Genomic DNA, 111,707 nt, shown 5'->3' with positions numbered 1-111,707 from the left:
CTTCGCCGGAAAGATACTTTCCGTACAGGAAATTCTTCAGATGGACGCATTCGTGTGTGGAGCGGCCGACGATCATGTGGAAATCGTAGTACAGCTCCTTTGGGTTGGATGGATATTTGTTTTGGTCCTCCACTTCGGAGACCGCATGAACGACACCCTTTTTTTGGTCTTGGGGGTCGTGATGCTTGCGAGGTTCGTGGTGCTCATCCTGGCTTTTAGCCTTAGGGGGGTGCGACGGTTGCCCGATTATTTTTGCGGCTAACTGGGCGTCTTCATCTTCGTCGAGCGCAAATCTGGAGGCTCGATGTAGTGCGTCGTCGAGGTCCTTGGGCTCCTGTATGTTAAGATCCTTTCGTAATGGCGACCCGGGAATCAATCCCTTTCTGAAGGCCGCCATTGCGGCATCCTCTCGGACGGTGACGCGCGTTAGCTTTTCCTTGAATCTGCTCAGGAAACTGCCGATGGATTCGCCGGGTTCCTGGGTCATCTCCCAAAGGTCGGAGCTCGTCACGCCTCGTTCGATGAGAATTCGATAATGCTTAAGAAAGGCCGTAGACAACTGGTCGAAGTTATCGATTGAACTCGGTTCGAGCCTTGTGAACCACACCAAGGCAGGGCCAGAGAGGCTATCGAAGAATAGCTAACAACAACCAACATCCCTCTGTTCTTCGGTGAATCGCGCCTTTGTCATGGTTGCCATGAAGGACGTCATGAATTGGACGGGGTCTTTGTCGCCCAGGTAGGTTGGGAGTTTCAGCTTGACGTTTAGGATGGCGGCTCGCAAGATCCGTTGAGTAAAAGGGGATTGTCGGGTCACTTCGACAATCCTGTCGATTTCTGGAGTCGTGTTAATGGCCCGATGAAGAAGCGTGTTCATACAGCTGATCTGCGTCTTGATTTCTTCGATTTCGAGGCAAGACCTCGCGTTTGTGAAGCGGGCGACCAGGGCGGCCGAATTCTCGTGCACACGTGAACTTGGGTTCGTAGGTCGAATACTCGATGTCGTCTGAGGGGGAGGATTCTTCCGTTCGTATTGGACGTCCGAGAAGTCGAGACGACGAGTGAGACCGTCAGTGCCGAGTATGGGCGACTGTCCAGCAGAGAATTGCGATGGGGTTGTCTGAGTTATGACGGTGTCGACCCTTCGGTTAGTTTCAGAGATCATCTGGTAAATCTTTTTCGTCATGGTGCCGAACAGGATCTTGAAATCTTCCATGGAGACGACCTGCGGATTTTGGACCGCTGTCGTGGTGCGAGCAGGGGGGTTCCCGTTTTGTGCGCAGGACCGCTGCTCCGTGGCGCGTGCATCTTCCTCGCCTGGTTGTTCATCGGAGAGCTCCGTGTCGCGGTTGGTTGTCTCTACGCGAGTTCGCCCTGCTTCCTGGCTGGGCTCCCCTTCAGATCTGGCCTCAAGTGGGAGTTCGGAGGAGACATTAGTCATGTTCCTTGACTCGGCGACGGGGCGGCGAACATACACGGCGGTAGCCGGCCTGATTGATACATCGCTCTGTGTTGCAACGTTGTCTTGAGCAGGTGTGATGCCCGTGATATCGGGTGTGTTGGAGGTGGTACGGTTCGTGCCGGTGACTTCGCTGATGAGTGAAGACATTATCGTGGATTTTTCGGAAACCTTTTTCGGATAAGATTGTCTTTCTTAGAGAGTAACTTTTAGAGACGATTTGAGGTCCCCACAGACGGCGCCAATTGTAGAAACTGGATTTTCACTATGAATTTGTTTATAGGGGAAAACAAATTCAGTAAAGTAAACTCTCTTAGAAAACTAATCTAAGCTTTGATATTAGAAGAATTAGGGTTTCTATTGCTAAGAACAAGAAGAGAACTCAATAATTGTATTCAATAATCGATGCCTTACAATGGAGAAGTCCTTCCCCCTTTATACATATTCATGAATCGCACAATATATTAACTTTCCTTATCAGACGAACTGAAATAAGAAAAGTTACTCTATCTCTTAGATCGGCCGCCGGGCGAAGTGGAAGTCGGTTCTTCATCCTCGAGGCTGGGCTTCTTCTATCTGAAGTGGGCTTAAATGACCTAACTGAGTACCTAACCGGATTTCCAATTAAATAACCAAATTATCTTTCTGGTTTAGTTTGGTATATGGGGGGTGCTAAATCCTGCACCAACAAATAGATTTGCAGCACTCGAATCATGCAACTATGATCAAGCCATGTGTCAGTCAACATAACAGCTCGTCACTACGTAGAATACTCTAGAACTAGGTTAAACCTCTCCAATCTCTATATAAAGAGAAGAACGATTATATTGATATCTTAAGGATTGAATAATAAAAGAAACAATCTTTCGATTTCTCTCATTTTCTTCAATATTATGTTTGCTTTCTTTAGTTAAGTAAAAAGTATAAGAATGTTGATGTGTCATAATATTTATCTTAGTGGTCTGTTATTATTTGAATATTGGTTTTAACGAAGTGTCACTTTTAAACACATGAAAAGCTGATATGTGAATTAGAGAAAGAAAATTAGTTTGTCTTTATTGTATTGATTAGTTGACAAAACAAAATTTCAAATTCTGTTTACAAATGGTTTGAAATCCGTCGACAGCCATCCAAATATGAATTGATTTCGATAAAATTTAATGTAAATGGCCCTACTCGTACACTATTTATTATTATGTCACGTAAACACATGTGGCCAAATTGTTTGGTTTGGTACATGCGTTCCATGACTTATTCGCCTCCTGCGCTTAACAAGTGGCAATTAGGAGACCAGTGGCTGCATTTGTATGGTCAATTAGTTGATGAATCACGTTTTGTTTCTTCTTCTTTTTCCACGAATATATGGTCAATTAATTGATGACTCACGTTTTGTTTCTTCTGATTTCCACGAATATATTTTATTTATACAGTATTTTTATTAATATATAATAGTGTATATTTGATAAATTATACACATACACACTGATAAAAAATGATATGAAAAGAATCATACGTTCTACGATATGTAAAATAATATACAAGAATAAATTATCAATAACTCAATTTATAAAACTTTCAGATAAATTTTAGAAATCTTCAAATCGAATGGCATTTTCTATTCTCTGGAATGAGAGAATGTAGGAATCTAGATTTAGAACCTCTTCCTTATTTGAAAAAAAAAAACATATGAATGCAGGCAAGACAGTACTTATTGGATGTGAACAAAATTAGGAGTGAACAGCGACTTCTTGGCGTTGAAAATGAACGAAATTAGAGCGTATATAAGATGGGACTCGGGCAGGACGGTAGTTGTTGTCGAGCCACACACCCGTTCCGTGCGCTTCCAAAATAAGCTGCTATACCAAAAGGATCTAGATTAGAACACAAAAGTAAAAAAAAAAACAACACAAAGGCTTAACAAGAGCAACAAAATTAACCTCTTGATCAGACAGTTTTAAGATGAATTGCTCAGAGTAGATACGCGCCACAGATACTCCTGATATCCTAGTTTTCACCACAAATCTGAATCCACTCTGCTCAAATAAATCAAATAGATATACATAATAACACTGATATTAGAATACAGTATGTGACGATTATTTTATATATAGCTAGGAAAAGAGGGTCAAAAGTACTCGTAAAGGTGCACGGAATTTGATTGAAAACTCAGAAATTGCCAAGGCTTCACCAGAACGGGCTACTTCATCGCAGTTGATACCGATACTCTCCATGAACTCGTGTCGACCTTTGTATGAAAACAAGTTTAACAAACAATAAATAGTGGACAAGAATGTTATATAGTTTAATTGTAGCACAGTGCTAGTAGCACTCGTCTAGACTCGAAAGGAGGAGGATTAATTATAATAATCTTAAGCAGCAGCATTTGCAACCGATCGACTTTAACTAACCGTGTTGGCAGTAGTTGGCATAAACGGCATTGTTCACAACACCAAACTGATCCAATTCATAATCACGAACTTTATGTTCAGTTTCATGGAACCCACTCATTCTGCCATATGAATATTTCAATTAGATTACGAACATAGTATAGCTAAACTATAGACATCTTAAGTGGCAATAGTACCACCATACCAAAATATATTAGATCACTGAGCTCTTATGATTTGAGATAAAGAGACATATGTTTACCTTTTTTCTCCTTTTAATTTGAGGCATGCGAGAGGCTTGAAGGTCTTTACACTCCGGAGAGGGAGGATTACAGGTCGCGTCCATGAAGAGGGAAATATTACAGGCATTGCTGGAGTCGTCGTGCTGATAGCTTGATACATTATATGTATTGCCTTTTACGTGTAACGAATGCCCAAATATTGTTGACAACTTTTGTACTCTTTGTGAAGTTTGGTTTCAATCACCAAATATATAGACAAATACAGATTGTAACAGTACACTATCTGCCATATGTGCCACATAAATACATAATATAATATTACATCCCTTATTGTATATACAGTATAACGAAATCAATCATTCTTCCACGCTACCATATATGTGCCAGTGCCACATAAAATAGAAAAAAAAAACAAAAATAATATATATATATATATATATATACTGTATACATGTATCATTTAATATAAAAGAAACCAATTGGTTTTAGAAGGTCTTAAAAATTCTTGTTTTCAATGACATTTGTTTGAGAGTTTATGGTTTAAACAACATTTTCCCAATTGACAAAAGAACGTGAGATTATTAATAAAGAAAATATAATATTTTTTTAAGAGTTGTATTTAGTTAGCTTCATTTAGCAATCCATGCTACGCTTCTCTCTCTCTCTCTTAGTATCAGCGGATATATTATTTAGTCCCGTATTCTGTTAGTATCGGGACCGGTTCATGTTATGGGTCGTACTCCCAGTCCATTGTCACCTCAATGACTGCTAAGATCGTTATCATGTTTATTATGTATATTTTGCTGCTAGTATATGGATGGATATTGAATCAACTAATGTTGGGATATTGAACATTGCTAATACGTAAATTATTTATGTTATGCTAATATATTCCGCTCTGCTGATATTATGTGTTCTTATAAATTTTTATGTTAACTATGGACCTATGGTTTTGAATAATAACTTCGAGATATATGTTTGTTCGTATCCATATATGAACGTAGAAGTTAGAACGTATGATTCTTTTCATATTATTCTTGTATAATTTTCATATTATTCTAGTATAATTATGTTTGTTCGTATCCATAAGTGAACTCACCAAAAGATTGTCCGTTCACGTTGAAGAGGAGCAGAGTAGCTGAGATTTAGAGTTTGTTTCTCGGACGTAGTGCGAGACTTCGTATATCCTCCCACATTTTTTCTTTCCTTTAAAATTTAAAATTCATGAGATTTTTTACTTATACGTATTGTGGAATTTTAATATTTCATTATGTTATTCCTAGTAATCTTCAGAATTCTTTTTTTTTTTTGAATTTTCGGGGCGTTACACTTAACGTGTCTAATAATCTTGGAGATTTGATACAATATAAACAACTTAGGTTCATGCATATGTATGTAGCTATAAGCTATGAATATTATTCCATTATAGCTTAGTAACTAGAAATATTTCAAAATAAATTATTTATTTTTTCTTATTATATAAAATTATAAAGTTCAACAAAAAAGTATGAAATTGAATTTAAATATTCAAATTTTGACCTGTTACTTAGTAAAATTTTTAATTTAATAGATATTATTTTTAAAGAATGATATTAAAAAACTTGAATATTTTATAGATTGAATCATTTATTTTGTTTTTAAAAATTCAACTTATGGTATATCCGGAAATAAAACTATTTTTTAATTATAATAAATGATATGATAATTTATTTGTTTCACAAAATTAAACTCATATATAAAAATCAGAGGTGAAGTATAATGATAATTAACAAATTAATATGTTAAGTTAGATATCAAAAAAAATGTTGATGAATAATTTAATAAAGGAAATTAATATGGTAAGTTAGATGATTTCAGTTGATTCTTTAGAATATTCTCTTTAAGTTTTTTGGAAACAATAAATCCAGACTATACAAATAATATAAAACTTAATCTATAACCTATTTGTAACCAACTTATTAAAATTATATAGTCTACAAAAAAATTATGTGTACTTCCGTTTTATTATATAAGGGATCTTAACTTTTTGTCCTAATCAATTATAAATAAATTTTTAAATACTTTCTAACTAATTCTCTATGTAAGAAAAGTATTCTAGAGAAGATGAAGGGATGAACATCTACATCAATTAATTACTCTCCTAAATTCTCTCAACAAAATAATATCTATATTTTTACCCAATCATTATAAACCATATGTAATTTAAGAATCTCTCATAAGTCTCTCTTGAAAAACTAGATTTATATTATTTTCTCTCCTCTTTTAATTATTTTTATTTTTTAAACAGAGAGAGATTTATTAAGAACATTATCACATTATCGAGAAAGACATACAAAACATAAGAAGAGAACATTTACACATATAAGTCAAGCAGAAGATCTAGAGTCCCCTTATCATCAGACATGAGGAATTGGTCGATATCCTTAATCACTTCGACGAAGAACTGAAGGAGGCTCTCAGGGTGAGCCACGTTCTCATCAAGTCGTTCATACCTCATGTTCCACTTCACCACACTTCCAGGCTCTCCTTTCTTAGGGCTCACCTTCATCGTTTTCAAGAAGCTTTTGTACTCTTTCTTCAGAGGTCCCTCTAACACCCTCCACTGGATCACATTATTCTCAACATCCATGGCCTCGATCCTATCCTTTGACACTCTTGGCTCTCCATCTACACCAAAACGCATTTACAAATCAAATATATCATTCTTATTATCCGTAGATATATCCAATTGTCTAGTATAACTATACCATAGTTTAAGGTTCAACTTGCATAGATTGAGACGTACAAAATAATATTTCCATTACCAGGAGTTAATTTCCACAAGAGTATGCTTCCAATTTTGCCCCACTCGCCTTCGAGCAGATCACATCCCTGAATGTAGCGAGTGGCTTTGGAAACATGTTGTGATCTCCTGGCGAACATGTAAAACTTAGCAGTTGTAGATTTGATCTCCACATCTACCTCTACCTCTTCCTGTACCATCTTTTCTCTAAGTCATCTACACATGGATTAATTGAATATTTATGAGAATGGGTGGTTCCCTTTGAGTTTGTAGGTCCTAATCATAAAGAAGGATTGAATGACGAACATGAATGAAGGAGTGGATACATTTTATTTTGAGAGTGACTGCTCACAACTTCTTGACTATTTGTTCATCGCATCATTAATGATTTAACTACTTTTAATTAGTTGTGTTTGTTACCTAATCAATTACATGCCACACATTCTCCTTCCATTGGAAATTTGTAGTGCATGTCATCATAATCTTTATTCCATATGCGACGATTTTGCGAGCTGAAGCTGAGACATATGGAAACCACGATGACATATATATCTCATATTAATATTATTTACTGTAATTGCATGAAATAAAATTTGAAAAAAGAAGAGCGAACGAGGTACATAAGCTCCTTGGAATGAACTAGCCCAATTAATGAGAGATCAATGACGGAAAACAGATGTAAACCAGTTCAGAGAAGGATGAGAGTCCAACCAGTTTGCTGTATAAGCCTGTTTAATATTAGCAAAGAGGGTATCAAATTATCTCTTTTCACTTGGCACCATAAAGGGTTATGTTTTTACCAAGAAAAAAAGTTACTATACAGGATAAGATTGATCAATCTTATTCAAGATATGGTTAGTATTTAATATCGGTGCTATAGCTCATCATTTTTTTTTGTCCGACTCATCGGTAACGATCTTCAATTCCAACGACTATTGACATTACTCTCTTAATTTTTTCTTCTCCATCTGAATAATGAATGTCCCCTTGTTTGTTCTTACGTCATTAATGATCTCATTTTTGTACTTTATATCAAATTTATGTGGGATTTGATCACCTGTTTGGTCTTTTGTTCTTTCAAAGATTTAAAAACAGGAAAAAGCTTCAAAATATCTCATTTATTTTAATTTTAGACAAATAATACTTAACTTTTTATATTGGAAAATATTACCTCGTTTAATTAAGGTAGATTAATACCCCAATTTTTAAATATTGTAAGTTTAATACCTGTGACCTGTATTATTATTTTAAAATTACAATTTTATCCTTATGAAAATTAAAATTTTATTTGTTTTTAAATTAAATAGAAATAAAATTAATTGAAAAAATGGAAAGTAAAAAAAACACCGAAAGTACTTCCATAATAATATTAATAAAAAAATGGAGCATTCTCATAAAGACTCTTTTTGCATGCACCTTTTTTTAAAATATCTTTCCATATTGACAATTTTCAAAATTACCTTTTTGATGTACAAAAAGACCAAACTACCTTTTTTGAGTGACAACAAGAATGCAAAGTCACCAAAATCGAAAAACAATTCCCGCAAAACATTATTTTTTCCCGCCAAAATTACAAAATTGGATTTTTCCGTAAATTTTTTTAAAAATTTATACCTTTAAAAAATCTTACAAAAACCTTGTAAACGCTTTTAAAAACCATTTAAAAACTTTTTAAACACCTTTTAAAAACTTTATAAAAGCATTTACAAAGCATTTACAAGGTTTTTAAAAGGTGTTTAAAAAATTTTTAAAACGTTTTTAAAAGGGGTTTAAAAGGTTTTTATAAGGTCTTCACAAAGTTTTTACAAGATTTTATAATGCTTTTATAAGGCTTTTACATCATTTAAAACCTTTTAAAAACCTTATAAAAGCCTTGTAAATTATTTTTTGGAGGAATTTTTTGTTGTCGAAATTTTGAATTTGGCGAGAATTTTTTTAGAAACTTTTTTGGCGGAAAAAATGATCATTAAAATTAAAAGAGAGCAAAAATGAAAATGACCAAAATAGGTATTTTTGAAAAGAAATATTCAAAAAGGATATTTTTAACAAATTCTCAAAAAAATAATATCTCGTTTATTTTTTATTATGTTTGTAGGAAAATTATAAGACCATTTTGGTAGAAAAATAGTAACAATGAATTTACTACTAATATTTTGGTAGGAAAATAGTAAAAAAAAAACTCCTTCCACTTTTCTTCGAAATCCTTACGAAAATTTTTTAGTAGGAATTTTGTAGGAAATTTCTTACAAAAATTTCACCAACATCGATTTCCTTTGGGTGATTTTCTCCAATTTTTTCGTATGAAAGCGGTAAAAATAGGTGCTTGCTACCATTTTCCTATAATATTTGCGGTAGGAAATCGCATGTTTCTTGTAGTGTGCTGCTCTCTTCTTCTTCTTCTCTCTCAAGTCTGAATCATGAATTTTGAGATCCATGGAGACAACATCGGAAGTAACAGTGGTGGCTAAGCTTTTATAAAAACAACCCTTAATCATATTTCTACAATTTTCTCCTCTAACCACAATTCTTTAATGGTGGTGAATGTGTAAAATCTGAATTATCGTCGATGGAAGCAAAGGTCAATGTAGTTGAGGGAAACAATTCCAAATTCAAGGGCTTTAAGAATAACAAGAACGTTAAGAGAACGTTCATTGCCAATAGGTTCTAACTTCAAGAAGAAACCACAATATGCTTGTTGGGTGTGTGGAAAGCCTGGCCATAGAGCTAAGAACTACCACCAAGAAAGAAGGAACATCTTGTGGAGACGCAAATAACGCAAACCTTGTCGATGATCAGTTTGTTGCGGTTGGTTCCGAAGCAAACATGATGACAAACTCTAATGATTGGTGGGTTGACACTGGTGCAACAAAGCATGTGTGCTTTGACGTGAGTATGTTCGCAACGTACGAACACAGTTGTGGTGGAGAAAAGTTGTATATAGGAAACGAAAGCACATTAGTGATTGAAGAAAAGGGCAAAGTGGTCTTGAAACTCATATCTGGGAAGAAACTTACACTCACCAACGTGCTCCATGTTCCTGAGATTCGAAAGAATCTGATTTCGGTTTCACTTCTTAGAAACAAAGGTTTTAAGATTGTATTTGAATCTGATAAGTTTGTACTCAAAGGTGGGATGTATGTCGGAAAAGGCTATCTCTATGATGTGATGGTATTTTCAAATTGAATGTTGTACCAATCATTAATAAAAACGCTGGCAATAACTCTGCTTCTATTTACTTGCTTGATTCAAGTGACTTATGGCATGCAAGAATAGGAAATGTTAATTATCGTTCTTTACGTAGAATGATAGATTTAGGATTGTTACCAAAACACAATCTAAATAAAATAAATAGAAGCAAATGTGAAGTTTGTATGGAATCTAAGTATTCAAGGCACTATTACAAATCTGTGGAAAAATCAAACGTGTTACTTGATTTTATACATAGTGACTTGTGTGATTTTCTATCTACACCAAGTCGTGGAAGAAAGAATTATTATATTTCTTTCATTGATGATAATAGTCATTTTTGTCATCTCTATTTGATTGATAATAAAGATGAGGCTTTGAATATTGTTAAGATATATAAAGCTGAGATTGAAAATCAATTAGATAAGAGAATAAAGATTCTTAGGTTTGATCGTGGTGGAGAATACAAGTCAAATGAATTCTCAGATTTATGTTCTACACATGGCATCATGCATCAAACTACAGCTCCTTATACAACGATGCAAAATAGAGTGGCAAAAGGGAAAAATAGAACACTAAAAGAGATGATGAATTCCATGTTAACAATTCAGGTGCACCACATAAATTGTGGGATGAAGCTATTTTTACGGAAAATTCAACATTGAAAAAACTTTCTCATAAAAAAGTGATAAAACCTCATATGAATTATGGAAGAATAAGACTCCTTCATATTAAAATATGAAAGTGTGGGGTTGTCTTGCAAAGGTTGAAGTACCTTTACCAAAAAGAACTGTTATTGGGCCAAAGACAGTGGATTGTGTATACATCGGTCCTGCAGAAAACCTGCTTATATATTTTTAGTTCATAAATCGATAACGCTGAAGTAAAGGTAAATACAATCATTAAATCAAATGAGGCTGAGTTCTTTGAGGATGTGTTTTTGTACAAAGACTCTATAAAAACAATTACCAAACGGGTATGTGAGGATGATGAAAGTGCCTTAAGGGTTCAAGAAGAAGAAAATGAACCAAGAAGAAGTAAAAGAGGAAGAATTGCTAAAGATTTTGGTACAGATTTTATGACATATTTGAGTGAATATGAACCTCAAACTTATAAGGCTGCTACTGAATAATCAGAAGCACTTTATTTGAAAGAAGCAATTCAAAGTGAAGTTGAATATATTTGAGTAATACATGGGAATTGGTTGATTTACCACCTGGTAATAAACTAATTGGACATAAATAGATTTTTACTAAGAAATTGAGACCAGATGGTACGATTGAGAATATAAAATAAGACTAGTGGCGAAAAGATTTTGTCAAAAAGAAGGTCTTGATTTTTTTTGATACATATTCCCGAGAGACTAAATCACTTTAATCAGATTGCTAATATCAATTTCAGCAACATATAATCTAGAAATTAATCAAATAGATGTTAAAACAGCATTTCTAAACAGTGAACTAGATGAAGAAATATATATGGAACAACCCAAAAATTTTATAATCAAAGGATAAGAGAGAAAGTTTGTAGGCTTAAGAAGTTTTTGTATGAACTTAAGCAAGCACCAAAATAATGGCATGAGAAATTTGACAACACAATGAAATCATTTGGTTTTACAAAATGATATGATAACTGTATATATGTGGATGTTATGTTGATAATAGGAAGAAGTAACAAAATTGATTTTTCTTGTTCCGGAATTAAGGGCTGGAAACTCCATATGCCAAAGTATAATTGAGGAGAGAGGCTAAATTTGGTGGACGGCTCGGTCATATTTAAGTGACGCCCCTACACACACACAAAACTAAAAAGGACTTTTAGAAACTAAATAAAATCACAAGTAATATTATATTAGTACAACAAAATCACATCAAAAAATTAGAAACCTTTTGTTAACTGAAAAACTCACGACCATAGTTGAAAAAAGTTGCCGAAAATAAATATTGCAATTATAAAATAAAAATATATGATTATAATTTTTTCTTTGATAATTTTTTCTTTATGTAAATCGCAAAAAAGTTATATATTCTCTAAATCGTTTTTCACTAAATTTATATTTCCTATGCCATGGCTTCTCTTTGCTTTTGTCCTGAGTTAGTTAGACATAACCATCGCTATTACATCAGAAAAGGAAGGATACAAGTTTTTCAATGGAAAAAAACTTAAAAATATCTGACACGTATATTATTATTTTAACATTACAAATTTGTCCTTAAAATTTTTAATTTCTATTTAGTTTTAAATAAAACAAAATAATTAATAAAAAAAAAAGAGGCCGAGAACTTCGTCTTCACCCTTTTACATTTTCTAAGAAGCCAATCTGTAGATTTGATAACAATTTCTTCACCAAAAACCTAATTAGATTTCATAAAAATTCTTTCTAGATCTATGTTCCCTCAATTTAAAGAAGAAAAAAAACATGAACAAAAACTAGAATTTAAAGATCTAACAAGTAAAACAAAACATGAGATATGACTGTAGTATATAGCGATTGGCTCGGTTTATAATTAGATTTGATTTTGTTGTATGGGTATTCCCAGTTTTTCCAAAGCTTAAATTTTTGTTACTATTATTGTATGAGGTTCTTAATGTAAACAAATCATTAATAAATATTCTTTTGGGATTTTGTTTCTGCTGGTGATGGTGACGACTCTGTTGGAAATAGATCTAAGATGCAGCCACTTTTACTTTTACTTCTTACTTCCTTAACTTGTTCTTACAACCACATAAGCATATTTATACTACTATTACTTATCTTAACCTACTTGTCTTTCTACCACCCTAAAACCAAGGCCCATTACACATAAAGCCTTAATTGAGTTTATGGCCTAATGACCTTTTACTTGTTTTCTTTATTACAAACACAAACTCTCTTTGTTGTAATCCTTCTTTTTCTTCCCTCTAAATCTGCTTGTGAATCCCTCTGCTCCTAATCACCTCGGCACCTTCTTCCTCCAACATTTCATGTTCCTTATTGAGCAAATTAAAGGATCAACTTCCAACAGACTCCAGCAACGAGTTAAAATCGAGGCTTTTGCGATTTTTTTCTTCGACTCGAAGTTTCAGAATTAACTGCTCAAGACTCATATCTTCATGAATATGCTTCAGGTGGGTCTTGAAAGCTTTCCAAGTTGGAGGCAATTTTTCAATAATGGATGCAACCAGAAAAGTTTCATTCAGCCCCATACCCTCATCCTTCAATTCATGAGCAGTTACTTGATTTTCTTTAACTTGTTTCACCACTGGGAGGGTGTCACTCATCTTAAAATTCAGAATCTTTCCAACAATGAATTTCTTGGCACTTGCAACTTCAGACTTGTACTTCTTCTCCAATGATTCCCACAACTCTTTTGGGCTTTGGAAATTGTGATAAACATTGTAGAGAGTACCAGCCAAGGCATTAAGGATATAATTCTTGCACAAAAACTCATTTTGTGTCCATGCCTCTGATGCCTTGATGATTTCATCTGAAATGTCACGTTCAACAGGAAGTTCCAGTGCTTCCGAAGTCACGTATTTTGCCAGATTCAGTGTTGTTAGATACAACAACATCTTTTGCTGCCATCTTTTGAAATCCACTCCTCGGAACACAAAAGGTTTTCAATGTGATTCTTCACAACATAAGCAGATTGATCCATCTGTCAATTCAAAAACAACAAAGAGAAAAATTATGTCTTTGTTTGTTAATTCCATAATGTAGAAGCAGATCAAACACACATATCAAAGAGAAACTCACTTGACGATTTCTCCTTCTTCAAAGTTAGAACAAATAGTAGAATGATAGAGGCTTGCTTTGAGCAATCTCCTAAGACATAATTTCGTTCTTACTATGGTGTAAGTAGTTAAGTGGACGTCTATCTTGAGGATTCAACTATCGATCTACGAATTACACGCAAACTATACTCAGTTTTTCTTTCAGAAATTTATGGGAAGAAGAAGAAGAGACGAAACTGTTATATCTCATTTATGTCAAGTGGTGTGTTTATATTACATCATACGTTGTTTGTACAACCGACGTGCTCCATCATACGTTTCTGATGTCTATTTTTAGAAAGGGCATGTGGAATGCCCGGAGTGGCGGAACTGTTTGGAGATTGACCTGCAGAGTGTTCATAGATGAGGTGAACATTTCTCATGGACTTTCTTTATTGGTGATGTCATGGTGCTACGAGATTATGCGGATTTTAAAAATGGGAAGTTTTATGAATAGTTAAAATATATCTATTTTTGGAAAGTGAGTGGTTAAACAGCTTGTGCGGAATTTTACAGCAGTTGCACGAAAAGTCTTGGTTGACGGTGATCAGTCCGGTCGGAGGATGTGTAGGATGTGGTGGTGGTTGCACGGAGTCCTTGGTGGATGGACGGTGTTGTGGGATTCGAGGACGAATCCTTGTTGGTGGGGGAGAATTGTAACATCCATGAACCAAATTGAGGGTTTGGGGATGGGTGTCGATCGACACCATAAATTTCTAGTTCGGCTTGATTGATTTAAATCTTCGAATTTGAGCTGTTTGGTTTAAGTGGAATGCCAAACCGAGGTATTTATGTGAGAAGTCGACCTGGAGATTTTGGGGAAATCCAGTTTTAGCCGTTCCAGAGAGAAAGCAAAGAGAGAAGAGAGTGTGTTCTTGGGAGATGTTAGAGATTCTAGGCTTGTTTGGTGAGATTTGTTCTTATGGAGTGGAGATCTGGTGCTAGAAACAAAGGAGAAGCCTTCCAAGGTGTTAGATTCGTTGATGTGGGTCCGAAACTTCCTGAAAGAGGTGAGTGCATGACCATGGCTAATCTAAGCCGAGAATCTTTTGTTTTGCTTGATTTATGGCTGTTTGTGGCGTTTTCTTGTATGTTTTTGGTTGGATTGTGGTTCTCATGAGTTTCTAGGATTTTTGGGTGAGTTTCGGACGTTTTGGAAGAGATAGAAAACGGTTCTTCGACTTTCAGCTTCAAGCAGAACGTGTCTGCGGAGTCAGTGTTGGTGACACCAAGCGCCAGTGTCAGTCGACATTAGAAGGGTGTCGGTTGACACCAGCCTGTTCAGAAGGCAGTTGATACTTGTTTTCCTGGTTTGTTTGTGTTCGGTTGTTCTTTGTTAAACATTGGTTTCTCAGTTGCTTGTGTGTAGACTTCAATAGATGGGAGGATTGTCTCACTAAGTATTTGTGATAATACTTACGCATCTTAATTGTTGTTTGTGGTGTGCAGGTATGTGGCGTAAAATCATGGCGATGAGGGAGAGGATGATCTAGGGTGCCGGTTATTTGTTGTTGGTCTTGGTTATGTTTATTAATTGTTGAACCTGGTTTAGTAGCATGCTAGGTTGTTTGTTAGAATTGTTAGAAATGTTCCTGATGTTGGTATGTTTTTGCTGTACATATTGGTTATTGTTGGTTTAACGATGGTTTGTAGTTTGATGGATTTAATGAAGTATTAAAGGATGCTTAATTATTATATAAAAAACGGATCTGAGTTATTTCACCCGTCGACATATACGAAGAACGAAGGTACGTGTATATTTATTGATGGACGCAAGTTCTCTTCTTAGTTTAATTTAATTAAATGAAATTAATTAATAAAACTCTAACAAGGATTGGTGAGAAGGTAGTTCCCCTTGTCTGAGAAATAGGAAACTTTTCTGATTGACTTATGTTTGTGAGAGTCATTGCATATGTGTGCATGAGGAGTCATCTTGTGTGTGTTTGTATGTTTTCTTCAATAATATGATCTCTCTCAATTTAAAAGAGATTGTCTGAAAGTGTGCTATACATCATGTCATCATGGCTGGTATATTGCACTTGAAGTAGCTGAGTAAATTTCTTGACTTTTGACTACCAACTTTCCTTTATTCATAAAGAAATTGTTGTTTATTCACTACGTATATGTTTTTCGAAAGTTTAATAAATCCAAATAAAATGACATAGTTTTAGTTACTTATCGGCAATTTTAACGACAACAAAATTTCTAATAGAATAAAATATAAATGAAATTAAAAAATAAATGTATCTATTTTAGTGTTAAAGAAAACGTTCTAGGCGTTCACTTCCTATTCGTCTAGGCGCTAGGTGTTATAGTACCGTCTAAACGACCGCTTTGACCGTCTAAAATTGTAATATCTTCATTTTAGTGTATTTTTAAATATTAATTGCGCAAATTTAAATTTTATAAGGTTTATTTCTATAAACATAATTATAAATGTTTAACATGTTATTTAAAATGAATTGAAATAATGTTTTTATCTATTGTTTTGTTTTTGATTTAATATTTTTATTATTTTTATACATATTTTTTATAATTATGTATATAATATTAAATATACATTTGTTTATAGTGTAAACGCTTAAACCGTCTAAAACCATGTTTCCGATTAGGAGTTCTAGGCGCTAGACGTTGGATCACCACCTAATTAACGTTCTTTTTTCTTTGCTCAAGTTCTACAGATTTTCGTAGGCTCTTTCCTTTTATTTCACTGTAGAATAGGTGAAGGCCTACTCAGATTTCCTCACTTTTTTCTTGTATATATCTAGTTATTAAATGCTTCTTCCAAGCACAATCTGATAAGACATATGCAAGCGGCCGTAAAATAATACTCTCTTTGTTTCAAAATATAAGATGTTTTAGCCAAAACACGCATAATAAGAAATGTTTACTTTTAAAAAGTTTAACCAATTAGAAACAAGACTACATAAAATAAATAATAATAAAATATAAAAGTAGTTTAAAGGTTGCCTCAAAACTTGAAAACATCTTTTATTATAAAACAAGCAAAAACCTCTAAAACATCCTATATTATGAAACGGAGGGAGTATCTAGTTTTTTTTTGTTCTCATTTACATATGTAAAGTTTCGTTATTATAGTGGTAAAAGTCAACTAAGAAGTAAATGAGGTCTTGTGTTTGAGCCTTTACACCACCATTTTAACAATTTTTTTTTTTGATCTACTAAAAAATCAGCCTTAACATAGTATTGGACTTGTGGCCTTAATATGCTGTGTGACGGCTCTGCTTCCAAGATTTTATTTCTGATGTTTTTCTTTCCTTCTTCCCATGCTTTTTCAAATATATCCAAACATGCGTATTTCTACCATCTGAAATGGTTTTGTTTGGAAGCTTGTCAATATCATAGATATTTAGGCATGCATTTGTTAAGATCCGGGCCGGACCAAAGACTTATGCAAACATAGTACATGGATTTCGGTTTATTTGATAGTACAGAATCATATGTATTCTTTGTTGCCAATAATTGTTTTTCCTATGAGTTCTTTTATTTTAGTCTGGTCCCAAATCCTCACAAAAATTTATATATCTATATATATAAAGTTGACTTTTTTTTCCTTCAGCTCATCGCTTTTATTTTCTATTTTAACAAATTAATCCACATCATCAAAAGACAAAAAATCTAAAGTAAATGTATCAATTAATTCACTCATTTTTGTAATATTTTATTACGATTAAAACAATAATTTAAACTAGAAAGGAAAAAAAAATACAACCAAAAAAATATTAAAGTAAAATCTGAATAGAGTATATACATACAAAATTAGATTTTTCTACCATAATATATAATAATTGTGTAAATATCTGTAAAAGCATATAAATAGGAGAAAAATAAAACTATCATATATTTAATGGAACACCGACTACTTTCAATAGTTACAAGAGTTTTTTTTTTTTTTAAACTGTAACGTCCCGACCACCACCTCATAGTGGGCCCCATGTCCAATATGAGTCCATGGGTCCACCTTTCTTAATAGGCCTTACGTCCTCTCACTAGGTCCGTGAGTTTATCCATATCTGACGGCCGGTTTGCTACGTAAGGGAGGTTTTAAAGATTTGTTATAATCCCTACAAGTCACCACATGTTCTTTCCTTGTGTTTTGTTCTCACTCACACAGTTCCGACAGTCACTTCCCGGAAGGTCACCCATCATGAGACTACTCTAGCTCAAACACATGTAACTGTGGAGTTCTCTCAGGACCCTTGACTGAAAAGATAATTGCACTTTTGGTGACATAGGTGGCCAAATCAATTCTCTTAAAAAGCTTCGCAAGTCTCTAAAACCGGAGTGTCACAATTCTCCCCCACTAACAGATCGCAACATCCTCGTTGTGCACCAAGACCGTCACCCCCGACAGTGTGAGCCCACTAGACTCCACACTTTTTTGGGTTCGGCTCTGATACCACTTATAATGCCCCGACCACCACCTTATAGTGGGCCCCATTGAAACGACCTGACCCATTTTTTAATAATAAATAATAATAATATATAAAATACAACTAGTGGTTCCATATCCACTAGCCACCTAACCAAAATCACAACCAACAGTGGAAATAACCAATACCAATAATCAATAAATATCCAATAATTAACCATTATTATAACATAACCAATCTCCAATAATTCAACCAACAGGAAACATAGAACCAGCAACCTAGCAATGTTTCTAATGACCCAACTCTAGCAACCTAGCAATGCCAGACAACAAACAATCGAGTCCCTAGAACATCCTTCTCTTCATTGCCTTGATTCCACGATCATACTTTGCCTTTACCTGCACCACAAAAAAAAATTGAGATGCATGAGTATTTGATAAATACTCAGTGAGGCAATCCTCCCATCTAATGGGCTATACACACAAGCAGCAATGATTCCAATGTTCCAAACGATCAACAAACAAAACACACAAACCAGGAAAACGAACATCGGCTCACTAGAAGGGAGGTGTCGACCGACACTGGCATTGGTGTCGACCGACACTACCCCACAGTGTCGATCGATGCCAATTTTTGCTGGTGTCGACCGACACCAAGTGGTGTCGATCGACACTCCACCTGCAACTGCGATCCACACGAAGCCAAGAGTCGAATCTCGCAGTTGGGGACCACTTGTATAATCCAAGTCGTCCAATACTCAAAACCCATGCCGGAAACATTATTAGGGACCTGTATAATCCAATCCCTAGCAAGAAAACACACAAAACAACAACAAACAAGCAAGAACAAGGAAATCAAAGGCTTAGATTAGCCATGGTCATGCACTCACCTCTTTGCAGGTAGTTTCTGACCAACAATGAACGAATCCACACTCTCAGCAAGCTTCCCACACGTTCCTATCCTTGAATCCTCACTCCCACAACAAGATCTCACCCACAAAGCCTTTAAATCTCACAATCTTCCTCTAGAACCTCAAGAACAGTTTTCTCTCTTTCCTTTTCTCTCAAAGCGGCGTAAGACAACAAAAACACGACCCTAGGTCGTTTTCTCCTTTTTAAACCTTGGTCCAATGGTTTCCTTTAACCAAACCGGTCCAAATCAACAATTAAATCAATCTGGTCGAACCAGAATAAGTGGTGTCGACCGACACCACATGATTGTCGATCGACACCCACCCCCAAAACGCTGAGTTTTGGTTTGCGGGCGTTACACCCATGTCCAATCCTAGTCCATGGGTCCACCTTCCTTAATGGGCCTCACGTCCTCTCACTAGGCCCGTGAGCCCATCCATATCCAACGGCCGGTTTGAGAAAGGTCTCTGCTCAACTTGCTGGAAGTATTGCAGCTTCAGCTCAAAATCATTCCTCTCGAATGGAGGTGGAACAATTGCAGAGCGGTTTTCATACATCAAATCAGCTCTATTGAAGTCTGCAATGGTTCTGATCAAGACTCGGTTTTGCTCCTGTCTTTGAACTGGGTTGTTAATGTGGTTGGCAGCTCCACGTGCATCTGCTGGAGGTGGTGTCGATCGACGCCATGTTGGCGTCAGCTTGTTCCTCAGCGACAACGACTTTAGCAATTATGTTGCCTTCCGCATCAAGCTTTTGGCCCTGATCATTGCGCAAGTGGCCCTCTTGATCCCTAAAAACACCAGCCTCATCAAATCGCAGAATGACTGGATTGACCATCTTTGCTGATTTGGCTGCTTTTCGGTTTTCTCGCTCAAGTTTTCACAACTGGACCAGTCTTATTGTTCCTAGTGTTAGGCTTAGGAGGCATACACCTGAAAGACACAAGAGAAGAAAAACAAAAGCTTGTTAGTAAAAAAAATAAAAAGAAAAATATAGACGAAATTAAAAACTCAAATCTAATCGTAGATCAAAGAGACCGAGGCAACGGCGCCAAAATTTGATAAGCTGAAGTAGTAATACCCTAATGGTACTAACAGCCTTACAGTTGTAATACTCTAAGGGTCAAATCCACAAAGACTCTAGTTCACACAATAGACTTATTAATCTTTTAATTATGCTAATTCAAAATATTAATTTAAAAACAATGCACAAACAAAAATAAAAAAATTTAGGAATTAAAAACGCTAGGTCTAGGAAAATTCTCAGGAATTTATGAAATGTTAAATCAATTAATAAATTAGGATTCAATCAATTAAAATCATATCTAGAACTCTAAACACAATTGTAAAATAATTTAATTCTCACTGCAAATATTATCTAAATTTAAAACCCGAAAATCCAAATCTCTTTGTAAAATTCAAGGTTAAAAATCAGCTTTAAAAACATGTTTAGATTGTTCACAAGATTACTAAATCAAATCTCTTTCCAATAAGTAAGTTTTGCTCATCAAAAGTTTTATCACGAAAATCAATTATATTCTCATATCAAATTATTTTCCTAGTTTATTAATTCTAGGTGATCAATCAATAATCTCCTATATATTTATAGAGAAGCATTTTGTTGAAAATGATGATGTGACGTTGCCAAAGCGATTTGGAGATTTAATTACAATTAAGCATCTCAAGATAAACATATTTACAAAAATAAGTCTTTTGATTTATTAAATGTGCCATTAAAATATATCATTATTATTTAAATAAATGTGTCATTAGAATATATAAGGTAATGTTTATTTTTATTAGCTTTTTAAAATGAAAGACTTCATAAACTATTATATATATATATATAAATAGTTAATAATTTAATTATCATTTTCATAACATATTTAATGATATAAAGTAAATTACATTTCATAAAATATTAAAAAAACTTATTCATCTATTTAACTTTTGGAAATACAAAATTTATTCTCCGATTTTAAAACATTTGATGACTATTCAAGTACTCCCTCTGTTTCACAATAAGTGTCATTTTGACTCATTTCACACAAATTAAGAAAATATTAATATATACTTATATGCCTTTATTTAATAAAATTTTAATGGGTTAATTTAGTCATAGATTAAGGGTAAAACTAGAAAATCTAATGAAAAGATGCATTCAAATATAAAATAGTGCATTGGAAATGTAAAATGACACTTTTTGTGAAACAAAAACAAAATTCTAAAATGACATTCTTTATGTAACAAAGGAAGTATATATTGAAAATTAATTATTACAATAATCTTTAAAATAAATAACATTATCACAATTATCACAATAATTAACATTATATTCCACATTTCGCGGGTGAAATTTATTTTTACACAAATAATTAAATGTATATTTGAATAAAATAAAAAAATATGTGTAAAATTATTATTATGACACCTTAAATTACAAATAATAATTCTACTTGTAATAATTTTATTTGAGTTGATTTATCTCGCATATAGTGCGTGTTATTACCTAGTTAATATTAAGAATAACCAAAGATGAATATCACAAAAGAATAAGAATCCTAATAAATCAATAGATCTAATAAATCATAAAAACCCTGAACCTAGCTAGAGATCTACTCATACATGATCAATGAAGCAAAAACCATGGATAAAATTGATATCATTAAGAAATTTAAAGAAGAAGTAAAGGAATCTTGATTCTTCTCTCCAAAAGCTCTCTCAAAATCTCTCAATCTCTCAGGGTTCTCTCTCAAAAGTTGCAGGGAAAAATAAAGCTTAGGTCTAAACAATGACCTATAAAACCTATTTATATTCCTAAAACATGTCTAGGGACTAATGATGCAAATATAGAAAATTTTGGGGCAACTTAGTAAATCTTCAAAACTTTTGGGAAAACTTCCGATTTCGTCTTTGGGTCTGTGTCGATTGATGCCATCAGTTGCATCGGTCGATGCATACTTCTGCACTCGTCTCCCAACTTCTCAGCTCAGTCTCAATGCTTGAATATGTTCCAAATCCTTCTATTTAGTTTTATTATGCTCCATCCATGCTAAATCCTATAAAACCTAAAAACGTTGATATATCAAAAAACTCTTTATATCATAGTTAAAAATACCTAAAACCTTGATATATCAATTAATCTAATATATAGCCCCTAGTCAAAGTTTAATTCTTCATTCATTTACATAGAGTTTTGGCTCTTTTAAGAGACTACATAAATAAAAGAAAGTAGCGTTGGTGAAATTTTCAGAGAAAAGAGTATTCAAAGAAACTAACCCCGTGTGGGAGATACATTAAAACTAGATGGCGAAAATAATTGAGATAAACCTTTGACATACATTAGCATACAAACTAGAGAAGTTATTTATAACTTTAAGGTTGTTTTCTAAAACCGTTTCTCATTTATTTCGAGAAAAGACAACAAACTACACATGTTTTAGTTTTGAGTGAGATTGAAACCTGTGACACCTGCACGGATGTCCGGCTGGAACCACCAATATTTAAGATTGAAAATGAAGGATGACCCTGTGAGGTTTTTTCCTTTTTTCTTTTTTGGCTCTCAATCGTGTGTTCAATCCCGATAAAATCGATGCAATACAAATAAGTTTTAGCTTGGTAAAAAATATCTGTCATTTCAGATATCGGTAAAACATAAATCTGATCCCAAAGAAGAAAAAATAGTTATAAAGATTAAATCTGAACTAAGCTTTTAAAAGTAGTTATAAAGATCAAATCCGAATCGTTACAAAATTCTCTAACTAAGCACACTTAATGATAATTGTAAAATGCAGTTGAGTCAACAATAATGGCTTTCAAGTTTGATACTTCCTCCTTAATTATGAGAGAAAGTAATGTATTACAAAAATTTGTTTATAAATTTGTATATATTTCCGACAAAAAATTTAATTCATTTAACCCTACTACTTATCCGTATTATTTAGACTTTTAATATAATTATTGTAAGTAACTTTGCAACCTTTTCTTAAGCATTCAACTAAAACGTATTTATTTTTTTGACAAGATTTATAACCAGTATGTTGCGCGAGACTATAATTTTTTATCATTAAGACGGACTGTTGAATATAAATACAATTATTTAATATTAAAATATAAATTTATATAGATGTCAAATTAATTTTATTAAGTCATATACATATAATTTATTTATTTTTTAAACATTTTTCACAATTAATTCTTTCTTTATTTGCTGGTATATATTCGTCATCTTTTTCATCTACTCTCTTTTCAGATTCTATTATCTCAATTATAATATATTGATTATGAAGAAATATCATAACTATTTTCATTTTTTTTAATTTCCTAATACTCTTTTCTTTTTATCGGTTGAGTAATCATTATTTACTAACATAGACGTAAAAGAATCTAAGAGAATATACCCACCATTTGTCGCAAAGTTTCTTTTATTTCGATTCTCCCAAATCTACAAATTCATAAGATTACTCTAAATTTGAAATATGTGTATTTATCCAAAAATATAAATCTTTTTAATTTTTTTAATTAAAATTCTACAACCTGCCACTACTATTATAATTGTTTTTATTACAAATAGCTTTCTCAAATTTCTTCTTAGTATTTTTTACTATATTTTTGTTTAGTGTGTGTGATGTTGAGAATAAGTTTTCTTTAATATTTTTTTATTTCAAGTAACCTTATACATTTCTCTTACATATATACATTATTTCAATTTTTGAGCATTTGATTAATATTTTCTCCTTTCTTGGATATACTTTTGTTTAACAAATTTCACGATTTTTCAAGTTTGCAAAGATAAATAGCATAGATCACTCAAACTATTTTAATCATTTACATTATTTAGAATTATAAATAATAATATACATCAAATCCTTTTGGTTTTAATCTGTAACATGAATTTATAATGTAACACAAACAAACATAGTCTCAAGTTTTAAATACATACATATATATATATATATATTACTTATATTATATTATAATTAAAAATAATAATATACACTGACTTTTAATTGATAACATGAATTTATAATTTAACACCAAGAATTCAATAACCTCTTGATTTTAAAAACATTGAAATTGTGTTTGTTTTTAAAAAAATCTTTAATTTTCTTTATCCTAATAATTGTAACTCTTTTTGTTTGGTAGAACAGAAACTCCCTTTATTTATTAAAAGTAACAATTTCAAATACAAACATGTCGTGATATTGCATACCCACTTACATCTTACGACACAAGCTCTGCAACACAAGACGGCCAAAAATCAAGAAAATGAAAACCTAAAGGCAATTGAAATGCATAGTTTGCTAAGCCATCAGCAAGACGGTTAACCTCTCTATGCACGTGTGAATACGGACTATCCAGTCCCTTGATATGAAGCCATGACACAACCGCACCAGAAACGACAGCAGGGTGAGTCTCACTAATCCCTGCCCGTAAAAAACCCACCACCATCTCACTATCAACCTCCAAGTCCAATTGTGTTACTTGCTTATCCCAAACTACACACAGACCGCCCCCACAACTTTTGAAAGTAACTGTTGTTCCATTAAATATATGATAGCTTTATTTTTCTATAGATATATACAGAGAAAGTACTTCTTCTATTTCAAAAAATGCAATCTTTTGTTAATTTATTTCGCTGAGACAACGGCAGCATTGGAGAAGATTCCTTGTTTTCATATTTGATAGCCCATTTTCACAAACCAAACAAAAAGGTTGTCAAACTTTTTTCAAGCACTTGAGCATCGTCACTCGAAGAAGTACAATGCTTCAAGCTACCGGAACAACAGCACCAACTCTACCTGTAGTGTTTCCCTGTTTTTGGAGTCGACCGGTTGTCCTACCTCTCCGGAATGCAAAGACCTTTAAACCTGTCGCATGTCTCAAACTGAAAGGTGGCAAAGGGTACAGAAAGATCTCTCTAACTTCATTTCATAAGAGATCTAATATTTCATTTTATGGTAGGGGAACCTAGACTACGTATGAAGATTTGTAGATATATAATCTATAATAGCCAAGAGGGAGTAGAGAACTAATATTTCTGATTCATAATCTTATATGAAAATTTTCCACATGGCAGAGTGAATGGGCTCCATGAAACTGAACTTAAAGTTCGCGATTATGAATTATATCAATTCGGTGTTGTGAACAATTCTGTTTATGTACACTATTGCCAACATGGTTAGTTTCATTCGGTTGCTATAATTAAGCTACATATCTCTCATTCTTACCAAATATTGTTTGTTAAACTTTTTTTTTTACGAAGGTCAACACAAGTTTATGGACAGTATTGGTATCAACCAGGGCCGGCGATAGGGAGGTTCAACTGTGATGAAGTATCCCGTTCTGGTGAAGCTTTGGCCATTTCTGAGTTGTCAATCAAGTTTCTTGCACCTTTACATGTAAATGTGGACATGCTTTCCTATCCTGCTTGTTACAATTTATAAGATTTTGTTTGTATAATTGTTTTTTACTGTGAACAGAGTGGATGCAAGTTTGTGGTGAAAACAAGGATGTCAGGGACATCTTTGGCGCACATTTACTTTGAACAGTTTATCTTTAAACTTCCAAACCAAGAGGTTATATTGGTGCTATCATCAAGCCTTTGTGTTGGTTTTTTACTGATGTTCTGATTTGGATTCATTTTGTATATCATTAACGAAACAGCCTATTTTGGAGGCAAAAGGAATGGCTGCGTGGCTTGACAATAAGTACCGTCCAGTTCGTGTCCCATCTTACACACGCTCTAATTTCGGATAGTGCTCTTCAAATATTTGGAATTGTAGTCGATTTGCCATGGTATTGATTTCAATTTGATAAGTAAGATTCAGATATATGTAATACGATTACAGAGAAAAAAACACAAAAACTCAATAACCATTAATTTTGAAGCAAATCACATACTCATCTGTTTCACAAAGAGTGCATTTTGGTACATTTCATACAAATAAATATTACATTAAAATATAGATATATGCCTTTATTTTTTTGGTGAGAAAAAGAAATAAGAGCCTCCCATAAAAAAAAACTAAAAAAGAGAAAAAAAAACAATTACATCAAAACTTGTCTAGGAAACGTGGTCCCAAGAGTAAACTTAAATAAATTTAATGTCAAAAATGTATTGGAAATATAAAATGACACTTTTTGTAAAAAAAAAAATTTTAAATGACAATTTTTGTGAAACAAATGTAATATAATAAAGAAGGGTCTCGTTGATACGCTTAGGCAAGTCTACGTGACACATGCGACTGAAGAGACGACACGTGAGAAGAAAGATTAAAATGAAGAAGAAGATATTTTAGTATTGAAAATATTGGTAACAAATTCCTTAGTATAATTAAAATACTCACTCTCATTATTTAGGGAGCTTTATGCTGAATGTTGTATGATTTCTCCTGTGTGAGATTTAAGGTTAGTGAGCTAGAGAAGATGATGTTCTAGTATCTGCTTTGTACAACAATTGGTATTGAGAATAAGTGTTTCATATTCAAGTTATATCTTACACTGAGAAGAGAGATAAGAGAGAAGATCGCATCCTCAAACTTATCACTCATATACTTACTTTGGATAAATACCCTCCAACATTTTTTTTTGTGGTTTTAGTCCGAATTCCAAAATGAGCAGGCCTAGAAATAAGAATTATTATTATTATTTTGTTTAATCACAGAGAAAGACTTGACGATCCGGAGGAGGGGTTGGGCTTGCTCACGAAGGCTATGCACAAATACATGGCAAAATCAATGACAAGCTGCATCATATGGAGGACTCACACAGATCGATTGCAGATGCGACTCATGCATAACCTTGACAACGCAGCTGATGCTCCACAAGGATACCAACAACTAGAGACGTGCCTTTAGTGTAACAAATTGAAATAAGCACACAAACTTAAGTTGTAACTGTACGACCACTGTGGTATAAAACCAATAGTGTGTATGTTTCAATGTTTTTGTTCGAAGAAACGAATTTGAAATTGAGGATAGCCTGTCTAAAAAAAAAAGAAATTTCTTAACCTAATTAAGATAGATGTTATATCTTCTTACTAGATCTGAACCCGCGGTGTACCGCGGGACGAAGCTTAATTATGTTTTATAAATTAGACTATAAATTAAATAGAACTTATATGTACAAAAACAAATATATATGTATTGTTTGTGCATGTCAGATATAATATATAAGCTTATTAATGTAATATAGGTTTTAATCCGCAGTGCATCCGAAATGATTTTTAGTTTATATCAAACTAAATGTGTTAATTTATACTAAGATGATTTGTAGGTGTAGTAGTTTACATCACATACTCTTCATTCGTATTTGACCCGTTTTAAAAATAAGGGTAGCAATGACAGTGCGTTGTAGAGAGCTTCTTCGTCTCTCATCCTAGTCGGTATACCACATGAATCCTAGCAAGTAATAGCAAATCCTAGCAAGTAATAGCAAACAAAAAAAAAAGCAAAAAATACAATGTTTTAATTTATTTTTATTGTATAGTATTGTTTCTTCTTTGTAGGTCGGTATATTTCGTAGTTCGTATAGTAAATATGGATATAATCTATATCTTAATTAATTCCAAACTATTTTTAGAAATATATAATATCTAAAATAATTTCATAATTTTAGTGTTAGTTTACTTTTTTATTGTGTTTTCATATTTTTATTTCATTTTTTTTGAACACCGTATTGTGTTTTAATACATTTTCTTATTTTTATTGTGTTTCAATTTATTTTTCTTGTGTAGTATTGTTTCTTCTTTGTAGGTCAGTATATTTTGTAATTCGTATAGTAAATATGGATATAATCTATATGTCAATTAATTCCAAATTATTATTAGAAATTTATAATATATAAAATAAGTTCATAATTGTAGTATTAGTTTAATAATTTCAACCCGGCATGCTTGATTCGTCCTACAATAAATTAGAAAAAATATAACCCGCAGAAAACTATCCTATTGTAGTATACACTATATAGTATGTCCGTATCTGCTCTACTTGTGTTTATAGGATTATAGACATCTTAATAAGAAATAATTTTAAACATAAAAATGTTTTCCTTTTTGACTATTATTTCAACAATTATAAATATTTTTAGTCTAAGATTGAATAATATTACGTTTTTTTAACAAACATGAATAATAATAAGTATTATTTAACAATATACTTGTAATCTAATTTGGTGTCATAATACGTATTTCTAACAATAATATTTGTAAATCTAAAAGATAAAACAATTAAATATGATCGAGGTACAGCAGAAAACAATTTTTCTACATGGGTTAAATACTAGTCATATAATTTGTATGATTATAATAAAATTTGTTATTATTTTTGAGTTGGGGCAAAACAAAAATCAGCGGAACAGAGACATAACCTAAAGTCATTGTAAAGTCCTTTTCCTCGGTTCCTCCTCCTCATCCTCTCTTCCTCGGTTCCTCCCCCGTGACCATCAAAATTGGTCCCTTACCAATCTTCTTCGTTTCTACCAACATGCCGTTTCTAACCACCTTCCTCCACTGGATCAACCAATCATGTTCTCTTCATCCAATCATGTATGTTATACATAACGATTCTATGCCTCCGATTTTGTCTCATCTCATCACGAATGATTACCAGAATGGAAAGAGCTACTCTTTATATCTTCAAGGTTAATCCTCAGTTTCTAGTTCCGATTGTGTAAGAACTCTTTTTCTCATTGAGTTTGCTACTTCTTAATTTGATTTGATTCTATACATATATTTGTAAGCTTTTTGGATATTATTGATTATGCTATATAATCCATATAACTAGATCAATACAATTTTTTTTTTCACAATTGCATTCATCTCTGTCTCCGTCAGCAACTAAAGAGCAAACACTGCCATGAGATCTCTCTCCACTTCCGTCCCCAAAGATGCATTTGAGGCATCTTCTTCTCGAGGAGAAGAGCCCTCCAAATTCGTGAGCTCTCTCACTGCTTGATGCTTTAGAATCCCAATTCTTTGATATGTCCCAGTTCTTCATCGAATTGGAATTTTGCATAGATCGATTGCTCATAGTATATTTGTTGGGCAATAACTGGTAGTAGTGACAGAACATCAGTTAGGCTTTAGGTATAAATAAAATAAAAAGCTTACAAATAAATGTCTCTATATTAAAGTTTAGACATTTTTAGATGGCTATATTGTAAGACTTACCGGATTATGAAGTTAAAAGAGATGATGTCATTTGCTTGTCAAGGAATACTATTACTTTGGCTGGTTCTCTCAGCCTACATGTCTTTCAAGTTCATATCGATCTGCCAACTCACACATAGAAGGATAAGGAGGTCATAGTTGCTTCTAACCTCTAATCTCAACATTTCATGTAAAATCAGATGGTACATTCGAATATTGAATTCAAATTTAAATTGCAAGACTTCTCCTCTTGAATTTGAGGAACCGGTTCATCATATCCTTTTTCACATAAGGGTGAATTTTGTACCCTGCAAATGACATAACCATAGGTTAGATTTATGATCATGAATACTGCTGAATGTGTATGTATACAACAATATAAGATCTTTATACTTACTTTGGCATCATCGAGTATCATGTCAAAGGTTTCACCAAACGTTGTTGTATGAATAGCCCTGATTTGCTACTTGCTAACCTTGTATTTGAGAAATGGTAAATGTTTGATGATTGGATCTATGCGTTTCATGATGATATTTATAGGTGATTCATATATTAGTGTTTAGGTTAGAACCGATAAATAATAGACTCAAACACAAAATATTTGATACGTTTAACAAAAAGGTTTATTCGCATAATTAACATTGCTTTAAAGAAAGTTTAGAATATTCTATTCTAGCTTTAAGGGATTTTTTTAGATTACAATTATATTTTGAAAGATTGATTACGCGATGATTATGCAAATGTCGTTAATTAGATGATTATTATTTATTAAGAAATAAAATTGAATAAATTGATCATTGGGCTTCGTAAGCCCAATAATAATATCCACTAAGAATTTGTCGGGTCAAACGCTAGGAACTCCACCCACCGGGTTAACGAATAAATGCGCGGATCTCAACCATTTCGGATCGAGTAATCGAATTTTTCCAAGATTTTGACCAAATTACCTTTTCCAATTTTAATAAACACTCTCCTTTATGCATAATTGAGTGGCAATCTGGGAAATTTTGGGCAATTTTTGATTTTGTACTTCTCTTTTATATATATATAGATAATCAAAAGAGGAGTACATTTTTATAAATGACTGAAATCCTCTCAGTATTTACAGCAATTGCCACTGAATACATTTAAAAGAAAGAGGATTTGATTAATTGAACAGGGCAAATGTGTCCGAAATTTTCGAAAAAAATACCCGACCGAAACAGCTAAGATCCACGTGTTTTTAAAAAAAAACCTGGTTTCAGGATTTGTTTGGGCCACTGTAATAGTAAGTCGGCCTTATAAGCATAACAAAGTTTTTGAAATGGTCCATAAGTCCAATATAATCGGCCTCTACAATCAAGCTTAAGAATAAGAATATACCTTCAGAATTTTTTTGTAAATAATCACACAATATCTTCTCAATCAATCCTGCCCTCAAATCTCTCTACATCTTCTTCAATTGCATGAGTATCAATCAACATTAATTGAAAATTCTATCAGATTCATAATTTAATCCTAATCAGAACCAAAAATCTCGCAATCATCAACTCATTCAATCAAAACCAATCTTATACGATACCCTAAACTATTAGACCACTATAAATAATCCACTATCAGACATCTTCATAACTCACCAAACAAAAATCAATTATGTAACAAAAATCATCTAGCTAATATCAATGGCTGCATCTTACGCTTACATCTGAGACATCAAGCCTTACAAGACTTCTTGGAAAGTGCAAGTGAGGGTTCCTCATTCGTGAAAGACCTACTCAACAAGGTTTGGTGAAACATTCGATATAGTGCTATCAGATGTTCAAGTAAGTTAACCTTCTGTTGTACATTGTTAATTTTATATGTTTGTTTAATAATTCCAGAAAAGAGGACTTCCACATGCTCATATTTTGTTATTCATGGATCCTAGCTGTAAATTGACAAGAGGTGATGACATTAACAAAATAATTTCAGTTGAGATACCAGATAAGGATGAAGATCCTGAGCTATACAGTGTTGTTAAGGATTGTATTATTCATGTACCTTGTGGTGCGGCTAATATAAATTCTCAGTGTATGGTGGATGGAAAGTGTTCTAAGTTTTACCCGAAAGAAAATGTTGAAGAAACTTTTGTTTGAAAAGACGGATATCCAATCTATAGAAGGCGAGCATCTTCAAATTTTGTAGAGAAAATGGTATCAAGTGTGATAACAGATATGTTGTGCCCTACAATTGTATCCTATCATTGTGCTATCGTGCTCACATCAATGTTGAGTGGTGCAACCAATCCGGTTCAATAAAGTACTTATTTAAGTATATTAACAAAGGCCAAGATCGTGTTGCAGTTGTGCTTGAACCTAAAAAGCAAACTAAATCTACGAATTGCACTGAAGTTGGGAGTAACAATGTTACAGATTCGGAGAAAAAAAAAGGATGAAATAAAGGAGTACTTTGATTGCAGGTGCGAATAACATTGATCCATCACACTGAACTTTTGTATTTGTTTTATTTACTAAATTAGGTTTTTTTTTCTTTTGTTGTAGATATGTTTCAGCTTCTGAAGCAGCGTGGAGGCTTTTCAAATTTCCAATACAGTATAGAAGTGTAGTAGTAATGAAACTTCCATTTCATCCACCAGGGAAGCAACCAGTTTTTTATAAAGAGAAGGAGAAGATCAAAGATGTTCTTGACAGAAGAGCTAATGTTGATTCTATGTTCATGGCCTACCTAAATCTGAATAAGGTTAATGCATTTGCTAGAACGCTCACTTATGCAGAAATTCCCAAATACTTCACTTGGGATGGTAAAAAGAAACAATGGAAATTAAGGCAGAGGAGATTATTTATTGGAAGGATCAATTATGTTCCACATAGATTGGAAGCGGAATATTATATGAGAATACTTCTTTGAATCGTAAGAGGTCCCAAAACTGATGAAGATATCATGACATACAGAGGTGTTTGAATCGTAAGAGGTCCCAAAACTGATGAAGATATCATGACATACAGAGGTGTTGTGTATGATACATACAAAAAAGCATGTTGGGCTGGAGGTATTTTAGAAGACGACCAAGCTTATATCGATAGTATTATTGAAGCAAGCTTCTGGATTTTTGGGGATCAACTTCGGAATCTTTTTGCTATGATGCTTCTAGATGGTTGTTTATCAAGGTCACTACATGTGTGGCAAGAAACATGGCATGTTTTATCAGAAGACATTGAAGCTAAAAAAGACAATAATACAATAATCCAGGTTTCGAAGTTTTTGTATTGTATTTTTTCTTTGATAATCTCATCCATACGTACGGATTTCGTATGATTTGGAAACTAATTATTTTTCCATATATTTTTGAAATTACAGATTTAAATTTAATAGATGAGGAAAAGAAGAATTATACTCTGCAAGAAATTGAAGAGATATTGTTATGCAATGGTGGAACTTTAAAAGAAATCGAAGAAATGCCAAAGCCAAACACCATCGGTTTAGATCATTCCAACCGCTATATTACAGAAGAAAAGAACTACAATCGTGATGAATTGAAGGAAAAACATGATAAATGGATAGAGATGATGACGTCTGAGCAAAAGGCAATATATGATGAGATAATGTTAGCTGTTTTAAAAGAACGTGGAGGAGTATTTTTTTGTTTACGGTTTTGGGGGAACAAGAAAGACTGTTATGTGGAAAACTCTTTCTACAGCTGTTAGATACAGGGGATTGATAATTATAAACGTTGCTTCAAGCGGTATAACGTCTTTGCTGTTAGAGGATGAAAGGACTGCACACGCAAGGTTTTATATCCCTATAAATCATGATGATTTTACAACATGTAATATCAATCCTAATTCAGATTTGGCTAAGATGTTAAAAGAAGCGTCTCTTATTATATGGGACGAAGCACCAATGATGAGCAGATATTGTTTTGAAAATCTGGATAGAAGTATATCAGATATCATAAGAAATGCGGACGACAAGCCATTTGGTGGAAAGGTCGGTCTTTGGAGGCGACTTCAAACAGGTATTACCTGTAATAAATGGTGCTGGTAGGGCTCAGATTGTTCTAGCTTTATTAAACTCTTCCTATCTATGAGAACATTGTAAGGTTCTGACTTTGACAAAGAATATGCGGCTGATGTCAAAGAATATGACATAGAGTGAAACAAGGAATATAAAGGAGTTTTCTGATTGGATTCTAGTTGTTGGTGATGGCAAAATTTTGGAACCAAACGATGGGGAAGCTCTAATTGATATTCCAGAAGAATTGCTGATTTCAGATGTAGTTGATCCTATTGATTCTATAAGTAGAGCTGTATATGGTGATTTGGAAAACTTGCATACAAAAAAAGATCCAAAGTTTTTCCAAACAAGAGCTATTTTATGTCCAACAAATAATGATGTTAACACAATCAATGAAAGACTCCTTGAGAAGCTCCAAGGTTAGTATCTACTTTTAAATCCGCTGTATTTTTCTTTTTTTGTTGTTTGTTATATATATAAAAAAACGTGATCATATATGTATACATGTGAAAAAAATGGTGTACTTAAGTGTTGATAGTATTGATCTTCAGGATAGCGAATCAATAAACAACCCTGTTTTTAGTTCTGACTTTTTAAATAGTATAAAGCTCTCAGGATTGCCAAATCACAGTCTTCGTCTTAAGATTGGTGCTCATGTAATGTTACTCAGAAATATAGATCCTAAAGGTGGTTTATGCAACGGTACACGATTGCAGATTACTTAGATGGGAAATAATGTCCTAGAAGCTTGTGTTATTACCGGTGAAAGAGTTGGAGACAATGTGTTAATTCCAAAGGTTTTAATTAAGCTGATTGATACTAAACTGCCTTTCCGGATGAGAAGAAGACAAGAAGACAATTTCCATTGTCTGTAGCTTTTGCAATGACTATAAACAGGAGTCAAGGACAACCACTCGAAGAAGTTGGTCTTTTTCTACCTCGACCAATGAATTCTCATGGCCAGTTATATGTGCCCCTTTCTAGGGTGACATCGAAGAAGAGTTTGAAAGTGCTTATCTTAGATAAAGATTGGGGGACAACAAAGCAAACGATGAATGTTGTGTTCAAAGAAATTTTTCAAAATCTATGGAAGTAAGGTTTGGTTGGTCCTTGGTTGTTCTAAAAGTTTTTTTATTTCAAGTGTGTATTTCTTTTTCCAAATATTCTACTACTTAAATTTTTTTGGGATTTTTGGTTTGGATCGTATTTGAAGAATTTTGCTTAATATTTAGTATTATACTATTAACTGAAGAAAGTATAGATTGTGTAAAACATGTGTTTTCTTTGTTTTATTTTTTTTAGAACAGTATAACAGGTTTGTTTTTGTTATTTGTAAAGACAAAAAAAGAATGACAAAAACAAGAGAGGCATGTAACTAACCGTGTAAGACGTAATCAGTGTTTGCTTTTAGTTGACTGTAATTTTTGATGTTATAAGTCCGGCTTTCTGTTCAATCGTCGTAAACCTTGAAAGAACATATATTAGTGTATGGGTATGTAAAGAGAATATTGTAAGTTATGGAAAGAAATTCAAAATTGAACTTATCTTTATTTGGTTTTAAAAGATTATACTTTTATAACATCCACAGATACCTGTAGGAGATTGATTGATTAAGATGTTAGATAATCTTATAACAAAAAAAATTTCAAATCAGTAACCCTAAAATCAGAAATTAAGGTCAAATGGTAATATATATTTATCTTCGTTTCTCACTTCAAGAGAATAATACAGTGAATTAAATCTATGAAGTTTACCTATCTGTACTAAAGATTAACAATAACTTCGAACTAAGTTTCACTTACGAATTGAACAACAGTGGAAACGGAAAGATGTACAATTCCGATAATATGTTTGGAAGAATCAAATAATCCAATTAATTTCTAGAAAGACCGATTTCAGAGAGTTTTAAACAAAGAACTTACCAACCAACGTACAAGATCCGAGAGTGAATTCAACGAATTGATTTAGTGGGTTTGCAGAACATCAGATTGAATTCGAATCAGGTATACTTTGTGAAGCAATCGAATATAGAAATCGAGAAAGTGAGATTGACAGGATTCCAATCGTGACCTAATTATTTGGGTTCTGTACTAAAAAAGAAGGAAGGAAGAAGGTTAATAAAAATCAGATAGAAACCCGAATAAGTACAACAAAACGTAAGTGTCTTTTCTTTATTTTAGCTGGGCCTTTTCCTTTTTTTTTTGTTTGTCCAAATGTCTATATTACTTATGAGATGTCCAAAATAATTGAATGTTTAGTAATGTTTATCAGCTGTCTAAACCAAGTTCCGTTACAATATTAGTAACATTTTACAAATCATTTATACAATATTCCAAAATATACTTCCAAATAAAATACAGACACAAAACTTCATACTATATATTAATTAATAATTATAATTCAGGTTATTATATTTGATGCATCCCCTAAAAAAAACAAATAATACAAGTTAGTTAAAAGATCCTTAATTATATTAAAATACAATAAACTTTTTAAAAGTTATACTCATACTATAACTAACATTAATTAGATGATTAAAATAGTTACACTACAATTTAAAAACAAAATTGTATTATTAATAAACTTAAAATATCATAAAATACAAATTATAAAACATTTGTACTGCGGGTTGGAACCTAGTTTTTCAAATTATTTTACACGTACATTTATTCTTTTGTCCATAAACAATTTTTTTTTCAAACTCTTTTGTTAATCAGTTTTGACTTTTTGTACCTTTCTTTTTCTAATTTCCTTATAATATATTTTAAAACTTTTAAAAAAAATTCTTATAGATATCTCTTTATATTTTAAATATTGTTTTAAAAAAATTGTTTTACATCCATAACAAAATTTATGATAAACAAAATTTACACGTGTGCGTTGTGCCCTTCACTTGAGTTGCTAATTTTAAAAAACCAAATTTTATATAATAAAATATTTTTCTTTCCATATTATTATTAAATAATATGTACAAGTATGGTGAAGTAAAAGGAACATAAATTATAATTTACGAACCTTAATGAATATATTTAATTAGCAGGTATTTCTTCACTCACGAGCCACGCCTGACTCCCAAATTCACAAGGTAAGATGTTAAAAACTTTTAACTTTTCAAGAAAAAGTTGATATATAAATGTTGGATGTTAAAAAGCTTTAAAATATCTATCTATAGCAGTTTCATCCGTCTCCCTCTATAGATGTAGAAGTTACTCAACCAAACTTGATCTTGCTGATGAAACTTGTCCCTCTATAGCATTTATGCATAGATCTTGTTAAATCTCAAATCTAACATTTGTGTTTGTAGTCAAGAAGGAGAAAAGATTCTCTGTCATCGTACATGTAGGAGGGAAGTAGATAGATCACTACTCCCACATACAAGAGTGATCGAACTCTACTAGTTAATATATTCGTAATGCTTATTACCGTTCCAATACAGAATAACTCCGTTAATTGGTGCGGGAATGAGACATGCTATACCCTGAAAACGGCACACACTGAATAATTTAAGAATCGTAACAAGTGAGTGATGAAAATAATAACAAAAATTGACATTAGGTTTGATTTTGGTTCACCTAATGCAAGAGCAATTTGAAACTAAAAGAGCCTTCAGTGTAGTTTAGTAACACAACCTGAGATTGGATAGTCAAGATTTTTATTAGGAACCTCCACTTAGGCTAGTCAATGACGTGTTGTGAATTAGATCATTTCTTTCGGACATTCTTACTTCCCAACGTGTTGTGAATTACATTCTTACCGCCCGCAAGTACGAAATTTTTGGCAAGCTTCATGAACTGTAACGCTTCGTGTCCTCTGGACTAAATCCTTCCGGAAATGGGACGTGATATTGTCTATGATTAGCACTTAAACCTGCAATTATAAATGATAAACAAAGTCTTAGTGATCGTCAAGTTGTGTTTTCAATATTCTTGTGGCAGCGAGCGAGATCAATGATTATCAGAAATGAACCTCTTCATTTTCCCAAGTTTAAAATAAATAAAAAAACAAACAAACAAAAGAAACCATAAAAAAGAGATGAGGAACAACGAGCTGCAACCAAACTATTTTCAGTTTTTAGGCAATCAGAAGGCTCCATTTTGCGCGTTTGTCCAATATATGTGGGTACCCACCAAATCGCTTGTGGTGCAAGAAACGCACCTATCTTTAAAAACCCACCGCGTGTGACTCCTTATTAAAGGAAGCAAAAGTTACCCACGAGAAGAACACCGGCCAATATAGGAAGATAAGTAGAATCAGGCATCGACGAACAGAGCAGTCGAAAAAAGCTTTGTGTGACGTGGCAGAGCTTCGAAATCAGTTTATTATAATCAAAAAAAAATTTAAAGGTCAATTATGTTATTAAAGTTTTTTTATAGGAATCATTTGTGTTATTTTACAAGGGTCAATTTTTTTTTTTTTCTAATATTTCACTTAATTTTACAAATTTACTATAGTCAATTGACCATTATGACTCTAAGCTGCCTCCGCCAATCGAAAAAAAGTTTGTCAATGGTCACTGTCTGAAGGAATTCTAAAACCACCAGGAGCCGCCGCGAGAATCACCGTTTTTATGCTTCTACAGTCCCCAACAAAATCAGCTCTCGAACTCCATGGACTAGTCACCAAACCTATTATTTCAATTTGATATCTGGTAGAGTTTTGGCAATTTCTGAGCTGGCAGTAAAGTTCCTTACACGTTTACGTGTAATTTTGAATTCTTTTTCCAAGATTTTTTTTTTTTTTTTTTATATATAGAAACAATAATTTGTATTTGATATCTATGAGCAGAGTAGATGCAAGTTTGTGGTGAAAACAAGAATATTGGAGATATCTGTGGTGCGCATTTACTTTGAGCAGTTTTGGATTTAGCTTCCGTTTTATTTTATCAATGGGTGTATAAAACTATTGAACCTGGATATTTATGATATCTGTTTAGTTGCTGCACAATTTGGGTCTGTTTTTGTTACTTTTGTGCGAGTTGGGTTTTGATCTGTGTTGTTCATTATTCTAAAGCCACTATATTTCGGTGCTCTATAAGTTTTTGTTATCTTAGCTCAGTTTTTATTGTTTTTATTTTAATTCTGCGTCAGTCAGGAGGCAAGCACCATGATGATCCAAAATTGGTGTTGATCCACGAATATTCATTGTGGGAAGGTTAGCTTCGTTGTCCTTAAACCTGTTATAATATAGGAATATAGAATATTTCCTAAGTCTTGACAAATATGTAAACAATATACTTGTAGAACACTTTTGTTCTGCCTATATAAGGCTTATGTTAATATCATAACTCTTTATGGAGATTTATAATCTTACATGGTATCAGAGCTAACCCTAGCATAAAACAAAAACCCTAAAGTTTTCTTTGTTAGACTCGATCCAGCCTCCGCTCTCTTCTTCTTTTTCATCATCTTCTCTTCTCGTCCTGCTTCTCTCTGTTCTGTTTCTCTTCTTCTCCTTTCTCGTCGTTCATCCCTACCAACGATGACTAACAAAACTGCTCCTCCCTCAAGCGATAAACCCTTTGGTATCGCCCAGATCTGAGCCTATGTCCCTATTGTTCTTAGCATGGACAAGCTCAACTATGATATTTGGCGTGAATTGTTTGAGACACACTGTCTCTCGTTTGGTGTTTCTAGTCATCTTGACGGCACCTCTTCTCCCTCTTCTGATACCGACACTAAGTGGAAAGAACGTGACGGTTTGGTGAAGATGTGGATCTATGGCACTATCTCTGAGTCTTTGCTTGACTTTGTTTTAAAGAAAAAGTGCTCTGCCCGTGAGCTTTGGCTCTATGTTGAGGCTCTCTTTCGTGATAACAAAGACGGTCGTGCTCTCCAGCTTGAAAACGACCTCCGTACCTTGGTGATTGGTGATCTCAACATTCATGATTTTTGCCAGAAGTTGAAATCAATCTCTGATTTGCTGGCCAATATCGATTCCCCTGTCTCTGACAAAGCTTTGGTGATGCACATGGTGAATGGTCTCTCGGAGAAGTTTGACAATATTGTCAATGTGATTATTCACAAAACACCTTTCCCGTCGTTTTCTGAAGCTTGTTCTATGTTATTGATGGAGGAGTCTCGCCTTCAAAAACAGCATCGAGCTTCTTCAACCTCGACCCTTGATGTCTCTTCTCCCAATGTTCTACTTACATCTGCATCATACTCTAATCCGTCACCACCTTCTCCTCATAACCACCAACAACACCACCATAACAATTCTGGTCGTGGTCGCGGTGGTTCCGGTCGTGGTGGTCGCAACAATCGCGGACGTGGACGTGGATGTCACCATTCGTCGTGGGAACATAATTATCAACCTCCGCCTCCCTCCTGGTTTCACCCTTCCATGTCTTATCTGTCGTGGACTCCTCCAGCATGGCCACCTTCGCCGTACTCTTATGGCACTCCTCCGTCGTATGGTGCATCGTAGTTTCATCATCATCCACATGTTGCTTCTTCCTCCTCCAATGGTGTTCTCGGCCCATATCCATCACGTCCCCCTAGTGAAGCTCATGTGCTACAATCATCACCACACACACAACTCACACATGCTTTCAGCACCATGAGCTTACCCGATCCATCGGATTCACAGTGGTATATGGATACTGCTGCCACCAACCACATCACGGCTCACCCAGGTACGCTACATTCTCTTTTTAATAAAAGCAATCTTCCTTTTGTAACTGTTGAAAACGGGTCTTTGGTTCATACCACACAAACTGGCCATGGCCTCATTGCGTCTTCCTCACCAAATCGACCTCTTCATCTCCGTAATGTGCTTGTGTGTCCTATGATCAAAAATCTGGTTTCGGTGCGTCGCTTTGTCACTGATAACAACAGTTCTGTTGAGTTTGACCCGTTTGGTTTTTCTGTTAAGGATCTGCTCACGAGAATCAAGCTCCTCCGCTGCAATAGTCCCGGTCCATTGTACTCGGTCTCCACAACATCATCGTCTCCGTCTCCTCTCGCGCTCGCCACCACTACCTCTACCAACACGTTGTGGCACCGTCGTCTTGGACATCCGGGAAACAATGTTATCTCTTCTCTTGCTTCTTCTGGTGTTATTGCTTTTAATAAGACCGACATGACAACTTTGTGTCATGCGTGTCAAGTAGGAAAACATGTTCGACAATCATTTGGTTCTTCGACTTCGGTTGTGTTTAAACCGTTTGCTCTTATCCATTCAGATATTTGGACCTCTCCAATATCTAGTGTTAATGGAATAAAATATTATGCTATTTTTATTGATGAGTTTTCACATTTTGTTTGGGTTTATCCGTTGCATCGCAAGAGTGATTTGTTTTCCATGTACACTAATTTTTCAGCCTATGTTCGCACCCACTTCGGCACAGAAATTCAGTCCTTGCAATGCGACAATGGTGGCGAATTTGACAATCGCTCTCTCCGTGATTACTTGGATGCTCATGGTACACTCTTGCGGTTCTCTTGTCCCTACACATCGAAACAAAATGGGAAAGCTGAACGAACCTAGTTTTTTTTGTTTGGAATTTGTGTAGATAATCTTAATTATCACAAAATGTCAGTGATATGAGAGAGGTGTTCGACTGTTTCATTTCCTTCTTGAAAACCATCAGTGATCAGTCAAGCATGAAAGTTATTGTTGTCTTTATCGTCTAAGTTCATAGTTTAGGAGTCAAGCACTTGGTTGGATTATACAAGTGCTTCTCTTTGTTGCTTTTCTTACTCACAGTTCTCATCATTGGTGTAAATTTTATCCACAAAACCATCCAAATCTGTTTGTAACGAAACCTGAAACAAGTTTCTAAGAGCGGTATATAATCAGAAACTTATATTGGGTGAATAAGATATACTGAATCTTCTTACTAAAACATCTTACTATGTCTTGAGTATTCCTATCTTTTACTGAAGCTTAGAGTAGTATTTAATTATTTATGTGTGTTGGTTGATTTTGTTGTCAAGGTTGATGGAAGTGGGAAGAAGAAGGCATGTGGGTTTTCTGTTGGCAAGAAGAAATTGAAAACGAAACTGACTCCAGCTGCTAAAGCTAAAGCTGCCCAAGCTATGGAGCTAGACAATTGACAAGGAACCTCAGTTTTCTTTTCACTTGTATGTAACCCTCTGTTCTACATTGTCATCTTTGTCACTTTAGTTTCGTTTGAAAAAATCAAGTTGAAGCTAGCTTCTTTCTTTTAATAGGTTATGTACTCTTATGTATCACTTTTCTTTTCGAGTTCAAGATTTTGCTATCAAACCTGCTTGGATCAATGTCGATTCTGCTATAAATGATCTGAAGGCACTAATGTTGTAACTTGTAACACAGTACAGACTCAACAAAACTCAACATAGAGCAAAAAATCAGTGTTCAATTTTGTGTTCAGTTTTGTATTGAGTTTGGAATCAAGACATCCATATTTAGGGATGACTAATGGGAGGATAAAAACTAAAAACAATGGGATGAAGATCTAAACTTAGATTAATATTATTTTTAATATTTTTAAAGGTTAGAGACACTAATTTGAGGATGTGCAATGAGTTTGCTCTAAGAGATTTTTATAAGCCAAAGCTTTCGCTCTTGTTCTCGGAGGAATTAGCATGTTGTCTAGCATGAAACTCAGTCCACACAATCATGTGTGCATATATCTCCTAAATTATCGAAACTCAGTCATCACGGAAACAACATCGAACACAAGAGATTTCTATAAGCCAAAAATTTTAGGTCAGTTGGAAATTCTTTTCTTATTCATAGTAAGGAGTCCATTAACAGTCATTAGGAAAAGGAAAAACTACGGAACCATATTAAACCAAATAAAACCAATAAATATCAATATTATCATAAAACCAATAAATCAATGAATACCTTAATATATTTTTTTTAGATATATCTCTATTCCGAAAATTTCTCTAAATTATCAGAAAATTTGAAAAATATAAATATTAATAAATCTATATGAAAATATATGAAGGTATTGAAAGGTACGAGACTTAATTTTCTTTTAGCAAACAGACTAAAGAAATAAGTTAATATCAGGAGAGAATATGCGCACACATGATCGTGTGGTTGCTTGATTAACCTGCATGCGTCGTTTCTTCAGACTATTTGTTTGGTTCCTACAGAAAAGATAAAACACACACTTAGAATCTCTCAAGCCTCGTTGTCTTTGCGATGTTTTCTCGTATCTGGTTTTGGCTTTTTGGCCTTGACGACAGTGAACAATTGAAATTCCAAAGGGATCCGGATAGGTTAAGTGAATTGCCTGATGCGTTGCTCTTAGAAATATTGTCGTTACTACCAACGGAAGATGTTGTGGCCACAATGATTCTGTCTAAACGTTGGAGATTCCTTTGGATGATGGTACCAAGACTTGTATACAATGATAGCAACAAGAATATTCAAAGCTTTTCGGGCTTTGTAGATAGGTCTTTGACATTACACAAGGCTCCAATTCTCGAAACTTTGCACTTCAAACTTGGTACAACCTGTCGCGATGAAGATATTCCCGTGTGGATTAGAGCTGCAGATAAAAAAAGCTCTCTGCGTGAGCTGAGTATCGAGATGGATACGTTTTCTAGACCATCTCCAATCACACTTCCAAAGAGTTTGTACACAGAGTGTAGAATGCTAGTGACATTGAAACTTAATAATGTGATTCTTGTGGATGCTTCTTCAAATTTGTCTTTCCCTTCCCTCAAGTCATTGGAACTTGTATCAGTGAAGTACTCTGGTGACGAATTCGTAAATAGGCTTTTATCCAATTGCCATGTTCTTGAAGACTTATATGTGGTTCACGGTCCAAATAGCAATGTGACTACCTTCACTGTTAGAGTGCCTTCTTTAGTGAAGTTATTCATCATGTATACACGACACGATGTAGATGATGGTCATGGCTTTGTGATATATGCTCCTTCTCTGGAGAAATTGGACATTATTGATCATCAAGGCATATTATGTGTCATTGAGAATAACATGCCTAAGTTGGAAAGCGCAGCTCTCGACATCGATTGCTTTCTTCCTGGAATGATTCTAGGGTCTATTACTTCTGTCAAGCTTCTCAGTTTATGTTTATCTAGCTCAAAGGTATTTTTTTGTGTTTGTTTTTTCGTTTACGGCTAAGACTGTTGTTTCCTATCGTTGTTCCTTGTGGTCAAATATGTTTCTGCTTAATTATGCAGGATATATATCCTCCTAGTTGTGTCTTCTGTTCTCTCGAAACTTTAATAATATGCACATGTGACAAAGCGTGGGTGGATGTATTATTGTGTATGCTGAGAGTTTCTCCTAATTTAAAAGCTCTCGAATTTGACCAGGTACGTACATAAGATCTAATTAGTAACATTATATATGATGTTCTCTAATTCAATCTACTTATATGTATATATATATATATATCAGTGCCATAAACCTCAAGAGCTCCCGTGCTGGATTGAACCAGGCTTAGTTCCTGAATGTCTATTATCAAGTCTTGAAAATCTCGAATGGGAAGACTATGAAGGAACTGAAGCTGAGAAAGAAGTAGCAGCATTCATCTTAAGAAGTGCAAACTGCTTAAAAGAGGCAACTATATACTCTAAATCCACTGACCCTAACGAGAAACTTGAGATAATCAAGGAGTTGTCATTGTCACCAAGGGGTTCACGTACTTGTCAGCTTCTATTTGATTGAAGTTTTTAGTCTTTTTCTAATATTTTGCTTGGTTGGTTTTTTGATTTATTTTTTTTCGAGGTTTTTAAATATTAGTTTTTTTTTTGTGTGTGGTCGTTTATAGATAAGAAGAATTACGGATCGAATTCAAATTAGTTTAATTTGTTAAGATTATGTTTTTTCTGGTTTAATGTCTTTGTTAATTGGTTAAACAAATAGTAAACCAAACAAAACCCATGTTTGTAAGTAATTAGGTGAAAACTATTATCCATCTGGTTTTTATTACTTGTCATTCTAGAGAGATTTTTTTGTTTTAAATTACTTGTCATTCTCATTTTTTCAATGTAAATTTTGTAATGAAATTCTAAATATAACCTTATAAAACTAATAAAATAAGTAACACCATAAATTATTTGTGAGGTTAAGATTGTTAATATACACCAGTTTTTAATCTATGTGAAACTCACAGCCCCTATTTTTAAATGTAATTCAATGAAAATAGCTTAGTAAACTTTAGAACAAAAATTATTTTACTTATATTAGCAATATATACGTCATATCATTTACTTGATTTCAATATTTTTTTGTTGTTGTGTGCCTAATTACTTCAACTTTTTCATTAAAAATATATAAATCATCATCTGGCGAAAGCCTATACCAAGCAAATGGATATTGTGAGACCTATGAGGCCGGTGATTTGAATATGTTTCGTAACACCACAAATTAAGTGGAGATATTGCGATACCGTGATGAGGCATATATTTTTTTCGAAAGTTACATTGAAATTCTTAAATTAGAGAAACTTAGAGAATATAGTCTCGAACGCGTACGAAACTTTTGTAACGAAAGGGTCAATGTTGAAACCTGGTGGCACCGCCAACAAGATAAATGTTCCATTCTAGACTCCTCCTATACACGCGTCGTTACTCTCTAGACTCTTCGCTTTCCTAAAACTCTTCATTGACGACTCTCCACTAATTTCGCTTGTAATTTTAATTAAAGTTATTAACAAGAATTCTAGTAAGTAGTAACCATGATTTTATTCAAGAGTGCCAATAATCGAGATTAAAAAAAAAAAAAAAAACTTGTAACAAACATAGTACCAACAATAACACGATAATAAACATCATATAAAGTAGAAACAAATCAGAAATCGAATCCACAAATCTCTAAAACACTATAAATCAAATTATTGATAACAAGAAAAAAAACAAACAAACAATGAAACCAAAAATATTCCTAACGAATCTATTGCGTAAGACAAAGTAGCATCTACAGCATCAAAGCAGCGATCACGGTCACTCCGACGAAAGTTCCGAAGACGGAGACTCTACTCACTGAAGCGGCGTTTGGAGAGCCAGTTGGGGGAGACTGAGAAGGTCCAGCTTCACCAGATGGAACATTTGTACCTGGAGCTCCGGCAGGGGAAGTAGGCGTCGGAGGAGCTGGCGGAGAAGTGGAGGCATCGGGAGAATCACTCGGTGGCTGACTAACCGGAGGAGCGGTGGTAGGTGCTGAGGAAGGAGGATTGGTTAAGGGTGAGGGTGAAGGTGAAGGTGCCGGTACGGTGGTTCTTGGAGACTGAGACGGTGCAGGAGTAGCCGGGAGGGGAGATAAGGTTGGAGCTGGTCCCGGAGCTTGAGCAACGACGGAGGAGGCCACTAGAGCTAGGAAGAGGCAAACAACGAAGGATTTGGATGCCATTGTTACGTACGTAGTATGGTGAGAGAGTTTTAATAGATTAGCAGAAGGAACTGTGATTATATCGGTCAAGAGACAAAAGTGAGTTTATATAGTGAAGGGTTAGGTGTAAAAAACCTAAGTTTCTTGGAAACTACAAGTTCAACATAATACTTTTTGAAAATAAGTCCAACGTATAACAATCATTTTGGAAATAAACCAAACAAATGACTAAAAATGATAAATAATTTTTTCATGATTCAAATAAAGATGCACAATATTTATTTGCAAATGTATCATGATTTTGTTTCTCTATAGAATTGTATTTGTTTCTTCAAATATCCATTGTTGATTTCTTACCTTATGAAATTTGCGTCGTCGGATGGATCAATTTGTGAGTCTTGGCCGACCCCGACAATAAACAAACGCGTTGTTTTCAATAGGGAGAGAGTCTAGAGGAATGGGCGGCGTTCAAAAGCAGGCAGAGACTTTTATTTATTTCCTTAACAAACACAAACTCTATGGAAGTCTCTTCGATCAAAAAAAAAAAGATCACATGAGATCTTTAGAGTAATGGTTTCGAGATTAGTTAATTTTTGTTTTATTATAGACAAAAAATTCCACTAATACTTATGATTATAGCACATGGCATTTTCTGTCGTCTTTTAATTTTAATAACAAAAGTATTTATTTGTGGTGAATTTGGTAAATCTAATTGCTTCATGACTATTTAGTCTTGTTATCAAATGGAATGCTTAATCAAGGAATCCAATATTTGCATTTTTATCTAACTTTTACCAATATTCTATCTGTTTCAGGTAGAGTAGATGTAAGAAAGATCATCCAATCATATTACCTACAATCTATTGTTTTGGGAAACAATGAATCTATTTTAAGGTAATTTTTCGCAATTTCCACTCTTTTTAACTGAAGCTACAGTTGTATAAAGCGTTTTTGGGTGTTTGAAAGAGTAAAATCTCATCATATCTTCTAACTTCTTGAAGAGCTCCAAAAGTTCAAAACCAATAAAGCAACTTTCAAGATAAATTAGTAACAATAATGCTAAAAAGTCTTGAGAAAAAGTCTAGACAGCACTGATACGACGTTAAGTAACGTATTCACAAAGACGAAACCAAAGTGTTTGGCAAGTCTACCCGAAAACGAAATCTTAAAAGTCAACAAGAGAAAGGTGATGAAATTTCGAAGAAACAATCTAAGATATACGCGTAGATGAATGAAGTAACCAAAACCAATTTTTGTTTCTTTATTACGTTATAGACCTAATAATATTGATATCAAATTTGGATTTAATAAGAGGATTTATAAACGGAAACAAGAAACAATATAAAGTTCAAACATCCCTAAAAAATATTATTACATCAATAACATAAAACATAACCAAACTAAAACAAATAAGCCATACATACTAAAAAGTACAAATTGATAATCGATTTGTGTACAAAATTCAATAGTTATTTTTGACAATTCATGGTTGGACTTGAATTGATTTGATTATGAAAAGACTCCACAGTTTGATTTTGGTGCGTGACGTATACGTAACCCCAAAAAGCAAACATATTTTTTGATTGTATGGAAAAAGAACAAAAACTGATTCCAAATATACTTTGTTATTGGGAAAAAGAGACTTTCATCAACCTCGACGTAATAACTGGGCCATCGAGAGTCGCCCGAACCAAATTGGGATAAAATCTGTGCAAGACAGTCCCAAACGCAAAACTCCTCTATAAACCACAGCCTTCCTTGACACTTACACACACAATGTCTCCAAAATTTCCTCCGTACTATCTTTTTAACTGAGGCACAATAATGGTATAACGATACATTCATCATTCGTTAGCCAAATATATAATTTGTAGATTTCCTAACCCTTACTGCGACTAAGCAACATCAGTGTATTCTGATGCTCGCCGCAGATGCATTTTCCAGTCGGCTAGAATGTAAAAACAAACAAACAAGAACCCGACCTGCAAAATTACATCTAAGGGAGTTAAGATAGTTTCATTCGTTTCATTGGCAAAGAAAACCAAAACCGACCAAACCATTGAAAGCCAATTTTTGGTGTAACCAAACTGAATAAACCGAAACTAATTGAGAAATTATATCTTTAGTATTTATTATACATACTAGTAAAAATATCTATAATCATATTACATAAATATGAAGTAGACAACTATAAGTTAGTTTTTTCATAATGTAAAACAGAACCTATATATCTATGCATATGCAAACGCAATGCTTTAAGCGAGATCCTACTGTTACAACTGGCTAATGGACTTTGAACACAAATAAGATTCAAGATTTCAGTCGATATATGTTACCTTTCACATTATGTCCTACGATATTTGGACTGGAATCTCAGTGAGTAGTAGTCTACTTCGGGGCAAGGTTTGCAGATGCAGCAGCAGCTTCTGCTATAAGAGCAACTGGTTGACGAGCCTGAAGGCAAGCACAAATATCAAAAGGGTGCAACTCTGAACCATCATAGAGAAGATTTAGTCCTGGAAGAATCACTTCTCGGCTATCTGCTTCATCAGTGTCTGCCTTTGTTGTACTTAAAGGTGCATTCTCATCAATGGTCCTTGTGACAGCCTCATATACAGGGGCCAAGGTGTAGGATCTGTGACCACCCACAAAATACCTCAAAAACTGAAAAAAAGGAAAAAAAAAAAAAAAAAAGAATAATCATGAACCATGGAAGGAACTAAACTGACCTAAGAATGCTACCGTCAAAGCTCAGAACTTCGGTCCGGCAACGTTGGCGATTAGCTAGTTTCAGCCGTTGGAATTCGCTTGTGGCTCCTGATATTGGTGACGAAGGGTCCACGAGAGGGTTCCACCTTCCGCTTGCATAGTTCATGAGCTTATTACTACGCGCAGGCTCCTTTGCTTGTTCTTTTTGGTAAAGAAGTTTAGCAGCTGGACCTGTCGCTTGGTACTGTGCACATATATCTTTCAACCTTTTTCTTATGCATTGCATTGCATCCTGTTGTTCCATGAGCGAATCTGCTTGAAGTAACTGTGATGACACGATTCTTTTACAGATATTGTTGCATAACTTTGGACTGAAAAGTGGAAACCCAAACTCCACGGTTAAAGGGACCCATTCATACTTCTCATCATTATCTGGAGAAAAGGAACCCGACGAATCCTTAGCTTTAAAGAGTTTCAAAAGCCGAATGTAACCGACTGTCTTCAACTCCATGTTGTTTGCCAGCTTAGTTAAGAGAGAGTTCAACTTAGTATTTTCCTCAAGGGGAAGTCCAAGCTCATCGCCGAAATGAGGAATGGAACCATCAGCGTTCTTCAGGGGTAATGGTATATCTAAAGTAACAATTCTTCCAGAGCGATCAAGATCATGCTTGCTGAGAGGCTGAACAAGAACAGCTGAGCACTTGAGAAGGCAATTTAAACAGTGCAACAGAATACCTCCCTTGACCAAGTTACCTTCAAACTTGTTTCCTAAACCACCAACCGAAGATCCATCCCAAGACCAAATGAGAGCTTTCTCACAGCCAGCTAGTGGAGCAGGAAGCATCCGCAGACACTGACCTTTCATCAAGATAACCGACAAAGGCCCAGTGCCCACGGTTGAATACAATACGAGTTTCATCCACTGCGTCATGGATGAATGGGAGGGAGGACCGAAATGAACAGGGCCTGACGGTCCAGGAAGAACAGTCGTAAGTGGAAGAGGAATCATTGACACAACAATATCGTAGTCACGGGAAAACAAACGATCTAGAGTAGCAGGAGTTAGAGAAGCTAGACTTTCACAACGGAGAATGTCAACGCGATATTTTTTCTTTTTCTTGTTTCCTTTACCGGGGTCAGGTCCCTCAACGGAGATTGGCTTTCCATCATTCTGAAGGTTTAGGTTAGAACTGTAGGTCTCAGTCAAGGTATTAGTATCAACAGACGATGTAGTGGAAGCTGCTTCATGTTCAGTGCTTTCATGGACACGCTCTGTCGACAAGGGAACCTCTTGAGGGGAATCTGAAACCACGGAAGCCTCACTATTTTGGCTGGTTAAGGAATCTCCCGAATTATCAGGTAAAGTAGCATCTGCGAGAAGAGTAACAGCCTCATCATTGCTCAAAGTTCCCAAGCCCATAGTATCAACTACTGTATCTGTAGCAACTCCACCAGATATCAAACATTCCAGGACACAACGTAGACTAAAGGCATGATTTGCAAATTCTTGCAGTTCACCCTCAAATTTCGCTCCCTCTAATGTGCTCAAATCCTGGCAAAGGTCTGGGATACTAGTATGCCCTAGTTTTCCCGCTTCATAGAGTGTCACAGCATGAGATTTCAGTCCTACAATAGCGTTCATGAACATGAATAGAATATATTAGAAAAATGCAAAAAGTGATCCTTTTACACAGATAATTGATATTCATGGGTTGTTAATAGTTATAAACTAGCCACCAAATATAACTAGGAAATTTTACCTGGTGACACAGAACCCATCATTAGATACGATGTTATATTAGCATCAACTATGAAAGCAACCCGAACATGACTAGAACGTGATCCAGAGCTTTCTATCCCTAAACTATCTCCATGTTGAGCCGCCTCACCATCAGCAGACCTGTACGTAGAGCTTACACTAGCCCGAGATGCATCTTCGTCATCACTGACGATGGCACGTGGAGACCCAGGCATAATCTTGTCATGAAGTACAGATGACGGATCAATTAACTTGACAGCCCATCCCAACCGGCAAACAAAAGATGCAGCAGCCTGTAATTGAGTTACGTCAGCTTGCAAAGTAGATGCCAGCTCTGCAACTGTTGAGTTCTCATTTGAAACTACAAAAACTGCATAGAGTAACCTGCAAATTGCAGCTGCAGCTATTAGACTGCTAGATAATTTCAGGGGTAACTAAAACCAAGATAAAATAAGCTTCCACGTGGCACAATAGTTCCCTTACTCTTCAATAGGATCTTCGTAAGACTGCTCTCTGTTAGAGATGAACCCCTCAAGCTTTGAAACTGAAAAAGGAATGCAAAAGGACATGCATTTAAGTGAAATCTTAGTTTTGCAATAGAAAATATGAGCCTACCATATGAATCTAAGAACAGAAGAACAGGCTATCTAGGAGCTTCACTGGCTCTGTTCCAAGTAAATAAAATTACCGTGAAATAGTATGGGAAAACAATGATAAAACAATTAGTTATATGAAGAGCCGATTATGAAACTGTTCTTAAAATCACCTGACATGCTATTACATGCCTTAGCAAAAACTCAATATTTTCCAGCCTTGAAGTACATTGAAGAAATGAAGTGATAAGTAAATACTGGCAAACATAAACTCACCTTTAAAGCGGTCTTCCTGATAGACTGGGACATCAAAATATACCAATCCCCTCTGGTACAGACCTTTTATGACTTCTGGATCGAAGAGGATATAGGCATTAGCTTCTTCTTTGCAGATTTTATCTATTGTCGCCATCTCATCTTCTGAAAGTTTCTATGCAAAGAACAAGGAAATAAGATCTGTTATTAGACAAGGAACAAGTAGGATGAAAATGCCATCGTTCACTCCGAGTAAAATCAGTTTGAAAAAGGAGAAATGGAAGCATAGAGGAGAGCTTAGATTACCTTAAACTCTTCTATGGTGAAGTTGACAAGGCAAACACCCCACCAAGGGTCAATAGGGAAATCCACAGGTTGAGTAGGTAAGAAGTCTTTTGCAATCGATTTGTTCAGCTTCCACATTATTTTCTGGAAAGCTCAAAACATGAATGAAATGTATAAGACATAACAGATGTTGAATTACATCCACTTGTAGGCTCAAGTTATAATGATAAACTACGATGCTCTGAATTTTCTTAAAATTACAATGACATAAAATGAAAACGAGAAAATTCCATCTAAATTTTGTAAAGGTTGAATTCCCGTATTTTAGATATAGTAAAAATTCTTCAGTCAGAAGTCAAAGTAAAGGAAATTTTTGCAGGGTGCAAAAGACATGCCAGTCACATAAACCAGTATAAATTATAAAATCTAGACAAAAAAAAGTACCTTAGATCTGCATTTATTCATGATATCAATGAACTCATTCCTCCCTATTCCTGTAAGCCGGAAGGCATCTGCCGCACTGAAGTTTGGAATACTGTCATAAGGTTGCTCTGTGTCAAATTAAAAAGAATGAGGATGAAAAAATCGCTGGCTATAACTTAAGGTAAGTGAAAAGTGAGCTCTAAAGTAAAGCAACAATTTACCATTTCTCATGACTTCAAATATCATGTCACAGTAGTATCTGAATGGTGATATCCTCATCACACGGCAAACATACTCCGCGAGGTGATACGGAAATAGCTGCAGGTAATGGTCAACAGCAATTAACTTTAAAGATCCACTGACAGTAACAGAAACATAGCCCTATATTTCACCCTAGTTCACGAAGTTTTCCTCCTAGTTTCGACTATGTAAACCCACAGCTACCTTTCAGAGTAAGAAACATATATTACTAAATAACCATCACATAAGATGGTATCTAGATTCTAAAATAAACCTTGTTGGCCACTATTATAGATTCCAAAACCTTTTCTTATACATTGTAGCCATCAAATACGAGATAAAGGGACAAAAAATAAAGACAGAGAAACAAGATCAAAATGATTTGCAAACTCTCCACTAGAATGCAATTAAAAATAAAAAGACCTCTTAGAGAGATATCCATCAAAACGCACCGCCAGATTCTTTCGCAAGTAACGCATCATATCTTCATAATATTCACCTTCTTTGCAAACTTTACAAGCAAAACATGTATTCCATAGGAGTCTTTTCTTGATACAATGCGCAGTAACCCTGCATAAAGAATCAAAACAGTGAAAAAAGATTATACCATAGAGCACCTCAATCCCATTACAAGTAATTAAATCCCCTAATCATGAAAACATGCAAAGGAAAAAAAACAAAAAACAAACAAACCTTTTATGCCATTCGTCCTTAGACCCAAGAATAGATTGGAGTCGTTTTGGGAGGTTTTCCCAAGGGCATTCTTCCCTTACAGCTTTCGATATCAACTGATCCTCTATTGTTACTGGACTGTGCTGCATCTTCCCCAAATTTTTCCTATCTTCCAATTACATAAAATACAAAGTCCAAGATAAAGCAATTTAGAATCATCGAACCACACCACACAGGAATACTAAAAAACCAAGTCGTTCCACCGACAAATTCGCAACTCCCTACATCAATTTCTACTCCTTAGCCTAATTGTAAACACAGAAAATGCAGTATAATTTCTCTAAGCATCATCATACACACTACGACGTGAAAAGTCGAAGAACATCGGAGACTAAAAAATCCAAAATGCACTTCTGATCGGTAAATACATAGGAAAATTCGAAGATGGATTGAAGAATATGCGAAAATAGAACCAGCGATCGGAGATCAGAGGTCGTACCTGAGCACAACACACCGGAGAAGGAAGATGCCAGAGAAACTAGAAGAAGCTCATGAGAGAGAGAGAGAGAGAGAGAGAGAGAGAGAGAGAGAGAGAGAGAGATCTGAAGGAGAAAAAAAATGGACAAGGACTGATCTCGGGGGTCTCATGTACAGGCCGGCCCTGGGCCGAAGCTGGGAGAGTGTGGGCTCCAAAATCATAAAGTGCAAATATGTTCATTAATAAAGGTAGAGAAAACCTCAACCGAACCTAACCAAATTAATTAAACTAGAAACCAAATGAAGTTTTATTTAGGGTAAATTATTGCACACCGTAACCACTACGACGTTTCCACCGTAACCAGGGTTGATGTTTTTTAACCACCATTTGGCAAAGTCAAATGAAGTTTCTACCTAGTTAGTTGCTCGGGTTTCTCGGCCTGGTATCCTACACCTCGCCTTAATGATATCTACATTCAAATTAGCCACAAGACTTTTCTGGACTGAAATGTCCCTACAGTAAATTTGATCTCTTTTGTTACATTGTAACGATTGAATTGAGAAAAAAAATGTGTTAGATAATTAAAATTAGTTTACTATTATTCTTTCCTATTTTTGGTTTTTTCATTTTTTCTGTCTATTCAATTTGATGACTATTTTTTATTTTTGTACTTATAATTATAATTCATTTTTTTATATCCATTTTCTAATTTGTTTTTTACATTGAATTATAATTTATGTTCTAACTTGTTTTTTAATATTATTTAAGATTAATACTTATCATTTACTCATGTGTACATACACGGTAATAATTTTTGTGTTTATGTGTACGTAAATAGTTAAGTAATTTTTATATTTACCTTTTAAAATATGTTTGCAGCAATGTATCTTTATAAAAATGCAATCGAAAAATCCAAAAAATGTAAGTACAATTTAGAAGCGAACTTATTTTTTATCCTACTTTACCTAGGCATGGGCATTCAAGATTTGAGTCGGATTTGATTTGAAATTTTTCTTAGATTCATGTTATTTAAATAGGATAAATTATTATATGTTTTGTTTTTATGACTATCTTGTTTTGTTTTGTTCAGGTAATGTTTATAGAAAAATACTTAGGTACGCTTGTATTCACCTCCTCCCATATCAACCAATCAGAATCTTCAATCTAATATTTTATTAAAAATAAATCAAAATTAAATTAAAAAGCAAAACAAATTAAGAAAATAAATTATGTCACTACAAGAAAACAGGCCATTTGCGACTCCTATAATAGTCTCGCATTAGTCGCAAATAAGGGTTTTGCGACTACTTCGCGACTATTCCCGATGGTCGCAAAAAAAAAATTGGTTGCAAAATATGTAGGTCGCAACAAGGTTGCTGATTTGCGACGGATTGCGGACTCCATAATATAGTCGTATATTAGAGACGAATATGTAACTAGAATTGGTAGTTGTACATTTTCGACTAAACCGCAACGAAGTCTACTTAAGGACAATTTGGTGACTATATATAATAGTCTTATGCTTGCAACGGTTTTGAGATTCATTGTAGAGTCTGGGTTTAGCGACTGTTACGGAAAACCTATTAGTCCCAAAAGGGTTGTGAAGTCTGTTTTATTGTAGTGGTTGTTGAGTCGCAAATTAGTCTTTTATTATTGCGACTAAGTTAAGACTCTTGTTATGTAGTCGCTAAGGAGTTCGTTTTTAGTAACTATTGTGCCACTAGGATTGGAGCTTCTGTAATTTGGATTAGTCGCGAAGTGGTTACATTTTACGTTTAGGGTTCACATATTAGCCACTTGCCGATTTTTGGATAATTATACCCTTTAAACAAGAAAAACCAAACATGATCTAGTTATGTTTCTTCCCTTGAGTAACCGAATTCTATGAAGTCTAGTTGCTAAGTAACTACAAAAAAAATTATTTATTATATTATATCACTTTAGTATATAATCAATACTTTAAGTTTTTGATGTACATACATCACATATATTAAACAAAATCAAATATACGTACACACCAATAATATAATAAATACATGTACATAACATCAAATTTACTTACAGTGTACGTACACAACAACAATGACACAAATAAATCGGTGTACCAAATTTCTCTTTTCCAATATATGTACACAACACCAATGAAACAAATAAATGTATGTTGCATCGAAGATATCATAATCTACGTACACAACAACAATGAAGAAAGTTTTCTGAATCCTTTGATTTTTTTATGAAGTTTAGTCCGAAGTAATTAAGATATAATCTATAAAACTTGAAATGGCAGTTTTACAGTTTGTAAATAAACCAACTTAGAGGACTTTTTATTATTATTTTTATTCACGTAAAAAAGATATAATAAATAAATTTTGATCATTACGAGATATACTGTTTTTTACTAAAGAATTAGTATGTTTGTGTGACAAAAATTAATTAACTAATCATCTCACTCTAATTTTATTCACATTTATTTGATCAACAAAAAAAAGTAAAATTAATATAAATATATTTTCTTTTTTCCTTTTTACCTTTCCTCTTTTTTAACTTTTATGATTATACATTTTTACATTATAACGGAGCGACAGGGTAAGTTTTGTCGATTACTGAGTGAAGTAGAAATGGTGTCATCTCAATTACTGGCTGCATACGGGTCTTCACAACAGTATCCCTTGTCCCACTCAGCCCAATGCTCTTGTTTCCAGTTCATTAGAGCATATATGACATCAACATCTTTAAGCCACTTCAACCTAGGTTCATGGTGCATGCCTTCTCCATTGACGATGTCGAGGAGGAATTTGTCGCAGATGAAATTATCTTTCTTCTTGAAATTGAAGAAGGCATGGAAACTTTATTGGATAACCACCAAAAACCATACGTATCTCATGCTGTTTTTTGGTCACCAACTGACGGCAAACTAATACATGAATAAGCTTCCCTGAAAATGAAGACTTGTTCGGAGGGACACAAAAAAGCTGCCCAAATGGATACTTTAACAGATTTTCCATTCCTTTTATTCCTTTCATCACTTTTTGCTATTGTAGCAAGATACTCCGGCATAGAATATGCCTTGATCTTAGTTTTCAGAGGGTATTGGTCTTGAGCAAATAATCTCCTCGGTAAATCCGATCTCCTTGGAGATACATTCTCTTCGTCTTCCGGTTCCATCCTACCAATTTCTGTAAAGTATGAATGAATTGTAAGACATTTTATCAATCAAAACTTAATTTTCTGATGTATGTACAAACAATCGCCATTATACGTACACAACAACAATAAAACAGATTCTCAAACCATCAAATTTACTAACAATGTACCTAAACAACAATAATGAATGTGTCCCAAATTTCTCATATCCAATACACGTACATAACATCGAAGAAACAATTTATGTACATAGCATCGAACCTATTATGCTATATGTACACAACAAAAATGAAAAATATAGTGTGTACCAAATTTCCAATTTTGGGTACACCAATTGTAAAACATTATTCAATTCCCAAATTGCTTTATTCAAATTAGGGGATATATCATTACTTTTTCAAATTATTAGGTTATATACTATTAAAGTTACATATATCCATCGAAAGTTGAAGTAGTGTAGTGGTTAAAAGAGTTTTAAATAGTGTCCAGACCACGACTCGATGCTAGAAGAGGAAAAAAAAAATCACTTAAATGAGAAGGACAAATTTGTCATTTCACTGTGTTCATCTTCTTCCTCAAAAAACTCTAACGCCGCCATGGTTCCTGCGTTTTTTTTCTTCTCACGTTTTCGGTTTTTTCTCTATTTTCATCGTTTTCAGACAGATCTTAACAAGAATAACACAAGTTTATCTTTCATCCATGTAATACGATACAAAAAAATGAATTTTAGAAAGAAAACTTTTTTAGCCGATTTGTTTGGCCGATTACCACCAACTCGAAGCGGTAAACCCCTACCCAAAGTATACTCGCCGCCTCAACTAACGCTGACGCCGATTTTTTGAACATTGCTTTTTAATTTGTTTTTACCTTTAAAAGTAATTGAACAGTGCATCAGATGGTTATTAAATAAATATTTTTAATTAACTGTAACAGTGCATTGGTTAGGTTACACAACAGAACTGGAATTGGCTAGTTACAACTTACAAGGATAGGTTTGTCTTTTTTTAAGAGATGGCTAATCTGTAGAAGCTATCTTTCACTTTGTCAAACTGTGAGAAAAAATCTTTCTTCGGAGTGTTTGGTGAAATTTTCCTTTTTCATTCATAACCAGACTAAAAAATTATTTTATTGTGTGTAACCAGGCTGAACCAAACCAATTATAATTTATGTATTGTACTTTACATAAGTAAAAATACATACAAAATTAAGGGCAATCCTCAAAAATACTAGTATATCTTTTGTTCAAAAAAAACTATCACTTATTTTCTTTTTTCAAACCAAAAAAAGTAAAACTAAACTTTAAACTTTCAAACTAATTCATATACCTTAAAAACATCCCCTAAACTCTAAATATTAAACTCAAACCCAAAATTTTAAATTAAAACCCTTAAAAATACATTTTTTTAGGTAGAGCAAAATATATATATAGTTCTAATAGATTTTTTTGAAAGAGAAATAGGATGCATCAACCTTGAGAAAAAGGAAGTAAACATGGCGCCAGCAACATAAGTGTTGCATTAAGGGAGAAATAAATTGAGGGAGATGGTGTGTTAGCGAGCAGTTGAGAACTTGAGATCACTATTCATTGTAGACTAAGAATGGGTATTTCGGTTTAAGTTTGGTTCGGTTTACTAATAGATTTAGTTTGGATCATGTTTACTTTCTCTTTACAACTTTACAAAAACTATAAGAAACACTATAAATAAAGTATTAAGGAGATGTAAATGAGAATACAAAGAATTGAAATTTAATTTAATGACTAAATAGAAACAATGAAATTTGTTTAAATAAGAAATAAAGCATATGAAAGTTAGGCATCATTTTAATTTTCTCTTAAATAAAATGCAATATTGATGTTATTAATAAAATACAATTCCTCATGAGTAAACCTTCTCTCCTTGGATCGATACAACATGTCAACATGATTAAAGCTTTTTTTGTTTTTTAAACGTTATGGCATTTTTTTGTAAGTACGTAATGGGTTGTGAGTACTTTTTGTATAACTGTAATGACATCGGAATGAAATAACACAAATTCTGTGGACGTACAAATCATATATATTTTAATATAATGAGTGTGTATATGAAATACACAAGTATTTGGGACTTTCTGCGCGCGCCTACCAGACTTGGAATTTTCTAGTCATTTCAACTGACCTGTTACACTCAATCTCATCCGTCACTTAATCTGTTCCACTCATCCCAACCGTTAAATCTCCTTTTTCCCGACCCACACGACCTGTCAACAAAATAAATCTTTCAAAAGGCCCATCTCCAAAGTTTCCCGGAAGATCCCTAGATACCTCCAATGAACCATCCACGACCAAATCATTCTCTTCTCTCTATTAAAATTATATAAACATTTCATGTTACTACTTACCTACCCAAATAGATGAAGAAATGGCGAGCTTAAGCACGAGCTTGCTCGGAATAAGACGAGGGTCAAGTAACAAGAACAAGGCAGACGATAAGATCAAACACGCAGTGTTTTGCAAGAAGCACCCAAAGCATAGACAATCACCTGGTGTTTGTTCCCTTTGTCTTAACGAGAGGCTCTCTCTTTTTATTAAAGCAGCTTCTTCACGTCGACCAAGATCGCGTCAAATCTTGTGTTCTTCCTCAACTAGTTCCTCTCTTTCTTCTTACTGCTCTTCATCCGTCTCTTCTTGTCCTTCTCCTCTTCTTGATCGCCGACGGTACTTGATTATGGCTGGAGGCAGCGGGAGAAGAGAAAAAGGGATTTCGTGGATGACGAAAAGCCGATCTGTGGCTTATAAAGTGGATGATGAGAAGAGAAAGAAGAAGAAGAAGACGAACAAAAGTGGTTTCTTTTTTGGTTTGATAATGGGCACAAGAAGGGACAATAAGAGAGTGTTGTAGATTTGTTAGATTAGATTGTTCTTGATTGTGTATTTTATGATGCATTCTTGATTCTTTCATTTTAGATCGATTGCTACATATAGATCATGACTAGATCAGTTTAGTGTTTTTGGTACGTGAAAGTTAGAGAGATTCTTGATTAACAACGATATGAGAAAGAGAAAGAAAAGATATATATAATTAATGAGGTTGCAAAGTCATTTTTATACGTACTGTGATTGATTCCTTGAGCTTGCAGTTTAGTGGTAACGTAAAATGTATGCTAATCCAGATTTAGTATGCATTGAATTCATAATTGTTTGCGCTAAAACAAAAGATTTAAGACACAAATTTTCGATGTTGTTTTTAGTTTGACCCAAAAACAAAAAAAAAACAAAAATTCTTGTTGATGTTTAATGTTCACACTTACTTGAAAGCAAATTTAGACTTTTCTTTGATAAATTATAGTATGAAATTATTGTTTGCCCAAAAGATAAAAGTATAGAATTAATCAAATATAAATTATAAATATTTATCTTTGTATTCATCCTATTGATAAACTCTTCTCCAATTTGATTTAGTAAAGCGTCTGCTAATTTATTTATTTTTAATCCCCCGTTATAAAACATATATAGAAACGCAAAACTCTACATTCATATTTTGTAGATAACTATGTCCTATCAGGCCAGGGTTCGAGATACCAATGTTTTAATTCTTTTAGAGCTGCGTACTCTAAATTGTCAAGATCGTTGTTTATAAACCATTTCATATCAATTTAATTGCACATGTTTACGTAAAATTATTTGAAATTTTAAACAACAAATATTGAAGGGGTCGGGCACTGTTTTTTTTTTTTTTTTTTTTTAATATGGACAAGTAGTTCCATTAAAACTACCTTATAGGCAACTTGTCGAAGAAAAATAAATATATACCTTCTAAATCATTCAGACGCATTACGTCATGTAAAATTAGATAGCAAACTTGTCAACCAGTGAAACTACTTTTAAATGTTCACAATGTATAGTTATACTAAATATTTGTCAGTCAAGCTTTTACGCATGTGTGTTTTCGAGAGGGAGACTTGTCAAATGATCTTTTAGTTAACACTTTTGTATCTTCCATATTTTTACCTGGAAATTCTCTATTCCTTTTCTTTGGAATATCGAATACCTTAGTTTGTACTTTTTTTTCCCACAGTTTACCATCCAGACCTCTCTCTCTTTTGAGTACAAATCTTGCTTTATAACTTTCTTATTTAAGTTCAAAAACTTTTATAAAATCAAGTACTTTTTTTAAGGAAACCTAATCAGTAAACACATTTATATAAGGCTTTAAAAGTAGTCTTGTGAGATTTTTTTTTAATTAAAAAAAAAACCCTAAAAGACACCACTAGTCTTGTCTCACATCTGAAAATGGCCTCCAAATATTGCTCCGAGCCTCGGACTAAAGTATGGCGACGGAAGAACCGTACAAATGCCAATGTGAAAAGACTCGCTGCCATAGCCGCCTCACGTCCTTTAATCTCCTACCACAGCTGTCAACCTTAGGTCATGCCATTTCGCATATCCCTCGTGTTTCAGTTGGTGGTACATACCGTGCTGGTCAAGCAGCTTACGGAAACATGTGTCGTAGTGGCCGAATGTTTTCTCCGACTAAAATCTTGCGACGGTTGCATCGTCGTGTTAATGTCAATATGAAGACGCACGCCCTTGTTTCCGCAGTCGCTGCTACCGCGGTTTCGTCTTTAGTTATGGCTCGTGGTCACAAGATCGCGAGTGTTCCAGAGTTGCCACTTGTAGTTAGTGATTTTATTTTATTGAATCTATTGAGGGAACTTCCCAAGTGGTTAAGGTTTTGAAGCGGATAGGTGCTTTCGCTGACGCAGAGAAGGCCAAATGAGGAATCGTCGTTACATATTCTGGGAAAGGTCCATTGATACTTGATAGTTTATGATACTGAAGGATCGTTTCTGGTTAAAGGCATTTAGGAAGATTCCTGGAGTTGACATTTTGTAATGTGACGAGGTTGAATTTGTTGGGTTTAGCTACTGGTGGTCATCTTGGTAGGTCTGCGTTTAAGAGGGTTGAGTCTATTTACGGTTTCTTTGAGAAGAAGAAAGGATATGTTTCGCCACGGACGAAAATGTTTAATGCTGATCTTGCTAGGATTATAAACTCTGATGAGGTTCAGAGAGTGTTGTGAAGCCAATGAAGAAGCAAGTGAAGAGACGAGTGATTACGAAGAATCCTTTGAAGAATTTGAATGTGATGGTTAAGCTTAATCCATATGCTAAGACCGCAAAGAGGATGCCTTTGTTGGCTGAAGCTCAGAGAGTGAAAGCAAAGAAGGAGACGCAAGAAAAGAAGAGGAAACCCATCTCTGAGGTATCCTTTGCTTAAAGCAACTCAAATTTGCTGGTTTTTGCATCTTCCTATTCATATGATTAAAGTTATTTCCCTCTTGTTATCATATGTGGTGTTTACAGGAGGAAGCAATGAGGATCAGAACAGCAAGGAAGTCATGGTCCAAGACAATGATCTCTGACAGTGACTACACCGAGTTTGATAACTTCTCGAAGTGCTCGGTTCGAATTAGTGAAACTGATGTATCTCTAAGCTAGCTCTTAATCTAGACAGAAGCAGTACTCTGTTTATCTTCTCTGTTACCCGGCCTTTGTGTCTTTTTTTTTACCTGAATAAGGAGACTGCTCTACCTTTTCCAGCAAAACTATGAAAATCAAACATTTCTCAGTTGGCAAAGGGTTATTACCAAAATGCAAAGGAGAAAGTCGTATATGGATTTTGTGCATCACTTCTAGTGAACCCTATAACGCAATTTGGGTTAATGATCGCCCACACCAACGAGATGAAGGTGTTATCCCATGAGCGGCGACCAAACTTGTTAGTTTACATTCTTTGGTCTCATTATAACATCTCCTAAACCCATGAGTCAACAAGTGTGGCTAGTATTGATTTTGAATGTTAAAAAGACTGTGTATAAGATACAAAGATTAAAACAATACATAAGCATGTGTATCCCTGCCAATAAATGGAAGGGGTGTTCCGTAAACTTCACTTATATTACGATCTCTACGAGGACTTTGCTTTGAGCATACATCCAAGAGTGTAACAACGAACACTAATTTACTTTTTTTTTTTTGTTAAGACTCCCTCCTACTGTTGATTGAAAAGAGCATTCATGTTTGTTGGTGGTAGATGCTTAGCTCCGCATGTGTTTCCTTGTAACGCTGGGTGAGGTACGTCGAACATTTGATCGGTGGATATCTATACATGCATCAAAACCATTAACAATTTTTAACCACAGTTGTTACCACTCAAAAGGTCTTGGTATAGAACTAGCTGAAGTCTTACTTGGGCAGGTTGCTTTCTGACTTGCATGTTGGGAGACACTCCACTAGACAGTCATGATTCGGTTCCACGAAGAATGGAATCTGCGTTGAGAAAACATTAGATGCAACATTGATGTTATATATGTCAAACACAAAACTAAACTGTTGAGAATATTATGACCAAGCAAGCATTAAGCATATGGCTAAAAAGCAAAAACCCTCTCTAATAACCTTGCAAGATTATAAAGATCAGAAACAGATGAGTGTAGTAAGAGCCTTACTGAATATCGTTCCTGACCGTTCCCAAGAACCCGATGTAATGTGGATCTGTAAGGTCACAATATATGCGAGAAAAATGTCAGCTAGAAAAATTTACTTCAAAATCACAATCCCTTGTAAAGCTAGAAGTATTACTTGAAAAAACCATTGCTCCACCGTTCCAGCATATCGCCAAGATTCACAATAAATGCCCTGGAGACAGATAAATCAAATAAATCCACCATATTCTCACTGAGTTTTGATCAGATGCTCAGACTTGAACACATATAGGATACAAAGTTCATAAGATGATGATGGAACCAATGAACCACTAGAAAGGTTTTTAGTTATACCCTTTAATTGGCGGTACATATTCCCACTTCTGAGGCGTCGCCTTCTTATCTTTGCATATCTGCCATCAAGTTTTAGCAAATTACATAACTAACTAACCTGACTAACAAATCTGTGTTGCTTAATACCTGGAGTCCCGTTACACTATCTGTGGCTAACAGAGTCATCATCCCGAAGTCAGAATGTGCTCCACATGCATATATTCCATTTGAGGGATCAGAAACCCCTAAAGATAACAGAAGAAGCCAACGGTTGATTATACAAAACCTTAAGAAACAGTAATGCTCTGTGATCTCTTCATAAGAAAAATACATCACCCTGATAGCGCAACAAACGCATAGTTGCAATAGGCTTCCCAAGCATTTCCGTCCTATCGAAGTAATCCACATCCAAGTCCAGTGCTAACGCCAATAATCTTGCAATAGCCTTAGAAATCCTCCTGACCATTACCAAAAAGCATTTTTCAGATTTGTCAACAAAACAGATGAAATGTTTCAACTAAAAGCCAACGAAATTTGACTAAAAGGGCGAACCAAAGATGAGGACTTACAATGCTTCTCGATGATATTTCTCCATTGTTTCTCGCCAACCGGGTAAAACATCTACCAAAAACACATCAAAGTTTATTCAAAGAAAGTGCCATGAACAAAATCAACAGAGAAGAAAGAAAGAAAGAAAGAAAGAAAGAAAACACTAACCAGCATCAGGCCAAGGGTTCGGACCATAGAATGGTTTATCCCAATGAGGATCATCTTTAGGAACTTCAATTCCAATGTAATAACCTTCTTTATGATCCCCTAAACACACCCCCAAAAATGAATTCAACATCAATCAAATCAAATCAATCATAATTAAAACACCTTTGAAACTAAAGCAAAGAGAGGTGACCACCAATAATACCATTGACTTGATTCTCAGGATCTAAAAGTTCATCAAGAACAGGTGTATAGCCTCGATGCTTTTCGTTTCTCAACACTTTCATCTTCTCCTCTAAAGGAAGAGCAAAAAACTTCTTGCTCTGCTCGAAAACATCGTCCATGAACTCGTCGTTTATCCCATGGTTGATCACATAGAAAAATCCACAATCCAAACATGCCTAAAACCCAAAATTACCCATAATATCATGGAATCAATATTATTATTATTTTTTTTTAATGATTCTAAATTAATGATCAAAACAGGCAAAATCGAAAAAAATTGAGATTGTGGAGACAAAACCTGTTTGAGGGAAACAACTGAGTTATGAAGATCATCGTTGGATAGATCGATACAGTTAAGAGATGAAACATTCATGGTCGAGTCTTTCGTGTGATTCTCCATCTCTCTCTCGCTTTCTCTCTCTCTGTCTTTCTCTCTCGTCTGTTTTTTGTTTTCCTCCACTCGAGAAAGAACTAATAAAGAAAGAAGGAATTGCAGCCGTCCCGACATATCAGCTACCTTGTTGTTGTCATACATTCAACGTAGTCAACAGCCTAATAATTATAATCTTTTTTTTTGTTGGGTACGACCTAATAATTAGAATCAGTATATGCCAATTTTTTTTTATATATAAAAAGAAAAGAAAAATGCTACTTTATGCATATTTAAGACCGGGGTGAGGACGCCTCCTATTTGATTTGATGGTTGTAAGAACAAATATAGGTCTTGAGTATTATATTGAAATGTTAAGGAAGAACGGTGGATTGAATTTGTTTGTAACATTTATGCATATTTAAATACTACAATCGAACATTAAAAAAAAGTCTTTGAAGTTTTTATTTTGTAACATGAAAGCTTCTTTGACCATCGATCAAAAGTTGATTAATGCTTCTAAATCAAGAGTTTTAGGATTCGAGTTCCAAATATCGTGATTTGTTAAATTATATAAATTAATAAAGGAACATTTACAAGAAATTTTTAGTGATGTACAGTTATAACAGTTCGCCAAAATTTTACATATAATTAATTAAAAACGAAGAATGGAGAAGGAGCATAGAAAAATGTATATAGTAAAAATCTAATATCGTCCAAAAGAATTATGTATGGTAAAATTTCATTTGTAATAATTCTTATGATTTGTAATAAATAATAAATTTAGATGAATTTTATCTTGATCAGAACTCTTTTCCCACCAAGAGCATCTTGGAGAATATTTTCCCAAATAGAGTTCTAATCAAGACAAAGAGAAGGGTTAATTAATCATCATAAAATTAACCCTAAAGAGTCCAATGGTTCAAGAGGGATCAAACATCAGCAAGTTAAATTACCTCATTTTTGGGATATGACTATTGCACTCTTTTTCCCTTGTCTAGGGTTTTTCCCACAGGGTTTACCTAAAAAGGTTTTTAATGAGGAAACACCAAATCATCAAGGAATCACTTACCATCCATCTGATTCAAAGATGACACAAAAAGTCATAGTTGAAGTACTCGTTAGAATACTCAGTGGACATGTTGAACTACTCGCTGACAGACATGCGGAACTACTCGCTGATGGACTTGAACTACTCGCAGATGAATCAGACATCATTGCAAGCTATGAAGAGTTTTGGCCTTTTGACACTTGGACCAGCCCTAGAGGAAGCCAACACACCTATTTGATTCACCACAAGTCTTCAGCCCATGGAGAACAACCCAAGAGAAGACCCAAGTCCAAACCACCCTTTGAATCATGTTCGTTCATCTACTTGGAGCCAGATAAGGAAACTTTCATTTACCTTTACTTGGATGTGTCCCAAAGCTACATATGGAAACCAAGAGAACCTCTACAGCCACCAGAGAATATTTGGAGGATTTCACCAGCAATAATAACCATTGGATCATGCGGATTCAATCTTATTACTACTTGCCTTTTTCGGACCCGATTGTCATCAACGCACAACGACTACTTCCTAATCTATTCTTGTGCATATTCGAGTTTCCACAAGTACCTAAGAAGCTTCCAATACGTCACTATTTCCTCCCCAAGTTAACAAGGTACAAGGCACATCTTCTTGCCTTATTTGGACTGATTCTACACTTAATGGTCCAACAATCATATTTTCATTAATTGTTGTGATTTATTTCTTGTTTTAGAACACTAGAACGTCTACTTGATCCTATATATGCTCATTAGTTCGTTCAATGTAAAACACCTTTGATCATTTTAAAGTAATAGAAACGTTTTCTTCTTTACAAAGTTTGAGTCTTTGTATTGCTTTGTTCTTTAGTTCTTTGTAAAGAATAAAATGATCAAAGGTGACAGATGATCAGAATCATGCGGATTAAGTTTGTTGAGTGATTCAACATCCTTCATTCGTTCATTGATCGAGCGAGTCGATTATCCCACTGATTGAGTGAGTCAATCACCCATCTATCCATTGTACCACCCCTTGATTCACGAGAGAGTGCTTCAGAGCCAGCTCGTGAATTCAACTTTCGGCAATATAAGCTTAGAATCTCTTGATCCTTGTGTGATCTTAAGTTGGAGTGATTCCAATCTTATATCAGTAAACAATATAAATATTCTGTTAATCATAGGAACTATTGTTATCACATAATAACATATATAAACAAACATGAATGATGTGTACAATACTATAACTATCTAATTTCAAGGCTTTATTTGTCGGAATCTGATGTTGATCGGTGTTGACCGAGTTGACTGATGTTAACAGGAAAATATTTTTCATTTTTTTAAAATAACCAAAAATAATTAATAATTACATACTTCTCCTATATATATATATATATAATGTTTTATTACAATTGTAATCGTTTAAGATCTGGTATCATCATTTGCTCAGGTTTAGTAGTTTCCCTTTTTTGGACTGTAGTCTCCCTTGTTTGGACTGTAGTCTCCCTTGTTTGAGCTAAGTTTCTCTTCCTGGACTATTTCTCTTTGTTAGTTTGGGGTAGAGCTTTGGTTATGTTTGGATTAGCTCATCTAGTATTATGCTTTGTTTAAGCTTAGTTACTTGGTCATTGTGGCCTTGAAATGAAAGGTTCAAATGGGTCTCGATTATCTTGCGGTTACATCCCAAGAGACCCTTGACAAAGCAATTATAGAGAAAGATGCATCTTATGCGGAGAAAACCAAGTTCCACTCTCTTGTTATGGTCATGTGTGTTGAAGCCCGCTATCATCCTTCTGTATGTGAAAAGTCCTTATGGTTTTTCGAGAGCTAAATCAGTCTCGAGACAAGATATTTTGGTTTAAGCAATTTATCGGTAAAATCCTTTCCTCTTTTAGTTGTAGGTTACGGAAAGATCATTGTGTCTCTGTAGTTTCATTCTCGTCTTTTATCTTGTGGTTTGTAATCTTTCTGAACTGTTATCAATATAATCCTTTCGGTGAAAAAAAAAGGTACTTTGGTCTGAGATTGGTTTAGTGTGAGAAGGAGACGCCTATAGCTAATTTTCATTTAGAAAAAGGTTGTTATATAAGGATGGAAGGTTTCTGATTCTTGCAGGATCTCCTTTCATTTCAAATTTACTGTAATGGTTCCACTCCAGTGCTATGTGAAGCTAAGAAGGAGCGTTGAAAATATTTAAGAGGTTTTCTACAAAAGTATATTGGAGAGGCATGAAGTGGCTTTTAGTCCCAAATGCCAAACATGTCAAGAGAATATGTTACATTGTCACCAGCAGAGTTGTTGTCACCTCTCTCAATCCTAAAATATGTATGGATTGATGTGAGCCTAGATTTTGTTGGAGGCCAAAAGCTATAAATCTATTATGGTGGTGGTGGACTGTGAGTAAGTACAACCACTTCATTTCCTTGAAACACATGTTCGATAAAGGTAATAGCAGAAGCCTTCATAAGAGAAGTGGTGAAGCTCCACAAAATTTCTGAACCATTGATATCTGATAGAGACCGTATTTTCTCAGTAGTTTTTGATGTGAGAGCTGCTTAAGCTGCAAGGATCACTGGATCAGTATTGCACAAGTGCACTGTATACCCATCCTCATATAGATGGCCAAAACAGAAGTAAACAACAGGTCTCTAGAGACGTATTTACGTTGTTTTGAAAGCAGAGACCTTCCTCTTGGATGCAACGTTTTCCTTGAACAGAAAACTGATACAATTTATCTTAGTTTTTTCCATTCAAAACATGTCATGGTCTTTTAATTTTTATCTATGGTAGTGAAGGTGGTTCAGGTATGAAGACACCAAAGATTAATCTTCATGTAGAGGAGCTACTGAAGGATAGTGAGAACATTCTGGTGAAGCTCAGTTAAAATTTAGAGGTAGCTCATGAGAGAATACAAAGGGAAGCTAATAATTAGGCACCGCAAAAATTTTGTGTTTGAGTGGGGGAGTGTATTTGAACTTTAGACCTTATAGGCAGAAGTCTTTGGTTCAAAAGAGGAACGAAAAGTTGACACATAGGTATTTTGGTCCTTACAAGATTTTCGCAAGAATTGGCCGGGTTGCTTATACTGAAGTTTTTTCAACATAACAACGTTCCCCAGTGTCAACTGTCCCAGCTTAAAATTGCAGTACCAAGTACCAACATAGTACATTGTCCAAGAGTTTCTAAACATCCTTACTCCAGCACTTGAGTGGACTACAGAGCTAGAAATATTCCTAGATATCGTAAAGATGTGGAAGATAATACAACAAAACTGTTGGTATAGTGGAAAGGGCTTTTCTGATTTGGAGTACTCAACTTGGGAACCTATGTCAAATTTGTTGGAGTTATTTCCCAATTTCAACCTTGAAAACAACGTTGGCCAATTTCCGAGGAGTATTGATAAACTAAAAGCTCTCATGGCTTGTATGAGAAGGAAACTCATAACAAAAGGGAGAAGAGCTCGCATGGTGGCTAAAGTCAAGTGGGAGCTAATTATATAAAAGACTCTTTAAGAGAGTTAAGAGAGTTAAGTCTTCATCAATAAATAATGTCTAAACGTTCCGTAATTGTTGAATAAGATTCTGCAATTGTTGAGCAAGATAAGGAAATTCCACTGAATGGGATAATTGGATATAATTAGGGCTTAATCTTTGAACTATATGCACAAGCATTGTCCAATTCCTCTGCAAACAATGTCCATGTACTAATACTTACTCTTAATAGTATTCCACTTTTGAAACAATTTAGACGACTAACAAGACATCATCGACAAAATCATAGCGAGAAATTTAAATTTATAGAACAGCATGCTTAGTATATAAAATACCCATTCGTTATTACCTAATGCTACGAAAACCACTTTTTCAATAAACTCATATACGTCATATATATTCCTCATCCTCGTAATCCTAATTAATCTACATTAGCTTAATCGCCCAAACACATATATCTTATCGCTCGACAAGTAAACCTTGTTGCTCGGATCTATATGTACAATCCATATATATTGCATGAAATATATATGTATGTAAATCTACTTAGACCATCTCCAACGTATATCTCTATTTTTTCTCTAAAATAAAGTAATTCTAAAATAGAACATTGTTTTACTGTAATGTATTACTCTATTTTAGAGATGAAAATAGAGTTAGTGTAAAAAAATAGAGGTGAGAATAGAGTTGCTCTATATATAGAGTAATCCTATCATTTTTCTATTTTAGAGTAAAATATAAAGTAGGGTTGAAGCAAATGTTGTTCTATAATAAAGTTTTGACTCTAAAATAGAGTGGGGTTGGAGATGCCCTTATTCACTATATATTCACAACTCTGTTAGCTCGTAATGAATAAAATGAAGGGAAAAAAGCTGTAACTCTTTTCAAATTTTGTTGCAACATTTGAATAACAATATTCATAAATCTAATCATGTTTACAAATCATAGACTCATAGTTAATAAATTTATCTTAATAGATTCTTGAAATGATCATTTTAAATAAATTATAGATTGCATCAAATTTTTATATTTCCTTTATTCAAAATAACTGAAAAGCAAATAGGGTTTGAATCCAAAAGAAATTATTTAAAACAGAACATTTGCGAAAAACAGGAAATATAGTCTTGAAAAATAATTTTTCAGATCTTAGCCTTCCCTTTAGAGTCGATCACCATGGCTTTGAGACCATCATCAGAATCGGTATCCTCATCTTCATCTTCATCTTCATCAGAACTCTCAGTTTCCTCCATATAGTCATCATCTGATCCTGCCTCCTCATCTTCAGTATCTGAAAGCAAGTTCTCCCTTTCCATTGTTAGCAAAAGGAGGTCGTCATGTCTGTCAAACACATTAACAAAATTAATTTGAAGAATTAGTGTTTTCAAAAGATATATGAACTATTAACAAAATATATATACCAGAACTAACACAATTGTATTCTTAAATGTTTTAGATAAAATAGATCATAGTACATACTTTAGTCTTCTGAGAGGGTCTGGACCAAAGTCAGCATAGCAGATTGGACAACAGTGCCAGGCATGTTCTGTTATCTTGCCATGAATGCATTTCCAGCAAACTGTTTATAGGTATTTCAGAAAACAAAATTACTCGAAGATATAGAAAGAAAAATATGTATATCTTTGAATCAAATCTAACAAATATAAGAAATAAATGATTCTAGTATAAGAACAATTAATTCTAGAACTGGATAAACAAAGAATATCAAGAATAAATGAAGACTCACACCAATCAATTCTAGTATTAGAACAATTTCAAGTCCAAAACGACTAATTAATGAGATGAATTTGGTCTGAACCCTAAACTAATTCCCAGTTATGAAAAAAACAGTTTTTTTTTTTTTTTGCTTTCTTTTTGTTATTTAGGAGTCTACGATAGTTTAAGGAGCAAAGCAAGATTAAATGAAAAAAAAAAAAACTCAATGTAACAGTGGACTCGAGAAATAAAAAGAGAGATAACAAAATAAATCATACCAAGGTACATAATACATATTGAAATCCAAAAGCCTAAATGACTAAAATAATATAGTTAGAGGGAACTGAGAGAGCTTACATATGTGACGACAATTCTTCAGGGCTGTTGCTTCGTCGAACAACTTGGTACAGATGACACAAGTGTACAGCTTCCTCATCTTGTCATCCATCTTTGTTTCGGTCTCTTCCCAGTTTCTACCAACAACAACAAAATTAAACCACAAATTTCAACCTCAACATGACAACATCCAATATATACCCAAAGATGTTTCTCATAAGATTTCTTATCCCTATTTGTTTGAGAACTAATTAGTTTATCTATAAGATAAAGTATATGAAGAATCATATTGAAATCAAAAGAGACAAATATATGTGTGTCAAACTGGTGTAATAACATAATTCATTAAAATTGTTTTAAGAAAAAAAGAAAGAAGTTCTCACAGATCTACAAAATAAGGAGCATACCCGGCCCTGATGTAAAAAAAAAAAAAAAAGAAGTTCTTACAAATCTAGAAAATAAAAAGAAGCATATGTACCCTGATGTTCAAAAAAAAAAAAGACAGAAAAACACACCTTTGTGTTCTTCTTAGTAGTGATACCGTATATGTCTTAGTGGCATCAGGTAACAAACATATATATAGGATCAATCAGGAAATATAGTTTTTCACAAAATATATATATATATATATATATATTTACTTTTTAAAAAGATGCTTCATTTCATCCAAACTAAGAAAGATATCTTTGTATTCTAAATTTCACAAAGAGATGAAAAAAGTCAATGAATCAAATATACATATAAATTAATGCAATATATCATTTTCTTCAAAATTTCTATCTATTCAAGATAAGGTTCATGGACCAAAACATTTTTAGTAAAATATAAATTTGTAGATTTATTTCAGCAAAGCATTTGTTTTTTCCAGCTAAAAAAAACATATAATTTTTCTAATTTTACCTTTCAACTTGTTACTATTTTTTTGTTTCTTTTTTTTTTCCTTTTTTTTTGTGCAAAACATATTTGTATTAATTCAATCAACCCAAGAGGAGGAAGCAAATGATACATAAGAGTACATAATCTTGGAGCACAAGCTTACAACAAAAATGACATAGATAAGATAAGCAATAAACATAGAGGATAGTTCCATGGAAACTCGGATACATAGGCTAGCTAGTTTGACACACATAGGCTAGCCAGATAAACATAGACATTACTCATTAGTTTTGTTCTTTAAAATATTTAGTTCTTGTTGGAACTCTTTAGAGCTAAATTCTTAGGAGGTAAGATCCATGTTCAAATCTCTTAGATTTCACTTTTTTCTTTCCATTTATTGTATTTACTTTTATTTTTTCATTAAAGTAACAAGATGCAATTGCTCAATATATGAAATGAATTTGGTAGTAAGATCCATGTGTATGGTATGATAATTTGTTACTACATGAAAGTATAAATAATTTTATTGATTATTTGATAGACCAAGGTAACGTTCTATTTGTTCAAGGAACTAATTACATGTTGAATGACAGCATTACTGATTATTTGATGGACCAAGCTGGTAACGTTCTATTTTTTCAAGGAACTAACATGTTGAACAATGAGAGCATTATTGATTATTTGATAGACCAAGGTAACGCTTTTTTTATTGAATTAATCAGGCTTTTCTTTGAAACACACGAAAATCTCACCGAAAATATACGAGAGAGAAAAATTATAGTAAGTCTAAATTAAGCAGGCTCTCCTTTGAAATTAAACTACTGTAGATATATACTACGAAAATAATTATCTATGGGAGGTCATGATGAGTTAATCAGCTAATAGGGAAAGTTTCTTAGAACTTGTGAAATATATTGCAAGGCAAGCTGAGCTATTAAGTAATGTTGTGTTAGAGAATGCTCCAAGAAAATAATCATATGGTGACTCAAAATTTAGAAAGTTATTGTGCATTTCTTTGTAGAGGAAGTGAATGAATCTATGATTCAAGAAATTGATCATGATGTATTTTGTTTGTTGACAGAATCTGCTGATGTTTCTGATGAAGAAGAAATGACAATGGTTTTTTTTTTGTTTTGATGATACATGTTAAAGAAATATCTTTTGCATATATGAATTATACTATTGCTTCTTTGTTTACTAAACATTGAGTATGAAATCTTAAGAGGGATTCATTGTTTACTAAACATTGAGTATGAAATATTAAGAGGAAAAAGCTTTGATGGAGCATGCAATATAAAAAAGTGAATTCAATGGATTGAGAATTTTTTACTTCGAAAGGACATTGTTTTGCTTATTATTTTCACTATTTTACTTATCAACTTCAGTTCGTTGTCTTGATAGTTGATAAAAACATTGTTAAAGTTGGAAATTTTTTTGACATAATTTATGTATTGATAAATATTGTAGGAGTTTATTGTAAGAGAAATGATATGATTCGAGATGAATATCGAAAAAGATCATAGAAGGAATAAGTGAAGGTGAATCAGGAGCTCTCACTATATAGACCTATTAGTACTATTTTGCGATGAATATTATGAAGACTACTTTGTGCAATCGCATAGGTGAATTTTTTTTAATTATGTTGTGCCCTAGGTTAATTAATTTTCTTTTAAGATCTGCCACTACATAACCTTTTTTAATCTAACATAATAACCTAATGTGGAGATTAAAAAACTATAACTTAATGTATTGAAAACATTAGTCAAATTTATAAAAGAAATAGGGCAAAATTTGAATGGTCATAAAATATATTGGAGAAAATATTTCAAGAAAACTCAAATAAACTACCACACACACGCATAAAAACATCTTATAGATCTAAACGGGCTTAAGATATATTTAAGCACGTTTTGATGAAACATCTTATATTTCATTAGGCACGTTCTTTTTCACATGGCAAATAAATCAGTTTGCCATGGAGAGCTGAATAACTTAGCCGATTGGTTGGGAGCTAGAGTGAATGATACTTTAAACTCTTTGGATGGAATCTAATTGTATAGAAAAAATAAAGATAACATAAATGGGACCGACCTCATTGAAGAATCCAACTAACGTACACCCAACTCACAATCGTGGTCTAATAAATAACCCCTTAAAGACCAAACCAAAGAACAAAAGCATAAAAAGATCTTAGATAACAAAGTTGTGTGCTCTCCGAAACCAGAAAGATAAGACGGAAAAAAGAGATCAATGGAGGAAGAATACATAAGAGTAATAAACATAACAGTGATTGGAGTAATCACATGGGGTATCATGTTCATTCTCATCCGACGAATCTTCTCAAACTTCTCCTTCGACTTCAGCACTCGTCTTGTCTCGACAGTTCACGCAACAGTCGCTGTCGTTTTAGCAACACTCTCGATTCAAGATTGGTCTTGTCCTGTTTGTCCAATTGCTTCAACCTCATCTCTCCGGCAGATGGAAACGTTGGCGTTTTCATTGTCCTACATGATCTACGACCTCATTTGTAGCCACTTTGATCAAGTCATAAGCATTGATAATGCGGTTCATCATTCTGTTTGCATTCTTGGTTTCGTAGCTGGACTTTTCTACCGACAGGTAAGTATACTTTTATCATGATACTACTTTATATTGCGAGTGCCTTTGGAGAAATCAATTGATTTTTTTTTTTTGGGAAATTATTTAAGTGTGGATCCGAGATGGTGGCAGCAATTTGGATCACAGAGATATCGAGTCCGTTTCTTCACCTCAGGGAGATTCTTAAAGAGATTGGTTATAGAGACACCGATCTAAATCTTGCAGCCGATGTGAGTTTATTTAGTTACATACATAGTTTTTACTGAATTATAATTAGTAGTAACTCTTAGCATAACACTTAATGAACTATAGATTATAGTTGGCCAAAATTAGTAGTTATAGATTATAGTTTTGTGGCTTAGCATGTGGAAAAAGGAAATTAGAAAACTATCGTGTCTAGGAATATATATCGTGTCTAGGAATATCCAAACCTCAAGTTAAACATATAGTCAAGTCTTGAAAGTTTTGTAAAATTCGCTACATTATGGCTAGTTGATTGAATTTTTTTGTTCATGTGATGTAGATACCTAAATATTTTTTTGAAGTATGGAGATGTTAACTAAATGAAGTAATACTAATAATGATTGTGGTGTAGGTGTGTTTTGCAACAATCTTCTCGTTGGCCAGAATGGTGGGTGGACCATACCTCGTTTACGTAACAATATCAGCTGATAATCCCATTCTCATCAAGGTATATATCTAAGTTATTCTTTACTTGTTCCCATTTCATCAATTACTCGATCAATATAGTAGTTTGAACATTTCATTTTTTTTTTGTGTTCTTATATATAGGCAATGGCGTTGGGGTTACAACTTGTGAGCGCATTCTGGTTCTATAAAATCCTCAAAATGATGAGATACAAATTAACTAAAAGATCAATGTCTAACAAAAAATTTACTTAAATAGTTTTTTTTCCAACCATACTTATGTTATATGTTCCTTTTATAATCTTTGTATGAATGGGTGGTTTTCATTATTTGAACCCTTTATCAAAAAATTATTTCACATAAATATGAGCTGAAACCCTTTTCCTGTAATTTAAGTCAAATATGTCAGGAATCTTTTGATTAAGGATCACTTGTAAAAAATAAATTTAATTACAACCTGTAATCTTTTTTTCAAATACAACCTGTAATATTCGTTGACATAATTAAGAAAAATACAAAAGTTGTAAACTTCTGTCTTTGTCAAAATTACAAGGAAACTAAAAACAGATAAGAAATCCATTATAATAGGAAAGTGAAGCATAAAAACGGGAAGAAATCTCGTGGTTTTCAATTAATAATTTATACATTTTAGGTTTTTACTGATTTTTCCTAATTTAAATCTGTGAATTATATAACCTAATTTATAAAATAGTCTCGAACAAAAAAATGGGCCTTGATTTTGGAACAAGTCAGGTTAGTTTTTTTGGGACTTACCTCACATGTGCGTTTTCTTCCTTTTTGCTAAACCCAAAATGACACAAGTCATTAGTATAATTTTTGTCGTAATACAAAAAGTTTTGGCCCTCAAAAGCTAGAAATGTTTTTTGGACCATGAGCAGCATTTGCAAACCTTGCTCTCTCTCAGGACCGCGTCTGAAATCTGAATTAACAGTTGTCTTTTGAAAAGGCTAATCTTATTCTTTACCTTGTTAATGTTATCCATTCCATTTTCACTAATTACTCTTTGCTCGATTTATTTGAAAATGGTAATTACTTTATCGATAATGATTAGTATCTTTTCATCATAAGAGAAAAGAAAAGAAAAGAAAAGTTACAAAATTAGTTGTATTAAAGTCAAACCAACAAAACTAATCATGCTGTGTATGATGATAATGATGACACACTAATAATGTTAGGATGTCATCGAAAAGCATGCTATGGTATGAAAAACATGTCAAAAAGAAGATCCTCATACACAATCACACAACCGAGCATTCAAAATTAAGAGAAAATATTACTTGCATGAACTGTTGACAAAAAAAAAGAAGTAATAAACGTCACATATTTTCAAACTTGGATGCATTATCTCAAATTTTATTAATGGGTTTGTCATTCCTGATTTATGTATCAATCATTTTTGTACAAAGCAATTTATGCCAACAAAAAACTCACACATACATGCATATACATATACACGTGAGTTTCTACTAATCAACCTTGCGTATATAGCACTAAACCGTGTCTTTTCCCACTGACAATTTGAGCTCCGTGCGGTAACGAGCGGGTTTGTGTTCTCTAGTACCACAATAGGAAAGAAAATGGACTGAACTTTGTATCTTTCATACAGTATTAAACAATTTTTGTATCCGTTCAAAGCTAAGACAGTTGCAACAATCAGCCGAAATTTTCCAACAGTGTAGTTACCAAAGAAACTCAGAGCTTTCTATGATCATGTATCGTTTGATCATTATGATGATTTAAGAAATGCTCTCACCCAAAACATAGTCCCAAAAACCTATAAAATATTAACTTTCAAAACCCTTTTGGTTGAATGACGGAAGGATAATGAGATCGCCAGTTCAATCTCAGGAAATACGAGATTAAAACAAACCAAGGTAAATCCCGTTTGATTCAAAGCTATGTCCAACACTTGTGTTTTCTTATGCAGACCTCATCCAATTTGAAGCATTACACGAATTTTATTCAGGTTGGTCTCAAGTGTATCAGCGTCAGCATGAGCAAGCCACCCAGTTTTTAAACAGTGCAAACTGTGTAACCTAAGCAAACACAGAAAAACACAGTTGCAAAACACGTGTACAAGGAAGCATCACCGGAAGAATAGCAAACCATTAATAAGAGGAGAATACTGAAGTTTCAGTACAAGGCATAAGCCCGAAATGCAATCAATCAAGAGAAAGAAAGAAAATAAAAAAACAGATAAAAATCCAGTAGCATCCACGATTAAGAAAAAGCAAACAAGGACAAGAATTAGACGGCCTTACAAGCTTCGGGATAGCAATAGGAAGATTAGAAAAACAAACCACCAAGCAGAAACATAATTCATCAGATAACTTTAGAATAGAGTGAATAACAAAACAAGTCACAAACTTAGGTCTCCTTCTGTTCTTCAGCAGGCTTTGGTGCTGCTGCTGCTGCTTCTTTGATCTCCTCAGCACCTTCGTCCTAATCAATCATCAAAATTAACACAAGTAGACTCATATAAACACAAGGATGGAACATCAATCAGACCTTTTATCCTAATGCAAAAGTGAACCATCTGATTTCAAAACCTATGATTATCTCTACAGAAACAAACCACAATGAACAGTTTCAACGAATGGAAGATGTGTTTAGTTTACCTGCATGTCCGAAGTCCAGAGAGTAAGGTTGTCACGAAGAAGCTGCATGATCAAGGTACTGTCCTTGTATGACTCCTCGCCTAGAGTATCTAACTCAGCAATGGCTTCATCAAACGCCTGTTTATACATACATCTCAACAAATCAATACACACATAAAAGAGTACCCAAAACACAATTGACTCAAGCCCTCAAAACAGATCAGAAACGTTTCCATCACCTGCTTAGCGAGATTACAAGCACGGTCTGGAGAGTTAAGAATCTCATAGTAAAACACAGAGAAGTTCAAAGCCAAACCAAGACGAATCGGGTGCGTTGGAGCCAATTCAGAATTCGCAATATCCTACAAACAAACACAAATCATGATTTGACCTAGCAACTAAAACCATAGATCCAACAAAACCAAGCCAAATTCTAGATTCCAATTTTCAGATCGGAGACTCTCACCTGAGCGGCTTTGTAAGCGGTGAGAGTATGTTCAGCGGAGTCTTTCCTCTCTTGACCAGTCTTAAACTCAGCCAAATACCTATGATAATCTCCCTTCATCTTAAGGTAAAAGACCTTAGAATCACCATTAGCAGAAGCTGGAACAAGTCTAGTATCAAGAAGCTTAAGGATACCGTCACAGATTTTGGATAACTCAGATTCAATCTTGCTTCTGTAATCACGGATCGTGGCGACATGGTCATCGTTACCGCGGCTCTCTTCCTTCTGTTCGATTGAAGAGATGATACGCCACGAAGCACGGCGAGCGCCGATTACGTTTTTGTAAGCGACGGAGAGGAGGTTACGTTCCTCGACGGTGAGTTCGTCTTTGTCGACGGCTTCAGCGACTTTTTCCATGAATTCTACCATTTCTTCGTAACGCTCCGCTTGTTCGGCGAGTTTCGCGAGGTAGACGAACTCTTCCCTCGCCGAGGAGGATGATGCTGGTGGTGGTGCCGCCATCGGAGATGATGAAACGATTCAGATCTGAGAGAGAGAGAGAGAGAGATTTGTGTTTTTTTTTTTTTTTTTTGGAATTGTGAATTTTGTTTTTCTTTTCCTTTGTTGTAATTTGAGTGAGTGGGGAGCGATGATTGCAAAAAGAGAAGGAAGGAGAACCGTTGGATTAAAAAATGTGGGGGTCATGTTGGAGAAAAGGTACACGGGAATTTTCAACATCTCTTTAGCCTTTTCCGATTACTTTTTGGGTTAGTTTTATTTATTTTATTTTTTAATGTGAACAAGGTTACTTTTGTTAAATTCTTTGTTATGATAGATTTTCTTAATGGGCCTTTTGGTGCATGTTTTTTTTTTTTTTTTTTTTTTACAATAGAGTACAAGGTTGATTTAAATTAACCAATCCAAAATGATATTGTTTACATAGGTAACTAAGTGCGGTACCATGTGGATTCTCTGCGCTAAATTATCCGCTTTATCATTCTAAGCTCGTGGGACGTAGACTAACGAGAAAGAAACAAACTCTTCTTTGTCTGTATGTATATCCTCCAAATAAGGCAGAAAAGCTGGCTACTCTGCAGGCGAAGCCATCTTCACTAAATCGGAGCAGTTGGTAAGAAAAATGATATATTGATTATCCGCCCCAATCATACAGCGCATAGCCCAGAAAAAGGCTTCGAGCTCGGCATGAAGAGGGGAAAGGCTACGGTGAAGGTTGGTTGCTCCCATAGTGGGAACGTCGCCCCAAGGTGACGTACAAAAACAATCCTCTACCCGTATAGCAATCTGTTTCTTTCCAAGAACCATCGACAAAACAAATATAATTCGAGAGACCTTGGAACCCCTAATCCCCCGCTACCGCCGGGAACACCTACACAAGGATTTTCTGGGACTAATACCATGTCCTCTGACTAAGCCATAGCCCATGTTTTTGCCTCATCCTCTGCTATCCATAAAATTGCAAAAGGGATTCGAATCCCAATTACTGAAAAGTTTATCATTGTGGGCTTTCCAAATATACCATAGAATCCAAGGAAAAACCTCATGTGTTGGAACAGATTTAAACCTCCAGAAAATAAAATCTATGTTCGTGTAAATCGACTCCGAAGGAAAATACCCCAGATCCGTCGGAAACTGCGACAAAGCCCAAACCTGTTTGGCCGGCGGGCATTCAAAGAGGGTGTGATTTATCGTTTAATTAGTCCTTTGTTTTGGTAAATTTCTTTTGACTTAGCAATTTGTGTTTTTTGATGGTTTTATGAAAAAAGTATTTATACATGGGAATATAGGGAAAAAAATGGTAGAATATAAGGTTACGTCATAAATAAAATTGGGAAAATTTCAAAAATACTTCTTTTGCAATACCATTTTTCAAAAATAACCCATCTTCCAAAATTTACCAAAAAAGCTATTAAAAATTTGTAATTTTTTAAAACTTGTGTGTAAGCTTATAAATATATACACAAATTATCTTTCTATGTGTGTAATTTTTTTTAATGTATTTTATAAATACAATATAAATACCTTTTAAAAACTGTTTAAAACCCTTTTAAAAACGTTGTAAAAACCTTTTAAAATGTTTTAAAACTTCATAAATATTTGGATTGAGTCTAGAGGTAGTTGTTATTATCTAGAAGTACCTTCTGAGCTATATAAAACTTAATAATTTTCATATTTAAAAAGTGGTATTTGTGAAAATGGATAGATGAAAGAGGTATTTCGAAAAATGTACACCAGAAAGGGTATTTCTTAAAAATTCCCAAAAAAAAATTTTATTGGAAGATAAAAGTTTAAATAAGCAGAGAGTCTAAGTAAACCAAGTTTTCCAAAAGTTTATAATTTTTATGTTTCACAAATAGTATTATTTTAGAGAAAACAAAATTTGTTTCACAAAAAGTGTCATTATACATTTTCAATATTTTTTAATGCTAAATTTTTTAAGTTATCCCTAAACTCAAACTTTATTTCGTTGAATTTAAATCATAAACCACTTATTAAATAGAATCAAACATGTATAATTCAATATTTTCTTAATTTGTGTGAAATTTGTTAAAATAATTTTTTTTTGTGAAGCAGAGGAAATATCAAACTTTTTAGTAGTTGAGCCTACTGAAAAATATTTTGTCTCATGAATTGAAGAAATGATAGAGATGATCATCGATATATGTACTTCTAGAACCAAAGATATGGTTAGAAATAAATCATTTACATTTTAGTTCTAATAGTATTGTCATGTAGTTAATCATTTTTAAAATGGTTTTTCTCACAATTTAACATTTTAATTTCAAATAGAAAATGTTTCACAACTTAAGTAGTGTCATGAACGAAGATCACAAAAATCAGTCAGACTTAATCATTTTTATAGCTTTTATACAAATCAAAAGGCCTTCGACTCTTAAATACATATAGACACAGATCCAATAGGATATTTATATGAGTAACCACTCTCTGCGCTTCAGTTTAAGAGGTGTTTTAGAATTTAAAATTTGTTTGATTACAAGTACATCCTGTTAGTTTTTCTATTAATTTACTCAGAATACATATGGTATATATATCATATATGGTACGATGTATATGTCGAACTGCGTATTCAATTTTTTCTCTTTGACGATTATTATTAGGTAAAGTGAACACACATATGCTTTAAAATGTTGTTCTTAATGCAAGTGATCATAAATTTAATTAGATTGGAACACTACAATATTTAACTTACGTGTGAATTAGGTTACTTGCCAGTTCATATATATATATCTTCGTTTTCGAAGACTCCAAGATTATGGGCGATCGATCGAGCTCCTACTAAAAACGAATTATGACATCCGTAGTTAATAATAATAGCAAATCATTTCATTACTAATTCGTGTTACAAAAAGAATAATCAAGTGTATGACCAAAAGAATATATAAAGTATAAACAAAAAAATAATCGCATGCATCATGTATAATGTATACTAACTAATATAAGGTTATTCAAAACAGAGTGGAGCAAGCAGATGTTTTGAGGTCATACAAAGCCGGAAGCAAATATTTCCTCCCATTCAATCCCTTAGCGTTATAACTCCCACCAGTCGTTGCATCCACAAGCAACTCTCCAGCGTAACCAGGATACGAGCCTTTCCCATAGACCCCAGTACAAGCCGATCCAGCCTCAAGCGGTGCCGTTTTAGGGCCTTGGTAATACCCATCTCCGAACGGGTTCGTTGCGGTCCCAGCTAAGAGACTCGCCAAGTTAATCACCATCCCGTCAAGACCCACGTCGTTGTTTGGCGCCACGAGTGGTGAGCTCTGTGGTCCGTAAACCGGCGCGTGGAACGGCCACGCGCATTGTCCTGGACATTGCGTCTCTGAGTTCCCTACCCATATGTAAGCAAATCTTGACCCTTTCTTGCCTGACCCGGAGCCAGACTCGTGTGACCCACATCGGTTCACGCAAAAGCCTTGGACTACCACGTCAGCTGAGGTCAAGACCACGTTAACTGCATAGCTTTGGCCGCCTTTCGCTGCCAAGGCTTTGAGGTTTCTCTCTGTTAAAGATTTTCCCATTGAGTATCCTTCGTCGAGGATATGTTCTCCGAGGGAGAGAGTGAGTCCACGTGTCTTCGTGGTCTTGCTGACGTGGTAATACTTCTCCACCGTCTTCCACCATGTGCCGACTGATGGGTTTTGAACCATGGAAGATCTCCGGGAAGACGAGAGGGAAGCAACGAAATCGGTGACGATTGCACGCTGCGACGGTTTGAACTTACCGTACCAGATTAGGTTGATTGAAACATCTCCGGTAAGGAGAGCTCCTTTGTGGTACTGAAACGAAGTATAGTCTTGCGTTTGGTCCGTCCTCGCAACAGCCAACAATAACAAGCAACCCAATACATAAGATGCCATTTCTGTAATGTATAGTAGAAACAACAAAACAAAGAGACTAATAGAGTTTTGAGCTAGAAGGTAGTGGTGATGTGTTATGTGTATGAGTTTGTGTTTGTGTTGTATGATGACTGATGAGTATATATTTATATAAGAGCAGAAAAGGGTAAAAGGGCAAAGGAGATAGATAAGAACGTAACCAAGATTTTGGTTGACAGTTAGGCAAAGAGCGCGTTTGGAGATTACAGTAAGAAAACAGCTAAGTGTTTTTGGGCAACAGAATTAAAGACAAGAAAAATGAAAACCGTGGGAGCGAAGTCAATATGGTTCGGTTGGACTACTAATATCATACAGTAAGAAGTTTTATTTTGTGGTATGGAGACAGCTGGAGAAAGTGAAGAGTTTATGCGGCGGAGAGTGGGTGTTAATTAATACTAAATTAGAGCATGAAAATACTCGATTAACGACAATACTAATATACTACACGAGTTAGTGATAAAACTATATAGACAAAAATGAAAGCTATTGGAAGAAACTTTGGTAAGGTTCGGTTGGTGACTAATATTTGAATAAAAATGACTAATATCTTATACGTTTTTTGTTTGGTTTTTGGGTGGTATCTATAAAATTAGATACATCTGGAGAAAGTGCAGAATTTATGTGGCGTAGGGCAGCAGTTAAATTAGTGCACGAAAGAGGACGCTAACATTACTTGGATTAGGTGATGGGGGGGGGGTTTTGTATGTATTAGTTAGCCTAGTATTAGTTTTTGAAAATTTTAATAATTTAAAGAGAAACTAGGTACCAGCCCGCACTATGTGCGGAATAAATCGATTTAAATATAATATTATGAATAAATTATTATTTAAGATTTAAGATTCGTTTGTATAAAACAAAATATAGAATTAAAGTTTTTTTCGTTGATTCAAATTTGTGTTTATTTTCTGTAAAATACGTGTCAGTCGTAAAATATTTAAACTTGGAAAAAAATTTTAAGGTGGTCTACAAAGTTTTTATGTCTTTTCCTGTGTGTCTAAAAATCAAATTCACATATTTTATGTTTAACGTTATTATCTATATCACTATACCATTAAATAGATAAAGCAATGTTTTAAAACTAATTAATTTAATTTAAACTAATCATAATTTTAAAATGCAATAAATAAATGATAGAAGTGATAAATAAATGAATATTTTTTTTCTTGTTTGTGAAATGTAATTTACTTTTAATAAGTAAATAGATTACGAAAATGATAATTAAATGCATTTTTGGATTTAATAGTTGATTAAATCTTTTATTTTTAATAACTAATAGAAAAAACATCCTTTAAACTATAAAACACAAGTCACCTAGCCAATTAGATCATGCCACATAAATTTTTATTTTATAATTTAAACCTCATTCAATTTAAAAAAAAAAAAAGATCGTGGAAAAAAAATAAAATAGGGAAAGAGACTTAACTGATAATTAAACAAAACTTACCCCCACAAGCTTCGCAATTTTCCCAACTGTACCTTCCCAAGTTTGTCAAATAAACTTGCTTCAACTGCCCCAAGGGAACAATATTAAAACGGTTTTGCTCATTATATCCTCCGAAAATTTCACCTTCTTTTTGCAACTATGATAACCAATTTTGTTCTTCAAAGAATATCTTCATTTGTTTCTATCATTCCAAATATTTTATGCCATTTCTTCTTTCCTTTACATACAAATTGAAAAATGGGCGGGCATATCACTTCTCCAACACTAGCTTGAGAGATCTCATACCAACAACATCAATTAAATTTCTCCTAGTTGATAAATCTGTCCATTTTTCATCAACAAATTTTCTCTTTATTTCTCGATGTTTGTATTGATATGATATCCTTCTTATTTTTCTTTCATGAATCTGTTAGTTTCCTCATTTATGTATCTTCTTGATGTGTGCGTAAGAGGAAGACGGCCGGTAGAGAATAGCTGGCTAATGAAAATGAAAATCCCACTTGAGTTACGTTCCTTTCACATTCAATTGGTCAAATCCAATTATTTAATCGAGCTTACTATCCATAAAAAACTCTTCTCCTTCTGTTATATATATATATATATATATATATATATATATATATATATATATATATATATCCATGTTTCGTGATTTCCATTGACAATAATTTGATTGATGTACCACATTTCAGACCAAAGATAAACCTTTACTACAATTTAGGTTTTTATAGTTCTTCTATCATATACAGTACACATCGATGATACACTAATTTTTGTCATTTGTTTTACAGAAGAATAACAAGATCAATATGTAACAACAACGAGGTCATTCATTACATTGAAATTCATATTCTTCTCTGTTAAGACAATTTTATAAGTCTTTGTTTCTTAGGTCATAATATGGTGTGATTTCGCAAAACTTCCTTAGTTCCTTATAGTTTGGCTAATATTAATTTGCAGTTAAACATCGCATAATTTATATATAGTTGTAAGCGTATACAAAATGAAGAAACAATTTGGACTATAGATGTGTCTTTCAATATTTTCTTATTTTTCCCTGCAATTTTTTTTGTCTTTATGTACTTGATGTCTTCTTCATAGTAATTGTTTTTTTTTCTTTCCCTCTCGACAACTCGACAATGAGTACATATGTTAAACTGATCTCCAACCAGTTTCTATACACAACCATCTTAATATCCGAATCTACTTCTATTTGCTTTTCTTCGAAAGTTGATGTGTGATTGTTGGAAACTATACTAAAGATGGTTTTGCATTTTTTTATCTAGGTGTATTATGCTTTGGTGGAAGAACTATAGAGAAAACAAGTGAAACAGAAAAAAAACGAAATAATGTCAATTTTGTCCGCGCATGGCCCGGGTGGTATACTAGTTGGCTAATAATATTTCAGTGGCATATTTATGTAAATAACAATGAGAAGTAAAGACATTTATTAAAAATGTACAGGAGCTCTGTGAGCGCGACACCTCAACTTTTTGTGAGAGTGCTTCTCTTTTAATATATAGGAGATATTTTATTAAAATAATTTTTGTAGACGATTATACATTCCAAAAATTTACAAAACAAACATTAATTAAAAAAAGTTACAATATTTTAAGTAATTTGGGGGTTGTTTTATTTTTTTAATATTTAGGGTAAAGTGTTTAGGGAGTAGAGTCTAATGTTTAAAGTTTAGGATTTAATTTTAAAATTTTATTTTAAAGCATACTAAAACATAGTGCTATTTTTACAATATTTTGTTGGGAAGTAATATGATAAGATTGAATTGTTGATTTTCAAGTTTTAATATTTTTTTAAGCCGTAAAATGTCTTTTTTGTTGACAAATGAAATATTTAATGAAGAATTTTGTTTCTTATTTCTTTGATATAATCTGTTGTTATTATTTATATTTATAGGTATCTAAGATATACAAACTCTTGGATATTAAAGTTAGTTATACAAACTAAATTTTATTGATATGAATATTTGGATTTTAATTGGTAAACACACAATTTTGGATTATTAGCATCCATAACTACTGTATAACAATTTACATTTAACTCAAAACAAATGAATAGATTACTAATACAAACTAGAAAATTTACATACTTCAATAATAGTTTCCATAGTTTATCTACACAAAAATAATCAAATGATAATAATCTACATTGTAAACTATAGTTTTAAAAATCTCCGCTTATGTTTTAATAATCTACATTTGTATGTAAACAGTTTTCCACCCAATTGATTCATATGAGCAGATTTTTTTGTTGTAAAAAAAAAAATTGTATCCAGTTCTAAGATGTCTTTATAAATGCTGTAAATAAAAATAGATGTCTTTATAAACACATTTAATGAGACCTAACCATTCACTTATATTATTAAAAAAAATTAGCTTCTCTAACCAATAAAAAACATGGGAATAACATTCTCCTTCTCCTTGTCAAAAGAATAAACATCGAAAGAGTTCAGCCACAAAAACTTATCTAATAAAAAAAAGAGAAAATCGTTACAGAAATGGTCCCCGAAGATCAATAAGATGATATTATTAATATATGCTAAAGATAAACCAAGGAAACTTTCCTTCTTTTATTTATTTTTGCATGAACAAAAATAAATAAATAAATCAATCAAAGATGCTAAATTTGGAAATGATGCATAACAACATCAGCTTATTTTGGATATTATTAAATCAAACACCAACCAAATGAAATGTTGGTAAATAGACCACAACTTCAATCAAATAGAAGCTGACAAGTACGTGAACCCCTCGGAGACAATGACAACTCCTTGATCATCTCAAGTTGCTTGCGAAGGTCAGTGAATTTAGAGTAAATATTTGCCTTTTTTAAGCAGTTTCCGTTTCTAAAGATAAATACTGCTACTTCCTTCTCAACTTCAGTTCCTTCATAGTTTTCCCACTCGAGATTTTCAAGACTCGATAATAGACATTCAGGAACTAAGCTTGGTTCACTCCAGCACGCGAGCTCTTCACGGGTATAGCACTGATATAAGTAGATTGGATTAGAGATCAACATATTACATTTATACGTACTGGTCAAGGAAAACAAACAATTCAGTTCGTTTTTTATTGTTAAGATCTATGTACCTGTTCAAGTTCGAGAGCTCGTGAATTAGGGGAAGAACTCAGCAAAAACATTAGCAGATTCACCCACTCTGTGTCACATGTGCATATTATTAAACGTACGAGAGAGAAGAAGACACAACTAGGAGGATATGCATCCTGCATACAATATAACATATTTGATCACAAGAAAAAATCAATTGTATAGAACGAACACTGCTAGAAACACAACAGCCTTGGCCATAAACAAAAAATACCTTTGAACTGAATAAACATAAACTGAGATGCTTGACTGAAGTAATAGACCCTAGAATCTTTCCAGGAAGAAAGCAAGCAATGTCGATATCTGCCTTTTCCATCTTAGGCATATTATTCTCAATGACACAGAACCTACTTTGATGATCAAGAATGTCCAAGTGCTCCAAAGAAGGAGCGTTTATCACAAAGCCATGATCATCATCAATAGCTTCTTCATCTACGTCTTTTGGTGTATACACGACTAACTTCTTTAGAGAAGGTACTCTAACGGTGAAGGTAGTCACATTGTCATCTGGACCGTGTTCCACATGTAAGTCTTCAAGAACATGACAACTGGATAAAAGCCTCTTTAAGAATTCCTCACCAGGGTACTTCACCAATACAAGTTCCAATGACTTGAGGTAAGGGAAAGAAAAATTTGAAGAAGAATCCACAAGAATCACACTATTAAGTTTCAATGTCACTAGCATTCTACACTCTGTGTACAAACTCTTTGGAAGTATGATTGGAGATGGTCTATTATAAGTATTTGATCTCGATAATCAGCTCACGCACATAGCATTTATCTGCAGCTCTAATCCACACGGGAATATCTTCATCACGACAGGTTTCACCAAGTTTGAAGTGCAAAGTTTTGAGAATTTGAGCCTTGTGCAATACCAAAGACCTATCTACAAAGCCCGAAAATCTTTGAATATTCTTGTTGCTATCATCGTATACAAGTCTTGGTACCATCATCCAAAGGAATCTCCAACGTTTAGACAGAATCATTGTGGCCACAACATCTTCCGTTGGTAGTAACGACAATATTTCCAAGAGCAACGCATCAGGCAATTCACTTAACCTATCCGGACCCTTTTCTCTCCAAAGGCCAAAAAGCCAAAACCAGACTCGAGAAAACATCGAAAAGGCAGCAAGGTGTGAGATATTCTAAGTGTGTGTTTTATGTTTTCCGCAGGAATCAAACAAATAGTCTGAAGAAACGACGCCATGCAGGTTAATCAAGCAACGACGATTACGTGTGGCGTGATATATCTTCTGATATTAACAGAGTCCGGTTTTTAGTCTATCTTCTGATATATCTTTTATAAATATATTCTTTTTCTTTTTTTATTCATATTTATATTTTAATTTCCACAAAATTTCTCATACATCTTTTATAAATATATATTTTAGAAATCTTTATAATATTACATATTATCTCCATCATTTTTTATTTCTGTTATTATATATGTTTTAATATAAATATAAAATTACAAAATTGGCTAAATATATACATTTGAAAAAAAAAAATATTCTTCTACAGTCAACATCTTTGAAATTAATATTCAAAATTTTAATAAAAATTACAAGATTGTTGGAGCATATCCGACCTACATGATATCTGAAAACGTTGCGAGGGTATGTCCATTGAAGCCAAATACCCAAACCTCTTCTCGGAACTGAAAAGGTCAAACAAAGATACTAAGGTGGTCGCCATCAGTGGTTGATGTAAGAAGACATGCTAGGGTCATGCGACCAATAATGCATTAATTATTTTTAGTGCAAACTTGATTGAATTTGATGAATTATTTGGTTAAATTAGTCTTTAACCCCTATAAATTTGTGTTTAAACTTCCAAAATGACCCTTTAATTCATATAATCTATCAATATACTGTTTCGCATAATATTTTCAGTTATTATTACACTAATGGACATGGATGTCATGAAACGATCACATGCATCGTCCTACAATAGTCTATGTGTTAAGTTCACCAACCTACCTTCCGCATGAAATGAGGAGTGGACGACGTGCGATTACCTGCCAATCCTTTTGCAAACATGTCTCATCAAAGCAAAAAGCTCAACTTTCATTGACTAAAATTTTATATGGTGAATAAACTATAATATCGATCTTATCACCTTTTTCTTTGGTAAGAAAAACAAGTTTCAAAGAAGTATAAAAGAGAGTTTTAAAAGTGATTAAAAGAAAAGTTCTCACAATTTTGCATAAAAATTAAATAAAAAGATCAAAAGATTAATGGAATATGTTACTTTGACCAGATTTTTGGATATATTTTTGTAAACCTTTTTGGCCTAGAATGAGTAAACCAATCAAGTAATCAATTGGTAATTAATATGTAGTTGAAAATATAAAAAAAAAAACTTGACCAGCAATTATTCTCTAATTTAATACATTCCCAAAAGATGTTTTCACATTTGTTAGAATAAAATTATATTCATATTTTATAATTTGGAAGTTTGTATAAATTAGCACCTTTTATTTTGTAGATACATATCACCTCTACCAATAACTACCGCATCTATCAATCAAAACAATGAATCGCCTCTTGTGTGTCCTGGTTCTTATTGCATTGTGTGTAGGATTCAACAATGCGAAAATGAAAAATTCCGTACATTTTAAAAAATTCTCTCCTTCCGAAAAATATTCTCAAAATTCATTGTCAATCAGACGAAGATGACCTAGACATTCACTTTTTGAGCCCTAGACAAACATACAATTTTAGTTTTAATGACAGTATATATAAAACCAAAATTGAGTGTCAATTATGGCAGGGAATTGGTTTCAAGTTTTTTGCAAAGTTCATGGCATACAAAAGTGGCGGTCTCATACTTTATCATGGTAAGAAGAATTTTTGGGATGCTAGAGAAGATGGAATTTACTTCACACATGGTAAACAAATTCCCAAGTTAGAGTATAAGTGGGTAGAGACATCACCGTACGTCTGGGACAGTCCTAGACCATCTTTGTTTTAAGGGTTCATGTCTTGTGTGTATGGAATAGATACCTATACCTAATGTATAAAAGATTACAATCCCTTTTTTTTTTTGATAACTATAATCCCATTTATTGTCACGTATAACATATTTATTTTGACTTGACTATTGATCGTAAGTTCTACAATGTAAATTGCAAAAATTTTAATAGTTTTTGGTTTTTGGATTTTAAATGTTGGTTTATGGCTCTTCGATTTTGTAATAAAATAATTTAAAAAATGAAAAATGAGAAAAATGTCTGACTCACATCGTTCAGAAATTTAAAAAAAAAAACTCATAAAATGTGATTTTTGGATTTAAAAAAAAAACTAACCAAATCTTTTAAATTATGAGTTTTTAACTTTCAGGAAATAAGACTCGTGAATGGCTAATAAAATAAATTTTGCATAATCAAAAACCAAAAACTGATACAAAATCATATGTCATTCATGACCTAATTTTTGGCAAAGAACAAGAGCGGATAGAGACTTGCTAATTGAGACATACTAGGAATATTTTAGAAGGAATTAGAAGTATTACAAATCATGTTTGTGTATAGAATATTGTTGGGGGTGGATTCTCACTCTCCAGACGAGACCCGACCCAAGAGCTTTGCACAAAAACCCAAAACTATTAAGAATGTGAACAAGGGTATTTTGATTTTTGTAATGAACGCAACGACAAGAGATTTTATAAATATGGCGTACGACATTCGAAAAGAGGATCATGAAAAAGACCAAGAAAATGGTTAGAGATAGCAACGAACAACTGACGGCACACTCATCGACGACCTGGATCAGACGAGCCCTTTAGTCATTTAACTTGTCCCTATTGCTTATTTATAACTCGTCCAATCAACTTTGTAGCTCGACTTCCCAGTGTTTCTTTCGAATTAATAAAGAGAACCTTGATATCTTTCCACCGAACTAAAACTCTAATTATAACCGATTTGGACATCAACAAATATGTGTTTCGTATTCTCAAAACCGAGATTGTATATTTATAGAGAAATCTTAAAGAAAAAAAGTGAAAAACAAAAAAAAACTTAATCTCGAACTCTAATAACTGGCTTTCCTATATATATATTTATGATATGTGCTGACTGATTTAAAATCGATTTCTTATTGATTCTTTTTTTTTGAAATAAAATGTTAAATTATATTTAAAGAAAAAATGTCTGTTTATTCATTATTCTGAAAATTTGGCATAAAATCTTCTTTTTTTTAATAATTAATCAAAGAATGTGGAATTGTTTAGCTAATCCTGCTAGATTCGATTGGCAAACCATGTCTATAGACCCATTGCATAGCGAACGACAGTCCCCCAAAGATGCAATGACTAGTAGTTGAGCTCTCACCTGCTTATCAATCCAGCCGATAATGATTGCTTCTGTATTATGAACTCCACCATGTCGTCTTGCATTTCGTTCCCGCCAAATGGAGTGAATGGCTAGTTGAAATGTGTAACGTATCAGAAATCCGTGAACTCGATCTGACTGAGTTTCTGAGACAAACATCACCTACTGTTGCCAAACAGTGGTGAATTTATGCTGGTAGAGCCTCTGTGCTATGGCGGACCAAACTGCAGAGGTGAACTGGCATGAGAAAAAGAAGTGATCGCACGCCAACTTTATCCATCAAACAAGCCTGATACGACCAGTTATCATACCAGAAAGAGGTAAGAGCACCATTCTTAACCTCAACCTTGGCAAAAGTCTTGGCAGTATCTCTATATTTTAGTAAGCGTTTCCATATCTAGGAGCCTAAAGAGGATGTAGACTTAACTGACCAGAAGGATTCATTTGAAAGAAGATTCATCCTTGACCATTTAACCCACAACGACTCACTATTAGAAATTAAACAACGACTCACTAAATCTTATTGATGGTACTTACATGTATTTATGCAAGAGATTAGACTAGGCTAACCTAATAGAATACGCTAGCGTTCATGAGTTGCATTTGACATGGAACGGTATAAAGTTTCATTGACAGAATGAGACATCGTGCGGTGCCTCTTTGTCTACCAAACAAGGAGAAGCACCAAGAAGTACTATAGCTTGAAATCACAATATATATGAAGGCAACAATATTCTTTGTCGGCCACATTTCTTAAGATATTGAGAAGAGTAAGGGGTTTTTGAAAATTGAGAAAAAAAAATTAGCTAAGATCGGACCAATGGCAGACCCAAAGATAAATTTTGTTGGTACTTTACAAATTTACATGCACAAAAAATTATTTTGATAATTTTACCAGGTCAAGTGATCCTCTCTCTCCTTAGTAGGTCCGCCCATGGCTTGGACCGTGTGATGGCCAATCAACTAATCATCGGTACTGGTCATGTAATGGTCAGTCATTAGCTAAAGCCTAAAAACTTATGATTTCCTGTTTCAGTAGGCACGTGAGAATGCTTGGATCCGGTCGAGAAGGGTCGACTCATTGATAATGGCTCACTTCGTATTCCAAGTTCGAAACAATTAGATACCACAAATTATTCTAGAGAAAATAAATGGTCCGTACGCAAAAAAAAAAAGAAAAAAAGGAATGAAAGAAGCCCAAATTTTAAAAGAACAAAGTCTCGGAGACAGATGAATTAGAAGCCTGCTCTTCAAACAAACCAGTCGGATAAGGCCCATGACCAGTCCCAAATGCCTTAACATGGTCCTTAAGGGAGCGTTTGTGTTTGAAATCTGAACCGCAAACGCAAACCCAACGTTTCCCACAGTTCTTCTCATGTGTACGCCAATCGCCCTTGACAGCCAAAAGCTTACCACAGATGCGACACGAGTAGGGTTTGTGGCCATGTTTGCGTTTGTAGTGCGTTTGGAGCGTTCTAAAGTCTTTGAGCGGCTTGGAACGAGGATGCTCAATGTGGTTCCTACACCCTTCGACGCAGCAGTAACAAGGGATTCCCAACATGGCTCGTGGCTGCGTGCCTTTCAGTGACTCTGGTCCTTTTCTGTATTGTGAACCGTGCCCCCACATGTGCATCTACATTGATCATAATATTTAAGGAGTCAACAAGGTTTGTATAAGTAATAATTTTTATAAAAAAACCATATGATTCATTAAAATCATATCATTGATAGATCATATATTGATATATAGTGTTTCATTTAAGAAATGTGTATTTTACTTTGACTTCACTTTTTTTTTTTTTTTGACTACGTACTATTCAACTAAAATTTAATATAAATGAGAAAACTATTAAAACTAACGTCAGTCAAATTTGAATAAATACTTTCATTTCAATTTTTTTGTTTAAAACTAAATTTAGTTTAGACATTGAACAAACATTAAAAAAAAATTGATGAAATATTTTCATGAATATATATATTACCATAAAAATATGTCTTATTACCAAATAATTTTACCGGCTCTTTAGCTTTATTTTTTTGCAAATTAATTCATAATTATATATGTGAATAAACTCATAACATTAGATATAAAGATAACTATATAAGTTGAGAATGAATTTATTATATTTGGTTATGCATGAAGAAAGCAATGCGCATGACTCGTTCGTACCTGAAGATTGTTGTAGCGATTGAATGTCTTAAAGCACACATGGCAAGAAAAATGAGTGAAGCCTATTAGAATCTGCTCCGGCGCCGGTATCCAGTACGCCTTGCCGGAAACTTCATTCTCAATGTCTTTTCCGGCATCATATGTGACGATCTCCTTCCCGTTTCTCTTCTTCGGCTGTTTAGCACCATTGCCTGACTTACCAAAACCAGGAAGGCCGATGTGTAAGTCCACGTCCACTTCAACGTCATCTTCTTCTTCTTCTTCTTCCCCTTCGTCCTCGTACAAGGGGTTAGGGTTTGAGTTCAGGTTTATCCGATCAATTAGCGGTAAAGGCTCGATTAGGGTGTTGTTACAAGAGTTTTGGTTGAGGTTAGGGAAGAGATCAAGAGGTTGGAAATGGTTTCTAGGTTTTTCAGAAGAAGAGCTTGAGGATATCTCATATTGTGGTGACTCCATTGAATGTGATGACTTGTGGTTGGAGAGTGATAAAAAAAAAAGGTTTGGAATGTTTGTTTACGGAAATTATTTATTTTTTAAATCAACTATATATATTTATATATATATGATAATAATATATAATTAAGTTAGCTTTATATAATGATTGCTCTCTATCAAAGAAATTTAATGTTTTGCAATAACTTTTATAACTAATAATCATGTAGGTACGTAAGTAGATCCCACGTATCAATCGTCTCCGTTAACCTGTGAGAATTAAAGATAAAATAAATTTCGAATCTGTATGATCTCTATACATGTTTAAGAAAGCAAGTGTGAAACAAAACGAATAATGAATAAAATAATTTAGAGGCTTACGTACCAAATAGAGAAGTGGGTAAATGAGGATCTCGGGGAATGTGAAGAGCAGACACTTGAGAATGCATGTGGTTGAGTGAAAACAACCTTTGTTAAGAAGTAATTTAATCTTCTCTGTCTCATCTCTTTGCCTATAAATAGAGTGAGAAGCCAAGAACCTTAATTTCGTGGACCAACCTCTCCAAGATTTGGCAACTTTGTCATTGCAGGGTTTTGACTATCTTTGGCATTTACGTAAGCTTTTAGCTTTTCATACAGTGCAATTGTACTGATTCAATTAATGAAATTTCGGATTTGGGTAATGGTATGAAAGCTAATGTTGAATTTACTATTTTGTTATTATTAATGGAAGATGCAATATTATTGTTTGTATGCATGTAAGCTGTTTAATTCTCTCTAACGGTCAACACATCTAGTTTTGTAAACACTAGATTTGACATACCAATAAGAGAAAAGTAATAATTAAATTGTAGGCTACCATTCAAAGTATAGTGATAAGTTTGTTTTTATAGAACATCTATATGATCGCTGAGTGAATTGCTTTGCAAAGTTATATTGCAAGGTATACTTATCTTTTGCCTTGTCAAATACTATAACTGGTCTCCACAATTCACCATATTCATACTAATGAAGAGTAAATTTCTTTTAGTTATTGTCATTAGTACTGAAATTATAATCTTCCCAAAAGCTATATATATCATAAGAATGACCAGAATTAAAAACATATTTTATTGTATGCTCTATTTTGCTGATCAACTATGACTACTATACTATTATGAACATACTGATTAGATTTGTTTTTTTTCAAAAAAATTAATTGCTTCTATATATATGTATATAATAACGTTTTAATTTTTTATTCAACTTAGTCGTAGTCTATAGACATGGGACTTGGAATTAAGATATGAACTACAAAATGGCCTATGGCAAGTCCGCTGGCAGACAATATTCGCCCATATGGGTATTGTACTATAGACCAATTTTAGTAACTTAGTAACTCTTATTGTTGAATTTTATGATAATTAATATATGTATTTTTCAAATAATTAGTATAATATTTAAATATATGGAATTTTTCAAATGATGCTTAGTTGTTGATAAATAAATTATTATTATTGGTTAGAAAATTGAAAATATTGTTAAAATTTGTCATTAATTAATTTATATTCGGTAAACTAAATGTAATGTGTTCCCTTCATACTATACGTAAAAGGTAAAACTAAACCCACTAAATGTAACCCATTATTAGTTTACGAGAGAAAATGTAAAAAATCGACTCCAAACATTAGCGGATATGCCAAGTTAGAATCATATATATATATATATATATATAATAGCACAGTCTTCTCTCGCATCCACGTCACGTCAGCCTAATATTTAACAAATTCTGTGGGCCAATATTATTGTTGTTGTTGTTTTATAAGCCCACATCTTATAACCCAGAAAAATATAAGTCCAGGAAAAAAACTATAGCCATCGTTATTCGTTACTGCAGAAAACAAAAAAAAAAAAGAATTAAAATTGAATTTGGGGAGAAGATGAAAAGGAGCAGCTCATCCGATTCCCCTGAATCGATTATGTTGTTGTCTCCCTCTTTAGTCATCAGCCTTCTTCTCCGATCGTCAACCTCCGGAGAGCTTTCTTCGGCGGTTTCTTCTCTGTTTTCTACTCGAGGCTTCTCCTTCTCCTCTTATTTACTCTCCCCAAATTATTTGGAAAACGTTTTCTCATGAGATTCTCTGTTTTCTACTCGAGGCTTCTTCTTCTCCTCTTATCCTGAGATTTAGGCTTTTATTTGTTATTTTTTCTTTCTTACAATCCATCTTAGTTTTAGAAAGAGATCAATTACGGTAGTTGAATCAATGGAACTGTATTTCATGGTTTTAGGTATGGAGAGGAATCTGCTTCTAACGTTTTTTGGCTATGTGTGTTTTTTTGTTTGTCTTCTTTTTAATTTCCGTTTGCTTTTTTTCTCTGTTACTGTAACTTAAGAAAGCAAAAGACGCCCTTAGACCTTAGTCTCTAGGCGAATCGGAATTGGGTTGTTGATTTTGGGTATTCAATTGGAATTGGATCGAAACCTAACTTACTGTCTCATTTTGTTAGTTCATTTTGGGTTAAAATGTGAATTCCCTTTTTACTTTGTGTGAAATTGTTAACTATAGTTTCAGTAAATGAGCTCTTTTGGGTTTGTGCAGGCATTTGATCATGCTATTGCTGAGTTGTTTTTCCTTTGTTTTAAGTTCTTCTCATATATGATTCTTATATTATTTTTGAAATTATATAAATTGAAAATTCAATAAAACTGTACATATATTAGTGATAGTGATTACCGATTTTACAAGAACAAAAATGACCAAGGAGTTGGCTGGTCCGATTCCATTTACCAGAACCTCTATTGTGTTTTAAACACTTCCCAGTTTCACTCTCACTGGATTGGAGAAATGAACACAGTCCCTTGGATTCTATGGCGCCTTTGGAAAAGTAGAAATGATCTTGCTTTTTAGGGGAAGGACCATAATGCTCAAGATTTAGTCCGGAGAGCGGAAGAAGATGAAAGAGAATGGAAGGTCAGCAAGGAATCTCAACCCACTGCACATGCGTCAGGGATAATACCAACTACGGGTAGAGGAGGCTGGCAAAAACCTCTAAATCAATTGGTTAAGTGTAATAGTGATGGAGCATGGAACGCTGAGAGTGAACTGCGGTATAGGCTGGGTGCTAAGGAACTCAGAGGCAAAGTCGTTATGGATGGGTGCTCGTGCCATACCCAGAACCAAATCAGTATTGGAGACAGAGGAGACAGAGCTTGAAGCTCTCAGGTGGGCAGTCCTCTGTATGTCTCATTCAACTACAGAAAAGTAATCTTTGAATCAGACACGCAACATCTGGTGTCTATCATCAATCAAGGAACAAATGTACCTCAAAGTGACCCAATTATTTAAGATATCCGACACCTACTCCAGCATTTCGAGGAATCAAAAGTAGTTTTCACTGTCATGAAGGGGAACATGGTGGCTGATAGAATTGCTAATAAAGCCCATTCTTTTACGAATTATGTTCCAGTTCCTAAGCTTTATTCTATTATGCCTAACTGGATTAATTCTCATGTGATTGCAGACCAGTTGTAAAAATTTGGTATCTTTGTTGGTTAATAATATGAAGTTGTTGAGCCCCAAAAAAAATATATATATATACAAAGTTAATGTTTATGTCATACACACATGAACGGGTGACGAAGGTTGCACCAAATAAAAAAACTCGATTAAAAATTTAACATAACATTTCAATCTTCTTTTTAGTCAATATTATTCACTAGAGATACACGAACCCTAAAGATTAGCGTATATAACACATACTATATGATTAGACATGGTTTCTTATTTGTAAGTCCAGTTCGTTTTGATATTCGTAAGAATGTAATCCCATTTTAAATAATATTCCTTGAAAAAGAAAAAAAACAACAAAAAATAATCCTCTCAATTTAAATCTATTTTTTAAAGAATAATAACATAAAAATTAATAAATTCAAATACTTAAATTATATTAGTGTGAAGATTGTATACCAATTAGTATGATTATGTTTATGCAAAGTAAACAAAAAAAAAGGCTTCCAACGATTAAAATAAAAACATTAAAACATTAAAAAAAAATAAAAATATATGAATCGCTTCCTAAAATAAATAAAAACAAAATTGGCACACACTATATGGTTTGATTCATGTGCTATGTTCAATTGTAAAACATTTTAACAGAAAATCAATAAACTATCTTATAAAAAAACAAAAACTCAATGAAACTAAACTATAATTCAGTAGAAACAATCCTAACATGTACAGCAAGGCCCAAACTTATTAGTAACCCCAAAAAAATGAATTTATTTCAAAAATTTTAAATGTATGACAGTAAAAAAAATAAATAAGGAAAAATATAAAAAATGAGTACACGTAACAAAAACAAAAAAACTAAACAAAAGGTTTATCGTATTTATAACACTGCTCACAATTTCGTTTAAGTTTAAGCATATAATTATTCCAAACTAAATCAAAAACATTTCTTGACATATGATACAATGCCACACAAATGAATAACAAAATATAAGATTAGAAGAAGAGAAAACAACAAAAAAGCCAAACTAATACGAAAAAAATCACAAAAAATCAACAATAAATAGATAACCATAAAAAAATTTACAACACAAACACCCCGCGCGACGCGCCAGTCTCCTATCTAGTTTACAAAAAATTAGCAAAGTCAAGTCCTATGGAATATCATTAATCATTATAAAACCTTTTTAGTGTTATTTTAGAGTATTTATCATCATTGTATGGAGTTACCAAATTTGTAGAGTTGATGGAATTTTCAAGTTAATCGAGTACAAGTTATTATGTAGGTTCAACCTCTGATTTTATAATAGTTGATTATAGAGGTTATAGTGTAGATTCAAATTTATGCAGAATTAACCGAGTCAATGGATATGATAATCAGTATATTCAAGTCCTAAATATTTAATAAATTGAGTACTTTCCAAGTTATCAAAATCAAGTATATGGACTGTCAAAATTTCAAAATATGTAAAGTCAATGGACCTTGACCAAGTTAACCAAGTTGTATAAGGATATTTCAAACTAAACTGACTCAAATCTCTAGTTTCTTTAGACCCTTGCACAAATAGTGAGGACTGAGGACTGAGGACTGAGGACCGAGGAGGGCTCTGGTAAAGTAGTTGAGTCAACGAGACACTGATTATAACCGCATTTGAAATAAATGAGATATTTTTTTATGGCTCGATTCAAGTTCGTGTGCTTTGTAAAACTACAGTTAATGTACGTGCAAGCTAGCGTCCAATTGTAGTCGTTTTTGTTTCGATCATTTTGATTGAAATTGGCTTATTTTAGTTTTCATTCTGTCCATTTTCTTAGACTTTAAGTCTGGTTTAATTTTAATTTTAAAACATGTTGTTGATCTAATTCGGTCCACAACATCCTACAAGCGAATTGGCCAAGCCGGCTAGTCAAGAGGTACGTTCGTTGACTTTTCATATAGATTCGTCCCAATATGTAAATGTGCAGGGATGAATTAAACGTAAAGAATATGATGGGTCAACAAATGGTCAAGTGCTTAACCGACGATCAAACCATATGAAGAATTAGAAATGGAGTACCAAGAGTAATTGGCTTAACCAATTGGTTTATTTATTTTAAATGTTTTCTGCAAATAATTGTGACGTGGTCTTCCTTGTTGTGAGGAACCCACTTTATCACTTTCCCATTTTCCCTGCTATGTTGGAATCAGGATTGGTTCCATTTGTTATTTGTTTCTATATAAATGAGAAAAGCCAAAAAGAAAAGACAGAGAAATTTGCCTAAGAAACTTGTGTTGTGTGTTTTTATCTTTGGTTTGACTGGGACCCTTATCAGAATATGAATTAAGAAACAAAGACTCGATAAAGTATCTTGGAGTAACCTTAATACTTTTGCAAGTGTTGCAACTTGCAACGGCTTCATTAACCGAGCTGTCATTCAACTGGCTCGGTTTCATCAGTGCAATGATATCAAAAATTTCTTTCACTTCTGAAGCATCTTCTCAAAAGAAAAGCCATGGTTCTTGATTCTTCTTCTTACTTATGTTACTAATCCACGTCAAGTTTGTACTTTTGTGTTTTTATTTTCATACTAATATGGACAGTACAAATGTCTATGCTTACATCTCCATCATCACTGTTTCGTCTGTATTCCTCCTGCCATTATCGTTAAGTCACTTTTATCATCCCCCACTAGTTAAGTTATTAAGTATGAAAGAAGTAATATGTTTTTTATTTGTTATAAATTAAGGGTTTTTGGTTAAAATTTGTTCTTAGGTTGAAGGTCCGAAACTGCTGAATCACGGTTTCGTTGTGGTGATTGCCAAAATGGGAATGAAAAAATTTAATCTCTGTTTTACCATTTCTACAAACCTTTAGCCTTAATCAAAATATGTATTATATTTTTTTTTTTAAATTAGTACTCACTATAAATTAATAATTTTTTTGGTCCCAAGTTATGACCGTGTAAAAAATAACATGATTTAATAAAATAATAAGATAATATTTTTTTTAAAAAATACTATGTAAAAATAGGGTTCTAATAATATCATAAATTAATAATGATATAAACTAAATATAATTTATTTTACCTTATGGTCCTCCAATGTATTTAAAAGTTATATATTTTATTTACTCTATTAGACTCTATTTTATTTACTCTAGTTTCTAACTGCTTTTTAGATATTGGTTTTTAGCTTTTGGATTTTGGATTTTGATATTTTTAGTTTTTGTTTTTGGTGTAGATTTTAGTTTTTGCAAAATCTTGAATGATAACTTGATTAGGTTTTGGTTTTTATGTATAATAATTATTTTTTAAATAATAAAACAATGATTATAAATTTTATTAAAAGATAAAAAATACAATGATGCAGAAAAAACATACGTTTATTGCATTTAGAAACACATTATTGCAAAATTACTATCATCGTCACCATTCAAGGCCTTAGTTGTTTTTGGAATTAAGTAAATTAGAATAAATATATCAGTCATTAATGAACAATGCAATGTATTTGTGATCTCTTTTGCCTTAATAGCAGCTTTGACATATATTTGTTTATGTTTCTTGAATCGGTTCAATCTTGATCAATGCTTGTTTCATTTTCAGGCTACAAATGCAAATGTTGGAGAGTCAAGCTATGAGATGAAGCTGTGAGATGCAGGTCTTAGAATGCAAAATCCTTTGATCCTCTTGATACAGTCACAAAAATCAGAGAAGATGCAGATTTTTGGTGTTTGTCTCAACAGGTAGATGACGAAAAGGAGCTGGATGAAGTAACAGAGGAAAAACGAGTTGTTGCAAACTGGAAATCCCCACCTTCGGGTTGGTTAAAGTGCAACATTGGGGTCTCCAGGAATAAAAACAAAGCCTCTCACGCATGAGGGGCATGGGTACTTCGTGATGAACTTGGAGTAGTTCTACTACACAGTAGAAAAGCTTTTGGATGCAACCTAAATTCGGTGGATGCAGCCTTTCAAGTTTTCATCTGGGCAGTTGAAAGCATGCTAAGTCACAAATTTTCAAAAATCATCTTTGCTTCAGAATCTCATGAACTTATAGGAGGAATCTTAAGACCAAAAGCATGGCCATTTTTGCATAATAACGTTTTAATTTTTTATTCAACTTAGTCGTAGTCTATAGACATGGGACTTGGAATTAAGATATGAACTACAAAATGGCCTATGGCAACTCCGCTGGCATACAATATTCGCCCATATGGGTATTGTACTATAGACCAATTTTAGTAACTTAGTAACTCTTATTGTTGAATTTTATGATAATTAATATATGTATTTTTCAAATAATTAGTATAATATTTAAATATATGGAATTTTTCAAATGATGCTTAGTTGTTGATAAATAAATTATTATTATTGGTTAGAAAATTGAAAATATTGTTAAAATTTGTCATTAATTAATTTATATTCGGTAAACTAAATGTAATGTGTTCCCTTCATACTATACGTAAAAGGTAAAACTAAACCCACTAAATGTAACCCATTATTAGTTTACGAGAGAAAATGTAAAAAATCGACTCCAAACATTAGCGGATATGCCAAGTTAGAATCATATATATATATATATATATATAATAGCACAGTCTTCTCTCGCATCCACGTCACGTCAGCCTAATATTTAACAAATTCTGTGGGCCAATATTATTGTTGTTGTTGTTTTATAAGCCCACATCTTATAACCCAGAAAAATATAAGTCCAGGAAAAAAACTATAGCCATCGTTATTCGTTACTGCAGAAAACAAAAAAAAAAAAGAATTAAAATTGAATTTGGGGAGAAGATGAAAAGGAGCAGCTCATCCGATTCCCCTGAATCGATTATGTTGTTGTCTCCCTCTTTAGTCATCAGCCTTCTTCTCCGATCGTCAACCTCCGGAGAGCTTTCTTCGGCGGTTTCTTCTCTGTTTTCTACTCGAGGCTTCTCCTTCTCCTCTTATTTACTCTCCCCAAATTATTTGGAAAACGTTTTCTCATGAGATTCTCTGTTTTCTACTCGAGGCTTCTTCTTCTCCTCTTATCCTGAGATTTAGGCTTTTATTTGTTATTTTTTCTTTCTTACAATCCATCTTAGTTTTAGAAAGAGATCAATTACGGTAGTTGAATCAATGGAACTGTATTTCATGGTTTTAGGTATGGAGAGGAATCTGCTTCTAACGTTTTTTGGCTATGTGTGTTTTTTTGTTTGTCTTCTTTTTAATTTCCGTTTGCTTTTTTTCTCTGTTACTGTAACTTAAGAAAGCAAAAGACGCCCTTAGACCTTAGTCTCTAGGCGAATCGGAATTGGGTTGTTGATTTTGGGTATTCAATTGGAATTGGATCGAAACCTAACTTACTGTCTCATTTTGTTAGTTCATTTTGGGTTAAAATGTGAATTCCCTTTTTACTTTGTGTGAAATTGTTAACTATAGTTTCAGTAAATGAGCTCTTTTGGGTTTGTGCAGGCATTTGATCATGCTATTGCTGAGTTGTTTTTCCTTTGTTTTAAGTTCTTCTCATATATGATTCTTATATTATTTTTGAAATTATATAAATTGAAAATTCAATAAAACTGTACATATATTAGTGATAGTGATTACCGATTTTACAAGAACAAAAATGACCAAGGAGTTGGCTGGTCCGATTCCATTTACCAGAACCTCTATTGTGTTTTAAACACTTCCCAGTTTCACTCTCACTGGATTGGAGAAATGAACACAGTCCCTTGGATTCTATGGCGCCTTTGGAAAAGTAGAAATGATCTTGCTTTTTAGGGGAAGGACCATAATGCTCAAGATTTAGTCCGGAGAGCGGAAGAAGATGAAAGAGAATGGAAGGTCAGCAAGGAATCTCAACCCACTGCACATGCGTCAGGGATAATACCAACTACGGGTAGAGGAGGCTGGCAAAAACCTCTAAATCAATTGGTTAAGTGTAATAGTGATGGAGCATGGAACGCTGAGAGTGAACTGCGGTATAGGCTGGGTGCTAAGGAACTCAGAGGCAAAGTCGTTATGGATGGGTGCTCGTGCCATACCCAGAACCAAATCAGTATTGGAGACAGAGGAGACAGAGCTTGAAGCTCTCAGGTGGGCAGTCCTCTGTATGTCTCATTCAACTACAGAAAAGTAATCTTTGAATCAGACACGCAACATCTGGTGTCTATCATCAATCAAGGAACAAATGTACCTCAAAGTGACCCAATTATTTAAGATATCCGACACCTACTCCAGCATTTCGAGGAATCAAAAGTAGTTTTCACTGTCATGAAGGGGAACATGGTGGCTGATAGAATTGCTAATAAAGCCCATTCTTTTACGAATTATGTTCCAGTTCCTAAGCTTTATTCTATTATGCCTAACTGGATTAATTCTCATGTGATTGCAGACCAGTTGTAAAAATTTGGTATCTTTGTTGGTTAATAATATGAAGTTGTTGAGCCCCAAAAAAAATATATATATATACAAAGTTAATGTTTATGTCATACACACATGAACGGGTGACGAAGGTTGCACCAAATAAAAAAACTCGATTAAAAATTTAACATAACATTTCAATCTTCTTTTTAGTCAATATTATTCACTAGAGATACACGAACCCTAAAGATTAGCGTATATAACACATACTATATGATTAGACATGGTTTCTTATTTGTAAGTCCAGTTCGTTTTGATATTCGTAAGAATGTAATCCCATTTTAAATAATATTCCTTGAAAAAGAAAAAAAACAACAAAAAATAATCCTCTCAATTTAAATCTATTTTTTAAAGAATAATAACATAAAAATTAATAAATTCAAATACTTAAATTATATTAGTGTGAAGATTGTATACCAATTAGTATGATTATGTTTATGCAAAGTAAACAAAAAAAAAGGCTTCCAACGATTAAAATAAAAACATTAAAACATTAAAAAAAAATAAAAATATATGAATCGCTTCCTAAAATAAATAAAAACAAAATTGGCACACACTATATGGTTTGATTCATGTGCTATGTTCAATTGTAAAACATTTTAACAGAAAATCAATAAACTATCTTATAAAAAAACAAAAACTCAATGAAACTAAACTATAATTCAGTAGAAACAATCCTAACATGTACAGCAAGGCCCAAACTTATTAGTAACCCCAAAAAAATGAATTTATTTCAAAAATTTTAAATGTATGACAGTAAAAAAAATAAATAAGGAAAAATATAAAAAATGAGTACACGTAACAAAAACAAAAAAACTAAACAAAAGGTTTATCGTATTTATAACACTGCTCACAATTTCGTTTAAGTTTAAGCATATAATTATTCCAAACTAAATCAAAAACATTTCTTGACATATGATACAATGCCACACAAATGAATAACAAAATATAAGATTAGAAGAAGAGAAAACAACAAAAAAGCCAAACTAATACGAAAAAAATCACAAAAAATCAACAATAAATAGATAACCATAAAAAAATTTACAACACAAACACCCCGCGCGACGCGCCAGTCTCCTATCTAGTTTACAAAAAATTAGCAAAGTCAAGTCCTATGGAATATCATTAATCATTATAAAACCTTTTTAGTGTTATTTTAGAGTATTTATCATCATTGTATGGAGTTACCAAATTTGTAGAGTTGATGGAATTTTCAAGTTAATCGAGTACAAGTTATTATGTAGGTTCAACCTCTGATTTTATAATAGTTGATTATAGAGGTTATAGTGTAGATTCAAATTTATGCAGAATTAACCGAGTCAATGGATATGATAATCAGTATATTCAAGTCCTAAATATTTAATAAATTGAGTACTTTCCAAGTTATCAAAATCAAGTATATGGACTGTCAAAATTTCAAAATATGTAAAGTCAATGGACCTTGACCAAGTTAACCAAGTTGTATAAGGATATTTCAAACTAAACTGACTCAAATCTCTAGTTTCTTTAGACCCTTGCACAAATAGTGAGGACTGAGGACTGAGGACTGAGGACCGAGGAGGGCTCTGGTAAAGTAGTTGAGTCAACGAGACACTGATTATAACCGCATTTGAAATAAATGAGATATTTTTTTATGGCTCGATTCAAGTTCGTGTGCTTTGTAAAACTACAGTTAATGTACGTGCAAGCTAGCGTCCAATTGTAGTCGTTTTTGTTTCGATCATTTTGATTGAAATTGGCTTATTTTAGTTTTCATTCTGTCCATTTTCTTAGACTTTAAGTCTGGTTTAATTTTAATTTTAAAACATGTTGTTGATCTAATTCGGTCCACAACATCCTACAAGCGAATTGGCCAAGCCGGCTAGTCAAGAGGTACGTTCGTTGACTTTTCATATAGATTCGTCCCAATATGTAAATGTGCAGGGATGAATTAAACGTAAAGAATATGATGGGTCAACAAATGGTCAAGTGCTTAACCGACGATCAAACCATATGAAGAATTAGAAATGGAGTACCAAGAGTAATTGGCTTAACCAATTGGTTTATTTATTTTAAATGTTTTCTGCAAATAATTGTGACGTGGTCTTCCTTGTTGTGAGGAACCCACTTTATCACTTTCCCATTTTCCCTGCTATGTTGGAATCAGGATTGGTTCCATTTGTTATTTGTTTCTATATAAATGAGAAAAGCCAAAAAGAAAAGACAGAGAAATTTGCCTAAGAAACTTGTGTTGTGTGTTTTTATCTTTGGTTTGACTGGGACCCTTATCAGAATATGAATTAAGAAACAAAGACTCGATAAAGTATCTTGGAGTAACCTTAATACTTTTGCAAGTGTTGCAACTTGCAACGGCTTCATTAACCGAGCTGTCATTCAACTGGCTCGGTTTCATCAGTGCAATGATATCAAAAATTTCTTTCACTTCTGAAGCATCTTCTCAAAAGAAAAGCCATGGTTCTTGATTCTTCTTCTTACTTATGTTACTAATCCACGTCAAGTTTGTACTTTTGTGTTTTTATTTTCATACTAATATGGACAGTACAAATGTCTATGCTTACATCTCCATCATCACTGTTTCGTCTGTATTCCTCCTGCCATTATCGTTAAGTCACTTTTATCATCCCCCACTAGTTAAGTTATTAAGTATGAAAGAAGTAATATGTTTTTTATTTGTTATAAATTAAGGGTTTTTGGTTAAAATTTGTTCTTAGGTTGAAGGTCCGAAACTGCTGAATCACGGTTTCGTTGTGGTGATTGCCAAAATGGGAATGAAAAAATTTAATCTCTGTTTTACCATTTCTACAAACCTTTAGCCTTAATCAAAATATGTATTATATTTTTTTTTTTAAATTAGTACTCACTATAAATTAATAATTTTTTTGGTCCCAAGTTATGACCGTGTAAAAAATAACATGATTTAATAAAATAATAAGATAATATTTTTTTTAAAAAATACTATGTAAAAATAGGGTTCTAATAATATCATAAATTAATAATGATATAAACTAAATATAATTTATTTTACCTTATGGTCCTCCAATGTATTTAAAAGTTATATATTTTATTTACTCTATTAGACTCTATTTTATTTACTCTAGTTTCTAACTGCTTTTTAGATATTGGTTTTTAGCTTTTGGATTTTGGATTTTGATATTTTTAGTTTTTGTTTTTGGTGTAGATTTTAGTTTTTGCAAAATCTTGAATGATAACTTGATTAGGTTTTGGTTTTTATGTATAATAATTATTTTTTAAATAATAAAACAATGATTATAAATTTTATTAAAAGATAAAAAATACAATGATGCAGAAAAAACATACGTTTATTGCATTTAGAAACACATTATTGCAAAATTACTATCATCGTCACCATTCAAGGCCTTAGTTGTTTTTGGAATTAAGTAAATTAGAATAAATATATCAGTCATTAATGAACAATGCAATGTATTTGTGATCTCTTTTGCCTTAATAGCAGCTTTGACATATATTTGTTTATGTTTCTTGAATCGGTTCAATCTTGATCAATGCTTGTTTCATTTTCAGGCTACAAATGCAAATGTTGGAGAGTCAAGCTATGAGATGAAGCTGTGAGATGCAGGTCTTAGAATGCAAAATCCTTTGATCCTCTTGATACAGTCACAAAAATCAGAGAAGATGCAGATTTTTGGTGTTTGTCTCAACAGGTAGATGACGAAAAGGAGCTGGATGAAGTAACAGAGGAAAAACGAGTTGTTGCAAACTGGAAATCCCCACCTTCGGGTTGGTTAAAGTGCAACATTGGGGTCTCCAGGAATAAAAACAAAGCCTCTCACGCATGAGGGGCATGGGTACTTCGTGATGAACTTGGAGTAGTTCTACTACACAGTAGAAAAGCTTTTGGATGCAACCTAAATTCGGTGGATGCAGCCTTTCAAGTTTTCATCTGGGCAGTTGAAAGCATGCTAAGTCACAAATTTTCAAAAATCATCTTTGCTTCAGAATCTCATGAACTTATAGGAGGAATCTTAAGACCAAAAGCATGGCCATTTTTGCATAATAACGTTTTAATTTTTTATTCAACTTAGTCGTAGTCTATAGACATGGGACTTGGAATTAAGATATGAACTACAAAATGGCCTATGGCAACTCCGCTGGCATACAATATTCGCCCATATGGGTATTGTACTATAGACCAATTTTAGTAACTTAGTAACTCTTATTGTTGAATTTTATGATAATTAATATATGTATTTTTCAAATAATTAGTATAATATTTAAATATATGGAATTTTTCAAATGATGCTTAGTTGTTGATAAATAAATTATTATTATTGGTTAGAAAATTGAAAATATTGTTAAAATTTGTCATTAATTAATTTATATTCGGTAAACTAAATGTAATGTGTTCCCTTCATACTATACGTAAAAGGTAAAACTAAACCCACTAAATGTAACCCATTATTAGTTTACGAGAGAAAATGTAAAAAATCGACTCCAAACATTAGCGGATATGCCAAGTTAGAATCATATATATATATATATATATATAATAGCACAGTCTTCTCTCGCATCCACGTCACGTCAGCCTAATATTTAACAAATTCTGTGGGCCAATATTATTGTTGTTGTTGTTTTATAAGCCCACATCTTATAACCCAGAAAAATATAAGTCCAGGAAAAAAACTATAGCCATCGTTATTCGTTACTGCAGAAAACAAAAAAAAAAAAGAATTAAAATTGAATTTGGGGAGAAGATGAAAAGGAGCAGCTCATCCGATTCCCCTGAATCGATTATGTTGTTGTCTCCCTCTTTAGTCATCAGCCTTCTTCTCCGATCGTCAACCTCCGGAGAGCTTTCTTCGGCGGTTTCTTCTCTGTTTTCTACTCGAGGCTTCTCCTTCTCCTCTTATTTACTCTCCCCAAATTATTTGGAAAACGTTTTCTCATGAGATTCTCTGTTTTCTACTCGAGGCTTCTTCTTCTCCTCTTATCCTGAGATTTAGGCTTTTATTTGTTATTTTTTCTTTCTTACAATCCATCTTAGTTTTAGAAAGAGATCAATTACGGTAGTTGAATCAATGGAACTGTATTTCATGGTTTTAGGTATGGAGAGGAATCTGCTTCTAACGTTTTTTGGCTATGTGTGTTTTTTTGTTTGTCTTCTTTTTAATTTCCGTTTGCTTTTTTTCTCTGTTACTGTAACTTAAGAAAGCAAAAGACGCCCTTAGACCTTAGTCTCTAGGCGAATCGGAATTGGGTTGTTGATTTTGGGTATTCAATTGGAATTGGATCGAAACCTAACTTACTGTCTCATTTTGTTAGTTCATTTTGGGTTAAAATGTGAATTCCCTTTTTACTTTGTGTGAAATTGTTAACTATAGTTTCAGTAAATGAGCTCTTTTGGGTTTGTGCAGGCATTTGATCATGCTATTGCTGAGTTGTTTTTCCTTTGTTTTAAGTTCTTCTCATATATGATTCTTATATTATTTTTGAAATTATATAAATTGAAAATTCAATAAAACTGTACATATATTAGTGATAGTGATTACCGATTTTACAAGAACAAAAATGACCAAGGAGTTGGCTGGTCCGATTCCATTTACCAGAACCTCTATTGTGTTTTAAACACTTCCCAGTTTCACTCTCACTGGATTGGAGAAATGAACACAGTCCCTTGGATTCTATGGCGCCTTTGGAAAAGTAGAAATGATCTTGCTTTTTAGGGGAAGGACCATAATGCTCAAGATTTAGTCCGGAGAGCGGAAGAAGATGAAAGAGAATGGAAGGTCAGCAAGGAATCTCAACCCACTGCACATGCGTCAGGGATAATACCAACTACGGGTAGAGGAGGCTGGCAAAAACCTCTAAATCAATTGGTTAAGTGTAATAGTGATGGAGCATGGAACGCTGAGAGTGAACTGCGGTATAGGCTGGGTGCTAAGGAACTCAGAGGCAAAGTCGTTATGGATGGGTGCTCGTGCCATACCCAGAACCAAATCAGTATTGGAGACAGAGGAGACAGAGCTTGAAGCTCTCAGGTGGGCAGTCCTCTGTATGTCTCATTCAACTACAGAAAAGTAATCTTTGAATCAGACACGCAACATCTGGTGTCTATCATCAATCAAGGAACAAATGTACCTCAAAGTGACCCAATTATTTAAGATATCCGACACCTACTCCAGCATTTCGAGGAATCAAAAGTAGTTTTCACTGTCATGAAGGGGAACATGGTGGCTGATAGAATTGCTAATAAAGCCCATTCTTTTACGAATTATGTTCCAGTTCCTAAGCTTTATTCTATTATGCCTAACTGGATTAATTCTCATGTGATTGCAGACCAGTTGTAAAAATTTGGTATCTTTGTTGGTTAATAATATGAAGTTGTTGAGCCCCAAAAAAAATATATATATATACAAAGTTAATGTTTATGTCATACACACATGAACGGGTGACGAAGGTTGCACCAAATAAAAAAACTCGATTAAAAATTTAACATAACATTTCAATCTTCTTTTTAGTCAATATTATTCACTAGAGATACACGAACCCTAAAGATTAGCGTATATAACACATACTATATGATTAGACATGGTTTCTTATTTGTAAGTCCAGTTCGTTTTGATATTCGTAAGAATGTAATCCCATTTTAAATAATATTCCTTGAAAAAGAAAAAAAACAACAAAAAATAATCCTCTCAATTTAAATCTATTTTTTAAAGAATAATAACATAAAAATTAATAAATTCAAATACTTAAATTATATTAGTGTGAAGATTGTATACCAATTAGTATGATTATGTTTATGCAAAGTAAACAAAAAAAAAGGCTTCCAACGATTAAAATAAAAACATTAAAACATTAAAAAAAAATAAAAATATATGAATCGCTTCCTAAAATAAATAAAAACAAAATTGGCACACACTATATGGTTTGATTCATGTGCTATGTTCAATTGTAAAACATTTTAACAGAAAATCAATAAACTATCTTATAAAAAAACAAAAACTCAATGAAACTAAACTATAATTCAGTAGAAACAATCCTAACATGTACAGCAAGGCCCAAACTTATTAGTAACCCCAAAAAAATGAATTTATTTCAAAAATTTTAAATGTATGACAGTAAAAAAAATAAATAAGGAAAAATATAAAAAATGAGTACACGTAACAAAAACAAAAAAACTAAACAAAAGGTTTATCGTATTTATAACACTGCTCACAATTTCGTTTAAGTTTAAGCATATAATTATTCCAAACTAAATCAAAAACATTTCTTGACATATGATACAATGCCACACAAATGAATAACAAAATATAAGATTAGAAGAAGAGAAAACAACAAAAAAGCCAAACTAATACGAAAAAAATCACAAAAAATCAACAATAAATAGATAACCATAAAAAAATTTACAACACAAACACCCCGCGCGACGCGCCAGTCTCCTATCTAGTTTACAAAAAATTAGCAAAGTCAAGTCCTATGGAATATCATTAATCATTATAAAACCTTTTTAGTGTTATTTTAGAGTATTTATCATCATTGTATGGAGTTACCAAATTTGTAGAGTTGATGGAATTTTCAAGTTAATCGAGTACAAGTTATTATGTAGGTTCAACCTCTGATTTTATAATAGTTGATTATAGAGGTTATAGTGTAGATTCAAATTTATGCAGAATTAACCGAGTCAATGGATATGATAATCAGTATATTCAAGTCCTAAATATTTAATAAATTGAGTACTTTCCAAGTTATCAAAATCAAGTATATGGACTGTCAAAATTTCAAAATATGTAAAGTCAATGGACCTTGACCAAGTTAACCAAGTTGTATAAGGATATTTCAAACTAAACTGACTCAAATCTCTAGTTTCTTTAGACCCTTGCACAAATAGTGAGGACTGAGGACTGAGGACTGAGGACCGAGGAGGGCTCTGGTAAAGTAGTTGAGTCAACGAGACACTGATTATAACCGCATT

General features: G+C 33.6%; 12 protein-coding genes, 1 long non-coding RNA gene and 5 pseudogenes across 31 annotated transcripts; 7 read left to right on the top strand and 11 right to left on the bottom strand.

The window, feature by feature from the left end:
- Window positions 1–3,007: 3,007 nt before the first annotated feature.
- On the bottom strand, window positions 3,008–4,369 carry LOC104777457 (acyl-acyl carrier protein thioesterase ATL1, chloroplastic-like). The gene is made up of 5 exons (XM_010501719.3): window positions 4,109–4,369; window positions 3,868–3,968; window positions 3,595–3,704; window positions 3,397–3,492; window positions 3,008–3,312 (listed from the first exon to the last, which is right to left on the bottom strand). The coding sequence occupies exons 1-5, from the start codon at window positions 4,246–4,248 to the stop codon at window positions 3,187–3,189; spliced, it is 573 nt and encodes a 190-aa protein (XP_010500021.2). The 5' UTR covers window positions 4,249–4,369; the 3' UTR covers window positions 3,008–3,186.
- A 2,013-nt stretch (window positions 4,370–6,382) lies between these two features.
- Window positions 6,383–7,925, bottom strand: LOC104777456 (MLP-like protein 168). Of its 3 annotated transcripts, XM_087506144.1 has the most exons (4): window positions 7,491–7,925; window positions 7,291–7,388; window positions 6,893–7,086; window positions 6,383–6,755 (listed from the first exon to the last, which is right to left on the bottom strand). In XM_087506144.1, the coding sequence occupies exons 3-4, from the start codon at window positions 7,068–7,070 to the stop codon at window positions 6,442–6,444; spliced, it is 492 nt and encodes a 163-aa protein (XP_087362270.1). In that variant the 5' UTR covers window positions 7,071–7,086; window positions 7,291–7,388; window positions 7,491–7,925; the 3' UTR covers window positions 6,383–6,441. The 3 variants fall into 3 exon arrangements, with proteins under 3 accessions (XP_087362270.1, XP_019097434.1, XP_010500019.1); XM_019241889.2 differs by having other exon boundaries at window positions 7,291–7,712; XM_010501717.3 differs by lacking the exons at window positions 7,291–7,388; window positions 7,491–7,925 and having other exon boundaries at window positions 6,893–7,242.
- A 16,377-nt stretch (window positions 7,926–24,302) lies between these two features.
- On the top strand, window positions 24,303–26,008 carry LOC104777454 (acyl-acyl carrier protein thioesterase ATL1, chloroplastic-like). The gene is made up of 4 exons (XM_087506120.1): window positions 24,303–25,017; window positions 25,379–25,514; window positions 25,596–25,691; window positions 25,780–26,008. The coding sequence occupies exons 1-4, from the start codon at window positions 24,878–24,880 to the stop codon at window positions 25,870–25,872; spliced, it is 465 nt and encodes a 154-aa protein (XP_087362246.1). The 5' UTR covers window positions 24,303–24,877; the 3' UTR covers window positions 25,873–26,008.
- Window positions 26,009–28,844: 2,836 nt separating this feature from the next.
- Window positions 28,845–35,449, bottom strand: LOC104777453 (uncharacterized). Of its 9 annotated transcripts, none has more exons than XR_015593720.1 (6): window positions 35,179–35,449; window positions 34,637–34,848; window positions 30,626–31,013; window positions 29,661–29,738; window positions 29,285–29,571; window positions 28,845–29,165 (listed from the first exon to the last, which is right to left on the bottom strand). It is a non-coding gene; the product is annotated as an uncharacterized LOC104777453 (long non-coding RNA). The 9 variants fall into 9 exon arrangements; XR_015593718.1 differs by having other exon boundaries at window positions 30,626–30,698; XR_015593733.1 differs by having other exon boundaries at window positions 29,661–29,733; window positions 30,626–30,698.
- On the top strand, window positions 32,698–33,981 carry LOC147947007 (uncharacterized; annotated as a pseudogene).
- Window positions 34,745–43,894, top strand: LOC104779091 (putative FBD-associated F-box protein At1g32375; annotated as a pseudogene).
- A 1,000-nt stretch (window positions 43,895–44,894) lies between these two features.
- LOC104777452 (classical arabinogalactan protein 5) lies at window positions 44,895–46,140 on the bottom strand. Its single transcript, XM_010501716.3, has 2 exons — window positions 45,914–46,140; window positions 44,895–45,627 (listed from the first exon to the last, which is right to left on the bottom strand). Exon 2 carries the CDS (start codon window positions 45,575–45,577, stop codon window positions 45,146–45,148), a length of 432 nt encoding a protein of 143 aa, XP_010500018.1. The 5' UTR covers window positions 45,578–45,627; window positions 45,914–46,140; the 3' UTR covers window positions 44,895–45,145.
- Window positions 46,141–46,973: 833 nt separating this feature from the next.
- On the bottom strand, window positions 46,974–53,214 carry LOC104777451 (uncharacterized). 8 transcript variants are annotated; one of them, XM_087506054.1, is made up of 12 exons: window positions 52,992–53,214; window positions 52,514–52,661; window positions 52,273–52,390; window positions 51,802–51,898; window positions 51,602–51,708; window positions 51,179–51,301; window positions 50,894–51,047; window positions 50,508–50,568; window positions 50,026–50,408; window positions 48,286–49,891; window positions 47,893–48,191; window positions 46,974–47,538 (listed from the first exon to the last, which is right to left on the bottom strand). In XM_087506054.1, exons 2-11 carry the CDS (start codon window positions 52,639–52,641, stop codon window positions 47,945–47,947), a joined length of 3,024 nt encoding a protein of 1,007 aa, XP_087362180.1. In that variant the 5' UTR covers window positions 52,642–52,661; window positions 52,992–53,214; the 3' UTR covers window positions 46,974–47,538; window positions 47,893–47,944. The 8 variants fall into 8 exon arrangements, with proteins under 8 accessions (XP_087362180.1, XP_087362185.1, XP_087362197.1 ...); XM_087506059.1 differs by having other exon boundaries at window positions 52,244–52,390; window positions 52,992–53,112; XM_087506071.1 differs by having other exon boundaries at window positions 51,179–51,309; window positions 52,992–53,112.
- Window positions 53,215–58,449: 5,235 nt separating this feature from the next.
- LOC104777450 (protein SALT UP-REGULATED GENE C-like) lies at window positions 58,450–59,193 on the top strand. The gene has a single exon (XM_010501714.3). The coding sequence runs from the start codon at window positions 58,514–58,516 to the stop codon at window positions 58,991–58,993; it is 480 nt and encodes a 159-aa protein (XP_010500016.2). The 5' UTR covers window positions 58,450–58,513; the 3' UTR covers window positions 58,994–59,193.
- A 1,229-nt stretch (window positions 59,194–60,422) lies between these two features.
- LOC104777449 (large ribosomal subunit protein uL4z pseudogene) lies at window positions 60,423–61,592 on the top strand (annotated as a pseudogene).
- A 325-nt stretch (window positions 61,593–61,917) lies between these two features.
- On the bottom strand, window positions 61,918–64,478 carry LOC109124779 (kihadalactone A synthase LFS-like). Its single transcript, XM_010501712.3, has 11 exons — window positions 64,149–64,478; window positions 63,831–64,026; window positions 63,629–63,727; window positions 63,481–63,532; window positions 63,248–63,369; window positions 63,059–63,156; window positions 62,933–62,991; window positions 62,736–62,792; window positions 62,603–62,648; window positions 62,344–62,423; window positions 61,918–62,256 (listed from the first exon to the last, which is right to left on the bottom strand). Exons 1-11 carry the CDS (start codon window positions 64,383–64,385, stop codon window positions 62,169–62,171), a joined length of 1,134 nt encoding a protein of 377 aa, XP_010500014.2. The 5' UTR covers window positions 64,386–64,478; the 3' UTR covers window positions 61,918–62,168.
- Window positions 64,479–69,745: 5,267 nt separating this feature from the next.
- On the bottom strand, window positions 69,746–71,441 carry LOC147947006 (putative E3 ubiquitin protein ligase DRIPH). 2 transcript variants are annotated; one of them, XM_087506104.1, is made up of 5 exons: window positions 71,299–71,350; window positions 71,167–71,196; window positions 70,805–70,920; window positions 70,211–70,310; window positions 69,746–70,072 (listed from the first exon to the last, which is right to left on the bottom strand). In XM_087506104.1, exons 3-5 carry the CDS (start codon window positions 70,893–70,895, stop codon window positions 69,874–69,876), a joined length of 390 nt encoding a protein of 129 aa, XP_087362230.1. In that variant the 5' UTR covers window positions 70,896–70,920; window positions 71,167–71,196; window positions 71,299–71,350; the 3' UTR covers window positions 69,746–69,873. The 2 variants fall into 2 exon arrangements, with proteins under 2 accessions (XP_087362230.1, XP_087362231.1); XM_087506105.1 differs by lacking the exon at window positions 71,167–71,196 and having other exon boundaries at window positions 71,299–71,441.
- A 2,384-nt stretch (window positions 71,442–73,825) lies between these two features.
- On the top strand, window positions 73,826–75,295 carry LOC104777447 (uncharacterized). The gene is made up of 4 exons (XM_010501711.2): window positions 73,826–74,278; window positions 74,368–74,487; window positions 74,853–74,948; window positions 75,050–75,295. Exons 1-4 carry the CDS (start codon window positions 73,910–73,912, stop codon window positions 75,158–75,160), a joined length of 696 nt encoding a protein of 231 aa, XP_010500013.2. The 5' UTR covers window positions 73,826–73,909; the 3' UTR covers window positions 75,161–75,295.
- A 1,717-nt stretch (window positions 75,296–77,012) lies between these two features.
- LOC104779089 (14-3-3-like protein GF14 phi) lies at window positions 77,013–78,676 on the bottom strand. Its single transcript, XM_010503481.3, has 4 exons — window positions 77,990–78,676; window positions 77,763–77,885; window positions 77,545–77,661; window positions 77,013–77,368 (listed from the first exon to the last, which is right to left on the bottom strand). The coding sequence occupies exons 1-4, from the start codon at window positions 78,488–78,490 to the stop codon at window positions 77,294–77,296; spliced, it is 816 nt and encodes a 271-aa protein (XP_010501783.2). The 5' UTR covers window positions 78,491–78,676; the 3' UTR covers window positions 77,013–77,293.
- Window positions 78,677–81,309: 2,633 nt separating this feature from the next.
- Window positions 81,310–82,475, bottom strand: LOC104777446 (protein EXORDIUM-like 1). Its single transcript, XM_087506099.1, has one exon. The coding sequence runs from the start codon at window positions 82,363–82,365 to the stop codon at window positions 81,454–81,456; it is 912 nt and encodes a 303-aa protein (XP_087362225.1). The 5' UTR covers window positions 82,366–82,475; the 3' UTR covers window positions 81,310–81,453.
- Window positions 82,476–86,560: 4,085 nt separating this feature from the next.
- Window positions 86,561–88,071, bottom strand: LOC104779088 (putative FBD-associated F-box protein At1g32375 pseudogene; annotated as a pseudogene).
- Window positions 88,072–89,464: 1,393 nt separating this feature from the next.
- Window positions 89,465–89,933, top strand: LOC109130620 (S-protein homolog 9 pseudogene; annotated as a pseudogene).
- A 2,431-nt stretch (window positions 89,934–92,364) lies between these two features.
- Window positions 92,365–94,149, bottom strand: LOC104777444 (protein TRANSPARENT TESTA 1). The gene is made up of 2 exons (XM_010501709.3): window positions 93,454–94,149; window positions 92,365–92,916 (listed from the first exon to the last, which is right to left on the bottom strand). The coding sequence occupies exons 1-2, from the start codon at window positions 93,907–93,909 to the stop codon at window positions 92,488–92,490; spliced, it is 885 nt and encodes a 294-aa protein (XP_010500011.2). The 5' UTR covers window positions 93,910–94,149; the 3' UTR covers window positions 92,365–92,487.
- Between the last annotated feature and the right edge of the window lie 17,558 nt (window positions 94,150–111,707).

This window comes from Camelina sativa, chromosome 3 (assembly GCF_030686135.1).
Source record: "Camelina sativa cultivar CO46 ecotype springtype chromosome 3, ASM3068613v1".
Lineage (NCBI taxonomy): Eukaryota > Viridiplantae > Streptophyta > Magnoliopsida > Brassicales > Brassicaceae > Camelina > Camelina sativa.
This window is presented reverse-complemented; position numbering and strand designations above follow the sequence as displayed.

Coding starts and splice junctions, on each gene's coding strand:
- LOC104777454 (XM_087506120.1), top strand. CDS start 24,878: ATGCTTCAAGCTACCGGAACAACAGCACCAACTCTACCTGTAGTGTTT. Junction 25,018..25,378: donor AAACTGAAAGGTGGCAAAGG/GTACAGAAAGAT, acceptor TTTTTTACGAAG/GTCAACACAAGTTTATGGAC. Junction 25,692..25,779: donor TTAAACTTCCAAACCAAGAG/GTTATATTGGTG, acceptor TTAACGAAACAG/CCTATTTTGGAGGCAAAAGG.
- LOC104777456 (XM_087506144.1), bottom strand. CDS start 7,070: ATGGTACAGGAAGAGGTAGAGGTAGATGTGGAGATCAAATCTACAACT. Junction 6,756..6,892: donor CTTGTGGAAATTAACTCCTG/GTAATGGAAATA, acceptor GTTTTGGTGTAG/ATGGAGAGCCAAGAGTGTCA.
- LOC147947006 (XM_087506105.1), bottom strand. CDS start 70,895: ATGGATGACAAGATGAGGAAGCTGTACACTTGTGTCATCTGTACCAAG. Junction 70,311..70,804: donor GAAGAATTGTCGTCACATAT/GTAAGCTCTCTC, acceptor ACCTATAAACAG/TTTGCTGGAAATGCATTCAT. Junction 70,073..70,210: donor GACCCTCTCAGAAGACTAAA/GTATGTACTATG, acceptor TGTGTTTGACAG/ACATGACGACCTCCTTTTGC.
- LOC104777450 (XM_010501714.3), top strand. CDS start 58,514: ATGGCGAGCTTAAGCACGAGCTTGCTCGGAATAAGACGAGGGTCAAGT.
- LOC104777447 (XM_010501711.2), top strand. CDS start 73,910: ATGGAGGAAGAATACATAAGAGTAATAAACATAACAGTGATTGGAGTA. Junction 74,488..74,852: donor ATCTAAATCTTGCAGCCGAT/GTGAGTTTATTT, acceptor ATTGTGGTGTAG/GTGTGTTTTGCAACAATCTT. Junction 74,949..75,049: donor ATAATCCCATTCTCATCAAG/GTATATATCTAA, acceptor TCTTATATATAG/GCAATGGCGTTGGGGTTACA.
- LOC104779089 (XM_010503481.3), bottom strand. CDS start 78,490: ATGGCGGCACCACCACCAGCATCATCCTCCTCGGCGAGGGAAGAGTTC. Junction 77,662..77,762: donor CTTGTAATCTCGCTAAGCAG/GTGATGGAAACG, acceptor ATGTATAAACAG/GCGTTTGATGAAGCCATTGC. Junction 77,369..77,544: donor TCTGGACTTCGGACATGCAG/GTAAACTAAACA, acceptor ATGATTGATTAG/GACGAAGGTGCTGAGGAGAT.
- LOC104777444 (XM_010501709.3), bottom strand. CDS start 93,909: ATGGAGTCACCACAATATGAGATATCCTCAAGCTCTTCTTCTGAAAAA. Junction 92,917..93,453: donor ATCGCTACAACAATCTTCAG/GTACGAACGAGT, acceptor TGATCAATGTAG/ATGCACATGTGGGGGCACGG.
- LOC104777452 (XM_010501716.3), bottom strand. CDS start 45,577: ATGGCATCCAAATCCTTCGTTGTTTGCCTCTTCCTAGCTCTAGTGGCC.
- LOC104777451 (XM_087506054.1), bottom strand. CDS start 52,641: ATGCAGCACAGTCCAGTAACAATAGAGGATCAGTTGATATCGAAAGCT. Junction 51,302..51,601: donor TGAATAAATGCAGATCTAAG/GTACTTTTTTTT, acceptor TGAGCTTTCCAG/AAAATAATGTGGAAGCTGAA. Junction 50,569..50,893: donor TCAGGAAGACCGCTTTAAAG/GTGAGTTTATGT, acceptor TTCCTTTTTCAG/TTTCAAAGCTTGAGGGGTTC.
- LOC104777457 (XM_010501719.3), bottom strand. CDS start 4,248: ATGTATCAAGCTATCAGCACGACGACTCCAGCAATGCCTGTAATATTT. Junction 3,493..3,594: donor AATTCCGTGCACCTTTACGA/GTACTTTTGACC, acceptor TTATTTGAGCAG/AGTGGATTCAGATTTGTGGT. Junction 3,313..3,396: donor TAAAACTGTCTGATCAAGAG/GTTAATTTTGTT, acceptor TTGGTATAGCAG/CTTATTTTGGAAGCGCACGG.
- LOC104777446 (XM_087506099.1), bottom strand. CDS start 82,365: ATGGCATCTTATGTATTGGGTTGCTTGTTATTGTTGGCTGTTGCGAGG.
- LOC109124779 (XM_010501712.3), bottom strand. CDS start 64,385: ATGTATGACAACAACAAGGTAGCTGATATGTCGGGACGGCTGCAATTC. Junction 63,533..63,628: donor GAACCCTTGGCCTGATGCTG/GTTAGTGTTTTC, acceptor TGTTTTTGGTAG/ATGTTTTACCCGGTTGGCGA. Junction 63,157..63,247: donor GCGTTTGTTGCGCTATCAGG/GTGATGTATTTT, acceptor TGTTATCTTTAG/GGGTTTCTGATCCCTCAAAT.